A 144,179-nucleotide genomic window follows, 5' to 3' on the forward strand; every position below is an offset into this window, starting at 1 on the left:
GGATTATCTACAACCCCTATCCTACCTCTGTGGTATTCGAATTTGCTCCTGGTGAGTGCCTCGTCAATATATCTGCATCCTGATCCTCCGTGGGAATGTATGAAAGTAACATGATTCTCCACTGCACACAATCTCTGATATGATGGTACTTGATGTCGATGTGCTTGGATCTATCATGAAATACTGGATTAGCCGAGAGTTTAATGTAACTCTGGTTATCACAATAAATCACAGTAGGCTCCAAGTGTGACCCAAACAACCCGACCAGGATCTTCCTCATCCATATAGCCTCGCATGCAGCCAAAATTGCTGCCATATACTCAGCCTCTGCTGAATTGACTGCCACGGATCTCTGTTCCTACTGTACCAAGAAACTGCGATCGACCCGATATTGAAAATCCCTCCAGATGTGCTCTTTCTGTCCGTTGGGCTCCCTACCCAATCTGCATCCGTCAAGCCACATAGCTTCACCTCATCCTCCTGTCTTTACCACAATCCGTATCCTGATGTGCCTCTGAGATAACGCAATACATGCTTGCCTGCCTTCCAGAAGAGCTTGGTTGGCTTAACCATAGCTTGTGAACGTTGGTTAAGAGCATAGCATATATCGGGTCGTGTATTGACCAGATACATAAGCGACCCCACCAACTGTTGATAAATAGTGGCATCCACTACCTCCACTGAAGTAGCATCCTCCTTCCTCCAACCTCCAGGAAGAGGAGTATCAACCAGCTTGCAGCCATGCATGTTGAACTTCTCCAGTATCTCCCGAGCATACTTACCCTGAGAAACAAATATTCCCTCACTGCGCTGCCAAATTTCCAATCCCAGGAAATAATGAAGGAGGCCCAAGTCCTTCATCTCAAACTCTCTAGCAAGATCCTCCTTGCATGAAAGTATCAACAGCTCATCTCCTGTCAAAATCAAATCATCTACATAAAGTACAATTATAAGCAACTTACCCTCCACTACAAGCTGGTATAGGTTAGGATCCGCCTCACTCTTGGAGAATCCAAGTCCGGAGAAATAACTGTCTATCAGTGTGTACCAAGCACGTGGTGCTTGTTTCAACCATACAACGCTCTCTTGAGCCTGCACACATGTGACTCGCTATTTAAGATATCAAAACCTTCGGGCTGCTCTATGTACACCTCCTCCTCAATGACTCCGTTGACGAACACATTCTTCACATCCATCTGATGAGTGTGCCACCCCATCTACATTGAGGGAGCAAGAATCGTCCGTATGGAAGAATACCTTGCAACAGGTGCAAAGGTCTCCTCATAATCGATCCCCTCTATCTGTGAGAAGCCTCGGGTAACAAATCTTGCCTTGTAATTCTCCACACTCCCGTCAGCTCCCTGCTTCACTTTGTAGATCCATCTCGAACCCACCACTGATTTCCCCTCCGGCCTTGGGACAATCTCCCATGCACTGTTTTTGACAATCGAATCATACTCTTCCACAATGGCATCTACCCATGCGGGATCCTCCATAGCTTCCTCGAAAGAGGATGGCTCATTCACGACACATTTGCTCACCAGAGCCATGTATCCAATGTACCTATCAGGTGATTGTCTCTGTCTGCGCAGTGCAATAGGTGGTCCTACAACCTTCTCTACATCTTGAGTCAGTCGCTTAGCTTCTGTAGTGCGCTTTCGCCCTCTGATGGTTGGCGCTGCATGAGTGGTCTCTTCCACTCCATGAACTTCATCTTGTGGTTGATCCACGTCCTGAAGCTCATCCTTAGGAACTAATAGCTCCTCATCTGCATGCAAGTGTGGCTCCCTCTCAAGCGAACACTTCATGGCTTTCTCCTCTTGAAATTTGATATCCCATCGCACAACAGTCTTGCGACTGTCTGGCAAATACACACGATAGTTGTGGGGCGTATCAGTGTACCCCACAAATATCCCAATCTCTGTGGTCAGCTCCAGCTTATTCCTGGCATCCTTCGTCATATGCATGTAAACAGGAGAACCAAAAATCCTCAAATGGGAAATATCAGGCCTCTTACCAGAATAAGCCTCCTCGGGTGTACTCATGCCAAGTATCTTGTGAGGACAACGGTTCTACACATATACTGCAGTATTGCATGCCTCCGCCCACAAGTGAAGGGGTAGGCCCTGTTCATGAAACATCGCCCGTGCAGCACCCACAATCGTTCTTTTCTTCCGCTCAACAACCCCGTTCTGCTGTGGGTTATGGGGAGCTATGAGCTCACTTCGAATCCCTTTTGCGCTGCAGAAATCCTTGAACTCGCCAGAGATGAATTCACCACCATTGTCGCTCCTAAGAGCCTTCACCTTCTTCCCCAATTCCTTCTCGACCAGTGCTTTGAACTCATAGAAATTTGAGTATGTCTCGCTCTTCTTCTGCATGAAGAAGATCCAGCACTCCCGAGAGAAATCATCAACAAAGATCACATAGTACCTGTGCTTTGCTGTTGAAGCTACTGAGAAAGGTCCACACACGTCTGTGTGAATTCTCTCAAGGATCGTCATGGCATGACTATCCTTCTCGTGAAAGGTGTATTTCACAAATTTTCCCAAAGTACACCCCTTGCACTGATCTGACTGCGCAAGAGTGCCTTTAGGAAGCCCAGTAGAAATCTGCTGCAATATCTTCAAGGCTCCATGGTGAAGGTGGCCCAATCTCCTGTGCCACAGCTCGCCATCATCCCGGATCACCAATCTTTCTGCCTTGCATGCCATTGTTGCGCAGCCATCTACATGCAATTGATAAAGGTTCCTGACTCGAACCCCTATCTTCCAGGTTTCTCCAGTTGTCTTACTACGCAGGAAAGCCTTTCCCTTGCTGGAAACAACATCATATCCCTTGTCTTCTAACATTGCCACAGAGATAAGATTCTTCTTCAATCCTAGAACATGCATCACTTCCTTCAATACGAAGGGTTTTCCAGACTCTCTCTGAAAGGAAATGGTACTGATACCGGTCGCACTGTATCTACCATCATCGCCCATCTCGATGTGCACTCCAAGATCTTTCTCATCCAGATCAGAAAACAAATCTCGATCTCTTGTCTTGTGAAAAGACGCACCACTGTCTACGAACCATACTGATCCCATCACACTTGATACCAAGCATGCGATCAACGAAAAATCCATCTCAAATTGCGAGGCTAAGGCCTCTCCTGCTGCAGATCCAGCAGCTTGCTTATTTTTCTTCTTCTGCGGACAATTTGTGGCATAATGTCCATGCTAGTGACAGTGAAAGCACTTCACATTGGACATGTCCTGCTTCTTGCCTTTCGCACTGGAATGAGAAGATTTCTTGTTCTTCCTCTTCTTTGCTTTGGCAATCAAAGTGCAATTTTCTTCATCAGATGCCTTTGATGAAGATCCATCCCCAGTATTCCTCCTGATCTCCTCTTGCACAAGATCAGATCAAAGTCTCTCCCATCCTGGCAATTTCTCCCGACCATTGACAGAGTCTTGATAGGAATGCCAACTCTTCGAAAGACCAAGGAGAGCCAAGCTCACTAAGTCCTCATCATCGACAGTCACCCCCACACTTCCCAGCTCATCCTGACACTGGGTGAACTTCATGAGATACTTGGGCATACTGTCTCCTTTTTCACACTTAATGTTTCTGAGTTTTCCTTGAGTGCCAACTTCCTCTGGTCGCTCTTGCTTTGGAATAAATCTGTCAACGCTTTCCACATCAAGCATGGAGAAGCCTTTCCATGCAGGCTGGATACAATGTGATCCTTCACGCCCTCCAACAGAATCCTTCGACACTTTTCTATCTTCTTTTGCCAAGCCTCAATGTGAGCAGCATCAGTAGGATTTGGGACCTCAGCCTCTATTAAATCCTTCAACCCATTGTCATCGAACACCACCTCCATCCTGTCTTTCCATGCAAAATAATTCGAGCTGCCTTCAAGGGCATACTCCAATCGCAATCCGTTGAAAGACATTTCAACTTCGACATGAAGAAAACACTGCTGCAAATTCGAATTCCACCAGCTCAAAACTCAACCGCTTCTGATCTAAAATTCGCGAGAACAAAGTATTTCTCGTACAGAGATTGACTGTATGGGCATTCACCGAATATCTCACCTTCCAAAAGAAGGATGAATCTAGAGGCTACCTGGCCCGATTACAGACTTTGCCTGAAGAAATAAAACGTAATCACTTTCTGAATAATAGATCTGATGATCAACTCTGCTCTGATACCATGTAGAAATTTTGAATAATATAATACTTATTCACATATATTATCCTGATTATACACTATTTGCGGAATGCATGCATAATACATAACCTCCTCTACGTTGATCATCAATTTGCAGAATTAAAACATTCGCATGCGCACATTGAAACATCAATCACACATATCAACACAGTATGTACTGGGGAAAGCATACAGCTGAAAACCCCCAACTATCTGTATATTATAATGATAGAGAACATCTAACAATACATAGTACAATACTCCTCACAAGTACTCAGTACTATCTCCACCTGCTACACACAAACTAGCTCAGATCTGAATCAAGTCATAGGTTCAAATCTCCTCCGCTGTTTTCCTGCCTCTACTGCACAGTCTAGTGTCAGAATAGGAATGATCCAAGCTCTTTTTCGCTTGGCTTGCACTATACAATCCTCATTGGCAATCTCAATCAATGATTGTGCAAATCTCATGCACAGCTATAGTCACAACTGATAGTAGTCTCCACCTCTAACACCTGTCTCCATTGAACTGTCCATGCACTGAGTTAACTGATGTATTATTTAGTTGCTTTATGAGTTAATAATTAGTGAATTAATTAATAATTAATTCACATCACTCATCACTAGTGTATTTGGCAGTTAGACTAAATACAACTAGTTCAACTAAGTCGAACTGAACACAACTCCATCAACTCCTCAATCAACTCCACCAAACTCAATCACTTGAGTTCTAACTGAAGTCCATCATGCAATAGCTCAACTAACCCATAAGAAAAGCGTATTTCCTTCTAGCAGTTGCATGTGCCACATCCGTAGCTCGAACTGAAGTGCTCCAAGAGGATAAGATAATGTTTATAGGCCAAATATTATTAAGAGCTAATAATATTCAACTGTTCTATTTTTAGACTGGCAGTCTAAAAATAGACTCCACCCATATGTCTAGAAATATAAGTCCATCTATTTTTACCAACATGACCAATCATCCACAAATAGCATCCTGCAACTCATAGACCATGATCCATATGTCTAAAAATAGACTTTGCGCCAAAAATAGCCTGCAGGCCCACTTAGTGAAGGCGACTTCTTTTCACTAAGCTCCATCATCTTGTTGCATTTTGAACACTCCCTCTCAACAAGATATGGATTATCTGCAACCCCTATCCTACCTCTGTGGTATTCGAGTTTGCTCCTAGTGAGCACCTTCGTCAAGATATCTGCATCCTGATCCTCCATGGGAATGTATGAAAGTAACATGATTCTCTGCTGCACACAATCTCTGATATGATGGTACCTGATGTCGATGTGCTTGGATCTATCATGAAATACTAGATTAGCCGAGAGTTTAATGCAACTTTGATTATCACAATAAATCACAGTAGGCTCCAAGTGTGACCCGAACAACCCGACCAGGATCTTCCTCATCCATATAGCCTCGCATGCAGCCAAACTTACTGCCATATACTCGTCCTCTGCTGAACTGAGTGCCACGAATCTCTGCTTCCTGCTGTACCAAGAAACTGCTGTCGACCCGATACTAAAAATCCCTCCAGATGTGCTCTTTCTATCCGTTGGGCTCCCTGCCCAATCTTCATCTGTGAAGCCACATAGCTTCACCTCATCCTCTTGTCTGTACCACAATCCATATCCCGATGTGCCTCTGAGATAATGCAATACATGCTTTCCCGCCTTCAAGAAGAGCTTGGTTGGCTTAACCATAGCTTGTGAAAGTTAGTTAACAGCATAGCATATATCGGGCCATGTATTGACCAAATACATAAGCGACCCCACCAACTGTCGATAAACAGTGGCATCCACTACCTCCGCTGAAGTAGCATCCTCCTTCCTCAAACCTCCAGGAAGAGGAGTATCAGTCGGCTTGCAACCATGCATGTTGAACTTCTCCAGTATCTCCCGAGCATACTTAGCCTGAGAAACAAATAGTCCATCGCTGCACTGCCAAATTTCCAATCCCAGGAAATAATGAAGGAGGCCCAAGTCCTTCATCTCAAGATTCTAGCAAGATCCTCCTTGCATGAAAATATCAACAGCTCATCTCCTGTCAAAATCAAATCATCTACATAAAGTATAATGATAAGCAACTTACCCTCCACCACAATCTGGTATAGGTTAGGATCCGCCTCACTCTTGGAGAATCCAAGTCCGATGAAATAACTGTCTATCCGTGTGTACCAAGCACGTGGTGCTTGTTTCAACCCATACAACGCTCTCTTGAGCCTGCACACATGCGACTCACTGCTGAAGATCTTGAAACCTTCGGGCTGCTCTATGTACACCTCTTCCTCAATGACTCCATTGAGTAACACATTCTTCACATCCATCTGATGAATGTGCCACCCCATCTGCGCTGAGTGAGCAAGAATCGTCTGCATGGAAGAATACCTTGCGACAGGTGCAAAGGTCTCCTCATAACCGATCCCCTCTATCTGTGAGAAGCCTCGGGCAAAAAATATTGCCTTGTACTTCTCCACACTCCCGTCAGCTGCCTGCTTCACTTTGTAGATCCATCTCAAACCCACTACTGATTTCCCCTCCGGTCTTGGGACAATCTCCCATGCACTGTTTCTGACAATCGAATCATACTCTTCCACCATGGCATCTACCCATGCGTGATCCTCCACAACTTCCTCAAAAGAGGATGGCTCATTCACGACACATTTGCTCACCAGAGCCATGTATCCAGTGTACCAATTAGGTGACTGTCTCTGTCTACGCAGTCCTGTAGGTGGTCCTACAACCTTCTCTACATCTTGAGCCAGTCGCTCAGCTTCTGTAGTGCGCTTTCGCCCTTTGATGGTTGGCGCTGTATGAGTGGTCTCTTCCACTCCATGAACTTCATCTTGTGGCTGATCCATGTCCTGAAGCTCATCCTTAGGAACTAATAGCTCCTCATCTGCATGGAAGTGTGGCTCCCTCTCAAGCGAACACTTCATGGCTTTCTCCTCCTGAAATTTGATATCCCGTCGCACAACAGTCTTGCGACTGTCTAGCAAATACACACGATAGTTTTGGGGCGTATCAGTGTACCCCACAAATATCCCAAACTCTGCGGACGGCTCCAACTTCTTCCTGGCATCCTTCGTCACATGCATGTAAACAGGAGAACCAAAAATCCGCAAATGGGAAATATCAGGCCTCTTACCAAAATAAGCCTCCGCGGGTGTACTCATGCCAAGTATCTTGTGAGGACAAGGGTTCTGCACATATACTGCGGTATTACATGCCTCCACCAACAAGTGAAGGGGTAGGCCCTGATCATTCAACATCACCTATGCAACACCCACGATCGTTATGTTCTTCTGCTCAGCAACCCCGTTCTGCTGTGGGTTATGGGGAGCTATGAGCTCTGTTCGAATCCCTTCTGCGCTGCAGAAATCCTTGAACTTGCCAGAGAGGAATTCACCACCATTGTCACTCCTAAGAGCCTTCACCTTCTTCCCCGATTCCTTCTCGACCAGTGCTTTGAACTCATAGAAATTTGAGTATGTCTCACTCTTCTTCTGCATGAAGAAGATCCAACACTTACGAGAGTAATCATTAACAAAGATCACATAGTGCCTGTGCTTTGCTGTCGAAGCTACTGAGAAAGGTCCACACACGTCTGTGTGAATTCTCTCAAGGATCGTCGTGGCACGACTATACTTCTCGTGAAAGGTGGCTTTCACAAATTTTCCCAAAGTACACCCCTTGCACTGATCTAACTGCGCAAGAGTGCCTTTAGGAAGCCCAGTAGAAATCTGCTGCAGTATCTTCAAGGCTCCATGGTGAAGGTGGCCCAATCTCCTGTGCCACAGCTCACCATCATCCCGGCTCACCAATCCTTCTGCCTTGCATGCCATTGTTGCGCAGCCATCTACATGCAATTGATAAAGATTCCTGACTCGAACCCCTATCTTTTGGGTTTCTCCAGTTATCTTACTACGTAGGAAAGCCTTTCCCTCACTGAAAACAACATCATATCCCTTGTCTTCTAACATCGCCACAGAGATAAGATTCTTCTTCAATCCTGGAACATGCATCACTTCCTTCAATACGAAGGGTTTTCCAGACTCCCTCTCAAAGTAAATGGTACCGATACTGGTCGGACTGTATCTACCATCATCGCCCATCTCGATGTGCACTCCAAGATCTTTCTCATCCAGATCAGAAAACAAATCTCGATCTCCTGTCATGTGAAAAGACGCACCACTTTCCAAGAACCATACCGATCCCATCACACTTGATACCAAGCATGCGATCAATGAAAAATCCAGCTCAAAATGCAAGGCTAAGGCCTCTCCCACTATAGACCCAACAGCTTGCTTATTTTTCTTCTTTTACAGACAATTTGTGGCATAATGTCCGTGCTGGTGACAGTGAGAGCACTTCACATTGGACATGTCCTACTTCTTGCCTTTTGCACCGAAATGAGAAGCTTTCTTGTTCTTCCCCTTCTTTGCTTTGTTAGCCAAAGTGCAATTTTCTTCATCAAATGCCTTTGATGAAGATCCGTCCCTGGTGTTGAGCCTCAAACCTGCACTTCTTTACACATCCTCTCAGCCTCCTTTTCCTATTCATTTCCTTCTTTTGCCACTCATTCCCTCCATCAAATTGCTCAAATCATTGTATTTTAGGACTTTTTACATGGTTTGCTAATTATGCTAATGATTGTTGTTGGTTTAGAATTTTGGTTCAAAGTGCTACGTTTCTGCAGCTCACACAGGGTTTCCGCAGCTGATCCCGATTTCCGCAGCCAACCCCGGATTCCGCAGCTATTTTATTAAATGATATGTTCCAGGTGTCCTCCGGGAAGAAGAGCCACATGGGCAAGTTCGTGGAACCAAGGACATGGTGTGTGTCCTTCCAGCTCACCCAAACCGGTCATAAAAACCCGTGGTCAACGAGGAGGAAAATAAGGTCAACAGAAGTCATTGGCGGTGGCACGGCTCTGCGTGTTCTGTTTTGGAGCACGTGAAGAACAGGTGGCATCTTCCTCAGCCATGAAGACAGTGGGAAACATGAATCCAACTGCAGATTGAATGCCCACAACGACCGTTTCCTAAATCCGAGGACGCAGCAAGATTACGTGTTTTTACACAGCTGCTTGAATAGCTTAGTTTTCGTTAAGTTAGTTTTCTTTCCTCTATTATAAATAAAGCGTCTTTGAACGCTGGATAGTTAGTCGTTTGTTGTAATCGCTTTGTAATTTTGAGCTCCCCATTGTACTTTTACATTTGCTGTCAATACATGAGAAGACTGTTTTACACTTAAGCGTATAACTGCTCCTTGAACCGGCTGAAGTAGGCAGAGGGCCCCTGTTTGCTGAAGCCCTGTATAGTAATCTTTAATTTCCTGCATTTCTCTTTCTTGTTTCATGTATAATAGCTGTACAGATGTCTTTTAATTGCTGCGTTTTTATTTCTTTTCGACATGTATATTAGCTGTACATAAACTTTGAATTCTGCTGATTTACATTTCTGCACTTTTGTTCATGACTGATCAGTGTGTTATGCAGGTTTCTTAGTGATCCGGATTTAAGCAGGAACGCAATAGATTACAGAGATAACCATAAATACAGAGATGCGATAACCATAAAAACAGAGATGCAACAGAAATAATAATATGCGATAACCATAAAAACAGAGATGCCGCGGAAATAATACTTCATTTAATTAATGGAGAATACTGAAATATGCTTACAAATAGAAATAACCCAGCTAGGGCGATGGTAGCTTATCTCTGAGAAGAGATGTGTCGGCTACATGCCTCTGAACTGTTTCGAACTGTCTTTACAATGAGGCTCGAAGGCCTATTTATTATTGAGAAACAATGGAAAACCCTTAACATTCCAAAACCTAACCCTAGAAGATGAAAACGCCAAACTATGGGCCCCGTTTGGGTAAATTGGTACATCAACTTCCCGGGGTCGTAACTTTGGCATACGATCTCCGTTTTACGCGCATGATAGCCCGTTGAAAAGATCTTTCTGAGGACTATAACGCAAACAACAATTTTTTATCTAAAAAATCACAGGGAGCGGGATTTCCCAAAAAACGTCGTTTAGGGCCTCAAAACGGCTCCGGAAGTTTAGGACCCGAAAACTGCTAAAAATAGTAAATTGTGCTATAATTAAGGAAACTGAAAATGTCAAGAGGGACAATGGTGGGGGTCTAGGTGGACTTGGCAGGTGGCCACCAATATCCACCTGGATCATTCCTCCCCCCTTAGGAAGCAATGGTCCCCATTGCGTTGAGTTCCTCCATGAGATGGGGAAGCTTTTGCTGAACTTGGTCCCTGGTGAGCCACTTGCCATTGTGAAGGAGTTGGCTTGCTTTGACAACTCGATACAGTTGAATATTCTGTCGACGAGTATTCTTGATCTGTGTGTCCATGATTCGATCAGTTGCAGCTTGTTCCATGCAATCTGGATTTAATTCTGTGGGGGTGAGCTGTTCTGTAATGTCGGATGTATCTAGCAATGGTGGAAAGTATGGCCGAAGGCGGTCCACATTGAACACTGGGTGCAGGCCAAGGAATGGGGGAATGCTGAGTTCAAATGCATTGTCTCCCACAGCCTTAGTAATGGTGTAGGGACCATATCGGAGTGGTCTCAGTTTCCGATAGGCTCCAGTAAGGCATTCCTTTTGTAAATGCAACCAGACTTTGTCACCCACCTGAAACTTGTGTGGTACCCCTCCAGGTAACGAGAAGTTGTTCCTGTGTTCTGTCATGACTGTATCCCTCTGTTGCTGCTGCTGTGTGGAGGAACCCTTCGCAGGGGTCATGGATGTAGCAACGATCTTCCCCTTACTTTGGGAACGAACCAGACAGAAAATAAATTTCCTAGTCTGTGAGATGAGCTTGCTGCCTTTCTTAGCAGTGATCAAAGAGGTGGCGGTAGGTGGGGCTACCTCTGGTATCCTGTATAATGAATTATCCAAAGAAATGATGACAGCGCGAGGCCTTGACTCATACACAGCATGTCGCCTCCACAAGTATGGCTGGCCTAATAGTACATCACAAACATCCAGAGGTGTAACATCACACAATACCTCGTCTGTGAAGGGCTTGATGCTGTAGGGAAGGCGGCACTGCTGGCGAACTTTGAGATCTCGTCCTTCGTGAAGCCAACCGATAGTGTACGGCTGTGGGTGTGGTGTAGTTGGTAGGCCCAACCGCTTCACGACCTCTGCTGAAATGAGGTTCTTTTGGCTGCCACTGTCGACAATGAATTGCAGCGGCGAACCCTTCACCCACATCTGTGAGTGGAAAAGACGTTCCCCCTCCTCTGGATCTTCGGGCTCATTTTTCTGGATCTTGGCAGTAGCAATAGTGGCGCTGGGATCCGCATCAATAATCTGCTTCCCTTTGTCATTCCCCTTGTCGGGTTCTGACTCAGAGTCGGAACATGCATCTGATTCGGAAGCCTTCAACTCGGCCACCAGCGACTGCTTGGTCCGACACTCACTTGTGTTATGAGTGGGACTCTTGTGGAACTCACACCACTTTCCTGTGTCCTTCTTCGGCTTCGTGGTGTTGTTCTTTTCTTGTAGCTTCGACGGGTTGTCTTGGGTCACCCCGCCTTGGCTTTGTCCTTTGGGCTTTGGATTTGCAGATCCAAAGTCTCGCTTCTTCTGTTTGAACTTTTGCTCGATTTTGACAGCGTATCGGTATGCTGTGCTGAGTGAGGAGATGTTCAAGAACTCCATCTCTTCCTGGATGTATCTGTGTAGGCAGCCGCGGTATTTGAGTACCAGATGCAGCTCAGAATCTTTGATACCCAACTGTGTGCGAAGGGTATGAAAAATGTTTGTGAACTCCGGCACATCTTGGTCTCGTCCCTGCCGCAGTGTGGTCCATTTGATGTATTTGTCCTCATAGCTTCCGACGGGGTAGTACTGCTCCTTGATGGCATCCCGGAAGTCATTCCAAGTGGGTGCGGTTGAAAATAGTGAGCCTCTACTTTCATCCTTCTGCTCGCAATAGGTTTCCCACCAGTCCTTGACGTGGGGGGCTGCTTTGAGAAGAGCAAAAACAATCTTCTCCCGACTTGAAAATTCGTGAACAGAAAAATACCCATCTAGCAGATTTAACCATTTATCTACGGCATCTGCGTCTATTTGACCCTCGAAGATGGGGATTTCAAAATTAACTTGTACCTTAAACGGTGTGGCGTTTCCAGAGTAGCTTTTGGAAGCCGATGCGTCGCCTCTGGGTAGCCGCTGAAGGATCTGCGCAAAGCTATCCATCATCGCGTTCCTTTGCCGCTCGAGCGCTTCTTCGAGCAAGATTTTGATAGGATCTCCTGCCCCCTCGTCTTTCTTCTCATCCGCCATGGGAGGACGTCGAGATTTGCGAGGCTGGTCTTGCAAAGGTTCGACCAGTTCAAGCCCTAACTCCTTATATCCCGACCTCGTTGGGGACATGCAAAGAAAAACAGAGAAAAAGCATACCTCTCTGATACCACTGATCCGGATTTAAGCAGGAACGCAATAGATTACAGAGATAACCATAAATACAGAGATGCGATAACCATAAAAACAGAGATGCAACAGAAATAATAATATGCGATAACCATAAAAACAGAGATGCCGCGGAAATAATACTTCATTTAATTAATGGAGAATACTGAAATATGCTTACAAATAGAAATAACCCAGCTAGGGCGATGGTAGCTTATCTCTGAGAAGAGATGTGTCGGCTACATGCCTCTGAACTATTTCGAACTGTCTTTACAATGAGGCTCGAAGGCCTATTTATTATTGAGAAACAATGGAAAACCCTTAACATTCCAAAACCTAACCCTAGAAGATGAAAATGCCAAACTATGGGCCCCGTTTGGGTAAATTGGTACATCAACTTCCCGGGGTCGTAACTTTGGCATATGATCTCCGTTTTACGCGCATGATAGCCCGTTGAAAAGATCTTTCTGAGGACTATAATGCAAACAACGATTTTTTATCTAAGAAATCGCAGGGAGCGGGATTTCCCAAAAAACGTCGTTTAGGGCCTCAAAACGGCTCCGGAAGTTTAGGACCCGAAAACTGCTAAAAATAGTAAATTGTGCTATAATTAAGGAAACTGAAAATGTCAAGAGGGACAATGGTGGGGGTCTAGGTGGACTTGGCAGGTGGCCACCAATATCCACCTGGATCATTCCTCCCCCCTTAGGAAGCAATGGTCCCCATTGCGTTGAGTTCCTCCATGAGATGGGGAAACTTTTGCTGAACTTGGTCCCTGGTGAGCCACTTGCCGTTGTGAAGGAGTTGGCCTGCTTTGACAACTCGATACAGTTGAATATTCTGTCGACGAGTATTCTTGATCTGTGTGTCCATGATTCGATCAGTTGCAGCTTGTTCCATGCAATCTGGATTTAATTCTGTGGGGGTGAGCTGTTCTGTAATGTCGGATGTATCTAGCAATGGTGGAAAGTATGGCTGAAGGCGGTCCACATTGAACACTGGGTGCAGGCCAAGGAATGGGGGAATGCTGAGTTCAAATGCATTGTCTCCCACAGCCTTAGTAATGGTGTAGGGACCATATCGGAGTGGTCTCAGTTTCCGATAGGCTCCAGTAAGGCATTCCTTTTGTAAATGCAACCAGACTTTGTCACCCACCTGAAACTTGTGTGGTACCCCTCCAGGTAACGAGAAGTTGTTCCTGTGTTCTGTCATGACTGTATCCCTCTGTTGCTGCTGTTGTGTGGAGGAACCTTTCGCGGGGGTCATTGATGTAGCAACGATCTTCCCCTTACTTTGGGAACGAACCAGACAGAAAATAAATTTCCTAGTCTGTGAGATGAGCTTGCTACCTTTCTTAGCAGTGATCAAAGAGGTGGCGGTAGGTGGGGCTACCTCTGGTATCCTGTATAATGAATTATCCAAAGAAATGATGACAGCGCGAGGCCTTGACTCATACACAGCATGTCGCCTCCACAAGTATGGTTGGCCTAATAGTACATCACAAACATCCAGAGGTGTAACATCACACAATACCTCGTCTGTGAAGGGCTTGATGCTGTAGGGAAGGCGGCACTGCTGGCGAACTTTGAGATCTCGTCCTTCGTGAAGCCAACCGATAGTGTACGGCTGTGGGTGTGGTGTAGTTGGTAGGCCCAACCGCTTCACGACCTCTGCTGAAATGAGGTTCTTTTGGCTGCCACTGTCGACAATGAATTGCAGCGGCGAACCCTTCACCCACATCTGTGAGTGGAAAAGACGTTCCCCCTCCTCTGGATCTTCGGGCTCATTTTTCTGGATCTTGGCAGTAGCAATAGTGGCGCTGGGATCCGCATCAATAATCTGCTTCCCTTTGTCATTCCCCTTGTCGGGTTCTGACTCAGAGTCGGAACATGCATCTGATTCGGAAGCCTTCAACTCGGCCACCAGCGACTGCTTGGTCCGACACTCACTTGTGTTATGAGTGGGACTCTTGTGGAACTCACACCACTTTCCTGTGTCCTTCTTCGGCTTCGTGGTGTTGTTCTTTTCTTGTAGCTTCGACGGGTTGTCTTGGGTCACCCCGCCTTGGCTTTGTCCTTTGGGCTTTGGATTTGCAGATCCAAAGTCTCGCTTCTTCTGTTTGAACTTTTGCTCGATTTTGACAGCGTATCGGTATGCTGTGCTGAGTGAGGAGATGTTCAAGAACTCCATCTCTTCCTGGATGTATCTGTGTAGGCAGCCGCGGTATTTGAGTACCAGATGCAGCTCAGAATCTTTGATACCCAACTGTGTGCGAAGGGTATGAAAAATGTTTGTGAACTCCGGCACATCTTGGTCTCGTCCCTGCCGCAGTGTGGTCCATTTGATGTATTTGTCCTCATAGCTTCCGACGGGGTAGTACTGCTCCTTGATGGCATCCCGGAAGTCATTCCAAGTGGGTGCGGTTGAAAATAGTGAGCCTCTACTTTCATCCTTCTGCTCGCAATAGGTTTCCCACCAGTCCTTGACGTGGGGGGCTGCTTTGAGAAGAGCAAAAACAATCTTCTCCCGACTTGAAAATTCGTGAACAGAAAAATACCCATCTAGCAGATTTAACCATTTATCTACGGCATCTGCGTCTATTTGACCCTCGAAGATGGGGATTTCAAAATTAACTTGTACCTTAAACGGTGTGGCGTTTCCAGAGTAGCTTTTGGAAGCCGATGCGTCGCCTCTGGGTAGCCGCTGAAGGATCTGCGCAAAGCTATCCATCATCGCGTTCCTTTGCCGCTCGAGCGCTTCTTCGAGCAAGATTTTGATAGGATCTCCTGCCCCCTCGTCTTTCTTCTCATCCGCCATGGGAGGACGTCGAGATTTGCGAGGCTGGTCTTGCAAAGGTTCGACCAGTTCAAGCCCTAACTCCTTATATCCCGACCTCGTTGGGGACATGCAAAGAAAAACAGAGAAAAAGCATACCTCTCTGATACCACTGATCCGGATTTAAGCAGGAACGCAATAGATTACAGAGATAACCATAAATACAGAGATGCGATAACCATAAAAACAGAGATGCAACAGAAATAATAATATGCGATAACCATAAAAACAGAGATGCCGCGGAAATAATACTTCATTTAATTAATGGAGAATACTGAAATATGCTTACAAATAGAAATAACCCAGCTAGGGCGATGGTAGCTTATCTCTGAGAAGAGATGTGTCGGCTACATGCCTCTGAACTATTTCGAACTGTCTTTACAATGAGGCTCGAAGGCCTATTTATTATTGAGAAACAATGGAAAACCCTTAACATTCCAAAACCTAACCCTAGAAGATGAAAATGCCAAACTATGGGCCCCGTTTGGGTAAATTGGTACATCAACTTCCCGGGGTCGTAACTTTGGCATATGATCTCCGTTTTACGCGCATGATAGCCCGTTGAAAAGATCTTTCTGAGGACTATAATGCAAACAACGATTTTTTATCTAAGAAATCGCAGGGAGCGGGATTTCCCAAAAAACGTCGTTTAGGGCCTCAAAACGGCTCCGGAAGTTTAGGACCCGAAAACTGCTAAAAATAGTAAATTGTGCTATAATTAAGGAAACTGAAAATGTCAAGAGGGACAATGGTGGGGGTCTAGGTGGACTTGGCAGGTGGCCACCAATATCCACCTGGATCATTCCTCCCCCCTTAGGAAGCAATGGTCCCCATTGCGTTGAGTTCCTCCATGAGATGGGGAAACTTTTGCTGAACTTGGTCCCTGGTGAGCCACTTGCCGTTGTGAAGGAGTTGGCCTGCTTTGACAACTCGATACAGTTGAATATTCTGTCGACGAGTATTCTTGATCTGTGTGTCCATGATTCGATCAGTTGCAGCTTGTTCCATGCAATCTGGATTTAATTCTGTGGGGGTGAGCTGTTCTGTAATGTCGGATGTATCTAGCAATGGTGGAAAGTATGGCTGAAGGCGGTCCACATTGAACACTGGGTGCAGGCCAAGGAATGGGGGAATGCTGAGTTCAAATGCATTGTCTCCCACAGCCTTAGTAATGGTGTAGGGACCATATCGGAGTGGTCTCAGTTTCCGATAGGCTCCAGTAAGGCATTCCTTTTGTAAATGCAACCAGACTTTGTCACCCACCTGAAACTTGTGTGGTACCCCTCCAGGTAACGAGAAGTTGTTCCTGTGTTCTGTCATGACTGTATCCCTCTGTTGCTGCTGTTGTGTGGAGGAACCTTTCGCGGGGGTCATTGATGTAGCAACGATCTTCCCCTTACTTTGGGAACGAACCAGACAGAAAATAAATTTCCTAGTCTGTGAGATGAGCTTGCTACCTTTCTTAGCAGTGATCAAAGAGGTGGCGGTAGGTGGGGCTACCTCTGGTATCCTGTATAATGAATTATCCAAAGAAATGATGACAGCGCGAGGCCTTGACTCATACACAGCATGTCGCCTCCACAAGTATGGTTGGCCTAATAGTACATCACAAACATCCAGAGGTGTAACATCACACAATACCTCGTCTGTGAAGGGCTTGATGCTGTAGGGAAGGCGGCACTGCTGGCGAACTTTGAGATCTCGTCCTTCGTGAAGCCAACCGATAGTGTACGGCTGTGGGTGTGGTGTAGTTGGTAGGCCCAACCGCTTCACGACCTCTGCTGAAATGAGGTTCTTTTGGCTGCCACTGTCGACAATGAATTGCAGCGGCGAACCCTTCACCCACATCTGTGAGTGGAAAAGACGTTCCCCCTCCTCTGGATCTTCGGGCTCATTTTTCTGGATCTTGGCAGTAGCAACAGTGGCGCTGGGATCCGCATCAATAATCTTCTTCCCTTTGTCATTCCCTTGTCGGGTTCTGACGCAGAGTCGGAACATGCATCTGATTCGGAAGCCTTCAACTCGGCCACCAGCGACTGCTTGGTCCGACACTCACTTGTGTTATGAGTGGGACTCTTGTGGAACTCACACCACTTTCCTGTGTCCTTCTTCGGCTTCGTGGTGTTGTTCTTTTCTTGCAGCTTCGACGGGTTGTCTTGGGTCACCTCGCCTTGGCTTTGTCCTTTGGGCTTTGGATTTGCAGATCCAAAGTCTCGCTTCTTCTGTTTGAACTTTTGCTCGATTTTGACAGCGTATCGGTATGCTGTGCCGAGTGAGGAGATGTTCAAGAACTCCATCTCTTCCTGGATGTATCTGTGTAGGCAGCCGCGGTATTTGAGTACCAGATGCAGCTCAGAATCTTTGATACCCAACTGTGTGCGAAGGGTATGAAAAATGTTTGTGAACTCCGGCACATCTTGGTCTCGTCCCTGCCGCAGTGTGGTCCATTTGATGTATTTGTCCTCATAGCTTCCGACGGGGTAGTACTGCTCCTTGATGGCATCCCGGAAGTCATTCCAAGTGGGTGCGGTTGAAAATAGTGAACGTGTACTTTCATCCTTCTGCTCGCAATAGGTTTCCCACCAGTCCTTGACGTGGGGGGCTGCTTTGAGAAGAGCAAAAACAATCTTCTCCCGACTTGAAAATTCGTGAACAGAAAAATACCCATCTAGCAGATTTAACCATTTATCTACGGCATCTGCGTCTATTTGACCCTCGAAGATGGGGATTTCAAAATTAACTTGTACCTTAAACGGTGTGGCGTTTCCAGAGTAGCTGTTGGAAGCCGATGCGTCGCCTCTGGGTAGCCGCTGAAGGATCTGCGCAAAGCTATCCATCATCGCGTTCCTTTGCCACTCGAGCGCTTCTTCGAGCAAGATTTTGATAGGATCTCCTGCCCCCTCGTCTTTCTTCTCATCCACCATGGGAGGACGTCGAGATTTGCGAGGCTGGTCTTGCAAAGGTTCGACCAGTTCAAGCCCTAACTCCTTATATCCCGACCTCGTTGGGGACATGCAAAGAAAAACAGAGAAAAAGCATACCTCTCTGATACCACTGATCCGGATTTAAGCAGGAACGCAATAGATTACAGAGATAACCATAAATACAGAGATGCGATAACCATAAAAACAGAGATGCAACAGAAATAATAATATGCGATAACCATAAAAACAGAGATGCCGCGGAAATAATACTTCATTTAATTAATGGAGAATACTGAAATATGCTTACAAATAGAAATAACCCAGCTAGGGCGATGGTAGCTTATCTCTGAGAAGAGATGTGTCGGCTACATGCCTCTGAACTATTTCGAACTGTCTTTACAATGAGGCTCGAAGGCCTATTTATTATTGAGAAACAATGGAAAACCCTTAACATTCCAAAACCTAACCCTAGAAGATGAAAATGCCAAACTATGGGCCCTGTTTGGGTAAATTGGTACATCAACTTCCCGGGGTCGTAACTTTGGCATATGATCTCCGTTTTACGCGCATGATAGCCCGTTGAAAAGATCTTTCTGAGGACTATAACGCAAACAACGATTTTTTATCTAAAAAATCGCAGGGAGCGGGATTTCCCAAAAAACGTCGTTTAGGGCCTCAAAACGGCTCCGGAAGTTTAGGACCCGAAAACTGCTAAAAATAGTAAATTGTGCTATAATTAAGGAAACTGAAAATGTCAAGAGGGACAATGGTGGGGGTCTAGGTGGACTTGGCAGGTGGCCACCAATATCCACCTGGATCATTCCTCCCCCCTTAGGAAGCAATGGTCCCCATTGCGTTGAGTTCCTCCATGAGATGGGGAAACTTTTGCTGAACTTGGTCCCTGGTGAGCCACTTGCCATTGTGAAGGAGTTGGCCTGCTTTGACAACTCGATACAGTTGAATATTCTGTCGACGAGTATTCTTGATCTGTGTGTCCATGATTCGATCAGTTGCAGCTTGTTCCATGCAATCTGGATTTAATTCTGTGGGGGTGAGTTGTTCTGTAATGTCGGATGTATCTAGCAATGGTGGAAAGTATGGCCGAAGGCGGTCCACATTGAACACTGGGTGCAGGCCAAGGAATGGGGGAATGCTGAGTTCAAATGCATTGTCTCCCACAGCCTTAGTAATGGTGTAGGGACCATATCGGAGTGGTCTCAGTTTCCGATAGGCTCCAGTAAGGCATTCCTTTTGTAAATGCAACCAGACTTTGTCACCCACCTGAAACTTGTGTGGTACCCCTCCAGGTAACGAGAAGTTGTTCCTGTGTTCTGTCATGACTGTATCCCTCTGTTGCTGCTGTTGTGTGGAGGAACCTTTCGCGGGGGTCATGGATGTAGCAACGATCTTCCCCTTACTTTGGGAACGAACCAGACAGAAAATAAATTTCCTAGTCTGTGAGATGAGCTTGCTGCCTTTCTTAGCAGTGATCAAAGAGGTGGCGGTAGGTGGGGCTACCTCTGGTATCCTGTATAATGAATTATCCAAAGAAATGATGACAGTGCGAGGCCTTGACTCATACACAGCATGTCGCCTCCACAAGTATGGCTGGCCTAATAGTACATCACAAACATCCAGAGGTGTAACATCACACAATACCTCGTCTGTGAAGGGCTTGATGCTGTAGGGAAGGCGGCACTGCTGGCGAACTTTGAGATCTCGTCCTTCGTGAAGCCAACCGATACTGTACGGCTGTGGGTGTGGTGTAGTTGGTAGGCCCAACCGCTTCACGACCTCTGCTGAAATGAGGTTCTTTTGGCTGCCACTGTCGACAATGAATTGCAGCGGCGAACCCTTCACCCACATCTGTGAGTGGAAAAGACGTTCCCCCTCCTCTGGATCTTCAGGCTCATTTTTCTGGATCTTGGCAGTAGCAACAGTGGTGCTGGGATCCGCATCAATAATCTGCTTCCCTTTGTCATTCCCCTTGTCGGGTTCTGACTCAGAGTCGGAACATGCATCTGATTCGGAAGCCTTCAACTCGGCCACCAGCGACTGCTTGGTCCGACACTCACTTGTGTTATGAGTGGGACTCTTGTGGAACTCACACCACTTTCCTGTGTCCTTCTTCGGCTTCGTGGTGTTGTTCTTTTCTTGTAGCTTCGACGGGTTGTCTTGGGTCACCCCGCCTTGGCTTTGTCCTTTGGGCTTTGGATTTGCAGATCCAAAGTCTCGCTTCTTCTGTTTGAACTTTTGCTCAATTTTGACAGCGTATCGGTATGCTGTGCTGAGTGAGGAGATGTTCAAGAACTCCATCTCTTCCTGGATGTATCTGTGTAGGCAGCCGCGGTATTTGAGTACCAGATGCAGCTCAGAATCTTTGATACCCAACTGTGTGTGAAGGGTATGAAAAATGTTTGTGAACTCCGGCACATCTTGGTCTCGTCCCTGCCGCAGTGTGGTCCATTTGATGTATTTGTCCTCATAGCTTCCGACGAGGTAGTACTGCTCCTTGATGGCATCCCGGAAGTCATTCCAAGTGGGTGCGGTTGAAAATAGTGAGCCTCTACTTTCATCCTTCTGCTCGCAATAGGTTTCCCACCAGTCCTTGACGTGGGGGGCTGCTTTGAGAAGAGCAAAAACAATCTTCTCCCGACTTGAAAATTCGTGAACAGAAAAATACCCATCTAGCAGATTTAACCATTTATCTACCGCATCTGCGTCTATTTGACCCTCGAAGATGGGGATTTCAAAATTAACTTGTACCTTAAACGGTGTGGCGTTTCCAGAGTAGCTGTTGGAAGCCGATGCGTCGCCTCTGGGTATCCGCTGAAGGATCTGCGCAAAGCTATCCATCATCGCGTTCCTTTGCCGCTCGAGCGCTTCTTCGAGCAAGATTTTGATAGGATCTCCTGCCCCCTCGTCTTTCTTCTCATCCGCCATGGGAGGACGTCGAGATTTGCGAGGCTGGTCTTGCAAAGGTTCGACCAGTTCAAGCCCTAACTCCTTATATCCCGACCTCGTTGGGGACATGCAAAGAAAAACAGAGAAAAAGCAGACCTCTCTGATACCACTGATCCGGATTTAAGCAGGAACGCAATAGATTACAGAGATAACCATAAATACAGAGATGTGATAACCATAAAAACAGAGATGCAACAGAAATAATAATATGCGATAACCATAAAAACAGAGATGCCGCGGAAATAATACTTCATTTAATTAATGGAGAATACTGAAATATGCTTACAAATAGAAATAACCCAGCTAGGGCGATGGTAGCTTATCTCTGAGAAGAGATGTGTCGGCTACATGCCTCTGAACTATTTCGAACTGTCTTTACAATGAGGCTCGAAGGCCTATTTATTATTGAGAAACAATGGAAAACCCTTAACATTCCAAAACCTAACCCTAGAAGATGAAAATGCCAAACTATGGGCCCCGTTTGGGTAAATTGGTACATCAACTTCCCGGGGTCGTAACTTTGGCATATGATCTCCGTTTTACGCGCATGATAGCCCGTTGAAAAGATCTTTCTGAGGACTATAACGCAAACAACGATTCTTTATCTAAGAAATCGCAGGGAGCGGGATTTCCCAAAAAACGTCGTTTAGGGCCTCAAAACGGCTCCGGAAGTTTAGGACCCGAAAACTGCTAAAAATAGTAAATTGTGCTATAATTAAGGAAACTGAAAATGTCAAGAGGGACAATGGTGGGGGTCTAGGTGGACTTGGCAGGTGGCCACCAATATCCACCTGGATCATTCCTCCCCCCTTAGGAAGCAATGGTCCCCATTGCGTTGAGTTCCTCCATGAGATGGGGAAACTTTTGCTGAACTTGGTCCCTGGTGAGCCACTTGCCGTTGTGAAGGAGTTGGCCTGCTTTGACAACTCGATACAGTTGAATATTATGTCGACGAGTATTCTTGATCTGTGTGTCCATGATTCGATCAGTTGCAGCTTGTTCCATGCAATCTGGATTTAATTCTGTGGGGGTGAGCTGTTCTGTAATGTCGGATGTATCTAGCAATGGTGGAAAGTATGGCCGAAGGCGGTCCACATTGAACACTGGGTGCAGGCCAAGGAATGGGGGAATGCTGAGTTCAAATGCATTGTCTCCCACAGCCTTAGTAATGGTGTAGGGACCATATCGGAGTGGTCTCAGTTTCCGATAGGCTCCAGTAAGGCATTCCTTTTGTAAATGCAACCAGACTTTGTCACCCACCTGAAACTTGTGTGGTACCCCTCCAGGTAACGAGAAGTTGTTCCTGTGTTCTGTCATGACTGTATCCCTCTGTTGCTGCTGTTGTGTGGAGGAACCTTTCGCGGGGGTCATTGATGTAGCAACGATCTTCCCCTTACTTTGGGAACGAACCAGACAGAAAATAAATTTCCTAGTCTGTGAGATGAGCTTGCTGCCTTTCTTAGCAGTGATCAAAGAGGTGGCGGTAGGTGGGGCTACCTCTGGTATCCTGTATAATGAATTATCCAAAGAAATGATGACAGCGCGAGGCCTTGACTCATACACAGCATGTCGCCTCCACAAGTATGGCTGGCCTAATAGTACATCACAAACATCCAGAGGTGTAACATCACACAATACCTCGTCTGTGAAGGGCTTGATGCTGTAGGGAAGGCGGCACTGCTGGCGAACTTTGAGATCTCGTCCTTCGTGAAGCCAACCGATAGTGTACGGCTGTGGGTGTGGTGTAGTTGGTAGGCCCAACCGCTTCACGACCTCTGCTGAAATGAGGTTCTTTTGGCTGCCACTGTCGACAATGAATTGCAGCGGCGAACCCTTCACCCACATCTGTGAGTGGAAAAGACGTTCCCCCTCCTCTGGATCTTCGGGCTCATTTTTCTGGATCTTGGCAGTAGCAACAGTGGCGCTGGGATCCGCATCAATAATCTTCTTCCCTTTGTCATTCCCCTTGTCGGGTTCTGACTCAGAGTCGGAACATGCATCTGATTCGGAAGCCTTCAACTCGGCCACCAGCGACTGCTTGGTCCGACACTCACTTGTGTTATGAGTGGGACTCTTGTGGAACTCACACCACTTTCCCGTGTCCTTCTTCGGCTTCGTGGTGTTGTTCTTTTCTTGCAGCTTCGACGGGTTGTCTTGGGTTACCCCGCCTTGGCTTTGTCCTTTGGGCTTTGGATTTGCAGATCCAAAGTCTCGCTTCTTCTGTTTGAACTTTTGCTCGATTTTGACAGCGTATCGGTATGCTGTGCCGAGTGAGGAGATGTTCAAGAACTCCATCTCTTCCTGGATGTATCTGTGTAGGCAGCCGCGGTATTTGAGTACCAGATGCAGCTCAGAATCTTTGATACCCAACTGTGTGCGAAGGGTATGAAAAATGTTTGTGAACTCCGGCACATCTTGGTCTCGTCCCTGCCGCAGTGTGGTCCATTTGATGTATTTGTCCTCATAGCTTCCGACGGGGTAGTACTGCTCCTTGATGGCATCCCGGAAGTCATTCCAAGTGGGTGCGGTTGAAAATAGTGAGCCTGTACTTTCATCCTTCTGCTCGCAATAGGTTTCCCACCAGTCCTTGACGTGGGGGGCTGCTTTGAGAAGAGCGAAAACAATCTTCTCCCGACTTGAAAATTCGTGAACAGAAAAATACCCATCTAGCAGATTTAATCATTTATCTACGGCATCTGTGTCTATTTGACCCTCGAAGATGGGGATTTCAAAATTAACTTGTACCTTAAACGGTGTGGCGTTTCCAGAGTAGCTGTTGGAAGCCGATGCGTCGCCTCTGGGTATCCGCTGAAGGATCTGCGCAAAGCTATCCATCATCGCGTTCCTTTGCCGCTCGAGCGCTTCTTCGAGCAAGATTTTGATAGGATCTCCTGCCCCCTCATCTTTCTTCTCATCCGCCATGGGAGGACGTCGAGATTTGCGAGGCTGGTCTTGCAAAGGTTCGACCAGTTCAAGCCCTAACTCCTTATATCCCGACCTCGTTGGGGACATGCAAAGAAAAACAGAGAAAAAGCAGACCTCTCTGATACCACTGATCCGGATTTAAGCAGGAACGCAATAGATTACAGAGATAACCATAAATACAGAGATGCGATAACCATAAAAACAGAGATGCAACAGAAATAATAATATGCGATAACCATAAAAACAGAGATGCCGCGGAAATAATACTTCATTTAATTAATGGAGAATACTGAAATATGCTTACAAATAGAAATAACCCAGCTAGGGCGATGGTAGCTTATCTCTGAGAAGAGATGTGTCGGCTACATGCCTCTGAACTGTTTCGAACTGTCTTTACAATGAGGCTCGAAGGCCTATTTATTATTGAGAAACAATGGAAAACCCTTAACATTCCAAAACCTAACCCTAGAAGATGAAAACGCCAAACTATGGGCCCCGTTTGGGTAAATTGGTACATCAACTTCCCGGGGTCGTAACTTTGGCATACGATCTCCGTTTTACGCGCATGATAGCCCGTTGAAAAGATCTTTCTGAGGACTATAACGCAAACAACGATTTTTTATCTAAAAAATCGCAGGGAGTGGGATTTCCCAAAAAACGTCGTTTAGGGCCTCAAAACAGCTCCGGAAGTTTAGGACCCGAAAACTGCTAAAAATAGTAAATTGTGCTATAATTAAGGAAACTGAAAATGTCAAGAGGGACAATGGTGGGGGTCTAGGTGGACTTGGCAGGTGGCCACCAATATCCACCTGGATCACTTAGGCAAGCCCGAGACAGTTTTCTTTCTTTTCTTTTCATAACTAGTGGCATGCGTGATCGTCTTGTCTATGTTGCTGACATTCATTGTTTTGCAGTTTTGATTTTCCTTACTGTCATTTCTTTAACTTGCAAATTTACTTTCTGCTCTTAGATTTCAAGTTGTTCATCTATGGATGGTTCCTTTTCCATAATCAAATAACTTTATTGGGAGCCAAAATATCACTTAGTATAACTTGATTTAGTTTTCTTTAGAACTCACATTACTTGACTTATTCATAACTGTTTCTCACATGATAAATTCAGCAGAAAGGCAAAAGGTTAAGAGGAAGTTAAAGTGTTGTGACTAGTCTCTTTTATGTAGTTTCACTTAGATTTCACATTGCTTAACATTTCATGATGTCTTTTCATAGAGAAGATTAAGATTGAAGAGTTGAAATAGTGTGAGATAGTTGTCTTTTCTTTTAGTAGGATTTAATATAGATTTCATTTTCATTTTCAATCAGCAGCAGAGATACTGGGCCGATGTCATTAGTCCTTTATTTGATGTCTTTATTTTCCTTTAAGAGTTGATTTTATTGTAGTTGTTGTTCAAAACTTTCTTGTAGAATACTTTTTAAGTTTTTGAGAAATCACTTAGAGATCACCACAATCATCCACATTTCACTTGCTTTATTACTTCCATCACATCACAGTAGGAAAGATACATTCGAAAACAAACTTAAAAAGCTAAAAACGACAAAAGATTAAGAAAACGGTTATCTAAGTACATATAGTACACCTCACTTCATCAGCTTACGAGCCCCGGGTTGACATTTAAAAGTTGCAATTTAGACATCACTAAATTGACCAAACATTTTGGCGCCGTTGCCGGGGAAGTGAAATTAGGTAGCCAATTTCTAAAAAAAAAACAAGAAAATTTCAAGGAAGGAAAATTGATAACCTCTCAAAGTATGCTCTCCTCTTGCACCTAGAGTGATCTGGAGGATCAGAAAAGAGAAAGTTATTGGTTTAATAGTTTCTTGAGTATGCTCTCTTCTTGCACCTAGAGTGACCTGGAAGATCAGAAAGGGAATTATTAGCCCGACTTGAAGAAAAATAAAAAATGACATGCATAGAGCAAGAGATTCTAGGGGAAGGTTTTTAGCTAGAGCCAAAAGTTCGATTTTTACAACTCCATCCACTTCAAGGAATAGACAAGAGACACCTCTATCATCTCCAACTTACACTCCTAGCCCTAGGATTCCTAGAATTCAAGAGGCAGGAGTTGACTCTCCCATACCTTCCATCGAATCTGAATTAGAAGGAGATCCTTTCCTTTCTTCTACAGAGAGACAAATTGTAATTGAAGAAGTAGAATCATCTGAAGAAGAGGGAGAAATTCCTCCTCATACACCTTTAGTAGAAGAACCAGAAGACTCTGAAGTCTCCAGGGAGACTACCATGACAGAGGAAGGAGCAACTGGATTTGGTAGAGGTAGAGGTAGAGGAGGAGGAGGAAACAATGGAGGAGGTAGAGGTAACATTGGAGGAAATAGGGATGGGGATAACTCATTCGGGTTTCCTATAGTTGATGAGGACTCCCGAGCCACAATGAAAAACATCTCACCATCTGTCCTCCCAAACTTTCATGGGTTTAGGAATGAGGACCCTGAAACATTTCTATTTGAGTTTGAGGTAGTGTGTCGAACTTATGATTATCTGGATGACTCTCAAAAACTCAAACTGTTTCCTTCAACATTGAAAGGAGCAGCCTTGAAATGGTTCATGGGATTACTCACTCAATCCATTAGGTCTTGAAATGATATGAAACAAGCATTTTTGGATAGGTACCTGGACTATTGTATGCCCACCAATCACAAGGATGAGGTATTCAAAATGATGCAAAAAGAAGATGAAAACTTGGAGGAATTAATTGAAAGATTTCAATATAATCTGAAAAGAGCAAAAATGAGTAACTTGGATGAGGAGACCTTGAAAGCCCTTTTACTAAAAGCCATTAGAGATGAATGGATAGATCTTTTGAATATGATGGGAAAAGGAGATGTATCTCAACTTCCACTTTCTGACATAGCAGAATTATGTGTCCATCTCTCAAGGGGGAAATCTAAAACTCAAAAAGGGCCTAGAGATCCTTCTCTCATCAGAGCAAATAAATTTGCAACTGGATCGGTAAGTAGGGCTGAGATTGGCAACATGCTTGATGAATTCAAAACTGATATCTTAGGGAGTCTTAGTGAGCAACTAGACACCCTTAAGATTCACAATAAGCAGAAAGCAGAAGCTGAGGCTTTGGCCATCTTTTGCCCAAAGTGTAGGAAGAAACATGTTCTAAGGGAATGTCCCTTGGATGCAAAAGTTGTAGAAACATGTGTAATTTGTTCAGAAAATCACGAGACCAAGGATTGTCCTTCAATTCCTGGACTCAAAGCTGTCTTTCAAGAAGATCCAAATACAATCGAATCTCTCTGTTTTGTTGCAAGGAGACCTTGGTAGGGGCAACAAAATCAAGGGTTTAGCAACTCTATGAATTTTCAACCCCAACCAAATTGGAATCCTTGGCAACAACCTTGGTCCCAACCTCAAAATCCTTTTCAATCTTGGGTACAAGGTATGCAAAATCCTTATGGGAGATTTTCTCAATTTTACCAATATCCTCCATCTTTTCAAAACCAACAAGCTCCACAACTTACAAATCAAAATCCACAACTATCATTGCCATTTCCACAACAACAACCTTCTCAACAAAATCCAAATTCCCAACTCTTGCTTCCATTTCAACAGAAGTCAAATCAACTTCCTTCTCAGCCATTGCCAAACCCCAATAATAAAAACCCTCAAAATGCCTACATGATGGAAGGACAACAATTTCCTACCTATATGATTGTTCCTCTCAATGAAGTACAACTCAGATCAGGTAGAGTCCTAGATAAACCTTCTATAAATACTCAAAAGCAAAGCATTTTTGAGGAAGAGTCTCTTGAAGCCAATAAGGGTTCTGAAGCATCTCTTCAAAACCCAAACACTCAAAAAGAAAAAGAAAAAGAATTAACCCCCACAACTCCCATAGTTGAGCAACCTGCATCTTTATCCACACCTCCTTTTCCTGAAAGATTACAAATTGACAAAGGAGTGGAAAAACAAATTTGGTTGCCTGACTATAATTTTCTAGATGAATTGAAGAATGTCCGTATCAAGATTCCCTTGTTACAAGCCATTAAAGAGATTCCTATTCTAGCAAAAACAATAAAGGAGTTGAGTTTTAAAAGACCAGGAAGGAAACCAAGAGATACCAGAAGGATCCACCTGGTAGGAAAAATTGCAGATATCATGATGGGAAAAATTACTATGCAGAAATATGTAGATCCTGGTAGTCCAATTGTCAAAACACATATCAATGGGGTAGAATTACCAAATACTTTGATTGATTTAGGGGCTTCTATCAACATCATGAGTAGACAGACTATGGAAGAGCTAAAACTTCCTAATCTTCTTTTTACACCCACCTTATTGCAACTTGCAGATCAATCAATTATTAAACCAGATGGTGTATTAGAAGACATTCCAGTCTCCTTAGACTCTTGGGAATATGCAGTGGATTTCATGATTTTAACTCCCAAGAGTAATCTAGGAGGACATCCTCTTATTTTAGGAAGACCTTGGCTAGCCACAGCTGATGCTTTCATAAGTTGTAGGTCTGGGGATATGTATATTTCTGATGGTAATTCGACAAAGAAGTTCAATCTGTATCCTCCAGCAAAGGAAATTAGAGAAATAGGGGATAATGAGTGGGTTGATGATGAAGATACTATACAACCTGTCTTTACCATTTCTGAGATCAGTGAAGACAGTCAAATTCTGAACACATTAGAAAATTTTGAACCATCTTCAGAATATGACCACACACAATTTCAGTTAGATTCTGACATTGAGTATCTATCATCTAGACAAATGTCTCTTTTCTCTATGGAAGAGTTTGGTAGTTCTGCCATTGAGATTTTTCCAGGAAAAACATTGAATATCAACAAAAACTTGGAAAAATCACAACAGGAAGAGCTAACCAAAGTCTTGCAAAAACATTCTACTGCATTTGCATGGGAGTATATAGATATGAAAGGTATTGACCCGAAGACTTGCATTCATCACATCTACATTGAGGAAAATAGTAGACCAATCAGACAACCTCAAAGAAGGATGAATCCAAACCTTAGGGAAATAGTGAAAGAAGAGCTCCAAAAGTTACTTAATGTAAACTTCATTTACCCCATTTCAGATAGCCGGTGGGTTTCTCCTTTGGTTATAGTACCTAAAAAGAATGGTAAATGGAGGGTTTGCATTGATTATAGGGAATTGAACAAAGAAACTTTGAAGGATCACTTTCCTTTACCCTTTATTGATCAAGTATTAGATACTTTAGCAGGCAAAAAGTATTTCTCATTTTTGGATGGTTTTAGTGGTTACAATCAGATTCAGGTAGCACCTGAAGATCAGGACAAAACCACATTTACCTGTCCATGGGGAACTTTTGCTTACCGAGTACTTCCTTTTGGATTATGTAATGCACCCGCAACATTTCAAAGGGTAGTACTAGGAATCTTTTCTGATCTAATTCATGATTGTGTAGAGGTCTATATGGATGATTTTACAGTTTATGGTAATTCATTTGAAGAGGCATTAGAAAATTTGGAAAAATTCCTTATAAGATGTAAAGAAACAAATCTTTCATTAAGTCATGAAAAATGTTTTATGATGTTTACTGAAGGGATTGTTTTAGGACATCATATTTCAGGAGATGGAATTAAAGTTGATAGATCAAAATTTGAAGTCATCTCCAAGTTACCTATTCCAAATTGTCAAAAAGATGTTAGAAGTTTTCTTGGATTTACTGGATATTATAGAAGATTTATTGAAAACTTCACCAAGATGGCATCTCCGCTCTTCAAATTACTTACAAAAGACTGTGAATTCAATTGGGATCCTGACTGTCAATCTGCATTTGAAACTTTGAAAACAAGAATATCTGAAGCACCCATTTTGAGAGGGCCAAATTGGAAACTTCCTTTCCATATTTCTACAGATGCTTCAGATACAACTCTAGGAGCTGTGTTGGGTCAAAAGGATTTAGTTCCTTATGCCATTTACTACACCAGTAAAAATTTGACTCCTACTGAGTTAAATTATACTGTGACTGAAAAAGAGTTCTTAGCCGTTGTTCATGCAATCAACAAGTTTAGACACTATATAACTGGCTATGAAACTTTTTTCCATACTGATCATTCTGCAATTAGATATCTCATGAACAAACCTGTTACTAATGGCAGAGTTACAAGATGGCTTTTACTTTTACAAGAATTCAATATTACTGTGTTAGATAGACCAGGGAAACAAAATACAGTAGCTGATTTCTTGTCTAGAATCCAAAATACTAACGAAGATTCTCCTGTAGAGGATAAGTTTCCAGATGAATATTTGTTTGCAGTAACTACTAAAACTCCTTGGTATGCAGATATTGCTAACTATTTGGTTACAGGGAAGCTACCTCCACACTTATTTCCTAATGAGAAAAGGAAAATTATTCAGGAGAGTTCACATTATTCATGGATTTCTAATGAATTGTTCAAAACAGGGCTAGATTGTGTGATCAGAAGATGTGTTCGGGAAGATGAAATACCTGACATCCTTAAGGCATGTCATGATGAACCATGTGGTGGACACTTTGCTGACAAGAGGACGGCCTATAAAATCCTTTCTTTAGGATATTATTGGCCTTCTCTCTTCAAAGATGCAAAACAATATGTTAGAAGGTGTGACAGCTGCCAAAGAGTTGGGAGACCAACTCTTTCAAATGAAATGCCATTACAGTCACAGGTACTCATCGAACCCTTTGAAAAATGGGCTTTAGATTTCATTGGACCCATTAATCCACCATCTAAGCAAAAGAAGTATATATTGGTTTGCACTGATTATGTTACTAAATGGGTAGAAGCAAAGGCATTGCCTTCTACCACTGAAAATTCAGTTGTTCAATTTCTTTTTGAGGATATTTTTACTCGTTTTGGTGTCCCAAGAGAAATTGTGACAGATCAGGGAAGTCAATTTACATCTAACTTGATGGAGAAGCTGATGGAAGAATACAAAATCAAGCACAGAAAATCTACTCCATACCATCCGCAAGCAAATGGTCAAGTGGAATCTACAAATAAAGTTCTTGAGATCATCATAACCAAAACTGTTCATCTCCACAGAAGAGATTGGGAAGAAAGGCTTCCTGAAGCCTTATGGGCCTATAGAACTACATGGAGGAACACAACAGGACATTCTCCCTATGAACTTGTTTATGGGAAAGAAGTCTTGCTCCCCATTGAGTTTCAAGTCAAGACCTTCAAGATGGAAGTTCAGTTGGGGATGAATCTATCAGAAGCCCAGAAGCACAGAATGGAGCAGTTGAATGAGCTAGATGAAATAAGACAAGATGCAATTTTAATAACCGATCTAGTTCAGCACCAAAGAGCTAAGTGGCATGACAGATATATCAAAGAGAAAAAGTTTCAAAAGGGAGATTGGGCGTTACTGTTTGATTCCAAGTTTAAAGACTTCAAAGGGAAATTTCAGACTCATTGGCTTGGACCATATGAGATTGATGAAGGCTTTAGCAATGGAGTAGTTCGAGTCAAGACAATTGATGAACTTCAAACTCCTCTCATTGTGAATGGCCACCGATTGAAAATTTATCATAAGCCACTCTCAAAAGAGGACTTTGTCAAAATGTTTCAAGAAAATTCTGCAGTGAGGCTGGTGGGGAAGAGTCCTTCTCCTCCATCAGCCTAGTCTCTGTTTCTTTTAGTTAAAAAAAAAAAAAAAAAAAAAAAAAAAAAACATCTCTTGTATAAGCCTGAAAACCAATCTTGAATTGGCAGTCTTATACAGAAAATATAAGGTGAAAATCAGGGGCACCTGACACTTTATATTTTCCAAAAAATCTCTCTCTCTCTCTCTCTCTCTCTCTTTCCATCTCATTCGCCATTTCAGTTCATCCACCTCACTTCCATCTCCATCTCCATTCCACTTCATTTTCATTCCATTTCATTCATCTCATTTCATTTCCACCAGTGAAGTCCCTCTCAGGACTATTTCATTCAGTTAGTTCTTTTTCTAACTATTTTGTGCAGTTAAAGGGGTGTTGTCTCAGTTTCCGCAGCTCACACCAGTTTCCGCAGCCAGAAACGATTTCCGCAGCCAGCACACTCTGTCTCTACAACCAGGATTACTCTGTTTTCAAAAATCACAGTCAGAGGTATCATCATCACCAAGGGCAGCAAGGATATGAGGCATCTGCAAGATCAGAAAGCAATAATGGGTCAGCAATCTTAATCAACAAATGGCAAACTTATGAAGGTATGATCAAAATCTTTTCCAAACAACAATTTAATGTCATTTTATGCATAGTTATTAAATCGTGGAAAGAGCCACTAAATGCAATGATTCGGCAAGATCATCCCACTCCTCCTCCACGATAATGCTTCATCCACCTCATACCTTTCTAACGGTCCCCTAATCATCATTAATTCAAAACTTGAAACGGGGCTGCTCCTCCATTACTGGCTGTACCTCTGTGACGTAACCCAATGTACCACGACTCTCCTTACCATCATTTCCGCAGCCAACGCTGAGACGTGTGCATAAGCCACCCGACTCTAAAGGATTCAGCCGTTATTCCGTCCACTTATCACTCCATTTCCGCATGCATTGAACTCATTTCTAGTGTTTGTCTTCTACTCCCTCGTACTCACACCATTTCCACTCTCATTTCCGCTGCAAACTCCACAGCTCTGTTTCAAACCCCGATTACAGTTCTGCAATACGCCTTGCATTACGTTACGGCTACTCCACTTACAGCTGTAATCCACCTGTTTTTTCCCGTGAGCATCCTCCTTGAGCATCCACACACAGTCAAAGCTTCAGCCGAAGTTGAGAGCCGAAGATGGGGAAGCTGCTTAGAGCTGAACCTGAGGGTCCGAAGTATTTAGAAGGGTATCCACAGACGAAGGAAGCATTAAAGAAAGCAAAGTGGTTGAAGTTTATTAAAAAATTTAGAGGGTATAATAAGGAGGTAACGAAAGCATTTGCTCGATCCTTCAATGGACACACCGTGGAAGTAGGGGACCTGAAATTCACAATAACAGAGAACACCATAGCAACAGCAACCAGTCTACCTCAGGAGGGAGAAAGATGGTTTAAGAACAGAGGGCTGGAAGATCAGGGATGGAAAGACATGCTTAAGAACCCAGGTATGGACACTTCAATATTCACTAAAGGGATTCATGTGCATGTAATTAAGGAAGAATGGACTGCATTGTTATTACTTGTTCAAAAGTTTATCACATGTGAGGGCCGCTTTGGCACTATGTATATGTACCATGCAAGGATTATGATGAATTTCATGGAAGGCCATGCCCTCAATTTACCCTACTTTCTGTTAGCAAGCCTAAAGAAAATGAGTTCCACTGTCCAAAAGCATGTAGGCCATATTGAACCCCACTTGTATCATCACGGGTTCATTAGAATTCTCATAGAAGAGCAATTGAAGAATAACAAGGATACATGGGAAAATTTTCTAATCAGAAACCATTTCCAAGAGGTGACTGAAGCCTCTAGCAGTTCCCCTAGAATCCCAAAAAGAAGTAGGAGAAGAGAAAGAGATGTTGCAGCCCAAGATCCTCCTACAGTAGAAACTCAAGAAATTGCTCAAGAAGAAGAGGAAGAGGGAGATAAAACCAAGAAACAGAAAAAGGATAAAGGGAAAACAATTGTTCAAGAATCATATCCATCACCTGAACCTTCAGTAGAAGAAGACTCTCAAACCTTGGCTGATAGACTAGCACAAATTCAAGCTGCTGCCCTCTCAAAGAAGAAACAGAAAGAAAAACAGAGTGCCCAACAAAAGAGCACTAGTGCACAAGTGAGAAGAAGCAGTAGACTTAAAGAAAAAATGAGTGTGACTAAAGAAAAACAATCACATTTCATTGATTTGGGAGAAGGTACACCTGAAAAGGCTCCAACTCAGCTTGACCTTGAGTCGAGTCCTCCACGTGTTGAGTCCACTCCTCCACGTGAAGAGAGTCCCTTTCAGCCAGAACCTCAAACAGAATTTGATTTTGAACATAGCCCAAGAAGAACACCTGAAATTGACCCTAACCAGCAGGAGGTATACAATTATTTGGAGACCTTGGAACAATCAGTTGCAGGTCCAAGCACTATATTGCCTCTTGATGAACAGGTCCAATCTTTAAAACAGGAGGTGTTTGAGCTAGAAGTCCTGAACCGGCATATTAAACAAGAAAACGAAGCATTGAAAGAACAAAGCAAGGTGGACAAAATTGTCCATGACAATACCATGCTTCACTTAGGACTCTGGCAGAAGAAGAACAGAAAATTGAAGAGAAAATGTAAGAAGCTGAGCAGGGCATTGATCAATTTGAAATTCAGGTGTTTAGTCAGAAAACCAAGGACAATTTTGGCAGCAAGGAGAAAGAGAAGAAGGCTAGATGTTTTGGCAGAAGCATCTGAGCACATGGATTGAAAAACAATGACAAAGTTTTGGTTGCATGAGGACATGCAACACCTTCACAGTGGGGGTATGTTGAGCCTCAAACCTGCACTTCTTTACACATCCTCTCAGCCTCCTTTTCCTATTCATTTCCTTCTTTTGCCACTCATTCCCTCCATCAAATTGCTCAAATCATTGTATTTTAGGACTTTTTACATGGTTTGCTAATTATGCTAATGACTGTTGTTGGTTTAGAATTTTGGTTCAAAGTGCCGCGTTTCCGCAGCTCACACAGGGTTTCCGCAGCTGATCCCAGTTTCCGCAGCCAACCCCGGATTCCGCAGCTATTTTATTAAATGATATGTTCCAGGTGTCCTCCGGGAAGAAGAGCCACATGGGCAAGTTCGTGGAACCAAGGACATGGTGTGTGTCCTTCCAGCTCACCCAAACCGGTCATAAAAACCCGTGGTCAACGAGGAGGCAAATACGGTCAACAGAAGTCATTGGCGGTGGCACGGCTCTGCGTGTTCTGTTTTGCAGCACGTGAAGAACAGGTGGCATCTTCCTCAACCACGAAGACAGTGGGAAACATGAATCCAACAACATATTGAATGCCCACAACGACCGTTGCCTAAATCCGAGGACGCAGCAAGATTACGTGTTTTTACACAGCTGCTTGAATAGCTTAGTTTTCGTTAAGTTAGTTTGCTTTCCTCTGTTATAAATAAAGCGTCTTTGAACGCTGGATAGTTAGTCATTTGTTGTAATCGCTTTGTAATTTTGAGCACCCCACTGTACTTTTACATTTGCTGTCAATACATGAGAAGACTGTTTTACACTTAAGCGTATAACTGCTCCTTGAACCGGCTGAAGTAGGCAGAGGGCCCCTGTTTGTTGAAGCCCTGTATAGTAATCTTTAATTTCCTGCATTTCTCTTTCTTGTTTCATGTATAATAGCTGTACAGATGTCTTTTAATTGCTGTGTTTTTATTTCTTTTCGACATGTATATTAGCTGTACATAAACTTTGAATTCTGCTGATTTACATTTCTGCACTTTTGTTCATGACTGATCAGTGTGTTATGCAGGTTTCTTAGGCAAGCCCGGGACAGTTTTCTTTCTTTTCTTTTCATAACTAGTGGCATGCGTGATCGTCTTGTCTATGTTGCTGACATTCATTGTTTTGCAGTTTTGATTTTCCTTACTGTCATTTCTTTAACTTGCAAATTTACTTTCTGCTCTTAGATATCAAGTTGTTCATCTATTTATGGTTCCTTTTCCATAATCAAATAACTTTATTGGGAGCCAAAATATCACTTAGTATAACTTGATTTAGTTTGCTTTAGAACTCACATTACTTGACTTATTCATAACTGTTTCTCACATGATAAATTCAGCTGAAAGGCAAAAGGTTAAGAGGAAGTTAAAGTGTTGTGACTAGTCTCTTTTATGTAGTTTCACTTAGATTTCACATTGCTTAACATTTCATGATGTCTTTTCATAGAGAAGATTAAGATTGAAGAGTTGAAATAGTGTGAGATAGTTGTCTTTTCTTTTAGTAGGATTTAATATAGATTTCATTTTCATTTTCAATCAGCAGCAGAGATACTGGGCCGATGTCATTAGTCCTTTATTTGATGTCTTTATTTTCCTTTAAGAGTTGATTTTATTGCAGTTGTTGTTCAAAGCTTTCTTGTAGAATACTTTTTAAGTTTTTGAGAAATCACTTAGAGATCACCACAATCATCCACATTTCACTTGCTTTATTACTTCCATCACATCACAGTAGGAAAGATACATTCGAAAACAAACTTAAAAAGCTAAAAACGACAAAATATTAAGAAAATGGTTATCTAAGTACATATAGTACACCTCACTTCATCAGCTTATGAGCCCCGGGTTGACATTTAAAAGTTGCAATTTAGACATCACTAAATTGACCAAACACCTGGTATTCCTCCTGATCTCCTCTTGCACAAGATCAGACCAAAGTCTCTCCCATCCTGGGAATTTCTCTCGACCATTGACAGAGTCTTGATAGGAATGCCAACTCTTCGGAAGACCAAGAAGAGCCAAGCTCACCAAGTCCTCATCATCGACAGTCACCCCCACACTTCCCAGCTCATCCCGACACTGGGTGAAGTTCGTGAGATACTTGGGCATACTATCTCCTTTCTCACACTTAATGTTTCTGAGTTTATCCTTGAGCGCCAACTTCATCTGGTCGCTCTTGCTTTGGAATAAATCTGTCAACGCTTTCCACATCAAGTATGGAGAAGCCTTTCCATGCAGGCTGGATACAATGTGATCTTTCACGCACTCCAATAGAATCCTTCGACACTTTTCTATCTTCTTTTGCCAAGCCTCAACGTGAGCAGCATCAGTAGGCTTTGGGACCTCAGCCTCTATGAAATCCTTCAACCCATTGTCATCTAACACCGCCTCCATCCTGTCTTTCCATGCAATATAATTCGAGCTGCCTTCAAGGGCATACTCCAATCGCAATCCGTTGAAAGACATTTCAACTTCGACACGAAGAAAACACTGCTGCAAATTCGAATTCCACCAGCTCAAAACTCAACTGCTTCTGATCTAAAATTCGTGAGAAGAAAGTATTTCTCATACAGAGATTGACTGTATGGGCATTCACCGGATATCTCACCTTCCAAAAGAAGGATGAATCTAGAGGCTACCTGGCCCGATTACAGCTCTGCCTGAAGAAATAAAACGTAATCACTTTCTGAATAATAGATCTGATGATCAACTCTGCTCTGATACCATGTAGAAATTTTGAATAATATAACACTTATTCACAGAGATTATCCGGATTATACACTATTCGCAGAATGCATGCATAATACATAACCTCCTCTATGTTGATCATCAATTTGCAGAATTAAAACATTCGCATGTGCACATTGAAACATCAATCACACATATCAACACAATATGTACTGGGGAAAGCATACAGCTGAAAACCCCCAACTATCTGTATATTATAATGATAGAGAACATGTAACAATACATAGTACAATACTCCTCACAAGTACTCAGTACTATCTCCACCTGCTACACACAAACTAGCTCAGATCTGAATCAAGTCAGAGGTTCAAATCTCCTCTGATGTTTGCCTGCCTCTACTGCACAATCCAATGTCAGAATAGGAATGATCCAAGCTCATTTTCCCTTGGCTTGTACTGCGCAATCCTCATTGGCAATCTCAATCAATGGTTGTGCAAATCTCATGCACAACTATAGTCACAACTGATAGTAGTCTCCACCTCTAACACCTGTCTCCACTGAACTGTCCATGCATTGAGTTAACTGATGTATTCTTTAGTTGATTTATGAGTTAATAATTAGTGAATTAATTAATAATTAATTCACATCACTCATCACTAGTGTATTTGTCAGTTAGACTAAATACAACTAGTTCAACTAAGTCAAACTGAACACAACTCCATGAACTCCTCAATCAACTCCACCAAACTCAATCACTTGAGTTCTAACTGAAGTCCATCATGCAATAGCTCAACTAACCCATAAGAAAAGTGTATTTCCTTCTGGCAGTTGCATGTGCCACATCCGTAGCTCGAACTGAAGTGCTCCAAGAGGATAAGATAATGTTTATAGTCCAAATATTATTAAGAGCTAATAATATTTGACTGTTCTATTTCTAGACTGGCAGTCTAAAAATAGACTCTGCCCATATGTCTAAAAATATAAGTCCATCTGTTTTTACCAACATGACCAATCATCCACAAATAGCATCCTGCAACTCATAGACCATGATCCATATGTCTAAAAATAGACATAGTCTAAAAATAGACTTTGCGTCAAAAATAGCTTGCGGGCCCACCTAGTGAAGGCGACTTCTTTTCACTAAGATCCATCATCTTGTTGCATTTTGAACACTCCCTCTCAACAAGATATGGATTATCTGCAACCCCTATCCTGCCTCTATGGTATTCAAAATTTCTCCTGGTGAGCGCCTTCGTCAAGATATTTGCATCTTGATCCTCCATGGGAATGTATGAAAGTAACATGATTCTCCGCTGCGCACAATCTCTGATATGATGGTACCTGATGTCGATGTGCTTGGATCTATCATGAAATACTTGGATTATCTGAGAGTTTAATGCAACTTTTGTTATCACAATAAATCACAGTAGGCTCCAAGTGTGACCCAAACAACCCGACCAGGATCTTCCTCATCCATATAGCCTCGCATGCAGCCAAACTTGCTTCCATATACTTGTCCTCTGCTGAACTGAGTGCCACGGATCTCTGCTTCCTGCTGTACCAAGAAACTGCTATCAACCCGATACTAAAAATCCCTCCAGATGTGCTCTTTCTGTCCATTGGGCTTCCTACCCAATCTGCATCCGTGAAGCCACATAGCTTCACCTCATCCTCTTGTTTGTACCACAATCCATATCCCAATGTTCCTCTGAGATAACGTAATACATGCTTGCCTGCCTTCCAGAAGAGCTTGGTTGGCTTAACCATAGCTTGTGAAAGCTGGTTAACGGCATAACATATATCAGGTCGTTTATTGACTAGATACATAAGCGACCCCACCAACTGTCGATAAACAATGGCATCCACTACCTCCGTTGAAGTAGCATCCTCCTTCCTCCAACCTCCAGGAAGAGGAGTATCAACCGGCTTGTAGCCATGCATGTTGAACTTCTCCAGTATCTCCCGAGCATACTTACCCTGAGAAACAAATAGTCCATCACTGCGCTGCCAAATTTCCAATCCCAGGAAATAATGAAGGAGGCCCAAGTCCTTCATCTCAAACTCTCTAGCAAGATCCTGCTTGCATGAAAGTATCAACAACTCATCTCTTGTCAAAATAAAATCATCTACATAAAGTACAATGATAAGTAACTTACCCTCCACCACAATCTGGTATAGGTTAGTATCCACCTCACTCTTGGAGAATCCAAGTCCAGTGAAATAACTGTCTATCCGTGTGTACCAAGCACGTGGTGCTTGTTTCAACCCATACAACGCTCTCTTGAGCCTGCACACATGCGACTCGCTGCAGAAGATCTCGAAACCTTCGGGCTGCTCTATGTACACCTCCTCCTCAATGACTCCGTTGAGGAATGCATTCTTCACATCCATCTGATGAATGTACCACCCTATCTACGATGAGGGAGAAAGAATCATCTGTATGGAAGAATACCTTGCGACAGGTGCAAAGGTCTCCTCATAATCGATCCCCTCTATCTGTGAGAAGCCTCGGGTAACAAATCTTACCTTGTACTTCTCCACACTCCCGTCAGCTGCTTGCTTCACTTTGTAAATCCATCTCGAACCCACCACTGATTTCCCCTCCGGTCTTCGGACAATCTCCCATGCATTGTTTCTGACAATCGAATCATACTCTTCCACCATGGCATCTACCCATGCGGGATCCTCCACAGCTTCCTCGAAAGAGGATGGCTCAGTCACGACACATTTTCTCACTAGAGCCATGTATCCAGTGTACCGATCAGGTGACTTTCTCTGTCTGCGCAGTCCTGTAGGTGGTCCTATAACCTTCTCTGCATCTTGAGCCAGTCGCTCAGCTTCTGTAGTGCGCTTTCGCCCTCTGATGGTTAGCGCTACATGAGTGGTCTCTTCCACTCCATGAACTTCATCTTGTGGCTGCTCCACATCCTGAAGCTCATCCTTAGGAACTAATAGCTCCTCATCTGCATGCAAGTGTGGCTCCCTCTCAAGCGAACACTTCATGGCTTTCTCGTCTTGAAATTTGATATCCCGTCGCACAACAGTCTTGCGACTGTTTGGCAAATACACACGATAGTTGTGGGGCGTATCAGTGTACCCCACAAATATCCCAACCTCTGCGGTCGGCTCCAGCTTCTTCCTGGCATCCTTCGTCACATGCATGTAAACAGGAGAACCAAAAAACCTCAAATGGGAAATATCAGGCCTCTTACCAGAATAAGCCTCCTCGGGTGTACTCATGCCAAGTATCTTGTGAGGAAAACGGTTCTGCACATATACTGTAGTATTGCATGCCTCCGCCCACAAGTGAAGGGGTAGGCCCTGATCATGCAACATCGCCCGTGTAGCACCCACGATCATTCTGTTCTTCCACTTATCAACCCCGTTCTGCTGTGGGTTATGGGGAGCTATGAGCTCTCTTCGAATCCCTTCTGCGCTGCAGAAATCCTTGAACTCGCTAGAGATGAATTCACCACCATTGTCACTCCTAAGAGCCTTCACCTTCTTCCCTGATTCCTTCTTGACCAGTGCTTTGAACTCATAGAAATTTGAGTATGTCTCACTCTTCTTCTGCATGAAGAAGATCCAGCACTTCTGAGAGAAATCATCAACAAAGATCACATAGCACCTGTGCTTTGCTGTTGAAGCTACTGAGAAAGGTCCACACACATCTGTGTGAATTCTCTCAAGGATCATCGTGGCACGACTATCCTTCTCGTGGAAGGTGGCTTTCACAAATTTTCCCAAAATACACGCCTTGCACTGATCTGACTGCGCAAGAGTGCCTTTAGGAAGCCCAGTATAAATCTGCTGCAGTATCTTCAAGGCTCCATGGTGAGGGTGGTCCAATCTCATGTGCCACAACTCACCATCATCCCGGCTCACCAATCCTTCTGCCTTGCATGCCATTGCTGCGCAACCATCTACATGTAACTGATAAAGGTTCTTGACTCGAATCCCTATTTCCGGGTTTCTCCAGTTGTCTTACTACGCAGGAAAGCATTTCCCTCGCTGAAAACAACATCATATCCCTTGTCGTATAACATCGCCACAGAGATAAGATTATTCTTCAATCCTGGAACATGCATCACTTCCTTCAATACGAAGGGTTTGCCAGACTCCCTCTCAAAGGAAATGGTACCGATACCGGTCGCACTGTATCTACCATCATCGCCCATCTTGATGTGCACTCCAAGATCTTTCTCATCCAGATCAGAAAACAAATCTCGATCTCCTGTCATGTGAAAAGACGCACCACTGTCCAAGAACCATACCAATCCCATCACACTTGATACCAAGCATGTGATCAATGAAAAATCCAGCTAAAACTGTGAGGCTAAGGCCTCTCCTGCTGCAGATCCAGCAGCTTGCTTATTTTTCTTCTTCTACGGACAATTTGTGGCATAATGTCCATGCTAGTGACAGTGAAAGCACTTCACATTGGACATGTCCTGCTTCTTGCCTTTCGCACTGGAATGAGAAGCTTTCTTGTTCTTCCCCTTCTTTGCTTTGGCAGCCAAAGCGCAATTTTCTTCATCAAATACCTTTGATGAAGATCTGTCCCTGGTATTCCTCTTGATATCCTCTTGCACAAGATCAGATCAAAGTCTCTCCCATCCTGGCAATTTCTCCTGACCATTGACAGAGTCCTGATAGGAATTCCAACTCTTCGGAAGACCAAGGAGAGCCAAGCTCACCAAGTCCTCATCATCGACAGTCACCCCCACACTTCCCAGCTCATCATGACACTGGGTGAACTTCGTGAGATACTTGGGCATACTGTCTCCTTTCTCACACTTAATGTTTCTGAGTTTATCCTTGAGCGCCAACTTCCTCTGGTCGCTCTTGCTTTGGAATAAATCTGTCAACGCTTTCCACATCAAGTATGGAGAAGCCTTTCCATGTAGGCTGGATACAATGTGATCCTTCATGCCCTCCAATAGAATCCTTCGACACTTTTCTATCTTCTTTTGCCAAGCCTCAACATGAGCAGCATTAGTAGGCATTGGGACCTCAGCCTCTATGAAATCCTTCAACCCATTGTCATCTAACACCGCCTCCATTCTGTCTTTCCATGAAATATAATTCGAGCTGCCTTCAAGGGCATACTCCAATCACAATCCATTGAAAGACATTTCAACTTTGACACCAAGAAAACACTGCTGCAAATTCGAATTCCACCAGCTCAAAACTCAACCGCTTCTGATCTAAAATTCGTGAGAACAAAGTATTTCTCGTATAGAGATTTACTATATGGGCATTCACCGGATATCTCACCTTCCAAAAGAAAGATGAATCTAGAGGCTACTTGGCCCGATTACAGACTCTGCCTGAAGAAATAAAACGTAATCACTTTATGAATAATAGATCTGATGATCAACTCTGTCTGATACCATGTAGAAATTTTGAATAATATAACACTTATTCACAGAGATTATCCTGATTATACACTATTTGCGGAATGCATGCATAATACATAACCTCCTCTACGTTGATCATCAATTTTCAGAATTAAAACATTCGCATGCGCACATTGAAACATCAATCACACATATCAACACAGTATGTACTGGGGAAAGCATACAGCTGAAAACCCCCAACTATCTGTATATTATAATGATAGAGAACATGTAACAATACATATTACAATACTCCTCACAAGTACTCAGTACTATCTCCACCTGCTACACACAAACTAGCTCAGATCTGAATCAAGTCACAGGTTCAAATCTCCTCCGTTGTTTGCCTGCCTCTACTGCGCAATCCAATGTCAGAATAGGAATGATCCAAGATCATTTTCACTTGGCTTGTACTGCGCAATCCTCATTGGCAATCTCAATCAATGATTGTGCAAATATCATGCACAACTATAGTCACAACTGATAGTAGTCTCCACCTCTAACACCTGTCTCCACTGAACTGTCCATGAACTAAGTTAACTGATGTATTCTTTAGTTGCTTTATGAGTTAATAATTAGTGAATTAATTAATAATTAATTCACATCACTCATCACTAGTGTATTTGGCAGTTAGACTAAATACAACTAGTTCAACTAAGTCAAACTGAACACAACTCCATCAACTCCTCAATCAACTCCACCAAACTCAATCACTTGAGTTCTAACTGAAGTCCATCATGCAATAGCTCAAATAACCCATAAGAAAAGTGTATTTCCTTCTGGCAGTTGCATGTGCCACATCCGTAGCTCGAACTGAAGTGCTCCAAGAGGATAAGATAATGTTTATAGTCCAAATATTATTAAGAGCTAATAATATTCGACTGTTCTATTTTTAGACTGGCAGTCTAAAAATAGACTCTGCCCATATGTCTAAAAATAGAAGTCCATCTATTTTTACCAACATGACCAATCATCCACAAATAGCATCCTGCAACTCATAGACCATGATCCATATGTCTAAAAATAGACTTTGCGCCAAAAATAGCCTGCGGGCCCACTTAGTGAAGGCGAATTCTTTTCACTAAGCTCCATCATCTTGTTGCATTTTCAATAGAGTGTTGGTATGCGGGCCAACAACACTCCCTCAAACACCACCTTCTTTAGCAACAATGGCATGGTCACCATAAACTTTTCATTGTTTGGATTTTCTGGCACTTTAGTTTTGGCCTTGCGTGGCGAAATATGCTTCAGTATTCGAGTCATTGGCTCACCCTCCTTAGCATCAATCTCCTCCATGCCTCTGCGTAGTTCTTCTTCATCCAAATCCATCGGCTCTATTGGCTGTTGTGACCGATCCATCTTCCCCTTCTAGTGGAATTTCATGGGGTTTTCCTCAGTGAATGCCTCACCAAGACTTGCTGAGGTTTCTTCTACTTCTTATCTATTGCCTTGGATGCAAAAGGTTGAGATACAAAAGGCTTAGGTCTGGGAGACCTAGGCGCCATAGTCAAAAATCCTATAGGGACAGATGGCATTGCTTCCATCTCAAGGGGAGTTGCAGTCATTTTGGCCAGAAAATGCTCACAGAGAAAGTCAGGTACATCAGTCATCCTTGGTCATGAAAAGAGTTGTTCCAAATCTGGCTCAGACATATAGTTCTGCACTTGGCACACAACAAGGCGAAAAATCCCAATACAAACTCTCAGCAAGAGAAGTGTTCAAATGCAAGGTAGCATGCCATATTTATAGATGATTTTAAATTCAAATCCAACCATTCCCTCCAATTTCTGATCATTAATGCATCATTGGCAACAGATTTCCAAAGATATGCTCCATAAATGTGTCTTCCCCGCTTCTTTCAAAGAAATTTTTTCCATCCAATTATCTACAATGCTTCCAATAGTCATTTGTCGGTTAGGTTGCATGACACCCATCCTTGTGGCATAGCCTCTTTGATGTATCTCCCCTTGGCGCCTTACTTCAACCCGTTGAGTAGCCCCCTTATTTTGGTTTTCCAACTTTCGGGTAGTGTATTTTGGAGTCCTGTACTTCCTTGCAGCTGCCCGGAGTATGGAGACTATCTCACAATCATATAGTCATTGTGTAGAGGCAGGATCACCCCTATACAACTTCAATTGACTTTTCCCAAAAATAATTTTCCATTTAGTTTCACGAGCTGAATCGTGCCACCATCTGTAATTTTCTTAAAAACATAGGGTCCTAGCCAATGCATTTGAAATTTTTCAGGGAACTTTGTAAACTTACTGTCATATAATAATACCAAATATTCATTCTTAAAGGTGCGTTGTTTTATGTGGTGATCATGCCATTCCTTTTCACAGTCCTTATGCACTCGCTGATGAAATCCTGCTAGGGAATGGTCTTCCTCCAATTCTACCAGCTATGCGTGATGCTCCTCCATAGTATCAAGCTTAGCCATATCGTTCAATGTCGCAATCCATAAACTTAGCATAATGTTTTCCATGGGCATTACAGCCTCTTGCCCATATACTAATTTGAATGGGGTTTGACCTGTCAACTTCTTACAAGTGGTCTTGTACGCCCAAAGCACCGCTAGTATGCGGACATCCCAGTCATTTCGCTTCGCGTTGAAAATATTTTTCAAGGCGCTCTCCAAAATTTTGTTGAAGGCTTCCACCGTGCCATTAGCTTGAGGGTGATAGGGTGTACTCTTCTAATGATATACCTGGAATTACTCAAGCATCGCAACAATGGTTTCATTTAAAGAGTGTGTGCCCATATCACTCATTAAAATTTTAGGGCAGTCGAATCGAGACAAGATGCATTCGAAGATAAATTTTGCAGTTGAAGTTGTGCTATAGTCTTTCATTAGTTGTGCCTCCACCCACCTGGTCAAGTATTCAGTGGCGGTGATAATGTATGTAGCCCCCATAGTTTCCCCTGGTGGTTGAATTAGACCCATAAATTCTATTGCCCACTTATCGAACACCTGCAAAATTATTTGCAGATTTAGTGGCAACTCATCCCTTCGCGATGGTTGCCCCATCCTTTGACAATGATCACACTCCCTATAATATGTCTTTGAGTCCTTATGTACCGTCGACCACCAAAGCCCTGCGCGCAAGATCTTCTGTGCAGTCGCTCTACCTACATAATGACCTCTTTCTAATCCTCCATGTGCTTCTGCTAGAATGCTTGGCCACTCATACTCTAGTACATATCTATGCAATATTTCGTCAGACCCCATTTTGTACAAATGTCTAGCACTCACGGAGAAGTCAGCCACTCAGACCACCAATTCTTTCTTCTATTGTGTCAAATATCCTTCCAGGGCCAATCCTGTAGAAAAAAACTAAATTCTATCTGTGAAGTGATCATTTGTGATGCGAACAACGAAGCTCTGCACATCAAGCAGCCCTTCCTCCAAACTTGTACGCTCATCACCAGTCTCAATCTATGAGAGGTGATCAGGATTAGCATACAGGTGTCCTAGCTTCACAATTACCTCAAAATCATATTCCTGGAATAGAAACAAACACCTGCAAACCTTCCCCCCCCAAAACAGACTTGTTGACCAAGTATTTCAGAGCAGAATGGTTTGTATACATCTTGAAGTGTGCTCCTAATAGATAGTGCCAAAATTTCTATAGCACATAGACCATCACTAATCCTTCGCGCTCTGTGGACGAGTAGTTCTTTTCTGCCTTTGACAACTTCCTACTTGCGAATGCTATAGGGTGGTCAATATCTCCTTTGCCTGGTTGGGTTAGTACCACAACTAATGCAATACAGGATGCATATACATGAACATGAAACTCCTTCTTCCAATCCAGGAATACTAAAATGGGTGCAGTAACCATTTTTTGCTTGAAAACATCCAAACTTTTTTGACAATCCTCGTCCCAACAAAAGGTTAAATCCTTTTTCAACAGTCTTTCCATCGGTGCAGTTATGTGAACATATGCCTTGATGAACTCCCTGTAATATTTGGTATGGCCTAATGTTGCACACAACTACTTAACGTTCTTCGGAGCCTCCAAATTGATGATGAATGTAATCTTGGCAGGGCCTACCATCAATCCTTGCTTACAAACCAGTTGACCCAAGAGTATCCCATATGGTACACAGAATATGCACTTCTTCAGTTTAAGGGCTATTTGATGTCTTCGATAGGTATTCAACATGAGGCGTAGATTAGCAACATGGCACTTTACCAATCCGAACATTGTCCAGTCATCAAAGTAGACGTCCAAAAATTTGTGGATAAATTCCTTGAAGGCCGCAATTACTATGCGTGAAAATATTGCGGGCACATTCTTGAGTCCAAAAGGCATCACCGTGTATTGAAAAAAAACCCACTCAATTACGAAGGTGGTTTTGCTCCAATTCTCTAGCGCAATCTTAATCTGATGGTACCCTGATAATCCATCCGTGAACAAGTAGGCTTCATGTCCTCCAACGTTCTCCAGTTTGTCATTTGTAAATGGCGTAGGGAATGGATCATGGATGCACGCATCATTCGACTTCCTCAAGTCTACACATATTTGAATTTAATCGTACTAATTATTTTATTGAACTATCATAGGACTCACCCAGTCTGACTCCTCCACAGGTTCAATGATCCCATCTTCCAACATCTTATCCAACTCCTTGCACACCTTTTCTTTATATTTTGGATTTAATCGGTAAGGGAGTTTCTTTACTGGCTTCACATCTAGCTTCAAAGTAATCTTGATGATGCCCAGATCCCCTACTATCCCTTTTAGATTAGAGAACTTGGTGGGAAACAAGTCCTGATATTCACACAACAGCTCCGCAACTTTGTCAACTATATCTTCATCCAATAGTCGCCTATATTCACAAACTTCGGTTGTGATTCTGATCCAATAATCACTTGCTTGGTCTTTAAAGGCTCTAATATATCATGGATTTGCACCTTAGGTACTTCGACTTCACATTTTCCTTTGGACTCAGGAATTTTGTTGTTTCTAGGATCTTCTTCACCCTCTTCTGCGATCAAATTATAACATTCAAGCACATGGCGTAGCTGTGTACTCCAATCTGGTTGTACCCACGCAATCGGTTCCTTAAGAATATTGAATATCATGCCTTTGATCATCTGTAGTGCTTCATCTATACATTCAAACCCATCTTCAAAGTTAAAAGTTAACAGAAAACTTTCTTTCAAAACATCCCATTCTACAGTCCCATGTTGCAACTCTATTTCCAAATACTAGTTCATGGGTATTGTATCCAATGTGTTCCAGAAGATATGAACCCATTTCAGCTGCAGTTCTTCTCCCCATGCTTTTGTCCATCATGCCAAATTCTTGCATGGATCGTCCTTCCCTATGTAATTTTCCACCAAGCAGGTATTGGCATACCCAAACCTCACTTCATTATTCTTCGGTACCCCTTCCAATCCATGAAGTTGTCCTTATGCGTACGCCACTAACCAGCATGCATAGATCGCATTGCAATATCTAGAGTTTGGAATTTCTTTTCCTCTGGTACATCCCTTTCAAACTTATCCAAAAATAAATTAACATCTTCTAAACCATCACAATAAGGTAAATTTCGTACCTCAATGGATATGCATCGAAGTGATTTTGTCAGCATGTTATAGCGTAGTGAGGATACTTCATGTAGTCGGTTCTGCCAATGCTCAAGCTCCTCGTCAGAATCTGAAGCCCAAGAACTATCCTTATCCCATGTGATTTGTCCATCCATAATTGGGTTGATCTAGTCCTCATCGTGCACAGTGATCTTATAGATCTGATATAGGTCGTCTTCTTCCTCATAATTGCAGACTGGTTCAATATATCGCGTACCCTCAGTTGGATCTAGTGGAACAATAACCCTGAGCTCCTTCTTTTCGAATGTCATTCTGCGCTTTTTGAGATTAATGACTGCATCCATATCAAAGGCCCAATAAATGCCAAGTAGCGTAAGGTACGGTTACTATCATCAACTATCTCACTTAATTCAAAATCAACTAGGGTGCTCGCTCCTTCAATATCTACCATTACCCCATATAGGTGCCCCTAGGAATGATATTTTGTTGATTTTCCATTCATAGCTGGATGGGAGACCACTACAGTGCAGGTCTCCCCATTCTCTCTCAAGTTTTCTTTGGAAAAACGGTCGCATCAGATCTTAGATCAAGAATTACCCGATCCATTTCATACTCTCCAATTCGCGCAGTCAGTCTCATCTCGCGACCGGTTCACTTCTTGTTTTTGCCTACTTTGTGTACTTCACATTGTTCCGGTAGAGGTTTTATTTTTACCAATACAATTATCTCTTAATTCCTATAGCCCTTCCACTTCCTTTCTATCCTTTAGAAGCTTCATACAAGTCTTCAAAATTGTCGCTAACAACAAAGTGTCTATGTCATGTGCGTTGTCGTTTCCTCTGGATTTTCCCTTATTTCCGGATGTAAGGCTTCTGCGAAGCTCTTCTTAGCCACCATAAAGGTTTCCTTTGCTTTGCTTAGATTGAACCCCACTTCCTTTTCAATAGCCTTGCATACCCATCCATCAACTTTTGGCTTATTCCCCTTATCTTCTCTAGTGGCGATACCGCTTCATGTAACAATATTAATACTAGGCTCATCTTCACAAAGCTCCGACATCATCATTTGGATCTTCTGCTTAGGTTGCTTGGTTTGAGTCTTGTTTTCTTGCATCTTCACGATAAGTATCGGGTAATCTTTAATGACATGGTCAAACTACTAGCAATACTAACAGGAAGGGTGTGTTGGATTTTGACAGTCACGCACGAAATGCTATGCTTCCCCACAGTTGTAACAAATAATTTGTCCCTGACCCCTTCCAACTCCTCCTCCTTGACCTCTTCCTCAGCCTTGGAACCCTCCGCATGCCACACCTACACTGTAATCTTGAGGCCGATTTTCTGCCTGCATCCTATATGTAGGGGTCCGCTCCGTCATAATTTCATAACTTCGGCAGTTGCTCTCATCTTGACCTAATGATTTGTAGAAAGTGCAAAATAACTGTTGCGGAGTCTGTACAAAATTTTGCAGGAGATGATAATTATTAGTTGCATGTTTCCTAGAGATTTGACAAATAATGCACCATAATGCTACTCATTTACTCGGCCCAACGGTGTTTTTTGGCTTCAGGGGGTAGGACCTCCCCCAATAAGATAATTCTGGTAGATCGGGCAGTGGTCCTTATCATCACCATGGCCCTTACACTCTAGGTACCAAACTTCTACATGCACCTCGGACTGGACTTCTTTTCCCTTCTTAAGCCTCTGTATCTCCATATGTAAACTGGCCAACTATGTCTGAATCTATTGTACTCCTAGATTCGTATCTACACAGGTGAAGCCTCCAATCTCATGGAAATCTCCAAGGCTTCAACTTGCATTCCTATTTTCTGTTGCAACAGTGGCAATCTTAGATGAGATAATAGCGAAGTAATGTACCAGTCTTTGTGTTGATCATCTGTGATCCTCATATTAGCCTGCTGGATCAGACACTTTAGTCTTTGATCAAAGTCCCACATGGACTGATTCACTCTCTGCTAGATCTCTTTAAAATCCATCACTGAATCGGCTTGCAATTTAGGCTTCTTAAAATTATTGTTCAACGCTTATTTTGTTTCCAGAATAGTTGCATTGGTTTTACCTGAACATAACTTGATATACCAACTCAATGCTCTATCCTGTAGCGTCGTAACCAACTACGCTTTCTTCATGTCATCATCAGTAATCTATTGTTCCTTCCATACAACATCGGCTACGAACCAAAATTTCTCAGGGTCTTCAGTCCCCAAACCCTTAAACATAGGCATCTTCATTGCATTCACCATGTTGAATGATGGAGGTGGAGGTGGAGGTGTAGGTGTAGGTGTGTGAGGTGGAGGTGATGGTGGAGGTGGAGGTGGAGGTGTAGGCGTGTGAGGTGGAGGTGTAGGTGTGTGAGGTGGAGTGGATGGATTTGGTATCCTTGCGATACTTTATCTTACTACTTGCAGCGCACCTAGTGGTGTCCTCAGAACACCACTTTCTTTGTCACTTTCAGACACTCCTAACAGAGGATTATATTCAACAACTAAATCTAGGTCTCTTCTGAATGTTTTCCCACTTCGCGTTGCTCCCATCAAATCTCTTCTAAACATTAATTTAATGGAATAACCCTTTTCGCACAATCACATTTTAATCCAAGTCTTCAGGGATTTCAGATACTTACCTCTCGACCCCTTGAAAAAATTACACTCTACCTCGCTATAACTGGTGGTTGTATTGATTGTGAACTCGGTAATGAATCGTCCCAGAATACTATCAATCCAATGATCGACAACCCACACGATATTTTTTTTCTGAAGCCTCTAAGCGCTTCACAAGTTCTGGGGTCCAAACAATAGGGTTTTCAAGCTTCCACGTACCTTGACTATCTGCAAATTTAAACAACCGCTCATGTAGTTCACACAGAAAATAACAGAAGAAAATTTCATGCTCGTCAGTATACATACATCTATTTAGCCACTCTTTTATGGAGAGATGTGGACTCCTATTTTCCTGAGCTGTGAATTCATGCAGCTTCCGCTTTATCCACTTCTCGATTTATTTCTTAGTTGCGAACCACTTATTTGACATCAAACATTCCTCAGATAGATCCCAGTCTCGGAAATAGAACCATTTGTTGTATTGAGGGGCCCTGAACCAGGTTCAAAGTTAGTTGTGTCAATCAATAAAACCCTAACTGCTAGCCTTTTCAGCAACAACCCGCATAGCACAGATTGCAGTCTCACTTGAAGCAATATTGGGGGATCACAGAACCTGGTTTCTGCATCCAGAGGTTAGTGTGATGGGTTCCTGCGGCTTCTAGGGCTTCTTTCAATCTTCGCGAACCTTAACCATTAAACTATAAATGATTGCAGTAACTTGCTAAAATGGAATCTTAACCTTCGCAAAATGATTTAATCATTCATAACAGTAAGTAAAAACATAGATTTGCTACTTTCGTGCATTAATTAAACATTACCTCATATAAATTCATAATATCAAAGCGAATACACAAAAATTGCATAAGTAAAGATAGATGTATATATACACAAGTAGAGCTTTAAAACAGTCTTTATTGATATAATCGTTCAGTTACAGAATCTTCTTCCCTATGCACTCAACTACAGGGGCTCGTGCACTCAGCCTGCATAGTTACCAAGGTCTCTTTGCACTCAGCTATAGGAGCCTTCCCCTTCACCTAAGTATAGGAAACAAACTTTCCTGCCTTAGCTTACTTGCGCATACAATGATCTTCTATTTTCCCCATTACTTCCTAGACTCGCTATGACTCTTCTATATATAGCCTTCTCTTTTACAATGACCATGGCAAGTCACAAAACTCCCTATCTTTTAGCACATTAAGGGAGTAAGCCCCTTTTGACTCCTATTACCTTTGCGCTCCACTCCCTCAAAACATGGATACTTTGCAAGTATACCAAAATTTATTACAAAAATTTACCCTAGGGGGACCCTATTCCAATAGTAAGTAGGTGCAGTAAGAACATAATAAAGTATCACACATAAGAAACACACATGAACACCAAGATTTAAGGTGGAAACCCAATGTGGGAGGAAACCATTGTTGTTTTCATCTCAATCTTAAAACTTATTAATATCAAAAACTTCTTACATTCTTGTAGTAGTGTAGACTCATGCCAGTATGCAGGCACCCACCTGCTGAAGGCTACAACCTTCACTCGTTCTCTAGATCTTACTGGAAGGGATCTCTAACCCCCTGATCTGATTACTAGCTACTACTGGCAGGAATATTTGACTTCCTCATTGAAGGCTCCAACCCTCAGCAACATCCATGGACCACGTTTCATAAATTTTCACACTGGATCCACTTGCTTTAATACATCAAAGCTTGTAGATCAACTAAAGAAAACAACAACTTAATTCAAAAAGAAGAGTGATATCACTGTAACCAGAACATAAAACTGGACTCAGAATATTGTATCAATGCACATAATCAACTACAACCCTGATCAGTCATATGCAAACATGTATACACTACTTCACTTAAGGCAACCCGCGTGTATACGAGACTTCCTATAGAGAAACCTACGTACATATCTCAATATGATAAAAACTGTAATTCTGAATCAGACACAGAATTGACCAGAGTTCTTTTGAAACATTTTGTTAGCTTACTGAACCCTCATATAGTTATTAGCATAAATAATATTTTCAACCAATCAATATGTAACCAAATTCAACTTCATCATTCAATCACTTCTACTTCAAACATTATCACTCAACCCATATCAACATGAGGACGTCATTGATAAACAACAGAGATTCAACGACACTAATAAGTTGATTGGTCATTTATGAACAAAAAATATTCCTTTATGTATGCGACTTTCAAGAAATGAACCCGCATGTATATGTGACTTCACCGAGACCAACCAGCGTACAGATTTGCAAATTTTGACCTAAAATTGCGCATCTCTTCAGAACTTCAAAAAGGCCCAGATCATAATATTTAGAGATAAACAAAATGCGTCAATTCTTAGATCTATTCAATCCATGAGAAGATCATACAATGAAAATTCATTTCAGGTCTCATGATCCTGATCCATCATTATATTCATTAGTGTATAATTATTTCAGATCTATGTGTCAACTATGGCCCTTACAATGCAAATATAATTCAGATTGAAGTGATCATAAAAAACCCTTTCACATTCACACTTAGCACTTTGATCTTCACCTCCTTATATAATTTATCCCTTTTCAATATCACAGGTCAAAACCATACTCCAGCCACTGGTTTTCTTATACGGGATCAAAAAAACCGTTGTTGGGCTCAATACCACAAGGAAATACCATGGAAAGTACCCTCGGTATTTAAAATACCATGGTGTGGAAACTGTACACGCATTTGCTTCTTTAAACTCATGTGTATATGCAACTTGGCCTTGACGAACCCCTGTATAGAACTTCAAATATTCACCTGTATCAAATTCTAATTATGATCTGTAACCCTTTGTCCCATCATTCTATTATTCTGTTCCATAACACTTTCACCTCTGAACTGACTTGAGGAGTCATCTAGTTACCATATACTTGTTCTGTTATAAGTGAGTTTCGATCAAGGAAAACACATGCAACATAATACCTACAAAAATCCTCCATAATGAGAAAATATTCCATTTTGAAAGTAAAAAGGTGAAAACACCAATTTTTTTATAAAAAAACCCCAAATTCATTAATGTTTGTGCATCCTCAGGGCAGATCCATGCTTTAGTGAAAAAATAATGGAATTTGGCATGTAGACGTGTGTGTTGTTTAATGAAATTAACCATTATGCAACTCTAGGTGGATTTGGTGGTTATGGATGATATGTTGTTGATGAATGACAAATGAAGCACAAACTTTCGCAATAGATAACAGAGGTTGCACCCCCCGATGTCTTCAAACCTCTACCACATTGGACCAATAAACATATGACATGTGGCAAGTTCCAAGTGAACGTTAACTGAATGCCATATGGACTCTTCAACAATAACACATGTGGATTGATGACGTAGGAAAGTGATGACATAGAAACATAATATTAGTGACAAGTGACAACACAAGTACACATGGCAAATGATTTGGACATACACATGAATGATGTTGTGGCAGCATAGTAGGATGCCATGTTGCATGGAAAGTCAACAGGTTTGGGTGGCCAATCGAGCCAAATATGAGTGACAAATGGCACCACTTAGAGAGTGACACATGTCATGATGAGATCACAATGACATCAACACTAGATTGATGTTAGACCCTTAAGGACCAAGTCAGATGGCATGGTCATATGGATGATTGGGCAAGCCTTATGGGCTATCTTGGTCATGGTCCAGGTACCAAATTTGATTATATGGAATTTTCTAAATTATCACCAAGTTCAAATTAACATCATCCAAAAATTCAAATTGACGTTGGCTCTAGCAATGGCCTAAGGTCACCCCCCCCACACACACGTGTGTGTTTGTGTGTGTGATGGTGCGATGCATAGGAGCATTGATGGTGTCAGAGATATAATACCTTGTGCGAATTGATCTAGTCTAAGATACATATCTGACATGGCTCCTGGATCTTAGATAAGCCCAAAGGTGTATTTGGTTTTGTATGGTCTCAGACATATATGTAGCATTTTTTTTGGCTCTTAGTTAAGCTTGAAGGCATATTTGGTTTTATTTGGTATGAGATATATATGTAGCGTGGATCTTGGCTCTTGGTTCAGCCCGAATGTGTATTTTCCTTAGTTACAAGTTCAAGCCCAAGTCACTTGATATTGTTTGAGATATACAAACATAGCATGGTGTGGCTCTATGGTTACACCCTAAGGAACCTTTGGTTTTGTCATGAGTTTGATCCAGTCTATGACTAAATGTATGGCATGGCTTAGTGGTTAAACAAAAAAGTTTCTCCCCATGGATTAATTCAAGTTAAAACAAATTTGATGAATGGCATGAACAAGGAAAACAACAACATAGTTGGTATTGAGTCTTGTTGAGCCACGAGAGGTCATGGGTTCAATTTATGTATTCTGTTGGGCTCGTTGAAATTTTTTTGGCATTGGAAGTACATTCTTTCGAACCTTTTGACATATTTCCATAGTGCATTTTGTCAAATGTGCACCAAAAAAGTGTATTTTGTAAACCGCAGATAGAAAAATTGCATTTTGTTGATAAATTAATTTTTGTAATGTTTATGGGTTAGTTTGAGGTCCAAATTAATTTTGAAAAAGGGAAAATGCAAGAATTTGTTTGTAATATGAAAGGATGACATGAAAAGTCATGAAATTAAGTTTTTAAGGGCAAAAGGGCTATTTTGTTTTTGTCAAAATATTTTGGGGCTTATGAACAGGTACAAGATAAGGAGAATATGCTACCATTAAACATTGAAGAATAGGTTGAATTGAAATGAGATTGTGGATCCATTTTGAAAGATTGTGAAAAGTGGTCCACTATGTTTTGGTGAAGGAGGTGGGTACCTCTATCAAGTTGAAGCCTACAACAAGTTGGTTCTTGCATATTTCAGAGGTTCTTACCTCAATTAGGTTGCATCCTATAACAATTTAGTGCTTGCATATCTTTGGGGGTTGTTGCCTCTTGCAAGTTAGTGCTTGCAAATCTATTTTGGGGGTTGGTGCCTCTAGCAGGTTGGTTCTTGCAAATTTATTTTAGGGGTTGATTGTTGAAGATTGATGTAATTAAATATAAAAGAAGATAAAATATTTGTGGTTTTCTCCTGCAAGGGTTTCCATGTACATCTAGTGTATTCATGTGTTTATGTGATGATAGTCTTTATTAATGCAAGATTATATTTAAAGTTATGATCAATTAAAAAAAAAATAGTTAAATTGGTCGTTACACTGATTCCCTCCCCCTTTCTTAGTGTAATCATTATTCTAATAATTAGTATGTGAATAGGTTCCTTCAGGTTCAGTATAATAGTTGAAAGGTAGATCCAAGGAATTGTGTCCAATAAAGTGAAGAGTAAGAAGAAGTGTTCTCAAAAGAAGAAGGGATGTGCTTATACAAGAAATATATCAGATGCAAAAGAATACATTTTCTTCATGGTCTTGGTTGCAGAAAACAATCAAAAAGAGGAATCAAGTAGTCCATATTGTTTCACTTGTGGTAATGAAGGTCACTATACTTCAACATGTCCATGTCTAGTTGCATATGATAAATATGATGTTCCTGATCTAATTGAGTTTAATCACTCAAAAGAATAAGTAAAAGGAAAGGTAGATTTTGAAGGAGAACTTATAAGCACCTTAGAAGAATTAAAAATTTCAAGGAAAAGCATTAATCAATTAGAATAACTACTCTAAAATCATGAAGGTAATGATGAGCTCATAAGGAAGATTTTAGAAGAAAACACAAAGGTAGAATGATCCTTTAAAGAAATATAAAAATCATGACCAAGAAAATTCTACCCTGAAGGGAAAACTAGAAGAAGCAAGAATGATGGAAGAGGTGAGGTAGAGTCAACTAAAAGAAATAGAAGGTCACTATGAGGCTCTTGAAGCTAATATTATTTCTTTGAAAAATGAGCTAGAAAAAGTGAATAATTAAAATGATGAAGGATATGAAGATGCAATAGAAACAAAACCTACTAGTATGTTACTATTATGTCAAACTTATCATGTTTCTTCTAGTTGTTTATATATATTTTTAGGAACTAGTCATGATCAAGTGGAACATGAGGATGGAAGAAAATCCCATGGGAATCTTCTTTCTATCTATTGGGAAAAATACTGAGAGCAGGCGAGGGGTGAATCAATATTTTAAAACTCACTTAAACCTTTCAATTTCTTATTCATATTTTTGTACGCTATTGTCATTAAGTAAATTGGCGTATGTATATGACTACGATGAAGGAAAACATTGTATATCCAGTTAGCTAACTTTTTATATATTTCATCATTTGTTCTACTTTAACCAGTATGTCATTACTTCATTAGCCTTTAATTGAACAATAACCACTAGTAGTAAGAAAAAAATAAACCATCACACATAAGAAACACATCAACACATGAGGACACTGGGATTTTTAGGTGCAAACCCAATGCGAGAGAAACCACCGCTTCCATCATCTCTATCTTCATATTTTATTATAAAGGAAAACCTATTACAATATTGTACTAGTGTAGACTCATACCATTACGCATGCACCCACCTACAGAAGGCTACAACATTCTCCAACACCCGCTGGAAGGGAGATCCAACCCCCTGATATCGTTTAATGGCACCCACCAAAAGGGACCTCTAATGCCCTGATCAGATTTACCAGCTACAGCTGGCAGGGAGCTATGACTTCCTCACTGAAGGCACTAACACTTAGCACCTTTGTGGACCATGTTTCATAATATTTCATACTGGATCCATCTAACTCACAACATCAAACATGTAGGCCACTTTTCATCATATTTTCAGACTAGACCCACTTCCGTCATCTTAGTCCAATACAAAATAACAATATTGAAACAATGACTGTATCAAATTTCTTAATCACTGAACCAATCAAATCATCAAATCAATCATTGAGTCTCAATCAGTTATTGCAACCGATCAAACTAAACCACAACATATCATATCAATGCACAACTACTCATCAATATACCAATCCAAACATTGTTACCCATCACAGAAACCAACTACTACTACTACAAACCCTGATAAACCATATCTTAGAATAAATATACTATTGTTCTAAGTCGTACCCACATATGTACGTGTTTCTCCTTAAGAGGACATGCATACATATCTCAAAATACTAATAACTAAATCTGCATCTTTGTACTACTGAATTAATAACTCAATCATAGAGTGAACCCATCATAGATCGCTGAACCAAATACAGAACATCACACACAGTAGCATCACCCCTAGTCAACATATAAATAATTCAACCCTACCTGAATTTTCAAACATAGATTATCAGGAGAGAGACATCATCAATAGACACAACAAACATAAAAGAACTGATCAGACATCATTAACATCTCATATTGCAAAACCCTATCTAATGTACGTGACTCTTGTAAATAACATCCACGTATGTACACGCTTATTGTTCACCACACCTGCGTATAGATCTGTCCATAATGCAGAATATATACGTTACTTCCTTGTAGAAGATCCGCATATGTACGCAACTTCTTAGTGTCAAACCCTGGTATAGATCTATAATCACTAAGGAATACCTTCATTGCAACACAACATCTGTCAAAACCAAATCTTGACATGAAATTTTTTATAGAAACACATCATAATATCATCATCATAGAGTTATCAAACCATAAATAGATTATTCAATATGTGGTTATTTAAGATCTATTAGATCTTATCCATATCCATGCTCCCTAGTGCACTCTTATTTGATATCAAGTCATTCATAAATAATCCATCACATACACACCCTAACTCTTTGAACTTCATCTCCTTATATAGCTTAGGACTTAGCCAATACCTTAGGCCAATCCATTAGTAATGTTGATGGTATTCTTTGACGGGATCAAATATCTATTGTAACGCTCAATACTATGGGTCAATACCATGGTAAATACCATTGGTATTCATAATACCATGGTTCACAAACTATACATGACTTATATTCATCATACCTATGTATGTATGCGACTTCTCTTCACAGGACCCACATATACTTTCCTAAACTTTATCTTTATCATCCCTCTGTCTCTGAACTGATATTCCTTTGTCCATTCTCTTTGTCACACTACATAACCATCATGTTGACATATTTATCAAGTAGGTTTCCATCAAGGAAAACACATTAGTCATAATGTTGACAATCTCCCCCTTTGGACTTGATGACAACCATTTTTTGGTTAACACCACCTTTAGATACCTATAAACACATTTGTAGACATACCAATATTCTTTCCAAGCACTCTTCTTCAAACACCAAGTTACTCTCCCCCTTTGGGATCAAGGGAAAAGGGCTGACTAATGTTGAATGGAGAATGATTTCTCCCTTTGTAGAGATGAGCATTGTGAAAATGATGTTGTTGAATATGATCACTGACCATGATCCCCCTAAGTATATGTTGAAACTTCTAGAAGATATACAAATTAGTACATGATGCTATGACTTAGCCAAATATGGATTTTCCTATCACTAAGGAATCTGGCTGACATCAATCACCCAACACCATGGGGTTACATATTTGACTTAATATTACATCAAGTGCTCAAAACAATGTGATTACATACATAATTGACTTGACTCCAATAGTCGAAACATGACTGAATATTACAATTTTACATCATGGGTCTTTATATGACCTTTACATCAAGAGACAAATATGACATTTATAACCAAATCCAAATACAAGGACCTCCACCATGCGGTAGAACGACCATAATAGTCATCATATGATCTTGCAACATAGATAAAAACAATATGAACATCAACATGCACATCCTCATTATCAATATTCAAGATAAGACAATGTAGCTTCAATATCATTAGCCTGTGACTAAGTATGAAACATTATAAAATTGTAGCAAAAACATAAGGTTGTTTCGTAATGATTTGTTATCAAATCATTCCCTTGACCTCATCAAGGTCAACTTTCTCTTTCCCTTTGTAGAAGGAACCTTAATCCATGTACGTCGAAGACATATAGATCTTTTGTAGCATAACAACATATCTCTTCATGCATCAACACCATATGTGAGAACCAATAATATCATCATAAAGTAAGATAGGATAATGTAGCATCAATCAACCTCACCATGTGACCAAATATTTCAAGCATCAATATGTGACTAAATATGCAATGTATCCAAGCATCACCCAACAATTGCAGCAATAGTATATAAATAACCATCCTCTTATCTTTATGTAACCTACCTTTTCCTCATAGGTAGCAATACCATTCTCTTGGATTATGATGTCATCATATGCATCTATCAAAGATAAGGAGAACCTTCAACATCAATCAAGTGTATCAAGGAAACTCAAGTGATCATCCATAATATTCCTATATGCAATTTATTGATATCCCATGACATAGAGATAGAAATATGTAAGAATTAATCATCATCAACCAATCATAATATTGTGCAATCAAACTTTGTTAGTAACTTGTCTCCTTGATCTCATATTATTAAGATCAACATGTTCTATATATGAAGAGCCACAATCCTCAAGCAACATACCATATATAGCATAACATCACCATGTAACATATGTTAGAACCCAGAACAACATTATAGTCATCATCCATAATTGCACCATATTCTATTTATGCATCATCGAAGATATAATTACAACAACACATAAGTAGTGAGTGAAACTCATCATCATAAACCATTGTCAATAAGGACCATGACATGCATATCCTCTTCATCTAGAATTAACTCTACTAAGTGAAACTAAGACTTTATCATCATTGATGACAAAATAACAACATCATATGTGTCTTCAGCAACAAAAACTACACATTATCAATGATATATACACTTATCATTAACATCATCATGCAACAAGGAATTCTCAAGAAATCATAATGCCAACAATGCACTGTTAGAAGCATAGTGAATTCCCCCACTGAAACTGTGTCGAATATTCACTGTTAGGTATGATCATATCCATTAAGCAGTAAATCCATCAAAAGAACCAAAGTAACAATTCCATATTACAACAACTCATAAGCCATCATAAGACAATACTTCTTCTAAGTAGTATCTAAGCATCAAAAGACTGTAACCAACCAATGTCAAAATTAGAAATCCAAATAATAACTGACTGAAGCATATCATAACCTCTCCATGAGTCTATCCCGTTGTTTCTTCATATTAAAGAGACATATGAAACTGTCTAGATCAAAAATCACATATATACATGACTGTCCTTTATGAGATCCTCGTACAGAAAGTAAAGTACTAATTTTTCATAGCCACAGCCCCCCTTGAGCTCATACACCAATGATTTTGAGACCCGATAATCATCACCTGCTCTTTATGAGGTCAAGTACCTCACATCACTTATGTAGTCACTATGAGAAGTATTCTTTTAAGAACAATGTACTACATTAGATATCATCTTCTTTTACTTTGAGTATGAATCATCCTCATTTCTGCGAGAATTAATTTCTTTAAACACGTATAATTTGTCTAGATTTATGTATCCTCTTGCTATGACCTTTCCAGTTTCTTCATCTATAACCTTGGATTTGGTTGATGTAAACACAATTACATTTCCTTTATCTTCCATTTGACCTACACTTAGGATATTTTGCTTTAGCCTTTGAACTAATAAAGTATCATCTGCTCCTCTATGTTTATTAATTCCAGTTCTACCTGTTAGCGCTTGAGATTTCACCCTAGGCTGAGGAAGGTAAACCTTCAAGGCTACATCAAACCATTTCACCTCGTAGCTAGCCCTACGAGGTATGAGAAGGCTCTCTCGGGTCAGATTTGATAGATCTTTCAATATGATTAGGCTGACCAATTAAAAATAAATATTTTAGGCTAGTAAATTGATAGGGGGGTTGATTTAATGATTTTTGGAGTTTTTGGTGGCAATTGGAGGGAGTGCAATTCAGGGTGCGGGGATTGAGCACAGTTTTTGCAGGGGGATCTTTGGGGCAAGGTAGGAGTGGGCGTTGATGCCTTAATCTGATATGGATGATCAGGAATGATAGAGGAGGAGCTAAAGAGGGCAAACAACCATTTTTAATCCTCTCTAGACAGTAGAAAACATAAATATTGAACAAACTAAAAAGCTGAGCATGTCAAAGCATGAATTCAAACTTTACCACTTCATTTGTCTAATTAGAAGCAAAAGAGAGATGTGGAATACATAAACAAACTTACAAGAACATGTAGAGAACACACCATCAACACATCAATCCACAAGAATCCACAATGATGTCTGCAAAACCCTGGCCTTCCTTTCCTTAAATTGCAGAAATAGATGTACAATATGCAATAATACTTCTCCCACAAGAGTCCAACCATGAAAATGAGAAGGAGAGAGCATAATATAGACCATCTAGACCATCTAACTCCTTTCCCCACCTCTAGAGGTCGAGCTCAGCTTCCTAGGAGCAGTTTGAACTAATTCTAAACTAAGAACTAGAAAATAGGCAGCCAAACAACTTGCCTCTATTACTTAGCTAACTCATCCATGCATTAATTTTTCACTTTTTACATCATGGAAGCTTCTAGAAGGGTAAAGAGAGATAAAATCTATCAAAGTGCCATGAAAATATTACATTTATCCATCATCTACAAGTAAAAATGGTCAACCATAGTCAAAACAGTGTTTTTTGACAAAAAAGGTCAATTCTGGCAAAGCTGGCTCGAATGGTCGCGCCCCCTGTTCAAATGGTCGCGCCCCTTTGCAGCTACTTTTGAGTGGGTTCCACTGATCCAAATCAGGTGAAAGATAGCTCATTGGAAAGCTTGGTCTGTATACTTTCCATCCCAAGTGGAATTTCTGAATTTGGAGTTGTTTTTCCCCCTCAAAAACCATTTCTCCCAAGGTCACTTTCTGCAACTCAAAAAGTGGGCAGAAAGTCATTTTTTTGATGTATTTTGAGCTTTTGGAGGCTCAAATCTCAAAATTAGGCTTCTCCCAAGTATTGGTAATTTTTCTCTTTGCATGCCCTTTCCAAAAATGCCAAGTTTTCAAAATTCCGAGCAGTCCTCCAAAATGGTCTCACCCGGGGTGAGACCATTCCAATGGCCAAAACCTGTAAATTGCACAAAAAATTCACAAATGACAAAATTTTCTCCAAATTTCTTGAAATTTGGGCTGGGAGTCCCCAATAAAGTACCATGCTCAGTAAAAGAGGCTTTGACCAAAATTTGGAGTGGATCGGGCGTTTTCCTTCGTTTTTGTGCTTTGGCCAACCGTCCTTGGAGCACCTTCGTTCTCGCCGGTATTTTTGACATTTCTCTCAAACCATGACACCTGTGTAAAAAGTGAAGGAGGTTTTTCTTATTTGGCATGTTATGGACAAAAACCTCTCTCAGTTTTCCAAAATTCATCTTTGATTGCTCTGGAACATCATTTGAGTGCGACTTGTCCCGATGTGTGAAGCAAGGAATTTTGTCGAAATGGAGCGAGATGAAGGGGATAGGGGGCTTCTAAATTCTTGGGGAAATTTGTGGGAGTGGGGAGGGATGTTAGGAAGCAGGAGAAAGTGGAATCTCAGTGACTGAGTGAGGGGAAGGGGTCGAAAAGAGCAAAACACAGGCCCAACCTAGAAAATTGCCAGGTTGTAGCTAGAAACTAGGGTTTGTACAAAAATGAGGAATTTGGCGGATCTAAGGGATGGGAAGTGTTTGTTAAGGTACTTTAAGGATAGGGGAAGGTGTATGAACATCAGGAAACAAGTTTTGCCGGTGATTTGACCATCCAAGAAAAATTGCCTTCAAAACCCTAGGAGAGGGAAATGACCTTGCCTGGGTGGCAACTGAAGCATGAACAAGGTGTCAAATGACTCATTAGACACTGACATGATAATGACAACCCTCTGAATGATGATACACTCAGCTGAATGATGACATAGACTGACATTTGGGCAACTTTGAACAGAGTGAAAGCAAACCCTAGACCTAATGCTTAGTGACCAAATTTTGCTTGAAAACTCTTTGAAATGACAAAATTTGACCTTGACACTTCAAAATCACTTTGTAAGAGCATATTTGATCACTGTAGGAAGGCTGGAAAGACTGACACTAACATTGGCTCCAATGGGGATGGTAGCTCCTTGGAGGTGCCAAGAACCTTAGACATCTGGGAGAGCAGACCAGTGCTTGCAACCATTGGGCGATGGAGTCATGATTTACACCTTTGACACAAAACTTTGACACATTTATTGAATGAAAACTTGACTGAAACCTAACTGAAACTTGACTCAAACCGACTCGATGGCAAACTGAAATAACTTGAAAAAACTCACTCAATAGACCAAACACAAATGACTCATGACCGACTTAAAACAGAACTTTACAAAGCTTTTTGAAGGGCAGCAGTCCATCAAGATTTGAAATCATGATGACAACCACCGGTGTTTCTTACAAGACTATATACATCAAACTATATCAAAATGCCAATGCAACCAATCAAGCAGATGCCTTCTTGATTGATTCTCCCAATCAGATCGCATGATCAACAATAGATACTGGTAACCGGGCATCCAAAAACATAGCTGACCATGATCTCCTTCATCACTGAACACTGCAATAAACACTATCACTGCTGGTTGCAACAAACTTACTAGAGGATCGTGAAAAACATGAAGATTTGCCACTGCCACCTCCTGCTGAAAGAACAAGGTATCCTTTGTTTCAAACTCTGATCTGTCTTCATCATGTGCTTCAGTAAAAGTATGCTCATGGGCTTCAAAAATCTCTGAACAAACGGATGAGCAGATCTCTTCTTGGAAAAACATTTCAGCACATGAAACATATGAGGAAGAATCTGAAATGGAATCCTGAATGCTATGATCTGCGGTAGTTTGACAGTATGGTAGGTCATCTTCAAATGATATGACAGCCGGATTATCATCTTTGTGAAAGAAAACATTATCTATTTGCTGATCTACAAGACAATCATCTTTTTCAACAAAGGAAGAAGTTTCCCCAACACTTTCCTGACTATGTGTGCATTGCAAATCTGCTGTAGCTTGGGTTGTAGCATGACCTTTCAAAAGCTGATCTATCTCCTCTTCAGACAAAGGAGACAATGCCTTTTGGTTTCTTTTGCTTAAACAATAATTATCTTCATATGACAAGGCATTCAAACTATCATTTAGTACTGAGCTATTGAAAGGAGATTCATCACTTACTTGCACAAAGATCTCACCTTGCTGTTCATGAACATCTGAATCCAAAACTCTGTCTATGATCTCAACAGTAGAGATTTCTTTGATGGGTTGCATGCTGCTGTCTTCTGTGGGCAGATCTGAAACAATGTTTGCTCTTTCCTCATTTTCAACCATATTGAAATCTTCAGCCTGATGATCTTGGCAAGTATCCTCTAAGATTTCGGTGTGTTGCTGAAATGGATTCTCATACAGAGCTTCCATGATCTCTTCATCCATGAAATTATCATCTTCATAAAACTTCTCAAGGCTTTCAATAAAACTATAGGCATGCTTGCAACAGTCTTGAACTAAATTCAATGATGGATAAAAGTCCTTATATCTTTCAATAAACATAGCATGAAAATCCTTTAAGCAGTAAATACAAGCAGGCGGCAAACTTTCATACCATGATTGGGCTTTACCTTCCAGAGTGGCCAAGAATATCTTCATCAAGCAATCTTCAGGAAAATCCACCTTCAACTTGCGAATATGCATATGAAATCTAACTAGATGAAGAGCGGCATCCTTCTTACCATCATCATTAAATATAGGCAAATTCCTTGACCAATCTACCTTTGGAATTTTATTTGGAAAACCGGGGATGTGATCTCGGCTCAAGGGAGCATATCTTCTTGCAATCTGATCCATCTTGAGAAATCTCAAAGCTACTGATCTCTCTGCAGTGAAGTCACCATGAAGCATTGATCTCTGGAGTTTTCAGTGAAGGAGTCGCCAGTGAATGATTTCAGCCTTTCAAGTGTCTGATCGTTGTCCACTATCAACAATCAGATCTGAACTTGATATATGTACTGGGGTGAAATGCAAATGAAGTGGTCGTATTCACAAGCTCACGGAGATTGACTGAAGCAGCGTTTATCTACTAACGCTGATGTAAAACAAGAGCGTTTTCGAAGGCTTCTGGCGTAACTTCAGGCTCCGTCTAAGACTTATGAAATAACACGTTCAATCCACAAACAAGTTTGTTCTCCCCAGTATGGTCGCCACTATGTTAGCGCTTGAGATTTCACCCTAGGCTGAGGAAGGTAAACCTTCAAGGCTACATCAAACCATTTCACCTCGTAGCTAGCCCTACGAGGTATGAGAAGGCTCTCTCGGGTCAGATTTGATAGATCTTTCAATATGATTAGGCTGACCAATTAAGAATAAATATTTTAGGCTAGTAAATTGATAGGGGGGTTGATTTAATGATTTTTGGGGTTTTTGGTGGCAATTGGAGGGAGTGCAATTCAGGGTGCGGGGATTGAGCACAGTTTTTGCAGGGGGATCTTTGGGTCAAGGTAGGAGTGGGCGCTGATGCCTTAATCTGATATGGATGATCAGGAATGATAGAGGAGGAGCTAAAGAGGGCAAACAACCATTTTGAATCCTCTCTAGACAGTAGAAAACATAAATATTGAACAAACTAAAAAGCTGAGCATGTCAAAGCATGAATTCAAACTTTACCACTTCATCTGTCCAATTAGAAGCAAAAGAGAGATGTGGAATACATAAACAAACTTACAAGAACATGTAGAGAACACACCATCAACACATCAATCCACAAGAATCCACAATGATGTCTGCAAAACCCTGGCCTTCCTTTCCTTAAATTGCAGAAATAGATGTACAATATGCAATAATACTTCTCCCACAAGAGTCCAACCATGAAAATGAGAAGGAGAGAGCATAATATAGACCATCTAGACCATCTAACTCCTTTCCCCACCTCTAGGGGTCGAGCTCAGCTTCCTAGGAGCAGTTTGAACTAATTCTAAACTAAGAACTAGAAAATAGGCAGCCAAACAACTTGCCTCTATTACTTAGCTAACTCATCCATGCATTAATTTTTCACTTTTTACATCATGGAAGCTTCTAGAAGGGTAAAGAGAGATAAAATCTATCAAAGTGCCATGAAAATATTACATTTATCCATCATCTACAAGTAAAAATGGTCAACCATAGTCAAAACAATGTTTTTTGACAAAAAAGGTCAATTCTGGCAAAGCTGGCTCAAATGGTCGCACCCCCTGTTCAAATGGTCGCGCCCCTTTGCAGCTACTTTTGAGTGGGTTCCACTGATCCAAATCAGGTGCAAGATGGCTCATTGGAAAGCTTGGTCTGTCTACTTTCCATCCCAAGTGGAATTTCTAAATTTGGAGTTGTTTTGCCCCCTCAAAAACCATTTCTCCCAAGGTCACTTTCTGCAACTCAAAAAGTGGGCAGAAAGTCATTTTTTTGATGTATTTTGAGCTTTTGGAGGCTCAAATCTCCAAATTAGGCTTCTCCCAAGTATTGGTAAATTTTCTCTTTGCATGCCCTTTCCAAAAATGCCAAGTTTTCAAAATTCCGAGCAGTCCTCCAAAATGGTCTCACCCGGGGTGAGACCATTCCAATGGCCAAAACCTGTAAATTGCACAAAAAATTCACAAATGACAAAATTTTCTCCAAATTTCTTGAAATTTGGGCTGGGAGTCCCCAATAAAGTACCATGCTCAGTCAAATAGGCTTTGACCAAAATTTGGAGTGGATCGGGCGTTTTCCTTCGTTTTTGTGCTTTGGCCAACCGTCCTTGGAGCACCTTCGTTCTCGCCGGTATTTTTGACATTTCTCTCAAACCATGACACCTGTATAAAAAGTGAAGGAGGTTTTTCTTCTTTGGCATGTTATGGACAAAAACCTCTCTCAGTTTTCCAAAATTCATCTTTGATTGCTCTGGAACATCATTTGAGTGCGACTTGTCCCGATGTGTGAAGCAAGGAATTTTGTCGAAATGGAGCGAGATGAAGGGGATAGGGGCTTCTAAATTCTTGGGGAAATTTGTGGGAGTGGGGAGGGATGTTAGGAAGCAGGAGAAAGTGGAATCTCAGTGACTGAGTGAGGGGAAGGGGTCGAAAAGAGCAAAACACAGGCCCAACCTAGAAAATTGCCAGGTTGTAGCTAGAAACTAGGGTTTGTACAAAAATGAGGAATTTGGCGGATCTAAGGGATGGGAAGTGTTTGTTAAGGTACTTTAAGGATAGGGGAAGGTGTATGAACATCAGGAAACAAGTTTTGCCGGTGATTTGACCATCCAAGAAAAATTGCCTTCAAAACCCTAGGAGAGGGAAATGACCTTGCCTGGGTGGCAACTGAAGCATGAACAAGGTGTCAAATGACTCATTAGACACTGACATGATAATGAAAACCCTCTGAATGATGATACACTCAGCTGAATGATGACATAGACTGACATTTGGGCAACTTTGAACAGAGTGAAAGCAAACCCTAGACCTAATGCTTAGTGACCAAATTTTGCTTGAAAACTCTTTGAAATGACAAAATTTGACCTTGACACTTCAAAATCACTTTGTAAGAGCATATTTTATCACTGTAGGAAGGCTGGAAAGATTGACACTAACACTACCTTTTCCCATAACTTTTTCTAGAGAACTATTTCTAAGAATAACCTTACCATATTGGTTTTTCTTGAGAGACTCCATATTAATCTTATCTTCAGTCATGTGATGAGAACATCCGTCGTTAATGTACCATTCATCTTCATCTTCAAAGGAGTAGAGAGAAAGACCACACCTTATCTGTTTTTTTTTTCTTTTTTCTTACTATGAGAAATGTTGGTGGATCCATGTTTCTCAGGTCTTTTTACATTATTTGATTTCTTTCCATGTTTTATTTGGCGATTCATTGATTTGTTCTTGCATTCTATTGCTACATGTCCAAACTTGTTACAAGCATAACATCTTATATGACCAAGAAAGGGAGAAGAGGAATTATAATATTTCTATTTCATGTTCCTTCTATTGCAATCAATAGCTTTGTGACCAAATATGTTGCAAGAAAACAATATCCCTTAAAGAAAACTGAGTACCTAGGAGTTGATGATCTTCCAGTGAAGCGACTATTTTCTTGAGATCGAAATAACTTGCTTCTGCAATTGGATGGAGCGTGTCCATAATTATGACATATAAAACATTCAACATTATTGATCAGGGGAGAGAATCAATTAAAGTTTCTATTATTGGGAGAAAATTATTTCTTTTGAAAATTCATCTTCTTTGGATGTTGCTCTGGTTGACTTCTTATCTCTTTGACAGGAATTTCATATTTCATAATGTTATCTTTCAAGATCCTTGTACAAGCCTGTGAACTAGATTCTCCTTTTACAGTTTCATGAAAACCAAGACCGGATTTAATGGTGGGAGACCTTTGACTACTAAGAATATTATCCAAAATATTAGTACTATCTTGAACTATTAAATGTTTATCCTTTCCTTCTAATTTACCTTTTAGAATGTTTACCCCAACCTCCATTCTTTGGTATTTCTCCTCCTTTTCTAGATATTGCTTCTTCATTCCTTCTTCAACCTTTCTTCCTTCTTCCGCTTGCTCCATTAATTTGAGAATCTCTTCCTTTAGCCCATTCTCTTGTTCTTGAAATGCTTGAAGTAGTTCTTCCTTTAGCTTGTTTGACTTTTCAAGATTTGCTTTTAGAGAGACAATCTCTGCTTCAAGGTCTTCACAATATTGTTTAGATAATATGATCCATGTTATCATATGCCTACAACTTATCATTATGATTAATAATATTTTCCAAATCAAGATCAAGTTTTCTTCTAAGATTAAGAACTTCCTCTATTATGTCTTCTTCTGAATCAGTGACATACTCATCTTTTGATGCATCATATTTTTCTTTAGAAATAAGGTTACCTACTGGTTCTTCTCATGAACAATATTCCTTTGTTACTCCTTCATGGTTTGCCTGTAGCTTATCCCATTCTTCCTTTGCAGTTGCATAATTCATAACCCTATTTAATGTTGAATAAGGTATGCTATTAATGATGTCACTTAATGCCTTATTGTCCTTTTGCAATTCTTCATCTGATGGAGGAATTTGGAGAAGCAATTGCATACTAAATACCAAACATCACAGTTCATTAGATTATACTTCATCTTTTCTTTCCATTATTGATAATTATCATTACTTAGCATAGGTACCCCTTCATTGCCCATTGTTTCTGACTTTATTTGTTCTTCTGCTTCTAGGGCCATATTTTTAATTTGTTTTCTCTTTAGAATGCTTACTTTCAGTTTTACCCATGAGTGCAAGTTTAGTTGATTCACTGCCATTATAATCATTATTACATAGACAAGGAAATGGACCACAATTAGAAAAAAAGTCCAACCTAGTAGTTCTTTGTTACTGTCTTCTTATTTCTTGATCAATAGAAAGCGGGGTGCTCCCAAAACTGAATATTTGTTGACATCTATAACTATCACTGCATCCGATATATCACTATCACTACCACAGTTTTTTTACTCCTTCCTTCGAGCTATCTTCTTATTTCTTGTCATCCTTGATCCACTCCAAGCGGTTAAGCTTCAACTGAAGTGACTTGCTCTTATACCAATTGTTGGCAAAAATACTTGGGGGAGGGGGTGGGTGGAGGTGGGGGTGAATCAATAATTTAAAAGTTACTTAAACCTTTTAATTTCTTATTCATATTTATATATGCTATTGTCATCAAGAAACTAGCATATGTACTCGACTATGATGAAGGAAAACAATGCATATCCAATTAGCTAACTTTTCATATATTTCATCATTTGTTCTAATTTAACCATTATGTCATTACTTCATTAGAATTTAATTGAACAGTAACAATGAGTAGTAAGAACAGAATAAACCATTACACATAAGAAACACATCAACACATGAGGACATGAGGATTTTTAGGTGCAAACCCAATGTGGGATAAAGCCACCATTGTCATCGTCTTTTATTATAAAGGAAAAAATCTTACAATCTTGTACTGGCACAAAATCATACCAGTACGTAGGTACCCACCTGTAGAAGGCTACAACCTTCTCTCATTCTCCAACACCCACTGTAAGGGACTTCCAACCCCCTAATCTCATTTACTGGCACCCATCGAAAGGGAGCTCCAACCCCCTGATCTTCTCTTGACAAGGGGAGTTTAGTACCTTTCCATAAATGATCATCATTTTAAGGTGGTGTTTCCATTAATGACAGAGGGATAGATTGCTGGGCATAGTGTTTCATTGATGAGAACCAATATCATGTCGTTGATTTCAAAGGATGTATAATGTTTTGGATGTCAAAAGAAGGAAATTATTGGGCATAGTGTAGTCATTGATGACAACTGATGTGATGTCGTTAATTTCAAAGAAAGAACAATGTATTGAATGTTAAAGGAAGGAAATTGTTGGGAAGTATGATGCTTTGGAAGATCATTGAGAATTTGATTGACACATTAGGGATGTTAAGAAGATGTGATGGTTGAATATTATTGAATTTCTTAGATTTTCAGATGATCAAATGTGTATATAGTTTGTCTAGTTGGATATTCCTCTCTAGGAGCTTTCCAATGATATATTACACTTGATCAAACTCCTCAAAAATGAGAAGAAAACCCTGTTTGAAAGTAACATGGTGAAAACCCCAATTTTTTTAACATTAATGCATCTTTAGGGTGCATCAATGCTTTGGTGAGAAATCAATGGTATTTGGTGTGTAGACATGTGCATTTTTTAATAGCATTAACCATCATGAAACTCTGGGTGAATCTGATGGTTATGGATGATCTGTTGTTGATGAATGACGAATGAAGTGCAAACTTGCTCAACATATAATGGAGGTTGTGCCCTTCCCATGTCTTCCGACCTCTTCCACATTGGACCAATAGACACATGACACATGGAAGGCACTAGGTGGACCTTAACCAAATTCCATGTGGACCCTTCAATGACAAGACACGTGGATTGATGACACAAGAGAGTGATGATGTGGCAACACAATATTGGTTATAAATGGAAACATAAGCACACATGGAAGATTACATGAACATACACATGAATGATGATGTGGCAGTATAACATATGACATAATAGCACGATAGGGTGCCATGTGGCATGGTAAGTCAATAGTTTTGGGTGGCCAATTGGGCCAAATTTGAGTGACACATGGTACCACTCATATAGTGCCACGTGGCATGTTGACATCATGTTGATGTCAAAATTGGATTAACCATAGACCCCAAGGACTAGGTCACATGGCACAATTATATGGAGGATTTGGCTAGCCATAGGGACTACCTTGGTCATGATCTAAGCACCAAATAAGGTAATATGGAATTTTCTACATTAACACCAAATTCAAATTAACATTCGCCCAAAATTCAAATTGACATCGGCTATATCAATGGCCTAAGGGAACCCACACACATATATATGTGTGATGGGTGGTGCATAGGAGCATTGATGGTGTCAAATATATAATACCTAGTGTGAATTGATATGGTCAGAGGTAAATATTTGGTGTGGCTCTCAGCTATTGGGTAAACTTGAAGACATATTTGGTTTTTTCTGTTCTGAGACATATACATAGCATTGCTCTTGGCTCTTGGTTAAGCCCAAAGGCGTATTTGGTTTTGTTTGGTCTGAGACATATATGTAGCATGAATCTTGGCTCTTGGTTAATTCCAAAGGCTTATTTGGTTTTGTTTGTTCTGATATATATATATATATATAGAGAGAGAGAGAGAGAGAGAGAGAGAGAGAGAGAGAGAGATAATGTGTGTGTGTGGTTCATGGCTCTTGGTTAAGCCCAAAGGCATATTTGGCTCAGTTACGAGTTCAAGTCCAAGTCAATTGATCTGGTATGAGATATATACACAATGTGGTGTGGCTCTGTGGTTACGCTTGAAGTCATATTTGGTTATGTTACGAGTTCAATCCTAAGCTAATTGGTTTGGCCTTCCATATATAAATAGTGTGGCTCTTAGATTTGGGGTTAAGCATGAAGGTGTATTTGGTTATGTTAGAAGTTTGAGTCAAAATTAACAGATCTGATCTTAAATATATACATAATGTGGCTCTTGGCTCTATTGTTAGGCTCGAAGGAATTTGTAGTTATGTTACATCTTTAATCTGCTTTGAACCTGAATTTTGGTGAGGCTCTATTGTTAAGCCCGAAGGCACTTTTAATTTATTTCATGGCTTTAATCCAGTTCGAGACTAAATATATGGTGTGGATTTGTGGCTAAGCACAAAACTTTTGGCTAATGTCTTGATTCAATTTAAAACAATTTTGATTAATGACGTGAATGAGGAGCATGACATCAGAGATGGTATTGAGTCTTTTTAATCCATGATAGGTCATGGGCTTGGGTTCTATTAGGCTTGCCAAAATGTGTTTTGGCCTTGGAAGCGTATTCTATCAAACCTTTTGGAAGACCGTTAGAGTGCATTTTTTCAAACGTGTTTCAGAAAAGTGCATTTTGTAGACCACATATCATAAAGGTGCATTTTGTTGATCAATTAATTTTTGTAATGTTTTATGGGTCAATTTGAGGTCCAAATTAAGTTTGGAAAGGGGAAAATGGCAAGAATTTGTTTTTAATATGAAAGGACATGAAAAGTCATGAAGATAAGTTATTGAGGGAAAAATGGCTCTTTGGTTTTTTTGAAAATGTTCTAGGGCTTCTGAACAGGTATAAGATAAGGATAATATGTTATTATTTAATATTGAAGGATAGATTGAATTGAAATGAGCTTGTGGATCGAGTTGAAAGATTTTGAAAAGTGGTCAACTATGTTTTGGTGAAGGAGGTGGGTGCCTCAATCAAGTTGAAGCCTAAAACAACTTGTTGCTTGCATATTTTAGAGGTTGTTACCTTAATTAGGTTGTAATATACAAAAAATTGGTGCTTGCATATATTTTGGGGTTGGTGCCTCCAGTAGGTGTTTGCAAATCTATTTTAGGGTTTGGTGACTACAACAGGTTGGTGCTTGCAAATTTATTTTTGGGGTTTTTTTATGGTGTTGGATGGCGCCAATAGTAGGGGGTCTCCTCAGTATAAATTCCCAATTAGACATCACACCTTTTGGGATAGGAGACCCATTCAGGAATTTGACCTGACCACCATTATTCTTAGTTATTTTCCTTGGGTGCAATTATCAACATAAGATATTATGCAAAAAATTTGAGATAAGTAGGTAAGTTGACATTGTGAAGCAAACAATTGCAATTTATATAAGGTTATTTAATGAACAAAGTAGAAAGAACTAGCCTTTATGAGAAAAGTAATAGTATTATTCTAGTAAAGACAGACAGGAGCATAAAAATAATCGTTAGTTAACCTGCAAAATAATTCACAAGTTAACAACGATCATAAAATCAAGTAACAACGCATATTCAACAAGATATATACTAAAGCCAATGAAATAGTTCATTTTATCTACTATGTATGAACAAAAACATATATCGCAAGCATTAAAACAATAGTCTTACAACATCCACGATACATGCATAAAAGTGCATTGAATCTGAGAGCTTCAAATATTAAGTGAAAGTTCCAAGTAAAGAATTACAATGATGCAATACTAGCCCCAATACTGGAACATTAAGTCACCACTTTCTCCTCTAAAGAATGATCTTCTCTCCTGTTCCAAGCTAGATAAGCCAAGGTGGAAATTCCTTTGCTTGATATACCAGGGTTTATTTATAACAAATGAGGTGACTCTCCACCTCCCATGTGACTCTTGATCTCCCCCATGACTCTTGAGCTCCCATATGAATTTTGAGCTTCTATGTTACCTTTGAGCTCCTACATGAATCTAGGACTTCCTAGTGACTTTCCACGTTCCATGTGTGACCCTTGGGTTTCCACACATATTACTTTTCTCACTTTTTGGAAATACAAAATTACATCCACAAATTGTGCAAATTACATGGAAAACGTAAGTCTTTTGTGATGACACTTTGAGTAGCCATAATTTGGCAATTGTGACATAAGACTTCATTATAATGTATCAATGCAAAGTTCCTCTCTTTGTTACTACGTTTTCCATTCTTAATGATAAATTTTGACTTGTACTTAATCTTCATCTACCAAAAGACCTGAATAAGTATTGGAATCTTTTAATTCAACATGATTTTCATCTCTCTATCGTGGTCCAAGATTCCTTTGCTCCTTAATGATAGCATCTTGGTGTCTCATCTCCACAAGTGTCCTTCTTGTAACCTCTCTTTTCTTACCTCTTTGATCACCATCTTTCCATGCTAGGGTGATAGCACCTGCACATGAAGTTCACTCATGACAAAAAAACATCAGTCCCAAGATCACCTATTCGATCTTGTGCAAATGTTGATTATGATGGGATAATGCGCAAAGGCTTACATAGAGGCCTTATTGAGTGTAGTGTTCAATATCAAGAGGCAAGGAGTGGAGGACTAGGCACTAGGAGTGTGCAGTACGTAGTGGAAAGGGAGGAAGAGGTAGGCTTATGTGCATTGTGTGGGTCCTGGAGACAAAGATGGAAGGATTTCTCACCGAGAATACACAGTGCGCGGTCCTTGAGAAGAAGGGTGTAGGGGTTGTTCATTTGAGCACTGCAAGGGTTGAAGGATGACCCTACTACTCACTGAAAGTGTGTAGTGCGTAGTGAAGGAAAGGATGGTATAGACATTGTACAGAGGGAACGTTCAGGAGACAAGGGTGGCAAGCTTGGAAACTGTGACTCTGCAATGTGTAGTGGCTAAGGAAAAGGCTCAAGAAATTGTGTAGGTTTCCATTGTAGGGGTATAGAAATGGCCCTGTTGTCCACTAAGAATGAATATTGTGCAATTCAAGTCAGGGTTGATCCAAGCTTGCACAGTGGGCAAGTGTAAGCAACAAGTTTGAGTGGTTGTGCTTTGAGGTTGCTCAATGTGTAGTGAAGGAGGTTGTCCTCTAGATGGGTGAAATGTGCAAGTATAATAGGTAAGGGTCTCATCATTGATACTCAGGAATGAAAAATACACTCATCACTTAGTTATAATTTGAATGTGCTCATGATTTGTGTGAGAGGTCAGGACAAAGAAGGAATCCAAAATTGACTAAGTATGAGATCAATGAGACAAGAGAGTAAGAGAATATAACATGTCCTAAACATGATCACACATGCATATACATCCAAGAACATGATAAGAATATACAAAGTACCCAAAACCATCATGCATATATTGAAGCGACAATAAAATGACACTTATCTCCAAGTGTGACACTTAGGATATATATTTACGACACAATTGTTGATTGTAATGAAAAGGTGTGTTATGCCATGGGAGAGTGTCCAACACATGTTCTCATGATAGATGGGATCAACTAGTGCAAGAGAGTGTGTTGGAGATTCCTTTAGAAGGTGTTCCATGGTGCTCTTAGGATATGTGAAAGCAATCGAAAGTGACACATGCAATAGTGAAAGTGACACATGAAAAAACAATAGAAAACACAAGTGACACATGCAAGAATGAAAACAAGAAAAAGTGACACTTGCAAGGGAAAAATAAAGCAAAAGAAACACTTGCAAAAGCAAAAGCGATAGTTGAAAAACTCACCCAAAATATGGGGCATTTGCAACCATGAGTGAGAGAATTCTCCTTGTACTCCAAAAGTGCACAGAGCTCAAAAGTGAAAGATGAATGTGAAAATGATCTATGGACTAGAATTTTTATATAGGGAGAAAAAAATGCAGTTAGGGTTAGGATTTGTGAGGGTGCTTAGTGCATGCTAAGAAACTAGGAGTCAAGAGTGAATTGAATGCCACTAACAGGTTTGATAGTACTAACTTGAAGAAGTACACTCTTATTGTCAACACAGAGTGCACAATCACTATCTACATATAATTCCCTTACACTGTCATTAGGAACTGTGCAATCACTGTGGGAAGGGACTACACAATCACTGATGATAAGGACTATGCAATCACAGTGAGAAAGGATTGCACAGTGACTGTGAGCAAGGACTGCATAGTAACTGTGGGTAAGGACTGTGTAGTGACTTACCCACTGGCAATTGCACAATAATTGTTAGCAAGGATTGTGCAATCCTTGTCTCTAGGAACTATGCAATCATTTTTGCTAGAGACTGTGCAATCACCAAGGCATGTGTTAGCTTGTGAATACATCAACAGTCGAGCACGTGAAAAAAATTAGATCGAGACTTAGGATCATTAAACAAGACTTGAACAATTAGACGCAAGACTAGGCGTGACCTTAATGACTTGATGGCATGATCATAAAGAGGCTCCAACATTTGAATGTATAAAAAATTAGAGGGTGTTGTAGCAGCAAAAACACTTGATGACACGCTGGAAGAACCCCAACTTCTTTTTTTAGGTCTAACATTGAGCACAAGGTCTAGCCTTCTAGAAGTATTATCTCATCCTACTGATCACCCTAGCTTCCTTACTTAGTCTGGTTACAAAAGTAGTCTCTTCTATTCCTCTTGTTGGCTTAACACACTTCACAAGGTTAGTCAAACTTTAGTTGTTTTGATTAGCGAGTAGGAATATGTAAATTTCATGAGTTTAAGATATTCATAGTTTTTAGGATAATCTCTAGTGTTGCTTCACTATCAAAAAGACATTTCAATAACTCGAAAGAGTCACTTCAAGGAATCACAAACATTTCTTCATTGCTAATGAGATAGTTCAGTACCCTAGTGAAGTTTCTTGCTTCACCTCCCTGTGTAGGAAGTATTTCTCTTCTTTCACCCTTTATTTGTTTTTATACCTTATGTTCATTGCATTTTATTGACATTTATTTCGCCAAGGGAAGAAGATGGATCCTGATTTATTTTACGAGAAAGAGAGGTTATTCCTTGTTTTGCAGAGACTCTTATTACACCTACAAAACTAGTATGCTCGCTTAAGTTTTTCCCTTCTTCCCTTCTCTACTTGATTGAGATGACACATTAAAACCAATCAATATAAAAGTTAATTCTATGAAATAACATCCCATTATAGATATAAGCATTGTAGATCCGCTTGAGCTTTCACTTAGGATGCAACATATTTTCGTACATGCATCATTGACCTTGAAATATATTTAGGCTCAGACAAATAAGTTGACCAAAGATAAGCCAAGTGTTGCCAATTTTTAGAGTTACATTTTCAACTTTTTCCACATTACCATAGATCTAAATAGGATGGATTTCATACATGGTCTTATTAAAACAACATACGAGCAAAGACATGAAAGAAAACATGAAAATACATAAAAGAGAGAACATAATAAAGGAAAATAACATGTAAAATCAGTAAGTACATGTAGAGAAAAAAACTCAAATGAAAAAGGGAATGTAGGAAGGGTGATGTAATGCAATGAAACATTAACTAGAATGAAAATAGTAGAAGAACAAAAGTAAACATAGATCCTAATTTATCTAAACTAGAAGGTCAGGATGATGTGAAATCAAATTTCTAGTGTAGCCATTTAAGTTGTTCCCAACCTGCAAGAAGAAAGATATAAGTCATTAGCAACAATATAAAATAATGCGGAATAGTAAAAATACTTGCCTGAATCAATTGCACATAAAGATGATGGTCGCTTCTGCAAGTAGACAAGTGTGTTATAACAACTTTCTTTAACCAATTTTCAACTTTACCTTATTGATTAGAACAATGATCATGCAAACCTTGAAGGTTTCTCGTGAATTTACATTTGTCTGCATTTTCATTCTTAAAAAACATCAAGTAAGATTGGAACTTATAATTAGCAATGGAGATTTCCAAGTAATATTCCTCTAACCAATCAACGATTGGATCATAGTATTTGAAACAACCCTTTTGAAAACCCTAAAACTCTTGGGAGAATGAAATTTTCAATCAATGCAATTGAATCATGGGGAGGATCTTGCAAAGAAAATATAACTTGATCTTGTTCAGAAACCTTTTCAAGATCGTGAAGACCTGACATAACCATCAAAAAAATTTGAGGTGCCTCAACTATCCGATAAGTATTTGAATAACGAAATGATGAATCATAAAGATCAAAGGGCTCGACAAGATCAATCGATGTAAAAAAACTATCATCATATGTATCAATGGGAAAATTATTAGTTAAGTGAATTGTTAGAACCAATGTTATGATCAGATTGGTGGATTGGCATATAATATTCTAGATTCTCGATTGGTTCCCTTTGTATTGGTTACATACTAGACTAGTAACATGAAAGCTTGGGGAATTAGAAACAATTTCTAGTATCATAATTCCGTGAAACTAATCAAGATACCGAGATGACAAAATATTAGAAACATGTTTCAAATCAAACCTAGTATTGATATTAATATGATGTTTTTTATTGACAAAATGACTCAAGCATTTACCAACCTCTAAAAGGATAGATTGTAGCAAAGAAAAATGACTAACTCCAAAGCATATATAAGAAGGATGAGGAGTTGATTTCTCATGGAAGCATTTAGCAAGAAGGATTCTTCTAGTCGATGATAATATTTGTCTCAATAATCAAAATGATAGGCTTCAAAGTTTGTACATCCAAGAAAGATATGCATTCTAGCCCTTGGTTAGATATAAGGGATTTGTATGAAGAAGAATTTTCAAAACATGAATCTTTCACCTGATTAGAAAATTTATCACAAGGACTAAGAAAATCATCTTGAAGACGCTGAAAATCCTTCAAGAGTGAGCTTACATCCAGTGAAAGAATGTGTTGGGTGTGGAGCCTGATTATCTTCTTTATTTAGAGGTATCGCCACATTGGACCCTAGTTTATAATGTGGTGGCAACTCCGCCCGTAAAATGTACGCTGCAAGGGGGGTCCCGGGGGGGGGCTGCAATCTTTGGGAGCCCCCCCCAAGCGGGGGATCAGGGGTAGCGCCCCTAAAGCTAAAAATATATGTAAAATTGCCTTGTAAAATGTTGTAATTTCATAGTCAATCTGGGACATTCATTAGGCGGAGATCTAACGGTAGAAGTTATGTTTAATTTAGGGTTTTCTTCCCTAGAAGGCAACCCCTCACTATATATGAGGGAATTGTATTGCGTCTATGTAGATCTATATTTTCAGTGAGAAAGAGAGAGGAGATTGTGTGAGAGCGAAGAGGGAATTACAATGGATCTGCTGTAGGTTATATCTCTTCAGTTCACTGGATAATATAAAAGGAAGGACTAGTTGTTTCTTCGTAGATGTAGCCCAAATTGGGTGAACCACATATATCTGTGTCTCTCTTGTTTTATGTGTTTTCTGTGTTTGTATTTCTGCAATATATTTTGTGTTCCATTTCTCTGTAATATATAAATTTTCTAACACAATGTTTAGAAAATAATTATGCATGAATATCTGGATCTGACCTAGTTCAAGGACCTCATCAAGATCGTGAGATATTGACATAATCATTAGCAGGAGATGAAGTGCTTCAACTTCTTGATGAGTCCCAAAACCTTCAAATGTTGAATGATAAAAATTTGAGGGTATGGTGAGATCAACATTTGTGTGAAGACATCTATCATCAATTATTTCAGCAAGATCATTATGAATCAAATGGAAGCTATTGGGATCAACAGTTTCATCGAATTTGTCAACATCACCAAAATGGTTACCCAAATTGTAAGAAATATATTCAACTACATCATTCTCTTCATCATGGGAAACTTTACCACCTTGTTTCAAATTTGAATTTGATTCATCATATTGTGAGTTTGAAGAACATGGTATATCGGTTATTTCATTATATGCATCATGACACAAGGGATGGTGAGTTGTGAAATGAATTCCATTTGAAAAAATATTCTATGATCAGATCAGATTCGAGATCAAAGATTTGCAAATCCAAATTTTTTATGCGAAAACAAGAGATCATCGAATGTAATTGGGAATTCATCACCACATATTTCAGTGGATTCATTGATGTCAAGGTGATGGTTTTCCAAGCGTTGATCTCGTTTAAGATCTTCAGTTTCATTCAATTGATTGCCAAGATAAAAATATCCTTGATTAGCTAAGAATGTAGAAACATCATCTTGACATAGAGGGATTTGAAAGAGGGAAGAAAGATGGAATGTGTCTTCACTCATTTTCTCCTCTACTCGTGAGATATAGCCACCTTGTACCTAATCACCATGTAAACTACCAAATTGAGAATCAAGAGTATCTAGAGAAATTGTTGGTGGAGTAGATTGAGAAAGCGAATCAAGGTACAAAGAGAAATGAGATGTAGATGGTAAAGGATGACTAGTATCCATTGAAGAAACAATACTTTTGATCAATCATATTCAAGATTTATATTATGTACATTGATGTGATCTCAAGGAATCAAAGGATCAACCTTCACCTTAGGATCTGTGTATTTATTGGAACATTCAAAATTTTCCCAAATAATATCTTGATCATGGAAAATAAAGGTGGAAGATGCAGATAGTAATTTGATTTCATATTTCCCAACTTCAACATGAGCATGAGAGATAACTTTTTTGGTAATGAAAAAGGAGGAGGACAAGGGACATCATATTCCTCCTCTGATATTCGAGGTGCATCATGACTGTGATGAGTTTTGAAAACAAAGTTTGGACTGAGGCTCGAAGATGATTCAAATTCAAATTCTTCAATAGAGGCTCAAACCAAATACTCAAACTTTTCACTCATGAAATCCAAATCCACATCTTCCTAAGTAAACTCATAACAAAGATGAAGAAAATGGTCAAGAAAATCTTCTAATGATTCATTAGATTTTTTTCTAAGTTGATTAACCCTTATATAAACATATTGATAATTGTACCTATCAAAAGCTTGACAAAGCTCCTTGAATTTTTTTTTGAATGAATGGATAGAAGCATCTGGCAACGTATGACACCATTTCTTAGTGAAACCTTAAAAAATGAGGATGAATAATCTACAAGCAACATATTCAGAATCCACTTCATGAAAATTATAGAACTTAAGAAACTGAAGTGTATGCTCAACTATGGATGTTCCATCCTCGTCATTGAACTTAAAATGTGACAAGTCATGAATTAGTTTCATGGAGACTATAATATTTCCACTTGTAGAAAAACACCTCGGGATTATGATTTGGGAAGAAGCCATTTAAGATGAGAGATTAAAACATACTTCATGGGCTCAACTCATCATCTAGCCCTCCTTTTAGCGCCAAATATATTGACGATGTTGGATGCCACCAATAGTAGGGGCTCTCCCCAATATGAAGTCCCAATTATACCTCACACCATTTGGGATAGGAGCCCCACCAGAGAATTTTGCCTGGCCACCATTATTCTTAGAGATTTGCAAAAGAGAAAGAAAACTTTACACTTGCAAAAGCAAAAGCGATAGCTGAAAAACTCGCTCAGAAGATGGGGCATTTGCAACCACAAGTAAGAGAATTCTCTATAGACTCCAAAATTTCACAGAGCTCAAAAACTAAATATGAATGTGAAAATGAGCTTTGGACTAGAATTTTTATATAGGGAGAACAAACATGTAGTTAGGGTTAGGATTTGTGATGGCACTTAGTGCATGCCGAGAAACTAGGAGTCAAGAGTGAATTGACTGCCACTAATAGGTGTGAGAATAATGACATGAAGAAGTACACTCTTACTATCAAAAAAGAGTGCAAAAACACTATTTGTAGAGGATTCCCTTACATTGTCACTGGGAACTGCGCAATTCCTAGGAGTGAGAACTACGCAATCACTATGGGAAAGGACTATGCCATTGCTAATGATAAGGATTGTGCAATCATTGTGAGAAAAGATTTTGTATTTAAGGAGTGTAGAGTGATTTCCACTAAAAAATATGCAATCATTGTTGGCAAGGATTGCATAGTCATTGTCTTTAGGGGCTGCACAATCATTGTTGCTAGAGACTGCACAATCACAAGGGCATGTTTTAGCTTGTGAAGACATCACGAACTGGTCATATGACAGTAGGTACATCGAGACTTAGGATCCTTAAAGGAAGACTTGAACACTTAGATCACATTACCATGCATGACCTTAATGACTTGATGGCATGATCATAAGGAGGGTCCAAAATTTGAATGTAGGAAAAATTTGGAGGGTGTTGTAGCAACAAAAATAGGTTGGCGCCTACAAATTGATGTAATTACAGGTTGAAGAAGATAAAATATTTTTTGTTTTCTCTCGCAAGGGTTTCCATGTGCATCTAGTGTATTCATGTGTTGATGTGATGACGATCTCTATTTATGCATGATTATGTTTACAATTATGATCAATTGTTAAATTGTTTAAATTGGTTGAATTGGCCATTAAACTGATTCACCCCTCCCCCGCAAGTGTAATCACTATTCTAACATTTGCTACAAACATTTATAGTACCAATATTAAAGTTATCCATTTTACTAGATAGTCCATGCAACAAATTACAAACAGGGTATCACTCACACATGTGAATGTACAATCATTAATGCAAGTTGTCACGATCCTCATTTCTTGCTTGAAGTGACTCCAATAATCAATCTTCTACAATTCCCAATTCACTAGGTTGAAGTTGATGACATACTTGGTTTTCCATCTTACCAATGCCAAGGTATTCTTCTTCCCTTTATCCCCTTGAATTGAAGTAGGACTGTAGGAAGGAAAAGAGAACAATATTTACCAATAGGAATTGGTTCACAGCCTTGATCTCCCCATATCAACAAGTTCCTATCCACCACACTATCCAACAGGTACTCAAAATCACAACTCTATACTCACACGATTACAAGATCATAAGTTCTCACAAGAATACATAGAATATCATTACAATACACATCCATCGATAGGGAGCTCAAGGATGCCCCCTTCATAAGAATGTGTTCTTTTTATAGAGTTTTTTTTATGTGAGAATTAAATATGACACTTGCTTTCACATGAAAAATAATTAATTTTGTTTAATTCTAAGAATGTCTTTTGGATTAATCACATGTTTAATTCCATAACTTTGAATATTCATCCATACACATGTCCTAGCCACAAATTCTCTCTCATGTAAATTCCTATTAATTTATTAAAACTAAATTTTTCTCTCACCCAAGAGTCACATGTTCCTACATTTACTCCTAGTCTTTCCCTTATGCCCTTTTTCCCTTCCTTAACATTTGCAATTTTCTCTAGTTAAATCATTGTAACCTACCAAGAGTCCTAATTAGTTGTAAATATTTCCTTAAATTTGTACTTTTCTAATTTAGTTATCTTTTTAGGATTTTCTCAATTACTTAAAGTTCTCTTGTTTTTAATTTATCTGATTTATTTATTTAAGTAATTCAATTATTACACATATATATTTAGAATTTAGTTCACTTAAGTCGAAATCAATTTAAATCTAGGTTAATCCCCAATTTAAACATGATAACTTGTAATTCAATTTTTCATCTATTAGTTACTTAGCTCTAACTTACCTTAAATCCCCTTTTTAAGTATTAGTTTACTAACATTAGCCAAGTCATTTCTTTCAATTATTATGTTTTCATATTTATTTTAGTTTTCAAGTTGGCACTTACTAAACTTTAAATTAATTTGATATTCATTTTGTAATAAATCATCCATAACATATTAATCCTAAAGGGCATATGAATTAAACAAGATCACACATTTCCTTATCCTCTATCTGGTGTCAAGGGTGCCAACTCTTGTGTCCTTCAAGAACCTCATGTTCCATGGGTGTGCCATTGGTTTCCCTTCAAACTCCTATGATCCGAACAGGGAAAAGAAATATTGGCGGAATGGAAACTCAATAGTCTCCTCATCGCACTTGTTGATATTTTCATGGTGACTGATGATAAAGGCCCCAATTAATGTGAACCCCTCAATAGTACCTTGTGAGCAACCATGCCCATGGTCTATACCTCACAAAATCACGCAACGCCAAGGATAAGTACCCCCTATACTTCATCTTGAGCCATTACTAAAGTGTTAGCAATTGTGACTAAGGATGTTGGTCATTCACCTTCAAATAGGTATGATCTCCTTCACCAACAAACCCACTATCCATGTGGGTTGTATGATCAACACTTATGAGTGCCTACAAAAATGGTGAGAACATCCATCAGTATAATCCATATAAGCATACACACTATCTAAATCAATATCAAATATCAAAACATAAACATAAATCACAATGTGACTCAAACTATGATGGTATGTCTCCATAGTCCTCTTTTCCTTCCACACTCAAGAAATAGTCAATAACAAATGATAAACATGATATAACTATCACATAGTAAACATCATAAATTATCACATATAAAGACCATAATCATCATCATCATCATAATGAAAGTAAAATATCATAATATCATGAAATACATGTCTCATCAAAATACATAAAATTTATAGATCATCATAATGATGTCCTCAAAGAATAATATATAAGCCAGATTATGTATCAAAGTCAAGATAGTGTAAGTCTCATGTCAAATAGAGGGGGTAAATACAAACAAAGTAGTTAATAAGACCCTTTATCAAATTTACATTCTGAGCATTTCACCATGTGTATATGGTGGACCCAAATATCTACAAATCCTTCTTTTTTACCTTCTTATAAAAAATGTTGTTTTCCAGAAAACAATATGATCATTAATTTAAAATAATAAAAATGATGTAAATTTCAATAAGATAATTCATAAATACTTGGGATTTGTGGTATCTTGACTAGAAAAATGCTTTCATCCACCAAAAAATAAATTGGAATTGTTCCATTGCTATTAGCACGTGTTGATTTAGGAAAGGAATTGATAGAATCATCAATCGGCTCATCTCCATAATCATGTACACGATTTTGCATACACTAGAAGAATGTGGCATGAACCTTAGAATGTGTTTTCATTTAATTCATGGGTCTATGGCCACAAGTAGATTCAAAATGTCCTCGCGAGTATGTGGCGCGTGCTAGGACATTGTAGCATTGATGCATCATTGCTACCAACACTAGCCTTACTAGTAGTCTCATGTGTAGATCCCAAAAATTATATAGAAATAAAGCATTTTTATTTCAAAACTCTACACCTTTCTTTGTTCTCTTGCATTGGTTTACACCTAGCCGATGTGATAAGTTCCTTGTTTTACTCTATCAAAACATTTTTAATTGTATCCATCAATTTCAATATGGATTCAAATAATTGATCATTATCATCCATGTCATCAATATTAGGTGCAAATATCTACATATATCAATAGAAAAACAAGTTCATTCAATTATAAAATCAATAATAAAATTCACATTAAATGGGTATTGATATTATTAATCGTTTACCTATCAATGTTGGTGCTTCCCATGATCACCCTACTACAATATAAGAAGCATGACATAGTAAAATGTTACTTTATAATATAAGAAGCATGAGATATTATAATGACATTTTCATTCTATAAGATAGTTTTGGTTTCTTTGCACATTAAAGGGTTTTATTTCTCTAAATGAAAATACAAAGTTATAGTAAGATATAAAAATATAAATTAAACACTCTCCAACTTGAATCAATCAATTTGGAGGTGAACAAGCTATAGGCGTACAATTTTCTCTTTGCCAATTTTATCCTAAGATTCATCAAAAGGCCACAAATCTTTGTGAATAGAAATTATATTTTTTGGAGTGTAAATGTGACCATCATAACTATATAAACATGTTATAAATATTGCAATCATTAATTTACAACTTAAATCTCAAATTATGGAGGCTTGTCTCACTTTTGGCATGCATATTCATATAGCCAACTTTAACAATTTGACCCTTTGGTTTTATAAGGAATTTTTTAGACTTTATGCACAATAGGTAGGTTTTTGTCTACAAACACCATTATAGGGATATATACAAATTTATAATCACAAATTGCACCTTATTCAAATTAAACCACTCAATTTGGATGGAAACTAAGACTAGGGAAGGCATGTTACTCTAAGGAATGTTTTCCTTCAAATTTGCATGAAGTCCCAACTCTAGGTGCTTGAAAGAAACCTCTCCTATTCTTCATTTTCACTTTAAATGACATAATAAAAATGATCATATATCTAACTCTATATTCCAAGAAAGAAAGAGAAAAGGCGAAGAAGTTGGATCCATAAGGAAGCTTGGGCATCCATTCTTATTTGGCCACTTAGTACTATTTTGACCTTCCAAATTACAGGGTAAACTTTTCCTATTTTGCACATAACATCCTTTTTTAAACTTGAAATTGAAAATTTAACAACATAAATAGGTCTAATATGATAAATCACACCCCCAAAAAATTTAACTCAAATATAAGTTAACACAACCTTGGCACACATTTTACAAACATGTTGTGCATTTCTAGGGTTTTACTATGCTTATCCACATCATTTCTTACATTTATTTATTTATTATTTTTTAATTTAATTTAATTTATTTATTATTATTATTATTATATATCTTTATTTTATTTTATTTTTTATTTTATTATTATTATTATTATTATTATTATTTATTTTTTATTTTTTATATTTTATATTTATATTTATTTATTTATTTATTTTTATCAAAGTATTCTTATAACTAAAAATAAAAATCTAAGTATATAGGATTATGAAAAATTCCTTAACTAATCATTTACAATTTGAACCCCACAAATTGAATGAGTTTTGATACCTTGGCATGCGTTTTAGTGTAGCTTGTGGTGTATTTTGCATCAAGGAAAAACTTAAAGTTAAAAAATAAGATTTCCTTTTCTTTGGCATGATTTTGGTTCTTTTGGTTCAGAATCTCTATCTTTTTCCAAAGAAGTAACTCCAACCCCACAAAACCCTATGAACTCAACTTTCTCTTCAATTCCAAATTTATGCATGTTAGTAATGCAAATTTTGCCCAAAAAGCTCTAGCAAAGTATTTTTTCATACCAACCCTAGTAATAACCCACTTCAAGGATAATGTAAATACCAATATTTCATTTTATCCTTACATATAATACTAAACCCTAACATGTAAGTACTCTTGCATAAATGCCCTACTAGATAGGCTTATATATAATAACACCTAACAAACATAATTTTATACCTGTGGTATCATTCATTTAACAAATGAAATATAATATACAAATATAATCCAACTATACCTTTTAGAAACTATCCAACAATATATTTTGGATAACAAGCATTATTTAGGTTTTATATAAGCATGAAATCCCTAACCTAATTCTCAATGAAAGTTTCCTCATGCAATATCATGGGCTTAACAAATCCCCAAAAATAAAATTGAAATATTAGCATTGTGTTGTAAGATCTCAACCTTTTTTTTTGTAGGTAAGAAAAGTCATTGGTTTTTGGTTGAACACTACTTTCACTATTATTTGGCCTCAAACCTTTATTTTTTACAAGTTGAGTCAAAGGAAGGGGAGTGGTCACATCACCATGCTAAAATCACCCCATATATCCTCGTTTATAATTATTTGGGCATCAATCCTACAAACATCATAGGTATCCTTGCCCCAACATTAGACCAAAATTGACTTCATCTTTGTTGGTCATTGTCAAGAGACTTGCAGAGTTTGAAAAATTGCTTAACTTAGAGTCTGAGTTATATCCAATCTCAAAACATATGAGTGAGGGGGAATTGTATAACTTTAAATGGAGAAATATGACAAGAGATTGTGTATAAAACATATAAAATACATTATGAAGTTGATCCATCCTTGGAAAAGTAGGTGTGGTTGTTCATTCCTTGGACATGTCTAGTCCTCTTTTCACTCCCCTTTCTAGCAGGTGGGGTCGATCCAGTGCAACTGTGAATGGGTTCCTCCTCCCCACACTCTCCATAATAAAGGGTGGGGTTAATCCAATGCAAATTTTAGTGGGTTTCTCCTCAACATATTCACAGGGGCTTCATTAGGAGAACAATACCGTACCATGTGCATTCATATTGGGGGATATATATTGAGGAAAAAATGATATAATATTTTGAGCATACAATAGGGGGTAAAACATTTTTATATTGGCAGGTATAAAAAATGGAGCTCAAAGTTAATGAAAAAATATAAAAGGCGTGTAAAAAATGTTAATGAAAAAAGGATACCTACAATATCTAGTAAAAGTAGGGTTTTTTTAATTGGGAAGGTGTATTGGGTTCATATTGGTAGGGGGATAAATAATGTGATTTTTAGAGGTATTTTCCAATATGTAGTCAAATTAAGGGTATTGTTTAGTATGCTACGAACACAAATGATATGTTAGAGGTTCATTGAGTGAAGCCCCCATGAAAACATTCTCCTTACTAGTAGATTGATTAAATACAATATGGAGAGGTCAATAGTTTTGAGAGTGGGTTTATTTTGTTAGGCTTTTGGCATGAGAGTGATTTTATGTTTGAATTTTATTTTTTATTTTTTATTTGTTCGTAATATATTTTATACTTATATTTGTATATTATATGTGTCACATAGTTATATATAACCCCCATAACCCTTAAACAAACCTATCCCTATAAACCCTAAACCCCTTAATCCCTCAATCCCTAATTGTTAACCTCTCACCTTAAATAACATCCAAAGCCCAAAAATATATTCTTTGTGTTAAACCTTGTAATGGATATCATATGAAACTCGAAGCTAAAAAATTCCATTTAGAGACTAGGTAGTGGTTTTGGAGTAAGCACATGGTTCCTGTGGTGGATGAGGGTGGGGGGTTACAAAGTTACCAAGATTATTGGGTGGATGGTTAAAACTTTATCCTAAATTATCAATATTGACTGATGGCTAAAATCAATCACCTCATGCTCACTTTCGGTTAGGAGGTTATAGTTTGGGGGGTTATGAGAGAAATCAAGTTTAATGACTTCTAACCAACTAATGATACATAAAAAATGACATAAAATTTAACAACGCATAATTAACCCATAAAAAATTCTTTAAAGAGAATAAATCATGGAAAATATATAATTATATACCTCCTACATTTCAACAATTCAATATCATTGATCTTCATCTTCTTCCTACTTCTCAACTATATCATCTTGATCAAAATCAACATTAAAAGGATTGGTTATAGCAACATAATATTCAATGTCATTTTTTACAATTGCATCTGATATCATCATCAATAACATTGTTATTTACATCTAGTTCATCTTCTTCATCTAACACATCTACCTTCTCCTTTGAATCATCTTCTTCTACTACATTATACTTTGTAGGCCTTCGTCTTGGATAATATCTAAAAAAGAATGACCAACCTACTTTACCTAGAATTTCTTAGTAAAATACATACTCACATTGAATTAGAAGAACATAAGGCTATGTACCCAACTCAAACGAACTTGTATTAACCATGGTAAATCCATTATCATGCTTAATAATTTTTTTTTAAATATCACATTCATTCGTTTGTAATGTATACCACTTGACTTAAAAAAAAAAAACTAATTTAAAGGATTTAATGTCACATTCAATTATATCAACCTAATACCCATAATATCTATTTTAGATACCTCTGGATTCCTATGACTTCTAAAGAAAACATTAGTGAGATAATACTATAGTTATCCCACAATCAAAGATTTCCCTCTTGTCATATAACTTTTTGATGTGGAATTTATAACTTTTTGATGTGGTGTTTCATCTATAGTATGCCCAACATGTAAACAAATGTATCATCAACTAATAAAAATACTTAGAATTAGTAAGTATTTTAATAAAAAATAGACCACATACACTAATATAATGAAAAATAGCTAAACATTGTGGGTGAATATGCTTTCTTTCTTATCTTTTAAATCATATGCTAAATCAATTTGCACCTACCTAATATTGGTACCTTGATTACAATGAGACTCTTTAACCAATGTAGCCACCTCATCCCATGCTAACCTACCATAACAATTCTATACATAATTTTATTCATCCCTTCATTTGATCAAAGATTGGTTAAAATGTATAGGTATAGTGCTTCCCACACTCAACCAAATGCATGAAAAAAGAATAATTAATTAATAACTAGGTGTCATAGTAAAGCTTAATAATTGATTGAATACTACAAATTAAATATGTATGATATAGATAAAATGAATAGTCAAAAGTATTATAGATCTCTACCATCTAATTACTTTTCACTTTCCTCATTCCATCTTTGCCAAACAAAACCTCCCTGTAAACACCCCCCCACCCCAATTCCCAGGTGGGAAGCGTTCACTTACTAATCCAATTTCCCCGGTACAGTTAGAGAGATGAGATAATAAATTTTTTTGACTTCAAACCCAAAATGATTATCATCGTTGCATCCTTCTCGTCGAGACAAATCTGATGATATAAAATTTCACCCTAATCTAACCTCTATATCAAAAGTTATGATCCTTCGAATTTATAGCCAACTCAATGACACCACGCCATCACCTTGCCACATGGAATTCACGTGGAAATCCTAACAAGTCTTTCCATGCCATTTCGCAACATTGTATAGGCCCCTACCCGTTTGTGGGCATGCCCCACAACCTAGCACTATGCATTGACTTACTAGTCTTATATATATATATATATATATATATATATATATATATATGCTTGTTTTATCACTTATCCCACCAACACTCTTACCAAGGAAACTTCAAATTATGAACCAAATATACAGGTTATGGTTGGAGGTTAGCTTGAAACTCTAGTAGTAAATATTTCTTCCATTGCGTTGGGCTCGACCCCGAACTCATATGCATGTGAACTCTCAAGTTGAAGGTTGGCCCCAGCTTCGACATACAACTAGGAATATATGGTGCTGAGAAAGTTAGTAGGAATATAGAAATTTGATGGAAAGGAGGAGGATCCATTTTCAAGTTTATTGATAAGCATAAGCCATACATGTAGGCACATGGTTGATGATACCATAAATCTATAGCCATCCCCTTGTTGTGGACGGGAATTCCAAGCATGGACTACATCAGTGGAAGTCAAATACCCTCTCTCACCTACTTGATGACTCCTGAAGGGACTTCATCACTCCTTCCACACACCACGGTGTGACCTAGGGCATACTACATCACTATAGATGGTTATACACATATACAAGAAGTACCAACATGAATAACTAGGGTGCAACACTTATGAATATTTTTTGGGCAACTTGGCTATTAGTAGGGACCCATAATGATCTCCCACAGACAAGACATCAACCAAGTAAATCATCCTGACTACACCCAACCATTTAGGCAAAGATTAATAAGATGTCCCAACATTGATACAACATGCAAACTATGACGCCTAGTCTTGAAGGATTTAATCATCAGTGCATTCATTATATAAGTGCAACATCACAGGGAGGATGGGGTGTAAATCCACACCAACAAACAAACTAGGTTCCACACCTCACAACATATGGGGCTACTAGTTCAAGGCCTTAATGTCATAATTGTGTATACCCAACAACAGGCTATGTATCCCAAATACAAGAATACTCTCATACCAAATAACAGGTTAACAAGGATAAATAAGGAGGAAAATTTACATTCCATAGTGCAAGGGAAAAAAAATACATAATAAATTGAAGATAAAATATTGACCATGTTACACAAGAAATATTTCCCATGTTAAACGTAACTATACATATCAACATTGTTAACCATTTTTCTAGCGCTTATAGCAATCACACAATGTTTTAGCCAATCCTATAAAATATCATTTATACAACCATGTCATAAGAATTGGTGACACCAAATGTAACATACATTCATTACCATGAAAATTACATATGAATACTTATCTTATAAATTCTTAGAAAACTAAGTCTGGAACTATGACTCTCCACCCAACTATAGATATTTGTAGCCAAGTCTTACTTGCAACTATCACCCCTGAACCAGATTCTAGAGACTGAGGGGTCTTCTTCTCAAGTGATAACCACAACCTATAGTTTCTCCAGGGGCTCCATAGGTCTCTCCACTTCCAACCTCAACTAAGTTGCAAATAACAAGTTTACAGGGAATCAAGAGACTCACTGTCTCCACCATTCAAAACTCATCACCCTGGTTCCACCCAGCTTGGGGATTCCAAGACCACAACAAACAAAATAAACAACAAGAAATCCATCTAGAAATTTTCCCAGGAATAATTCCTCCACCCTAGTCCTCTAGGATTTTTCGAGATTCACAATCTCCACCCTCTTCCCATTGAGGACTCAAGAGGAAATTTCTTCCCCACCTAGAAGGGTTTCTTCTGACTTCTTTCTAATAGAGAGTATCTTGTTCTCCTCTTCTCTATTTATCTCTACCCTCTTCCTCCTTTCTTTCTATTTCTCTCTAGCTTCTTCCTCCTCTATTATTCTCACTCTCTGCCTTCTTCCTCCTCTATGTCTCTCTCTCTCTCTCTACCTTCTTCCTCCTATATTTCTCTCTCTCTCTCTCTCTGCTTTCTTCCTCCTCTATTTCTCTCTCTCTCTCTTCCCTTAGAGTTGGCTTCTCCTCTACATAACCTCTGAAAAAACATTGTCAACAGATCTTTCCAACTAATGACAAGTGAGCCACATCTTCCTTTATCATCAATTTGTTAATGTGGTTCAACGACCCACTCCTTGTTGCATTCTCTAGGCATAATTTCTCAACAACGCAGTCAACTTCAATTGTTGTTGTGTCCTCTCTTGGTTACATTATTCTCCAAAAGAGCATGGTTCTTGGTACCTTATTGCAGGTCCATTAAGTTCAAGTGCCAGTCTATTTGGAAATCAACAACCAACCTTTAATGGTTGTCCCAACAATTCTGATTTCCTTGCCTCAAGTAAATTACACCATCCTAGTAAGAAACCTCCATAGTCTTTAGAATTTGTGTCCTTGTACTCATCCCATTTATAAAATATTTACATTGCATATATATGAGTGTAAGAAATTGGGCCAATCACAAACCACTCCCCCTTGGGGGGGAATAAAGTCCTCGACGTTCTGTGTCCATATTCAACATAAAATACATGCTTAAAGCAAAGACATACTATTATGGATCTTTATATATATAGCTATGTTTAATATTTACATTTTATATACATTTGATTCAACCAACACCAAAAAATGGATATATTACCCTCATGAAATCAACCATTTTCCAAGTGGCTTCCTCAAGCCCAAAGTGTCTCCACTATGCTTTTACTTGCTCTATTACTCAATCTTGGAGTGTGATTCTCCTCTGATCTAGGATGCATAGAAGCTTTTTCTAGAACTCTCCCTATGGTTCCACCTTTAGAAAAAACCAATCAATCACATGATTACAATCTTGTACATATATTTTAAGCTAATAAACATGGAAAATATCATGGAATTTTACTAATGGATGTAAGGATAACGTATAGGAAACTGGTCCAATCCTCTCAAGGATCTCAAATGGTCCACAATACAGTAGTGCCAACTTGGCACAAATCCCAATCCTTAAGGAAATTTTCTTGGGTTTAATCCACAAATAAACATGTTCCCCAACATGGGACTCTTTATACACCCTATGCTGGTTCGCATAGCTTTTCTACATGTCTTGTGCCACCTTTAAATTTTGTGTATAATCTACATTTGGTATTCCATCTCTTTCACCATATTTGGCTTAATAAGGACCCTGTTTACTAAAACAATCTTGTTTATAGGAGTATTGCAATTCCTTCCATAAAGTGCCTCAAATGGGCTCATTCTTATGGATTCTTGATACCGTTGTTGTATATGAACTCTACAAGAGGAAGATACTCTTCCTACATCTTGGGATAGTGCATCACATACATCCTCAACATGTCCTTGAGGATTCTATTTTTCCTCTCGATTTTTCCATCCATTTGAGGATGATAAGCTGCACTGAATTCCAATTATGTCCCCAATCCTGCAAAAAAATCCTTCCAAAACTTCAAAGTGAACTTAGCATCTCTATTTGAAATGATTTTATTGGGAATTCCATGAAATATCAAAATTTCCTTTATGAAACTTTGAGCCACTTCACTAGCTGAGTTGGTGGACTTAACTGCTATAAAGTGAGCCATCTTGATCAACTTCTGAATCATCACCATGATTGCATCATGCTACCTAGAAGTTCTAGGTAAACCTGTAACGAATCCATGGAACTCACTTCCCACTTCCATTCCAGAATGGGAATGGGTTTCAATAAACCTGATGGATGTTTTCATTCATCTTTCACTTGCTGACACTTTATGCATTTAGAAACAAAATCAACCACTTCCTTCTTTAAATTTGGTTAGCAATAAAAAAATTAATGGATGAAAGAGTCTTTTGATACCCCAAATGACCGTAATATGGATTTTCATGGAACTCTTTCTTTATAATCCTTAATTATTCATCACTATTTGGTACATATATTATGTTCTTGAATCTAACTATATCGTCATTTGAGAGATGATATTCCTCCTTCACACCTCCTTGTTGCAACTTTTCCTTCACTTGATGATATTGTTCATCATACTTTCCAACATTTTTTACCCTCTCCACCAGGTCCACTTCATATAGGCTTATGGTTGCTAGGTGATTCATTTGAATCCTTCTGCTGAGTGTGTTGACAAATTTGTTTTCCTTACCTTTCATATATTTGATTTCAAATTTAAACTCACTAACTATGGCCAACCACCTAGCTTGTATTGCATTCAAATTAGGTTGATCAAACAAATATTTGATTCCACCATTGTATGTCATGAGTGTGAACCTTTTTCCAAGGAGATAATGCCTCAACATCTTCAATGCATGAATAATGGCAGCTAACTCCAGATCATGAGTCACATAATTTACCTCATGCTCATTTAGTTTCCATGACTCGTAGAAAACTACCTACCCTCTTGCATAAGGAATCCACTAAGCCCTTCTTTGCAGGAACCCGTACACACCACAAAATCCTTATACATATCTGCAATTCGAAACACTGGTGCATTAGTGAGCACTTGTTTCAACTACTCAAAACTTGTTGCACATTCAATTGTCCACTTGAATTTCCTTCCCTTTCATTGCAAGGTTGTTATAGGATGGCCTATCTTAGAGAAATTATTTATGAACCTCCTATAGTATCCTACGAACCCCATGAATAATCTAACCTCATTCACATTCTTCGATGTTGACTACTCCATTATGGCCTAGATCTTTTTTGGATCAACTGATATCCTTCCTTGGAGAAAATGTGCCCCAAGTAATGTATTTTTGTTTGGAATAATTCACATTTTCTAAGATATTCATAAAGCTTATGCTCCCTAAACAATTGTAGCACTACATCTAGGTTCTTGTCATGCTCTTCTTTGGTTCTTGAATACACCAATATTTCATCAACAAAAATAATAATAAATTTATCCAAATAAGGATGCAACAAATTATTCATTAGACACATGAAAGTGGCAGGGGAATTAGTGGGCTCAAAGGGTACCACTACAAAATCGTAGTGCCCGTATCTCGTCATAAAATCATTTTTGTGAATACCTTCTACCTTGATATGCACTTGATGGTATCCATATCTCAAATCAATCTTAGAGAAAATTGTTTCTCCTCTTAACTAGTTGAACAAATCATCAATCCACAACAATGGATACCATTTCTTGATCATTACTTTGTTCAATTCCCTGTAGTCTATACAAAGTTAGAGCATTCCATCATTTTTATTTAGAAATAATACCAGAGCTCCCCATGACAACATACTTGGTCGTATGAAACCCTTATCGATCATTTCCTTCAATTGTAATTTTAATTCCATTAACTTAGGCATGCTCATCTAATATGGTACTTTGGACATTAGTGTTGCTCAAGGCACCACTTCAATGGATAAATCAACTTCCCTATGGGACGGTAAACCAGGTATGCCTATTGGAAACACATCCTCGTATTGCTTCAACACTAGATAAGTATTTAACAATTCAATTTACTCTTGCCCAATTTTGTCACTAGCTTCCTTATCACTAGATATTTTCATAAGAAATAATTGAAAACCCTTCCAGCAATTGTGTTTGGCCTATATTGTTGTGATCTACCTCACCATCATGGGATTTTTCTTACCTTGAAAATTCTTCTCTCTCAAACATCATCCAGGCATTCAATTATTTTTTCAAAACAATTTAATTTGGTTCTATGCAAGTACAACCAATCCATGCCTAATAACATGTCATACACACCCAATGGAAGCACATCAAATGCATTTTTGTGGGCATGCCGTTGAGCTAAAACACACATGACTTCACCAAATGAATAATTTTCCTCATGGTCCCTGTTGCTAATTGCACTAAACATGGATCTGTGTGCAATTCCTTAGCCAATCTTCATCTCTCCACGAGTTACAAACTAATATAGTTGTAGTTAGAACCTAGATCAATTAAAATAATGATATCTTGATCACACAACTTACCTTCCATCTCAATGATGTACACTTCGTGGTCTACCTAGCAATTTTCCATGACTGCATAAATAATGGGTAATCTATGAGTCACATCACCCACAGCGAGAGCTTCTTGGGCAATGTAGATCTTTTGGACCCATGTTTCCTTGGTGTGGGAAATCTCTTCTTTGGTGGTTCTCTCCACACGTCCAACACTTTAGTTTCTCCTTCATTTCAGCTCTTCGTGTTTCTGCTGATGGTTGCTACATATTTCCTTTGACAACTAGACTAGTTTTCTATTGGATTCGGTTCATGGAGGTTGGGTGTTTCCATCCACTTTATACGAAAATTTCTTGGGCCATTTCTTTTTATTTTCAGCATTAGTCCTTGTCCTCGAGTCAATTTTAATTTATCATCTACGCTTTTCCTATTTATAGTAATGTTTCCATTTTTTGATGGCATCATTTAATGTCTGAGGCTCTAAAAATTCAATTATGTCTCTGAATTCCATAGGAAATCCATTGATGAATCTTTGGATTTGGCCTTCTCATCCTTAATATATGGCACATATCTCAGTAACTCTAGGAACTTAGTGATGTATTCGCCATCTATAATTTGTCCCATACTGAGTTCATAAATCTCTTTTGCTTTCCTTCATAATATAGCTCAGATAAATATTGATTCATGACAATTTTCTCAAATTCATTCCAAGTTAGCTCTTCTTTAGCAATGCTTCTAACATTCCTCAAATATTCCCACTAGATGTCTACTCTTCCTTTCAGGCTATAGGTGGAAATATTGGCTTTCATCTTTTCAGAATAATCACGGATTCTGAAAAAAATATTCATACCAGGCAACCAAGCTTCCACATCTTCAGATTTCTTCATGTATCCATCAAATGTGGGCAGCTTGGCCTTCTGAAGTTCCTTGGGCATAGAGTCCTTTTTTTTTCTTCTCTAATGATGATGATGAGAGTTTTGATGGTGCCTCTTGGTAATAGAGCTGGAAGGTATACTGGAACAATGCACACAAGTGTTGGTTTTTCCTTCTAGGGTACTTAGTGGTGCATTTCCTTTCATGGTATCTTCGCTTTCCTGCCTATGCCTCTTCCTAGACCTACTACCATCGTCCCCATTTGTTATCTCTTATGACTTTTGAGGGTTCTCTAGTATCTGTAACTGGCCCTCAACTCAGGTTGCCTCTGTTTCTACATACCTGAGAGGCTTTGCAAAATATCTACATTTATCTCAACTTTCTTCTCTTAAGCTCTCACCAAAGTTTCATTATTTGCCTTGAAATTTTTGAGTTCAGCGCTTCGGCTCCTCAAGGTGTCTATCCATTCACAATATTTTACCCCTCCCCCTTGACCAAATGATCTTTCTTCCTCATTGGTCCTGGCCTCTTCATTCCCATATTGTGACTTATTAGAACTATACTGCACCATCCTGGTCCTCATTTCTGTGTATTTCATCGTCTTTTGCTACATGTGATGTGATGTCAATCACACATAATTTTTAGACACATAATTGCATGAGTAATTAACATTAAATCATGCTCATGATCCATCTCTTGTAGAGTTGTCATGACAAACTGGTTGCAACCAACAATCCATACCAACACATTACTTTCAATGAACCAACAAGGTAACTATATCAATAATATGTGTGGTCAAATAATCACAAACCAGATTTTAACACCTAAACATTTGTTTCATTAATCTCTAAAATATGTTATGAAACCCCCTTGTAGAAATTTTGTTGTTAATCTCCCATGATATAGCCCATCCAGTCCAAGTGTTGAACCTAGATTCTTTGATACCACCTGTAAACACCCTCCCACCCTAATTCCTGGGTGAGAAGTGTTCACTTTCTAATCTAATATCCCTAATACAATTAGAGAGACAGTATAGTAGAAAAAAATTGTCTTCAAACCCGAAATGATTATCATCATTGCATCCATCTTTCCGATACAAATCTGGTGACATAAAATTTCACTCTGATCTGACCTCTGGATTGAAAGTTATGAACTTTGAATTTCTAGCCAACTCAATGACACCACATCATATCCTTGTCATGTTGCATTCATGTGGCCATCCTATCTAGTATTTCCATTCCACTTAGCAGCATTGTACTAGTCCCTATCCATTCGTGGGTGGACCCCACAACCTAGCACTATGTGTTGACTTACAAGTCTTGTACATACAAAGACACACACACACACACACACACACATATTATTTGTTTGTTTTATCACTTATCCCGCTAACACTCTTACCAAGGAAACTTCGAATTATGAACCAAATATATGGGTTATGGTCGGAGGTCAGCTCGAAACCCCAATAGAAAATATCACTTTCATTGCATTGGTCTTCACCCCAACCTCATACACATGTGAACTCCTAAGTTGTAGGTCAGACCCGACTTCAGCACATCTTTTATTCCTTCACATTGGTCCTGACCTTGAATGTCGCTTACCACCAAGTAACGACGTCGGCTCCAACCTCAAATTCACTTAGCAGATCCATAAGATTTTCCTTGACCCAAACCTTTTCCATAAGGACTTGGTCATGCCTTTGGTTGTAAGGGGTGAAGGAAAAAGGGGTTAATGATCAACAACCTCCTATATATGCACATCTCCCGCTTCATTTTCCATTGTGTTATTATGAATTTGGTCTATGAACAAGATAAGGAAACCCTACTATGTGCATAGTGGCATCTTTTCGTTGCGATAGCAACATTATCAACCTAACATGGACTTTATAAGCCACAAAGGATCATACTTGAAGGTCTTGGCCATGACTCGGCCTTGGTGTTTCTATCACCACTTGGACTTGCGACAGACTTCAACCCTTAACCTTAGGGTTTTGTGAAGGACATACAAGTGATATCCCTCCCGAGCTTACAACCAAGTTTCCCCTTCTTGATTTGTAGATGACATATGGTTCCAAAATTTCACATAGAAGTCAACACACACCAAATCATTAGGATCCCTCCTTCGAAGGTCATTCATAGGCATAGGCCATGAATATGAATACATAAGTGACCACACTAAGAACCCATGAGCATTTTATTCCTGCCCAGGGGTCCAAAGACCTCTCTTTAAAGACAAATGGATACCGTAAGTTGGTAGGAGATACAAGGAATACAAGGTGCTGAGAAGTTCGGTAGGAAGATTGACATTTCATAAAAAGGAGGAGGATCCCTTTTTAAGTTCATTGATAAGAATGAACCATACATGTAGGCACATGGTTGTTGATACCACCACCAACCATCCCCTTATCATGGATGAGAATTCCAGGCATGGACTACATCGGTGGAAGTCAACTACCCTTTCTCACTAGCTTGGTGCCTCTTGAAGGGACTTCAACACTCCTGCCATGTGCCACGGTGTGACCCAGGGCATACTGCAACCCTATAGATGGTTATACACACATATACAATCAATACCCGCATGAAGAGCTAGGGTGTAGCACTTATGAAGGTTTTCTAGGTAACTTGGCTATTAGTAGGGACCCGTAATGATGTCTCATAGACAAGACATAAACCAATTAAATCAGCCTGACTACACCCAACCATTCAGATAGAGATTAATAATATGTTCCAACATCGAGACAACATGAAGGATAAGACTCCTAGTATTGAAGGATTTAATCATCAATGAATTCATAACAAAAGTGAAACATCACAGGTAGCATGGGGTGTAAAACCACATCAACTAGCTCACAAGGTTGTGCTCCACACCTAACAACATATGGGGTTGTTGGTTCAAGACATTAATTCCATAAGTGTGTATACCTAGCACCAGGGTATGTATCCCAAATATAGGAAGACTCTCATACCAGATAACATGTCAACAAGGATAAATAGGGATGAAACTTCACATTCCACAATGCAAGCACAAATAATACGTTAGAAGTTGAAGATCAAATATTCACCATGATGCACAAGAAAAGATCCCCATGTTAAATGTAATTGTACATATAAACAATGTTAACCACTATTACAGTGCCTATGAAAACCACAAAGTATGTTAGCCAATCCTATAAAACATAATTTATACAACTATCACCCCAAAGCTTGATTCTGCTCAAGGGATAATCAAAACTTGTAGTTGCTCCAGGGACTCCAGAGGTATCTCCACCTCCACCCTCAACTAAGTTGCAAATAACAAGTGTACAAGGAATCGAGAGACTTATCGTCTCCACCCTTCAAAACTCATCACCCTAGTTCCACCCAACTTAGGGATTCCAAAACCAAAACAAATCAAATAAACAATAAGAAAGCCATCCACAAAACCTTCAAGGAATAATTCCTCCACCCTAGCCCTTCGAGATTTTCTAAGATTCACCATCTCCACCCTTTGGCCACTAGGGACTTGAGAGGCAATTTCTTCCCCCCTGGAAGGATTTTTTTTGACTTCTTTCTAACCAAGAGTATCTACTTCTCCTTTGTGTTCTCCTCTTCTCTAAGCCCTCTTCCTCCTTTATTTCTCTCTCTTTCTCTTCCTTCTTCATCCTCTATTTCTCTCACTCTCTTCCTTCCTCCTCCTTTGTTTCTCTCTCACTCTCTACCTTCTTACTCCTCTATTTATCTCTCTCTCTCTTTGCCTTCTTCCTCCTCTGTTTCTCTCTCTCCGCCTTTCGATCTGTCCTCTCCTTTTCACAGCCTCTGAAAATGACACTGCTAGATAATATTTCCAACCAATGAAAGGTGAGCCATGTCTTCCTCTATCATCAATTTGTTAATGTGGTTCAATGACCCACTCCCTCTTGTGTTCTATGGGCATAATTTCTTAATAGTGCAACCAACTTCAATTGTTGTTGTGTCCTATCTTGCTTGCCTTTTTCTCCAAGACAACATGGTTTGGGGTACCTTCTTGCAGTTCTATTAAGTTCAAGGCCTAGTCTATTTAGGCATTCAATAACTAACCTTTAATGGTTGTCCCAACAATTCAGATTTCCGTGCCTCAAGGAAATTATGCCATCTCGGGTAAACAACCTCCTCAGCCTTTGGAACCCGTGCCCCATTACTTGTCCCATTTATAAAATATTTACGTTGCATATATATGATTGTAAGAAATTGGTGCTGGCACACTCTTAAATTTTTTTTTATGGAGTTAACATCTCCAATGAGAGTCACATTCATATATGTTATCTAATGAGGAACATACTAACTAATATACAACAAGGATTGATATAACATATATCACTCCACCATAGAACCCTCAAGACATGCCCTTTATCTAATGAAAGTCTTCAATGATTTCAGATGCCTATCCACCATCCCAATTGACCTTGGGTGTACATGTATGCATATTGAAATCTCCTTAACTTTGTGTATGAGGTAGTGTTCTTACGCATTGAAAACTGTTGGAGGTAGGTACTTTTTCATTTCACACATTATCCTAGGAGTTTCACTTATCTAATATTTTATATCATCTTTATGGATTTCTTTAGATGACAATCACCTATAGATGATGCAAGAAAATAATAGGTTTCAATAAAAAAGTATATACATTGCAAGTGAAATGGTTGTCAAAAGTTTTTCAACAAATATTTTTCATATAATTCATTACTTACCTTATGAATTTTCCAAAATCATATATAACTTGTTTTATTTTGTTGTCAAAGTTGTTTAGCAGAGATAGACGCAAAACATATTGTAATGAAAAAGTAAACATAAAAATACTATAATAGTATACTAATATAGAAATATAACAAAATAATTACCTTAATGTAAGTATGTTAATCATGAGATTTTACCCCTTCAATATCACCTTTCTTCATTAAGATATTATTTATGTTGAAGTAAATCTTGTGGAAAATTAATTTACCAAATGACCTCTTTTAAGGCATTGCTTTGCTTCTTTGTAAATGACCATGGAAGACTATCTTGGCATCCACTATTATTTAAATCAATCAAATTTTGTATTGCATGATCAGATTCCTAAATGTCGCTACAATTTTTGATAACTTTTTCCATGTCACTCCTTCCATCTAAGATTCTCCATAACATTTTTGTTACATTCTTCCCAATATGCATTGAGTTAAACAAATGAGAAATTTGTAGGTGCTAACAATAGGACAACATATTGAATTATATAGGGTAACTTTTCATTCCTTATGGAAGCCCATAAATTCTTGACAACCTTTATGGAAACTGAAATGAAATTACAACAACAATTGCTAGATACCATAAAGATAATTCAATACATATAAAAAATGAAAAATATTATATATGATACATAGAGTAACTACTTACCTTGATGATTTCTATAATATTCCAACTTCCATAGATGAGGTATCATTCTTCATGGCTTTATTCCAGTCTCTTCTTTCCCATTAGAAATATGTTTTTTAGTAGTTCGATACCTATATTTATTAGGGAGGAAGTTCCTATACTCATCACACACCTCCTTTCCTAAACATATTGAATGACGAGATTTCATCCTAGGACCAGAAATTAAACATGAAAATTCACCCTTTCTTTGAAGACCCACAAGATATGGATTGATGTGTTATTTTATACCAAGGGATCACTTAAACAACATGCACAAAATTTCCATAAAATTATATACTTTTAAAGTGTAGTACTACATTTCATACCACAAAAACATGTTAGCCCTAGGGCATCATGAATTTTCCATGAGTTGAAACTACTTTTCCCCTATTGGTCTAGAGATATTATACATAGTGATGTCAGCCCATAACTTTAGTAGCTCATTGATAAGAGACTCCATATACATAACTTGATACTTACCTAATTGATTTAAAATAGTATTTTAAACACATAATGACTACTTTTTGTTTGTGTATGTGTGTGAAAAAAGTATGCAATAAACAAGACAAATTAAATGTTATGTTCAAAATATTATTGAAAACAAATACCTAGAACAATCATTGCCAACATTGTATGTTCTCTATTTATTAACATCCAAGGAGGAAAGTTATTATTCATTTAAAAACTAGGCCAAACTAAGTAAATAGACTTAACCTCTCCAAATGGATTGACACTCTTAGCTTCCAATGAAGGCATAACATTACGAGGTTCTTCTTTAGAAATTGACCATTTTTTATTTGATGTGTCTAACTGCAAAAACAATTGTAGGCATTTGAATAACACCATATTCACTTCTATTGCATGGTAATCCATAAATTGTGCTACTCTTTGGCACTTGAACAATCACTACAAATGTGTAATTATGGGAATATGACAAAGAAACTTGCAACACATTTTTTTTATTACTTGATTGGTTCTATATCTACTGATTTCATATTGTTGGAATTCAATTTCCAATACATATTGTCAATAATATATAATATGATCATTGGAAAATGCATTAATTTTTTTTTTTCCACTGGAAAAATCCGTAATTTTCATTAAGTTTAAGAAAATTACATATAGTAGATGCAGTTAGCATATGCTGTAGTGTTCATACAAAATCCACCACATAGGGTGATTTAACAGAGTATAAACAAAAATATGAGATAGGTCATATATGAGTCTGGCTGTATAGCCTGTTCGAGATCACGCAGGATCTATTTGCAAAAAGTATGATATCCATATCTATGTACAGTTATTCAACAAAGACAAAAATACTATATTACTGCCGGCTACCGGGACTGTTGTCCCGCTGTGCTCTCTGATCTATGTATGGCCTATGGAAAAATCTGAATTCTTCAGTCCCCTGCTGCTCCACAATTAGCCATTCTCCTCTGGGAAGTATTGCGGCCTCTTTGGATAATTTCTCAGCCTCGTTGTTATGTTCTCTGTAAATGTGTAGACAGGAGAAATGATTAAATGTTGCCTTGAGTGTATGTGCATCATATAATATATTGCTGAGAGTGTGTGTATGACATATAGTGGCATTATTGATCCAATTAACAACAGTCATTGAGTCCCCGAAAATATTAAGATTTGTATGCTGATGTGTCAAAGAATAGTGCATTAGATTTCGAATGGCCAAGAGCTCTGCATAATTATTTGATCCTCTGTCGAATCCCATTTTCACATAGTATCTATGTTGTTCATTGATATGCAGAACAAATCCACCCCCACAGCCAGTTTGATTTGCGGCCCCGTCGAAAAAGGCCCAAGCGGTCGATTTATCGATAATGGGCTGAGGCTGTATTGTCCTGGTTCGAGTGGGTGGGGGGTCAGGTAATTCTTGATACGCGGCAATGATGTTTGCTTCTGTACGGGGCCAACACACAGCCTGTTCCTCGAATATATATTGATTCCGCGCTAACCAAATGTGCCAGGTTGCCACGAGGGGAAGGTTAAGGAGCTTGGAGCCCGGGTGGCAGTGATTCCAGGCTGTCCACACACCAGTAATGTCGTCCCCATTCCAGTTCCCCGTAATGCCAAAATGAGTGAAGATGTTGTTCCATAGTGCGCGAATTGCTGAGCAATGAAGGAAAAGGTGGACCGAAGTCTCTGATGCCGCTTTGCAGAAAGAACACCAGGATGGTCCGTAGATGGATCTGCGAGTAAGGTGTTCGCCCGTGGGAATGATATCTTTGAGGACACACCAGAAAAATAATCTGGTGCGTGGGGGGGCATTCAGCTTCCAAATGTCACGCCACCACGATGGCGAAGGTACAGGTCTTCTGTGTATAATAATAGCGTTGTACCCAATCTTAGGTGCGTAGATACCATTGTCCGCCTTACACCAAATAAGTTCGTCCGGTCCTTGTTTGATGCGGATATGGGATTCGTTTAATGCAAGAACATAATCACGCCATTCCTGATGCCACTGCGGTGGAAGGTCAAGTTGTTGAGCCAATTTCCAAGCTTGAGTGAAAATGTCTGTACGCTGTTGATCAACAATATGTGCAAAATTCCGAATGTCACGGTCATGAAGAAATGAAATGAGTTCTCTGTTAAGGATGTGTCTGCCCCCACTATCAATCCATGGATCCAGGCCAATCCTGCCCAGCGTTCCATCGTTTATTCTCCAGACTAGATTATCTCGGATGAGGGGAAGGGAGTGTATCAGAGCCTTCCATATTGATGAACATCCCTTCGTTGTCCAGGATGGTAATCTAGCCCAATCCAAAATATTCTGAGGCCAAATTTATTTGTGATAGGATACATGTGCCCATAGGTTTTGACTGGTTAATAGCGTCCAACCCATCTTAGCAGCAAGAGCCATAGCAAAGTCGGGTAGGTCTTTGAGACCCCAGCCACCCCATTTTTTGGGCAAGGTGATTTTCTTCCAGCTTATCCATGCAAATATTCTTTTGTCATGATTTCCATTCCAGAGGTATCGGTTGCACAGTTGTTTCAATCGGCCCAGAATATTCCGCGGTATCCACGCAAGTGCCATCCAGAAGACCGGGGTAGCCTCTAAGACAGACTTAATGAGTACCAATCTGCCAGCCCTAGATAGGTATCTGAAGCTCCAGCCAGAGAGTATTTTTTCCAATTTGGCGACCAACCACACCCAATCAGCAATTCTTTGACAGGTAGGCTTTAGTCTGAATCCCAAATATTTGAGTCCCCTGTCCAGGGGGAGAACATTATAGGGAAATACCTGAAGGGCTAGCTGGGATTCCTGTACCGAAGTGCGGGAGCAAGTGATAGAGGATTTAGTCTGATTTGGAAGCATACCTGTAGCAGCAGAAAAAAGTAGAAGGATCTTTGAAAATGACCGAGAGTCTTGAACATTGCCATCAAGTAGTATAAGTACATCATCCACGAAGAGCAGATGTGTGAGGAAACATATATCGGATATGCGAAGGCCCCGAACATCTCCAGATCTCTTTGCAGAGTCTATGAGACGACTTAGGCCTTCCATGACCAGCAAGAAGAGCAGAGGAGAGAGGGGGCAACCCTGTCTCAGGCCCCTTTCGGAATGAAAGAAGGGTGAGGCCGATCCATTTATGAGGATGCTGAAAGTAGGGGAGGAGATACAGGCCATGATCCATGAGATGTAGGTGTGAGGAAAGCCCAGGTGGATTAGGATCATTTTGATATAGAGCCAGCTGACCCTATCAAATGCTTTTGAGAGGTCAATTTTGAGGAGGATGCCTTTTAGGTGCTTGGACCATATAGAATGTATAGCTTCTTGGGCCAGGCCTATGGCCTCATGAATCTGTCTAGATTCAAGGAAAGCAAATTGTTGTGGGGCAATGGACCTGGAGAGGATTGGTCTAAGACGATTTGCAATAGTCTTAGAAATGATTTTGTAGAGACAATTGCACAGAGAGATAGGCCTGTAGTCATCAAAGGATTCAGGGGTATCAGATTTAGGAATGAGAGCAATGAAGGTAGAATTGATGGCATGGTAGATGGAACCTGAAGTTCTGCTCTCCTCCACCACACTCAGAAGGTCCTGCCCCAGAACATCATAGAAGGCTAAATAAAATTCAATGGTCCATCCATCCGGGCCAGGGCTCTTATCTTTTTTGAACCACTTCAGTACTCCTTCAAGCTCCCCTGTCGTAACCGGATCATTTAGAGCCTCCACATCCTCTTCCTCAACAAATCTCGGGAAGTGATTTGCCACATTGATGATATCAGGTAGATTAACTTCGCGGGGACACTTGTAGAGGTCCCTGAAGTGGGAGATGCCCAGATGAGCGAGCTTGTTGAAAGTGTCTGCCATTTCTCCATCTGGTGTGGGGAGCTTCCAGATAGTATTTGATACTTTCCTGCCCTTGGCGAAGCTATGGAAGAACTTCGTGTTATCATCCCCAGCTTGTATCCATAATGCCCTACTCCTCAATCTTATGGATTCCTCTCTCTCTTTGAGAATTTTTGCTTTTTGATTCTCCAATTCAATCAGCCTGCATTTGTCTGCTGCTGTGGTGAACCCCAACCCCCTTTCATCGGTGAGAGAGCATAATTCAGCTTCAATATGGGTTAGTTGTGCGATGTCTCGAGCCTGTTTCTCCTTTGCCCATACAATAGATAGATGCTTAATTTCCGAGAGATTTCTGCAGAATCCTTTAGCAAGTGATTCTGATCCATTGATAGGGTGAGAGGACCAGTAATCAGTTATCATCTTGATATATGATGGGTCCTTCAGCCAGGTATGATTAAATTTGAAAGGTGCTTTGGGCTTTTTGAAGGGACCCTGAATCTCCAGGTATATTGGTGAGTGATCCGACCATCCCCCCGAGCCAACCCATTGTTTGTAATGTTGCAGTCGCTGAAGAAGTGCATCCTTCATAAGGAATCTGTCAAGTCTACGGGCTAGTGCAGCGTCCCCCACCCGCCTGTTCCTCCAAGTGGGAAGTATTTTCTGCATGGGGATATCCACAAAGTTTGATTGTTCAAGCAGATTGGTCATGAAGTCAGTGATGGAGTCAATTTGAGCCGCCGATCCCCATGACTCCCTGAAACCCAAAGAGAAATTAAGGTCTCCTCCGATAACAACCCGGTCTTCGCTCATAATGGTAAGATGTAGAAGTTTCTGCCAGTACGATTCTCTCTGGTTGCAGGGGGCATATACATTGACTATGCGGAGGTTCATGCCTAGTTCAGCAGAGAATATGTCAAGCCCCAAGTATCCTGATCCCCCCCAAGACGAGTCCACTTTAATAGTGCGAGGGTTAATTCCAACGGCCAGACCACCAGAACGACCGACAGCATCAAGGGCAATGTAGGTCCAGCCAGGTGTCATGGCTTGCATGGCTCGAGTAATCTGATCTGCAGAATAGAGGGTCTCTTGAAGCATGATAATATCAATAGGATCAGATTCTATGAGCCACTTCATGGCTAGTTTCTTGGAGGAACTAGCAAATCCTCTGCAATTGAAGGATATGCACTTCATGGGGGAACACCTCTCGGGGTGTGTCCCGCTCTAAGGACCCCGTCAATAGTGGATTGATGACCTGATACAACCTCTGCCCCTGCTTGTTTAATAGCCTTGGAAAGATGAGATTTTCTACCCTTGGTAGGCAAGGACCCAACCTCTGGCACCGCAATGCCCAGGCCCGAATGACTGATGGGTGGCTCTTTGGCATGATATCTGGAGCGGAGGAAAGATGTATGAGGAGGGGAGGGTTCCGAGGGCGATTGGGGGGGGTTAGCCAGGGGGGAGGAAGGCGTAATAGAGGGTTCTGTGGTGCATATGAGGGGGGGGGATGTTAATGCACAATGAACCATGGAGGTCTAAGAGGTGGAGCCACATTCATTCATAACATCAAAAGAAGTAAATATGGGGAGTGAAAGAGTACCCGAGACCGTACCAGCTTCAGCTGCCGAGCGAGCCCTGGTCCTTGGTGGAGAGGGTTGCCGCAGTCCAGGATCGACCGCAGGTGAGATTTTCGCTGGGGGCAGTCCCGAAGAGGTAGGTCGAGTAGAAATAGGAGATGCCATTCTGGTTGGTGCCGGTGTAATCCTCAGAGATTCCTCTGCTTTCTTGATGAGTGGACAATCCTTGATGAGGTGACCAACTTTGTGACAACGCCTACAACGGAAGGGGACTCCTTCATAATCAAGGATCTGCACCCTGATACATCTTCCCCACTGTAGAGTGATCTGTTCTTCGAGTCCATCACAGGTGTCTAAATGAACCAATATTCGCGCTAGGGTTCGGTTCCTTGATTCAACATATGTGCGATCGTAATCCAGGTATGTACCCAGGGCATTCCCGATCCTAATGAAGACTTCTTCGGCCCAAAACTGCAGTGGGAGGCCAGGCAGGCGCACCCATATCGGTCCAGCTCCGATCTGTTCGCGTTCTGGATCAAAAAGGGGGCTCCATCTTTTGAGGAGGACCGGGGCCATTTCGATATGCCAGTATTTGGCCAGAACCAGATTTGTGTGACTTTCCTTGGAGAAATGAAGGGAAAACCATCCTCTGGGTAGGACATGGACCACAGGAAGGTCGAATAGAACACCGCCCCAGATTTCCTTCACCCATTGTGTGAGCCGTTTCGCCGAGTATGCCCTGCCCCGGACGTGCCCTACCAGTACAGTGTTAGCCATGTCCATGAGGTCGCTGAGAGACGTAGATTCGTCAAACCTAATAGTGATGTCCTTAGACGTAGCCTTGATGCACTTGGTCTTTTTCTTGCAGGTGCGAGGAGCCGACGGGTGGTCCACCAAGGGATTTGTTATACCCTCCAGATATGAGGGTTTTGCGGGCTTGATTTTAACGGCAGGAGTTTCAAAGCAGCCGGAAGGGCGGTTTCCCGAAGATGATGGTATTGCTGCAGAGGGTACCGACGGGATGGGTGATGGCGCCGAAAGGAGAGGGTAGGAGAGTGGATCAAATGAGGGCGAAGGGGGAGTGTGTGTAGCCAGAAAATGGAGTGAGCCCGGCGAGAGCGGGGGCACCTCAAATTGCGGGGAGTCGATAGGGTTCGTACCTGCAATAGACTGAGAAGTGTAGTGACCGGGCAGCGAGACGGTGGGCGGGTACTGCGGCGGATCCGGAGCATTCGCTGATGAAGAAGGAGCGGACAGTGAGCGAGCAGCGAAACTAGGGTTCCCGAATATAACCTTGTCCGGTGTAGGTTCCTCCAAGTAGTCCACCGCCTCTAGCTCCATAATGTCTGCCATAACTGTCTCCTGAACGGTGACCGAAAGCGACGGGTGGAGAATCCAATGGTGGAGATGATGCTAGTTGTCCCAGAGCAGTGACCGCGATGGTGATGCTGTGGGCAATACCTGAAGAAACCCTAGCCGCGTCGGTGCTGCAGTCAATCCCAGTGATACCCTTTAGCCGAGACCTTCACGTGTGCGCGCCATCCGAAAATGCATTAATATCTTGATACTCCTATCCAATATCTTTCATAATGACAAATAAATATTGGTATGTGCGAGGTAAATTATTTGATGGTGGTAAGAAAAATTTACGTAACGATCAGAAACATATCAAATAACTATTTAATGTAAAGAATATTAGTCATAAGTATTGTTGAGCCCCAAACTTGCATCTTTCCTATACACCTTTCTAGACTTTTTCCCATTTACCTGGACCTCCTAAGCTGTCAACATCATTGCATATTAGTTTAAAAGAGCATATAAAGTGGTTTCGTAACTATGTTTTGTGTCTGCTGTTTGAATTAGATTTTTGCTCATTGAGCTGCGGAATCTTGTCACTTTCCGCAGTCTTTTTGTTAAAGTCTAAATTGCAGGTGTCTTCAGGCAAATCAAGCCACATGGGCAAGTTGGAAACGACGTGGACATGGACCGATTCCTATTGGCTCAGTCGAATTCACCAAAGAAGGCCATGGTCAAATGTAGTCAAGCGGTGGTCAACATAAGAGTCCTACAGTGACAGAACTCCGTTTTTCACCACGTGAAGACTTGCGTGGCTGTTCCTAAATCTCAGGGGACATATCAACACCTGTGGACTACTCCATAAAGGGAATCCAACAGCCACTCTCAATAGATTTAATCTTCATGGTAGCCATGACGCTAGATCCCTGGACGTGGTTGTTCACATGTCTTTTATCTGCGCAGTTTTTAGGAAATTAGTTATGTCATCTTCTGTTATAAATAATGCGTTCTCATACGCATAGTAGTCAACCTTTGTAATGTAATTTTGATTGTTAACAAGCCCACTATGCCGTGACATTATTTCTCTGTTATGTCTGCATTTTGAATACATGAGAAGACTTTGTTTATAAGCTCAATTCATGGTTGATAGCTGATTGCCCGAGGTTGTGCAGAGGGCCCCTGTACACACCGAGGTTTTGTTTATTGTTGTATAGTTTCATGCTTTATTTCTTTACGTTCCTTATGCCATAAATATTCACTTGTATATATTGCCTTTCTTATGGTATTAACGCTTTATTTCTGTCCATAATTTTTCATGCTTTATAATGATGTTAATTGATCAGTGTCTTTGTTTCAGATTACAGCAGGCAGCCCGGGCATTTGCACATAGTTTTACAATGACTAATGACATGGAATCAATCTTGTCTTTCTGCTGATTTATTTTCTTAGTTTTTAATTCCAGCACTGTTTTATTTATTTCAGTTTTGTTAATTTGCTTTATTAGTTAGATTAGATATTGAATTACTCATGTCATTATCAGTTACCTCCGAAAGCCATAGTGAGACTAATGGTGAGGGATTGAGATATGAGTGTGTAGTTTGATATTAGTTTATTTTTCTGCAAATTAGATATTGAATTTCTCATGTCATTTTCAGTTACCTCTGAAAGCTATAGCGAGACTAATGGTGAGGGATTGAAGTATGAGTGTGTAGTTTGATATTAGTTTACTTTTCTGCACAATAGATATTAAATTACTCATGTCATTTTCAGTTACCTCCGAAAGCCATAGTGAGACTAATGGTGAGGGATTGAAGTATGAGTGTGTAGTTTGATATTAGTTTACTTTTCTGCAAATTAGATATCAGATTGCTCAAGTTGTTTATGATTACCTCCGAAAGCCATAGCGAGACTAATGGTGAGGGGTCAGAATATGAGTTGATGCAATTTGATTTTAACTTTACTTTGCTTGCAATTTTTGGATTTCTTTGAGTTCAGTTTCTTTTGTATTTAGATAGCAGCAAGGATAATTGGTTTCATGATCAACAGTTCACTGTTTGTTTGATTAGAATAGTGGCACATTTTCATTTTCTTTTAGTAATTAATTTCATCGTTGCATGTTTTAAAACCTTTTTGTAGGTTTGAAGTTTTGGAAATCATTTTAAAGGACATCATTGTCTTGAACATTTTTATCCATACTTGTCTTTTAGAATTGCCATCTCACATTAGGGCATCAACGAAGATAAACCCAAAAACAAACTAAAAATAAAAAATGACAAAAAGTAAGAAATAGGTTATCTTGCACATATAGTGCACCGCACTTCAGCAGTTTACGACTCCCGGATTGACAATTAATATAGCAATTTAGGACACTCTAAATTGACCAAACAAGTATTGTATAATTAATTTACACATTAATTAACATTACAAATAGAGAATAAATTCATGTATATGTGATGAATTATATTACATACCTTAGGATCTGGGTGAGAAAAGTGTTTAACAAACCATTCAATACCTTCAAGTTCACCAACAAAAATATAATATGTTAAAATTATGCAACTGCGGTCAAATTCCACTTTGAACAGCTCATATTATGAAGATAATTATTTCAATATATTCCTCTTTTGGAGAGGACCAAAATCGACCTAAAGATCACCTCATTTGGACAAGTAGAAGTTGGTTTTTGAATTTATTTTATCCACTCATGTATATTGGAATAGGTCGGTCCTATGCACATGTACAATTGGACAGGCCGACCTCAACATCAAGTGGACCCTAATGGAAGCCTATAAATAGAAGAGACCTCAAGCTCATTTTCACACCTTGATCAAGTCATTTGTCTCTTCTCTTCTATTGCCTTGGTTCGCACAGGTCTGATGGAGGATGTTCACGCAAGGGTTTGAAACTACAGGGTTGAAGCTCGTATGGATATAGGGTTTTTGTTTCGTGGATGCACACACTCAAATGAGTATTTTCGAACCCAATTGCATACATAGAGTGTTCAAGGGTGCGTCTGAGAAGTCTTAGATGCTGGCACATAATCATGAAGGGAGTGTCTGGGTTTCTGAAGCAGATCGGGTAGTTTGGTCCTCGGACACATGGACAAAATGGTCAAGGATGCATCTAGGCTACCATAGATGCTCACATAGTAGCCTCAAGGGTGCGTCTATGGGTTTTAGGTAGATCTGAGTGTGCTTGGTCCCTGGATGCACGCATACAGTTCACCAGGGAGCGTCCAAGACTGCCATAGACGTTGCACAACTCCTCCTCCGTGCATCTGGAACTAAAAGATGAAATTTTAGTATTCCAAAGACTCTGCTCAGTTACATTAGTGTTCAACAGTTGACTATAGACAATGACATCACATTACAGTCCTCAGAATCAGGGTTTTGAGTATAAGCATGATTAGGTTCATTTCATGGATGTCATAGTTGTTTTACTAGTTAGTTGGATAGATGAAGGTATGGATCAATGTACTCTCTTTTGCTTAATAATTTGATGACAATATAAGAAGAATAATTTGCAAGGGTTTTCCCCATAGTGGGTTTTTCCCTAGTCTCATACCAATTTTGGTGTCTCTATGTGTGCATGCTTTTCTTCTATTGTTTCTTTATGTTTCACTGCATTGATGATGATGATGATGTTGTTCTTTCTACATAGTTGCATATGTTGATGAATAGTGATGTAAATTTGAATAATGTAATGATGATATGGGGTGAACTTAATGTGTTAATGAAGAAATCAAATTATATAAGAAAAGAACAATATAGCCCTTATAAAAAGTAACATGGTATTAGAGTTGGGCTAAAGAAAAGTCATGGAGATCACCTCAATGATGACACCATTGATGGAAGTAAGAAGAGGATGGTGGAGACTTAAAAGAATTCTAGGGTTTGAAGAAAACCCTAGGAAACTTGGTTATTAGGGTTAGGGTTTAAGAGAAACCTTGGTTTATGGAAACAATATGAGATATGAAACCTAGCATGGTCAATGTGAAGATGCTCAAAACTTGTGAAATATTTGATGTAGGTGGGATAATCCCTAGTAGTCCTAGTTGGTTGATTAAAGATAAGATTGGTATGTGTATTATGGATGGTGATGGTTGGTTCAAGAGGGAGAGGATCATCTCTCATTGAAGATAAGTATTTCTTGACTTATGATGCCTCTTACTTTTGTTTAGACTTATGGATCTTATTATTATTATTTGTAATTCCTACATATATATTTGAGTACATGGATGTTTCTAACCTCCTTGATGAGATGTGATGAGTGGATCCTTCTTGAGGATCATTTGAAATGCATGAAGGATGGCTAGATTTGGAAAAGGTAAAGAGGTAATATATGAAAAGATGGCAAAGTACTACAAGTTTCTATGTCTAATGAAAAGGTGCATAGGTATTTGAATACCACAAGGTATGCATGGTATGTCGTATTTTAGTTGTAACATTGATGGCTAGGTAAGCCCTAAGGTATGATGAGAATGTCTCTTTCTCAAATGGTGCATGCACATGCAAGTTACTTGGATTTATGTTTCCTATGATGAAATGGTGCACCCGGTGTTGAGAAACTTGATCTTCTTGAATTCTATGAGGCTAACTAATGTTGATACATTGATATACTTGATGGTTGGCTAATATCTATCTGTTGGATATCTTGATCCTATAAATAAGGCTAGAACCTTGACTCTAGTAGATGAGACTCTTGATACTTGACATGTATAAGTCATGATGGATTTCGTATAGAAAGATAGCTCTTTGACTCATATACATAATTCTATTGATAATGTTTGTGATAAGAATGATGAAAGCATATGGAAAGAGAGATTGACACTCTTTTTATTTTGGTAAATTTTTATTGAATTAATTTACTTGACCCTATTAAGCATGGTAACCTTGATGTTAGAGGTATAACTATGAGATTGATATTCTAGATCTCTTACCACATATGGTCATGTCTTGATGGCATATGGTAAAACCAAATGCCCTAACTTGATGGAGTGACTTGATAGAAAGTGTTATTGTGTTCATAATATTTGAGATATGATGTTACATCTTTCTATTGCTTTGGGTCTAACCTTTGACGAAAGATTGATGTCATGATGTTGATAACCATGATGGATATATGCTTGACCTTATGATTTAATAGGTTCACTGATGCATTTTAGATAGGTTGATGGCATGAATGAAGATGAATGAAGTGGATTCCCATTCAGATCCCTTCTCCTACTATCATTTGCATTATATGTATATTCTATATTGTTGAAATATGGTTTATGGGTATGAATGTACAAATATCTCACATTGATGATCTGCAACTAAGTTATGATATGTGGATAGAGAGTTTTCCCTTTCTCTAAGCCTCAGTCACATGGAAGCAAGCTTACAGGTGAGATTATAACCTCCCAGTCACATGGATACAAGATCAAGGATGCGTTCAAGGCCCTGAGATGAGTTTTGGGTTGATTCAATCACAATCGGTTGCATAACATCTTGAAGAGTGTGATTGTAGGTCCCAGTCGCATAGAGGAAAGCCTATGGGTGCGTCCATGCCTAAAAAAAACAGATAAATGAATCTTTGTGCATGAAATGAGATGTTAACCTAAAGCATGTCAATCCTACAGACATAAAGCAGACTACATAAAATTCTGAGAAAGAAAGTTTGAATGTTTACAATAATATGAGCATGTAGACTGAACTTATGTTTGCAAGTGACCCAGTTAAAAATATGTCATTATGTTTATAGTTTGTGTTACAAGATTTTGAAATAATTTGATTGACTGATATAGATGAGAAATTTTTGGAGTTCTAACATGATGCTTGACAATGACTTAGAACTTGGACTTGATGATTAAGATATGTTTTGGACTACAAATATCTCTACAATTAAAAAAATTGGTTTTGATATGATGATTAATGATTTTTGAAGACTGATTATTCTCCTTGATGACAATGATATATGAGCATAATGACTTCCAATGAATTATATGGGTAGTCAAAAATGGTTTGGTATTGACGTCCTTGTTCCTTTCATAATTGACTGTTTTGATTCAGTATGAAGATGGAACTTGCATATCTAGTGACATACATGACTTTTATTAGGAGAATGAGAATGACTTGATGAAGTTTGGATTGGTGTTGCATAATAGATGAAAAACTTGTTGGCATGATAATAACTGAAGATAAAACCTATCACCTGGCTAAAAGAATTGATATTGTGATATTAATGACTTTGATAATAGTTTTGATTTTCCTTCTAAACCTTGATGAGATGATGGTATAATATTGATTTATGTAAGGTTGATTATGTTGGCTTAGTAAGGCATTATGTTTAAAAATATAGCATTGTGTGTAGCAAGCTCCCTGTGTAAGGACTCTGGACACCACATATCTCCACAATGGTATGATATTGTCCACTTTGGGCCTAAGCCCTCATGGATTTGCTTTTGGACTTACCCCCAAAAGGCCTCATATCAATGGAGATATTTGTCCATCCTTATATACCCATGATCCTCCCCACTTTTAGTCAATGTGGGACTTTGGTCTTATACCCAACAATCATCCCCTCGAACAAAGGACCATCGAGCCTCCCCTCAAACGATTATCCATCCGTCCACTCTCTACCAACCAAGATTCTTCGCTCCAATGCGTTGGAAGCACATGCCTTACATGGAGCACCACCTGTCTCGAGAGCTTGCTTTATCCCAGGTCAACTCCTCTTCACCGTGTTGGGACCAAGACACGTCCATGAAGAATCCGGAGCAGACCGCCTGTATTACCAGGGTCATCCACGGATCCCATCGTGATATTATCGGGGCCCACCACCTTCGTTCAGCATTCTGAGGATTCATTCACTTGGCTAACTTCGAACCTTGGCTCTGATACCACTTGTAAGGACTCTGGACACCACATATCTCCACAATGGTATGATATTGTCCACTTTGGGCCTAAGCCCTCAAGGATTTGCTTTTGGACTTACCCCCAAAAGGCCTCATACCAATGGAGATATTTGTCCATCCTTATATACCCATGATCCTCCCCACTTCTAGTCAATGTGGGACTTTGGTCGTATACCCAACACCCCGATCTAGATATGCTCATATTTGACAACTATTTGATGAAGTCAAGTTGATGAGTTCCAAGGTATGAATTTGATTTTGATTATGGTTTTGGTTTTATATGTTGTTGATCTACTCTTGATAGGACATGAGCCTATGATGATCAAAGTAAGAGGGAGATGAATTCTAAAGCTAGAACTTGACATGACATATGACAGTTAATTGAAGCATTGATGTTCCATTTTTGAAACATTCGTCCATATATATGATGTGCATAGAACGTGAATGAGTTCATTATTGAGCTGCTTCATTCACATTGAGTTGCCACCAAGTATCCTTTGAGATATCTGCATAATATGATCAATTCTTAATCTATGATATTCTTTATATGATATTTGACTACATGGATGTATTGTTGATATTTGAGATTATTTTTTATGAGAACATTTGGATGTTGCTTTAATATGAGACTTGACATGATATAATTGATGAAAGGTCCATAACTTTACACTCAATCGAGATTGAGTATGGTAGTTGTGAGGCGGAATGAAGAAGCTCCTTAGAGATCGGTCTGATCATGATCTGACTATGACATGGATACATTGTGATGACAAAGAATCCCATATACATATAGTTGGGACTGAGATACATTCATACATTCAGACAGTGAAATTTTTGGAGACAACCTTAGGATTGTGCTTGACACCTCCTTGAGAGGGAGGATGATTATGATATCCTTTTGTGATTTATATGATTATTTATGATCTGACATGATATTTGATTTGATGTCCTGTGAAACATCTGCTATTGATAACAGCAGATACTAGATTTGAGTATGATGAGAGAAATTTTTATCGAGGACACTGATCTAACTCTTCCTCCCTGTCTGAGCTCTCAAGGTGAGGAATTGAGATAGAGGGCTTTTGGGGTTGAGGGAACTCTAGACAATAGGGTATCATCCCTATCTATTACCCATAGGGTTGGAGATGTTTCTCCCCTATATTCATAGGGTCATATAATGTTTCTCCCATGTCTATTCTTTGTAGAGTATACCCTAGTTTGCATCATACCCACAAGCAAGGCTTGTCGGGAATACTGCTCCCTGTTTGGCCAACGGGTTAAGAGTGTACTTGGGGTGTACAACCCAAGTTGATTATGATGCAAGTGTTCTACCACATAAATATTCAGGGTCATGGATGGAAATATCAGTAGGCAATAGGATGGGTTGAGACAACCCTATGCGGTTCCGGGTTGAGATTGAGCTCCTCGATGTGATCTCGTGGTCGATATGTGCTTCCTTGCATGTTTGGATATCCTATTTTTCGATATGGTTTCATAGATGTATAGCTCCCCCATGAGATTTTGGGTTGATATTAAGCTCCCTGACGTGGTTCCAAGTTGAGAGATGCTCACTTGATGATATTCTCTCTGATGATGATTGATGATGAGATTCTGGGTAGTATTTTGATGGATAGAGGGTGGTAGATTGAGCTCCCCTATGATGGGAAAATTCTTCTTCTTCTAGATTCAAGAATGTTTTCACATACAAGCAGAAACACTTAAGAGATATGCATTAATAAGCAAGGGATAGATCGAGATGTACATTGATGATTTGTGGTGGAGAGACACTTGAGATTTTCATGGAATGATGACTACATGACAAAGATGATTAATGACGATACATGATGACACTTGAATGGCATATTGATCGATGAACTAAGATATTGGCAGGTGGAATTCTCCCTACTTGAGAGGGTGTGTTAAAATTATGTAACTGCGATCAAATTCCACTTTGGACAACTCATATGATGAAGATAATTATTTCAATAGATTAATCTTTCTGAGAGGACCAAAATCGATCTAAATATCACCTCATTTAGACAAGCAAAAGTTGGTTTTTGAATTTATCTGATCCACTCATGTATATTGGAATAGGTTGGCCCCATGCAGATGTATTATTGGACAAGTCAGCCTCAACATCAATTGGACCCTCATGGAAGCCTATAAATAGAAGATACCTAAAGCTCATTTGCACACATTGATCAAGTAATTTTTATCTTATCTTATATTTTCTTGGTTCACACAGGTCTAATAGAGGATGTTTGCACAAAGGTCTGAAACTATAGGATCGAAGCTTGCACAGATATAGGGTTTATGTTTCTCAAATTCACACATGTAACTGAGTATTTTCGACCCTATACGCATGCACATAGTGGTCAAGGGTTCATTTTGGAAGTATCATACACTCGCACATAAGCTTGAAGGGGGCGACTGGGGTTTCTGAAGCAAATCGGACAGTTTGGTCCACGGAAGCATGCATAGAATGGTCAAGGATGCATCTAGGCTACCACAAACACTTGCACAGTAGCTTGAAGGGTATTTCTGGGGGTTTGAGGTAGATATGAGTGTGTTTGGTCCCTGAACGCATCCATATAGTTCACCAGGGAGCATCTGGGACTGCCATAGACTCTCACACAACTCCTCCATGCGTCCAAGACTAAAAGATGAAATTTCGGTATTCTAAAGACTATGCTCAGTGACAGAAGTGTTCAATAGTTGACTACAAACAGTGAAAACAAATCACAGTCCTCAGAATCAAGGTTTTGAGTATAAGCGTGATTAGGTTCATTTCATGGATGTCATAGTTGTTTTACTGGTTAGTTGCATAGACAAAGATATGGATCAATGTAATCTCTTTTTCTTAATCATTTGATGACAATCTAATAAGAATAATTTATAAGGGTTTTCCCCATAGTGAGTTTTGCCTTGGCCTTAGACCAATCCTGGTGTCTCTATGTGTGCATGCTTTTCTTTTATTGTTTCTTTATGTTCCATTGCATTGATGTTGTTGTTGTTGTTGTTGTTCTTTCTACATAGTTGCATATGTTGATGAATAATGTTGTAAATTTGAATAATGAAATGATGATATGAGGTGAACTTAATGTGTTAATGAAGAAATGAAATTATCTAGGCAAAGAACAATATATCTCGTAGAAAAAGTAACATAATAGAGGGAAGACTTGTCCTTGAGCCTTCATAAAAGGGTTGTTGTGACTTATACATTATAGGTACATCATGAATATCATTAAATTTTTCATCATTGGATAAAGGGTGCCTGGATCAACCTAGTTATGCTATCATTCTTAACTTTATTATCAATGTCACCTTCTTCCATAGGACTAACTTGATATCCAATATTTTATCTATCTTCCTCAATGTGTATAATAGGATTTCTACTACTACTTGGAAAATTTCCAAGATCATACTTAATATGCCCTATTTTTATAATTATAAACAATCAAATAAAATTAGTTTATCTAAAAAATGTTCAAAGGATATATATTTTTACAAATACAATCAATACAAAAAAGGTATAATCAATAACTTACCAATGGAATATACTCATTCCCCCCCCTTCAGTGTGCCCAAACTGTCTACAATGCCTTTCAAATTTTGTGACTAAAATTCGTCTTTTATTCAAGCTCTTGCACCAAGTGCAAGTGAAATAACATTTCCTATCACCATTTTCAGTCAACACCACTATGTTATATGGCATTGTAATTAACTATTACAACAAAATGTGATGAAGCAATATAAGTACAAAATATAAATATATTCAACCAATTTAAAACATGTAAATTCATTTCTATAGGCCCAAAAACATAATACACATAATAGAGAGGAAGAGGAGTTATGACCTCATGAGATAGAAAGAAGAAAGTGGAACAATTTTATGGTTTCCATTTCATCAAATAGTTGGGGAACATCCTTCCAAAATTTGTAAACATTGTTTTAAATGGTTGGCATGCATCCTACAAAATTTCACATTGTGTCAAAATCCATTGTTGTAATTAGGGAAATGGAAAATCCTTGAGAAATCAAAAGGCACAATAGATTTCATTCATAATTTTATGTTCTTTATATTCTTCATTAGTTATGATATCTCAGGGATATCCTTGTAGGTTTCAAAGTGGTTATGTAAATGATTGAATATTTGGAAAAGATAGTTAACCTGTAGGTTAGTAACAACAAGAAGTTGACCATCCTAGAAAGAGAGAATTCCAATCAAAAAAATATTTTCAATTAAGCCTCACAAAGAGATATGGAATCCAAATCCTAAGTAGATTGCTTATTGTGACCTAGGTAATAACTACCCAAATCCTTCATAAGAAATCATGCAACCATGATCAAGGTTTTCGTCATGGTAGATCTCTCAATATTTGTCATAGTTAATAATTTTTGAGCTACCATCTAATAATATGTGAGGATAAAATCACAAAATGTCATGTAGGCTCACCACTTATGTTTTACTCAAACATCTTGTGAAAAATATGAGAATAGTGGTGCATATGTGTACAACTCAACTTCAAGTAACTATTAAAGCATTTTAGAGTTACAAATATAATAATACATATTTTAACTTCTCACTCTTGATTTTAACCATTATTGCAATAATGAGGTAGTTATAGAATCCACTATTGCAACATCCTAGTTAAAAAATGAATTACAAATATCAAAGAAATACAATCTATATTTGTATTCATCATTAAATAAGAATGGAAAGTTTCCTTCAGTCATTCTCATTAAGGTTTAACAATAAAAAATCTAGCATATCCATATTACCTTGAATTATAGTTTCAAGTAATGGCATTCACAAAAGCTACAACAACTCAACATACAAGGTTAACTACCTAAGTATGATACCAAAGAACTTGTCAAAAATGGTTTCAACAGTGTCACAAGATATGTCATACTAACATTAATCATACAATGTATCATGATCCTTTTTATTTGTCTCACTTTGAAAACCATTCATATGGGCTAAGGAAGAACCATTTAGCATTTAGGCTATCATAAAACATGTCAAGGATGTGCATTTTTATAATGCAAGCATGCATTTATCATTAAGAAGGTGTGAATATTCTGCTTACTATGTAAACATGCAATCATGTGGACACAATGAATTTTCAAATTGAGACTTTTATTTTCCTCAATACCCTATTTTCATTCAATTTCATAAGGTAAACATCCAATTACCAACACAATGCATGCATTTTTCACGATGCCCTATTTTCATGCATTTTTATATATGCATTTTTTCCTTTATGGATTATTTTTCATTTACAATGAATTTTTTTATGAGCTATGCCATTATATCATCATCATATTATAATGGATTATCGTTCATTTTCAATCTTCTTACCATGAGTATCATTCATATGGCTAAGGAAGAATCAATTAGGGTATATGTCATTATAGGTTTGCATATTATATCAAAGACACACATTTTTATAGTGCAAGCGTGCATTTATCCTTAGCAAAGTCTGTATATTATTCATTAACATGTACAAAAACCACTCCATGCATTCAAAATGCATGATCATTTTAGAAGGTATCCCTTATTTAGTAGGAGAGGCATAATATTGCAAGAATATGTAAGTAGATTCCCCAAACGATCAACTTTAACATATTTCCTAACAAAAGAATTTGTTATCCAAAGTGACACATAGTCATATGGAACTATGGTGCTTCTAGGCCATCTATGCATAAAGCTCCCCCCTTCATGTCACTCATATTGGATAATATGCCACCCAAAATTAAACAAAATTTAGGAAAAGTTGTTAACTTATATAGAAGGCAAAATGAAAATGCATCAAATATTTCTAGAACAATACACCTGTTGGGTCCCTATGATACTAGTGATTACTCCATTACTATTGTAGTTATACCCCTTACTAATATTGTTGTGCCCCTATTGACCCCATATTGTTATTATTGTGCCCCATAGAATCCCTCTATTTTTTTTTTTTTTTTTTTATGTCAGAGGAATCGGCAACTGGGACAGCCTCGCAACTCGCGTGACACGGGGTCGATTCTGGCCGCCACCACTATAACCTCTGGGCTTCGCGCCGGCCCACTATAACGCGTCACCAAGGTAAGTCCGGGGGATTTGAACTCGTGACCTTCAGAGCGGAGTCGCCTTTCTAACGACTTCCCGCGATGTGATTACCAACTCGCCTACCCCCGTGAATCCCTCTATTGTTATTTTTGTGGCTTTATATTATTATTGTTAGGTCGGCTGGGTTATATTGTGACTCCTTAGACTCCTATATATAGAAAGGAGGTTTTGTCATTTGTATCATCCAAGAATTGTTCATTTATGTAATGTAAAGGAGGTTTCCCCCTCGAAGAGGCTGAATCTAAGGTGTTGATCTATCTTTTCTATTTCTTTCTTGAGCTGGTTTCATAACATTTGGTATCAGAGCTTTGGATTCTAGGGTTTCGCTGCTCCAAACAGGTCATCGTGGAATTTTCGCTATAACTTTTTTTCTGCGACGTTTCAGAAGCTAAAAAAAAAACCCATTTCAGGAGACATCGCGCTGAATCTCGGTTCCGAATTTCAGAGCTTTTTGCGCTATATTTGCGGAGATATGATATGAGGAAGTTGGTCTTCTTGCAGACTCCTGAATTACATTCCAAACATGTGACCTAGGGAAAATCATCATAACTTTTTCCCTGAGCATTGGATTGAAATTTCGTAAGAAGGTGCAGAAAGAGGATAGACTGTAGTTTCGTTTTCAAAGCCAAAGGATGAAACAATGACTCGTGGCACGTCGTACAAGTTCACTCTACTGAACTAGTCTATAATCAGGTCACTGTGGGAGATTTCGCATAACTCTTCCTTGGAGAATCCAAATTGGATCAGACTTGTGGCATTGGAAAGAGGACACATAAGGCTACCACAGGTTGCAATTTAAGAATTGGATGATCTGAAAGTACAGAGATACATCAGAGGCAATATTGAGCTCCTACAAAGTAAAAAAAAGGTGTGTAGATTCTTTTAAATTTTTTCTTAAGAGTGGTTTGAAAATTTATTTTGAAGGAATTCAAAGGGCTAGTATAGCATTAATCGGTAACTGATGCCTCAAGGAAAGAAAATGCAAACACCTAGTAAGGAACTTGAAACCTCTAGCATGACTCATGAAGAATAAGAAGAAATGCTATATGATATATCAAAATTACAAGAACAAGTGCAACAAGTGTCACTTGCACAAAAAGCAACAGAATCTAAGATGGATGGTTTAAGGAAAGATGTAGAAGCTAAGATGGATGGTTTAAAGAAAGGTGTAGAAGCTAAGATGGATTGTTTAAAGAAAGGCGTAGAAGCTAAGATGGATGGCATGGAAGCTAAGGTGAATGGCATGGATGCTAAAATTGATGGCATGGATGATAAGATGGAAGAATTGAAGATAAATATGAATAAGTTGCTACAAGAAATGGTCGCTAATGGTGAAAGGGTACTAAAGGAAACTCATGATGAGAACAAAAGAAATGTTAATCATGATTCCATAGACTCTAATGTTGGATCGAAGACTCACCATATTCCAAAAATTGATATGAGGAAGTTTGATGGCAAGGATCCCGCCACATGGATATTACAGATGGAGCAATTCTTCGATCTCAATAATGTGCAAAACACACAAAAGGTACGTATGGCAACTTTATATTTGGAACCAAATTAGTTTGTATGGTATCAATGGCTTTGCTCTCGTAAACAATTTATCACTTGGGCAATTTTTACGGAAGAATTGATAGCACATTATGAGGATACAAAAAGCAACACTTTTTTTAGCCAATTGATAAGTCTCAAACAAAAGGGTCCAGTAATGGAGCACATTGAGGAGTTCCAAAAATTGAACATAAGGTTAAAAGATATTCCAGAGGAGCATTGGATTGATGTGTTCATAGGGTCTTTAAAGGATAATATCCAACATGATGTTCACCTTTGGGAACCTGATTCATTAGAGAAGGCATTCAGGTTAGCAAGAAAAATGGAAAGCAAAATTATGGCAACCAGGAAGCATACCACTCACAACTATAAAGACGGAAGTGTTGTTGCCCCTAGTCTTCCATGACCTATAAGGTTGAAACCTCAACAATTGGAAGAAAAAAGAGCAAAAGAGATTTGTTACAGTTGTGATAGCAAATACACTAAAGGTCATAAGTGTGATGAGAAGAAATTATTCTACATAGATTGTGAAGAGGAAGAAGAAAAGGAGAAAGAAAGGTCAAAAGGAGAGGATATACTCCAGGAACAAAGCCTAGATGAAGAACAAATAAATCCGACCATATCTTGTAATGCATTGGTGGGAATTACCACTCCTCAAACCATCAAGATAGAAGGACAAATCAAGAAGAAAAAGGTGATAGTGTTGATTGATTCTGGAAGCACCCACAATTTTATTCATTGTAAGGTAGCAAAAGAATTGAATTGCTTCCTATATCTAGCACCAGAGTGTCAAGTGATGATTGCAAATGGAGGAACAATAAATTGCTTTGGAAAGTGCCATAAAATCAAGCTATCCATGGGAGAATATGTATTGACTAGCCCAATGCTTTCCATTCCAATGGGAGGTGCTGATGTTGTACTAGGAGTCCAATGGTTACAATCCTTGGGTACAATAGCTTTTAATTTTCAAGAAATTTTCATCAAATTTTCTACGGAAGGAAAGGAAGTTGAATTAAGGGGTATTGCAGGGAAACCAGGAAAGATAATCAACTCTAATGGTATGACAAAGCTTCTAAAAAAGGAACAAAGAGGTGTAATTGCACAATTATGTTCGTTAGATGTTTCCACATCGGAATCATCTATTTCTCCAGATCTCCAAAAAGTCCTGGACAATCATTCCAAGGTATTTGAGACTCCCAAAGGTCTCCCACCTATGCGTGATCATGGTCATGCTATTCATCTAATCCCAGGAAGTGTTCCTCCAAACATCAGGCCGTATAGATATCCCTATGTCCAAAAGAGTGAAATTGAACGTATGGTTTCAGAAATGCTAGAGGCTGGTATAATTCAACTAAGTCAAAATTCTTTCTCTGCTCCAGTAGTATTGGTGCACAAGAAGGATGGATCATGGCGCCTGTGTCCAGATTATAGGGAGCTCAACAAGCTCACTATTAAAGATAAGTTCCCAATTCCTGTCATTGATGAATTACTGGATGAATTGCATGGATCAATTTACTTCACCAAGTTGGATCTCGTTCAGGATATCATCAAATCAGAATGAAGACTGAAGACATTCCGAAAACAAAATTTAGAACTCATGAGGGTCATTATGAATTTTTGGTCATGCCTTTTGGCCTTACCAATGCACCTTCAACATTTCAAGGTTTGATGAATTCAATTTTCAAACCATTCCTTAGAAAATTTGTGTTAGTATTTTTTGATGATATACTAATCTACAACAAGTCTTCGAAGGATCATGTTGAACATGTTGACAGGGTGCTACAACTATTGGAGGAGAAACAATTATATGCAAAAAGATCCAAATGTTTCTTTGGAGTCCAGGAGGTGGAATATCTGGGTCATATTGTATCTCATGAAGGAGTTAAGGTAGACCCTAGAAAAATTAAAGCCATTAAGGAATGGAAAATCCCCACATCCATAAATCATCTGCGAGGATTTCTCGGGTTGACAAGGTATTATCGCAAGTTAGTTAAGAATTATGGGAGAATAGCAGCACCTCTAACAACATTATTGAAGAAAGATGCATTTTCATGGACTCTGGAAGCAGCAAAGGCCTTTGAACATCTTAAAGAGGCAATGTGCCAAGCACCGATCTTAGCTACACCGGACTTCACAAAAACCTTTATTGTGGAATGTGATGCTTCAGGAAATGGAATTGGTGTTGTTCTAATGCAAGATGAAAGACCCATTGCTTTTGAAAGTCGTCCAATCAAGGGAAAGTTTTTAAGCAAAGCTATTTATGAGAAGGAAATGTTGGCAATACTCCATGCACTTAAGAAATGGCGACCCTACCTAATGGGAAGACACTTCAAGGTAAAAACGGATCATGATAGCCTTAAATAGTTTTTAGAACAAAGATTATCCTCTGAAGAGCAACAAAAGTGGGTCACAAAGATGTTGGGTTATGACTTTGAAATCATCTACAAAAAAGGGAAGCAAAATGTGGTGGCAGATGCACTCTCAAGAAAGGATGAGGATGTGGAAGCATTGTTGTGCGCCATTTCTATTATCCAACCAGATTGGATAAACGAAGCAAGGGAGGAATGGAAGAATGACGAAGAAGTGTGGGCACTTATTCGAAAGTTACAACAAGATTCCAGTATGTCTGATACATTTAGCTGGAAAAATGATTCGTTATGGTATAAAGATCGCTTATACCTTTGTAAGAATTCCCAGCTAAAACAAAAGATTCTTATGGAATTGCACACTTCTCCCTTAGGAGGGCACTCAGGATTTTTAAAAACTTACCACAGGGTTAAGAAGGAATTTTTTTGGGATGGCCTTAAATCAGATATTCAAAAGTTTGTGGCGGAATGTTTGGTTTGCTAACAAAATAAAGTTGAAACAATTAAGACACCGGGTCTATTACAACCTTTATCCATTCCAAGCCAACGTTGGGAGGAGGTTTCAATGGATTTTATCACAAGTTTACCCAAGTCTGAGGGAAAGAGTGTCATCATGGTGGTAGTTAACAGACTTACCAAGTATGCACACTTTTGTGCATTATCACATCCATTTAAGGCCAGTATAGTTTCTACTGCATTTATGGAAAAAATTCAAAAGCTACATGGAAACCCAAAGATTATTGTAAGTGACAGAGATCCCATTTTCACTGGAAACTTTTGGACAGAATTATTTTCTTGTCTTGGTACTCAGTTAGCTCATAGCTCATCTTATCATCCTCAATCTGATGGGCAAACTGAGATAGTAAACAAATGTTTGGAAGGATATCTTCGTTGCTTTGTATCTGATAAACAGACACAATGGGTCAAATGGTTGCCTCTGGCTGAATGGTGGTATAACACTTCCTTCCATACAGTAACAAAAATGACCCCATTTATGGCACTTTATGGGTATCAACCACCATCCATCACATCATATTTAAGAGAAAATTCTAAGGTTCAGGCAGTGGAACATCACATCGAACATCAACAACAAGTCCTCCAACTCTTAAAGGATAACCTCGTGTTGGCACAGAATAGAATGAAACAACAGGCAGATCAACATCGCAGTGAAAGAAGTTTTGATGTAGGTGATTGGGTATTCCTACGGCTACAACCATATAAGAAAATTTCCCTCAAGCAAGCTAAGAAGGATAATAAATTATCACCAAAGTATTATGGTCCGTACAAGGTGTTGCAAAAGATTGGTACTATGGCATACAAATTGGAGCTTCCTGCAGCTTCTCGATTGCACCTAGTTTTCCATGTTTCATGTTTAAAGAAGGTTATAGGCGACAAGCTCCCAGTTCAAACAATATTGCCAGAACTTGACGAGGAAGGAAAAATTATATTGGAACTGGAAGCAGTCACAGAAACAAGAACACGACAGCTACGAAATCGATCAATTTCGGAGTATCTTATCAAGTGGAAGAACTTATCTGCTGAAGATTCCACATGGGAGGATGAGAATTTTATACAGAAGTATCCAGAACTACTCAAGCGTTGAGGACAACACTTTTTTGAAGGAGAGGGGCATGTTGGGTCCCTATAATACTAGTGATTACCCCATTACTATTGTAGTTATACCCCTTATTAATATTGTTGTGCCCCTATTGCCCCCATATTGTTATTATTGTGCCCCATAGAATCCCTGTATTGTTATTTTTGTGGCTTTATATTATTATTGTTAGGTCGGCTGGGTTATATTGTGACTCCTTAGACTCCTATATATAGAAAGGAGGTTTTGTCATTTGTATCATCCAAGAATTGTTCATTTATGTAATGTAAAGGAGGTTGCCCCCTCGAAGAGGCTGAATTCTAAGGCGTTGATCTATCTTTTCTATCTCTTTCTTGAGCTAGTTTCATAACAACACCTCTAAAATTCATTTATTGTTTAGTTTAGTCTTTTTCCTAAGTTGAACTTCAGTAAGTTGTGAAATCAAAATTCCTTGAGAAGAATCTGTAGTCAAAGTTCGAAATTTGTTGTCTTCCTGCCTTTGTCAACGTTCACTTTTTTAACTTGTACAAAAAGCTTGACAAAGTTTCAAGGGGTTTATTTATTAAGGATTGATATTTAAACTTTTGTGGATATTCCATTTGATAGTTTGTCACAACAGGTCTGTAAAAATAAACAACAATCTATATTATGAAGGGTTAATTCCTCCTATATTCCAAATTTATTATTATTCATCTATTGTTTATGCATGCAATAATAATATGTGGAGAATGAAGAAAAAATCACTCACAAACCACAATGAACACCAAGATATGCTCTAGAAACTATTTCAGGAGAAAATCCAACCAGAAGGTTAGATTTATTTACTCTCTTTTGTCTAGAATGGAAATGATGCAATTACAAAGGAGAATATGCTCTCTATGGAGTTTCCTAAAACCTGTGGCATGTGCGCTACTATAAAACACAAACCCCTTATATTATGTTCTCTCTCTCTCTCTCTCTCTCTCTCTCTCTCTCTCTCTCTACTATGCTCCACTACGGAACAAAATGCAAGAAAATAGAATTGAACCCTTTTCCTCCTAGAAGATAGATTATAGAAAAACCCATTAGCAAATTAACGGTTAGATTTTACTCATTCAACCATCAACATGAGTTACCACTCAACCATTCTAGAGTCTTGTTAATATTCCCTATGTGGCTATCCCCTTTCCCATGAGTAACGGGGGTTGATGTGGCATCCTTTCGAATTATGGTCATCAATCATGATAGATAAACTTCTAGGATGCATATTTTTTGCATTTGAACCCTAATTGATGCAATTCTTGCACCATTATAAAGTCTTTGAGTGTAGACAATGTCATGGGGTCTGACACTCAAGTGAGAAATTTCTACGTCAAATTTGTTTCAAGCCATATATAAGGCCCATTTTATCCATAAAACCCCTTATTAAATCCTATGTATTGAATGATTACATTTCTATTGTTATATTTCTATGTATGATAGAACCTCTCATTGTCCCATTTTATTATAATTATACCCTTTGTCTCCCACACACACACACACACTAAGGAGAGCTAGTTTTAGGATCATCAAATCTTGTCTTGTACATTGTATTCATTGTAAAATGAGGTTTACCCCCTCGAAGAGTACTATAGTTATTGGTTTCTTATGATTTTTAAGATGTCGGGTTCATAACTTTTGGTATCAAAGCTCATGATCCTAAGGTTTTGCTGCTTCAAATAGGTCACTACGGAATTTTCACTATAATTTTTTTTGGGGGGTTTTAGATAGTTAAATTAGGAGAATATTGAGGATATATCTCAATTAACATCCGATTCAAATTCTAAATCTTGTTTCGCTATATTTTCAAAGATATTATCTAAGGAATTTAGGGTTCTTAAATGCTCCTAAAATCAATTTGAAATAGGTTAGTTCAGAATTTTTACTTTAACTTTTTTTGTAAGAGGTTTCATAAAGTGAAACTTGAATAATATTAAGGAGAAATCTCAATGAACCTATAGTTAAAATTTTAGATATTTTTTTTGTTGTAATTTTAGATATATGATCTAAGGAAGTTAGGGTTACTGAATTATCTTAAAATCGGTTTCAAACAAGTCAATTTGGAATTTCCACAATAATATTTTTTTGTGAGGTCTCATATATTGAAACTTGGACCATATTAAGGAGAAATATTGGGGAACATCTGGTTCAAATTTAGGATTTGGTTTGCTATACTTTTGGAGTTATAACCTGTGGAAGTTAGGGTTTGTGAAAAACTTCGAAATAAAGTTTAAAGAGGTCAACTTGGTATTTTTGTTATATCTTTTTTTCTATGGCTTTTTGGATTGTGAAATATTCATGGATCTCAAGAGACATACAAAAGTACATTAGCTACAAATTTTAGAATTATATTTGAAGAATTAGACCTGTGGCATTGTATACAAGTTTTCTTGTGGGAAGAGGCCAAATATCAACATGTTTTGGAAAATTTACCATAACTTTCACTTAGCACATCAAATTCTAGTCACACCTGTGGAATTGCGAAAAAGACATATAAAAGTATTGTAGGCCAAATTTTCATATCTAGAAGGACTCAGATATCAAATGTATATCAAGAAAAACTTTAGTCATTCACATATTCTCCAAATTAAGGTTTTAAAGGCACATTACTTCCAAGTGACCTAATTGTTGGTTAGAAGACCCTTTTTTGTTCCTTTTAGGTGATTGAATGTTGTGATAAAGAGGAGTATTATTATTATTTTTCAACTTATCTCCAAAGAAAGATAATACACCAATTAAACCTACTGAAGGATCATCCTAGACTCATGAAGAAATTAAAGACTTAGAATTTAGGTTATCTCAATTTAGAAGAAAGTTAATGAATTGGATGGTAGTATGTTGAAAAATGTGGATTTATTAGGTTTTCAAGAAAAAATTAAAAGAGAAATGGAAAAGGAGATGAATAAAAATAAGGAAGGAATACAAAAGAAGATGATTGAAAATAAGGAAGAAATGAAAAATGTTAAGGACGATATACAAAAATCCATCAGGGAAGAAATAGAAGAATTTTAAAACATTTGATTAAAAGATATTCGTAAAAGGGATGTGGAGGTTCAAGTAAATCATGAACATAAGGAGAAGTATAATGTTGAAACTCAATATAATATGGGGAGTATGCTATCACAATGGGAGAGCACAAGGATTGAATTGTAGAACCATGGTCATGAATTTTCAATCCAAGAGCCACATAATTAGGGTTTCAAGTTGGCACCAAAGAACTACTACATTTTGAAGATCCATATAACAAAGTTTGATGATAATGATCCTGTAACATGGATATATCATATGGAGCAATACTTTTATCTACACCAAGTAGAGTCCTTGCAAAAGGTAAATATTGCATCCAGGTTTTTAAACAAGACCAACATGTATGGTATCAATCGATTTGTGAAAGGAAAAAAGGATATGTTATATCTTGGTCCATTTTTATAAGGGAATTTAGTACATTATGGGGATATTAAAAGAAATACATTCTTCAGTTAATTGGTAGATATTTAAGAAAAAATTATAGTTATAGAGAACATTCAATAATTCCAAAAGTTGTTTCAACATAAAGAATATTTCAGAGGATAATTTTTTGAACCTATTTATGGGAACTTTAAAGGAAAGCATCCAACATGAGGTGTGTCTCTTTGAACCTAAATATCTAGAGCATGCTTTCAATATTGCAAAGAAAGTTGAAAGTAAAAATATGACCACTAGAAGATTGGTCACTAATAAATATAGAGAAAATCACATCTCCTCTCCTAAATCGACAAGGTTAACTCATCATCAAATGGATGAAAAAAGATAAAAGGGACTATGTTTCAATTGTGACAACAAGTATAGTAAGGGCAAAAATGCAGTGAGAAGAAATTATTTTACATAAATTGTGAATATAAAGAAGATTAAGAAGTGAACACTTCACAAAATCTAGATCTAAAAGAGACTACTCCAACAACACTTTTCATGTGTTGGTGAACATCAGTACTGCACAAACCCTCAAGATATGAGGAGGGTACATGAAAAATGTAACAATATTGATTGATTCGGGTGGCACACATAACTTCATCAATTAAAAATTAGCCAAACTTCTTAATTTAATTATATATCTAACACTATAATTTGAACTAATGATTTTAGATGGAGATACCATAAATTGTTCAGGGAAGTGAAATAAATTAGGATGAATATAGGGGAGTAGTTTTTTATTAGTCCCATGATTTCAATCCAAATGGTTGGTATTGATGTTGTATTAGGGGTCCAATGGTTATAATCATTGATAACTATGGTCCTTAATCTCTAATATCTTTTCATAACATTTTTCTTAGAAGCAAAGGAAATTGAGCTTAGAGGTATCCAAGGGAAACCTAGTAAAGTGATAAGTTCTAATAGCTTTAAAAAACTACTAAAAAGGGGAAATGAAGGTGTAATCGCATGATTGTGTTCATTAGATGTTAAAACATCTATATCCTCTCCTCTAGTGGATCACCAAAAATGTATCAACAATCTTTCTAACATATTTGGAGAGAATCATAAGGGTCTTCGACCTTTCCGATATCGTGACCATGTTATTCATTTGCAATGATGAAGTGTTCCACTTAACATTAGGCCTTACAAGTATCCACATGTATAAAAGAGTGAGATTGAGTGCATGTCACAAGAAATGTTTGAGAATGACATCATTAAACTTAGCTAAAGTGAGTTATCTTCACTAGTGGTGATGGTTATTAAAAATGATGGCTCATGTTGTATGTGTTCAAATTACAAATAGCTCAATAAAATGACAATCAAAGATAAGTTTCATATTCTTTCATTGATGAATTATTAGATAAATTTCGTGGAGCATTTTTCTTTATTAAGTTGGATATCCAATTTGCGTATCATCAAATCATAATGAGGCAAGAAGACATTCCCAAAACAACCTTTAGAACACATTAAGGTCATTATGAACTTTTGGTTATGCCATTTGGAATTACAAACACACCTTCAACATTTCAAAGGTTGATGAATTTTATTTTCAAACCCTCAAAAAAATTTGTTAATATTTTTTTATGACATATGAATCTACAACAAGTATTGGGAAATGAATTTACACATGTTGATAGGGTCTTAAAAATATTGGAGGAGAAAAAGGTATATGAAAATCCTTCCAAGTGTGCTTTTGGGGTTCAAGAAGTGGGATATTTGGGTCACATTTTATCACATGAGAGTGGCAAGGTGGATCCTAACAAAACCAAAACTATGAGGAAATGGCCAATCCCCAATACCTTAAAGTAACTTAGATGATTCTTAGGATTGGAAAGATATTATCTCAATTTTCTCAAGAATTATGGTCAAATAGCAACACCTCTAACAAAATTATTGAAGAAGGAAGGATTTTCTTTGACTAAATAAGAAACCAAAGCCTTTGAAGAAATTAAAGAGGCTATGTGTAAAACTCTTGTCTTGACGACACCTAACATCAAAAAACCTTCATTATGGAGTGTGATGCCTCAGGACATAGCACTAATGTAGTTTTGATGCAGGAAGGAATGCCCCTTGCCTTTGAAAATAATGAACTTAAAGGTAAGAAATTACTTAGACCCATATACGAAAAACAAATGTTAGTCATACTACAAGTAATTAAGAAATGGAATCCATACCTAATAGGAAGACACTTCAAAGTAAAAATATATCATGATATATAAAGTACTTCTTGGAGAAAATAATGTCTTTAGAAGAGCAACAAAAACGGGTCACAAAGATGTCGGGCTATGACTTTGAAATTATATACAAAAAATGGAAAGCAAAATATTATGGAAAATGCACTCTCAAGGAAAAAGGAAGACAAAAATGGTCTACTATCCACTATTTCCATTCCACAATCTGACTAGGTGGAAGAAGCAAGGATAGAATGGAAGCAATATGAGAAAATATGCAAGATCATTCGAAAACTCTAGGAGGACCTTATTGTAGTAAAAAAATTATGTGGAAATTTTATTTTTTATGGTATCAAGATTGCTTATACTTATGTGAGAATTATCAACTCAAACAGAAGGCCCTTTCAAAATTACACACTACTATAAGAGGACATGCAAGGTTCTTGAAGATATGATCAAGAAAGAATTTTTTTAGGAAGTATCAAAGCAGATGTGCGAAAATTTGTGGTGGAATGTGTGGTATGCCAAAAAAATATTGGAGAGAAAATCAAGATCCTAGGTTTCCTTTAGCTGTTAGCCACACCAAGCCATTATTAGGAAGAACTTTCAATGGATTTTATTACAATTTTACCAAAAAATATGAAGGGAAGAACGTTATTATGGTATTGGTAGATCGAATGAAAAAGTATGCCCCATTTTTTCTCTCTTTATCATGTTTTTAAAACAAGTACAATGGTAGAATAATCTATGGAAACAATCCATAAGCTACATGGAATATCAAAGATTATTGTAAGTGACAGAGATCCATATTTCACCAAATTACTGGACTGAATTATTTTCATGTTTGGGTACTCAAATGGCTCACTAATCATCTTATCATCCTCAATTTGCTGTGAAAATTGATATTGTGAATACATGTTTAAAATTATATCTATGATTCTTTTCATCTGATAAATAAACACAATTATGGGTCAAATGGTTTCCCTTGACAGAATGATGGTACAACACATCCTCCCATACTTTATTAAAAATGTTACAAATTTCAGCACTTTATGTGATGCAGGTGGATATTGGTGGCCACTCACCTATTCAACTTGGACCCCCACCATTGTTTCTTTCAGTTTTTCAGTTTCCTTAATTGTAGCACAGTTTACTATTTTTGGCAGTTTTTTGGGTCGTGAACTTCAGAGCCGTTTTGAGGCCCTAAACGATGTTTTTTTGGCAATATTCCTCTGGGATATTTCATTGAAATCACATTTAAATTTTATTCCTCGGAGATATCTTTCCAACGAGGTATCATGCGCATCAAATGGAGATAATATGACCAAGTTACCACCCCGAGAAGTTGGCTTCCCAACTAACCCCAATGGGGCCCATAAACTCTTGGTGTTACATCTCCTTAGGTTAGGGTTTTGGTTGTTTAGGTTTTTCTTTTATTGTTCAATAATAAAAAGGCCCTTTAGCCTCATTGTAACTCAGTTCAAACACATGTAGACGCCACATCTCTTCTCAGATATAAGCTACCATCACCTGAGCTAGTCTCATTTCCATTTTGTTTGTAAGCATATTTCATTATTTGATATTAATGAAAGGAAGTGTTATTTCTGCTACATCTATGAATTTATGGTTATATCTATAATTTGTTTCATTCCTATTTAAATTTGGATCAGTAGTATCAGAGCGGTTTGTTCTTTCTCTATTTTTCTTTGCATGTCCCTAGCAAGGTCGGGATATAAGGAGTCAGGGCTCGAACTAGTCAAACCTTTGCAAGACCAGACTCGTAAATCCCGATGGCCTCCCACGGGGGAATAAAAGAAGTACGAGGGAGCAGGAGATTCTATCAAAATATTGCTTGAGGAGGCCCTTGAGAAATAAAGGAAAGCGATGATGGATAACTTTTCCCAGATCCTTCAAGGTTGCTCACCGGTGATGCATCCACATCCAACAGCCACTATGGAGGCTCCACACCTTTTAAGGTACAAGTAAACTTTGACATTCCCATATTTTAGGGACAAATATATGCAGACATCGTAGATAAATGGTTGAATCTGCTAGAAGGATATTTTTCTGTACATGATTTTTTTAGTCGAGAAAATATTATTTTTGCTCTTCTTAAAGCCACCCCCCATGTCAAGGACTGGTGGGAAACTGATTGTGAGCAGAAGGATGAAAGTACAACCTCACTATTTTTAGTCGCTCCCACTTGTAATTCATTCTGGGATGCCATAAAGGAGAATTACTACCTTTTTAGGAGCTACGAGGACAAATACATAAAGTGGACCACGTTGTGGCAGGGAAGGGACCAAGATGTGCAAGATTTTACCAATGTTTTTCATACCCTTCACACGAAGTTGGGTATCAAAGATTCTGAGAAACACTTGGTACTCAAGTACCGCAAATACCTATATAGATACATCCAGGACAAGATGGAGTTCCTAGACATCTCCTCGCTTAGCATGGCGTACCGATACACTATCAAGATTGAGTAGAAGTTTAAACAGAAGAAGCGAGACTTTGGATCTACGAATCTAAAGGAAGGGAAATGTGCCCCCAAACCACAAAATAAAGGAAGAATCCAAGACAGGAAGGCCCAGGACAAACCGCCAAGGCCACAAGAAAAGGAAAACATTGTGAAGCCAAAGAAGGACATGGGAAAGTGGTGTGAGTTCCATAAGAGCTCCACCCACAACACAAGTGAGTGTCAGGCCAAGCAATCACTAGTGGCCGAGTTGAAGGCTTCAGAATAAAATTCATGTTTCAACTTTGAGTCAGAACCTGACAAGGGGAATGACAAAGGGAAGCAGATTATTGATGCAGAGCCCAATGCCATTGTCTCCACCACAAAGATCCAGAAGGAGGAACCCAAAGATCCAAAGGAGCGGGAGTGTCTCTTCCACTCCCAGATGTGGGTAAAGGGTTCCCTGCTACAGTTCATTGTCGACAACGGGAGCCAAAAGAACCTCATTGCAATAGAGGTCATGAAGCATCTAGGCTTACCAACCACAACACACCCACAACCGTACACCATCGAGTGGCTTCACTAAGGATGGGATCTGCGCGTGAGCCAACAATGTCACCTTCCATACAACATCAAGCCCTTCATGGATGAGGTATTATGTGATGTTGCTCCCCTTGATGTTTGTGATTTATTATTAAGCAAACCATACTTGAGGAAGTGACATGTTGTGTATGAGTCAAGGCTTTGTGTTGTTATTGTTACATTGGGAAATAAGTTGTACAGGATGTTAGGGCTTAGATTTGTCTCAGGCTGAAAAGACAAGGTTCTAGGTCCACATTAAACAACGCTCAGCCTCGTAGCTAGCCCTACGAGGACAGGAGAGGGCTCTCTCCGGGTCAATCTTGGCAAAAAGTAATCGATGGGGCTCGAGATGAATGTAATAAAAGCTAATTTTAGGCTAGGTATGAAGTAAAAAGGTTTGATTTGATTTTTTTGGGGTTTTGTGTTGAAAACAGGGAAAGGCAAATTGGGCTCGGGGATGAGGCACAATTTCTGTAGAGTTCTGATTGGGGCAAGGAAGGCAATCCTTTTGATGCTTTAAGGTAAGTGAATGGATAGATCAGACCAGTGAGGAGCTAAGGAGAGCAAGAGAGTCTCAAGAATTCTCCTTAAACAGATGAAAACATGAAAATTTAAACAAATTCAAAGGCATAGCATAACAGTTATGGATTCTACCTTAATCACTCATTCGTTCAAATTCAGAAGAAGAAGCAAGAAAATGACACACATAACAATAATTAACTTACAATTACTCAGAGAAGCACACCATCAAAAACATAAAGCCACATGGATCCCAAACAGTGCTGCAAAACCCTGGTCTTTCCTTTCCCAAAAATGCAGAGATAGAATGTACAATGATATGCCAAAGCAATCCCAAGTGTCCAACCCTGAAAATGACTTAGAAATTACATAATATAGGCAAGCCAAACCTATTCCCTTGCCTCTAGGGGTCGAGCTCATCATTCTAGGAGCTATTTAAACCAATTCTAAACAAAGCACTAAAATCTAGGCAATCAAAACAACTTGCCTCTATAAGGTAGGAAACTGATTCATTCATTAAATTTTCACTTTTTGGTGAATGAATCCTCTAGAACAAGTAAATAAGTGCCAAAATTACATCATGTTTATCCAATTACATCAAGATATATCAAAAATAACATCACAAAACAAAACTAGTCAAACTGGCCGAATTTCTGAGCTGGAAGGTGAAAAATTGAGCAAAAATCCTCTGTGCGCCGCGCCAATTTCTCTGTGCGTCATGCCACTTTGAGGCTGAGTTTTAGGCACTTCCTGAAGTCAATATTGAGCCCAAGTGTGCTTGTTGGAAAGAACTATCTGTCTTCTTTCCAACCCAAGTGGAATTTATGAATTTGGTGCCCATTTGCCCCTCCAAAACTTCAATCTCCCAAGACTGCTTCTTGTGTGTCAAATTAGGGGCAAAGAGGTCATTTTTAGGGTGTTTTTGACCTCCTGAGGACACAAAACTTGCCCAAAATTCTTGGCCATGCACCAGCAGTCATGATTTTTCATGAAAAATCCAAAAATATAAACTTTTTTGCATTTGGAGCCTCCTATCATAAGCGCGCGCCAGGTGGCGCGACGCATAGGGAGAAAAACCTTGTTTTTTGTACAAAAATTTGCAAAAATACCAAAAAATGCCCCAAATTTCTTGAAATTTGGGCTGGAGCTTCTTCATTAAGTGTTATGCTGGGCTAAAGAGGCTTCGGCCAATATCTGAAGACGATCGAGCTCCCTTTGCCTCTTTTGCTTCCTTATTGCCTTCCTCAATTTTGCCTTCAAATTCCTGATTCGGGCCTTGCACACTTTGTTTCGTGCCATGTAGTGGAAAGCCATGTGTCTCAGCAATGCATGGTATTTATTGGCCTTTTCCAACAGCCTCTCTAGGTTCATGTTAACTTTCTCGAGATTTGCCTCCCGATCCTCATTAATCTCTTGCTCCAATGATGTGAGCTCAATTCTTTTCCTTTGTGCAGCTTGGCGATTCTTGCGGATGTTTTGTAGCTCCATGATTTCTTGCTGATCTTCAAGCTGTTTGTTCCTCCACTCCAAGTATTTCATGGTCCACTTAGCCCTCTCTAAGCCAAGGGATAAGGCTTCGATCTCTGTTTGCTGCTCCTGGATGATTTCTCTAATTCGGCGCTTTGTGGACCCGTATCTATATCATCATCATGAAGGAGAATGAAGTCGGTCTCTCATTCACCTGATGGCCCCTCATCCTGCATTGGCCTCTTACCCTTGTCCTGTACCTATGGTGTTGATGTCGGAAGCGAGGCCCCTTCCACCCTCGGTGGAGATAACACTCGATTTGCTGCTGCAAACAAATGTCTGGTGCCTCTCTGATATGTGATGAATACCGGCACACTAGCGGTCTCATGACGCTCATACTGATGAGAAGGTCCACCTTCATGCTTAACCTCTGATAATCCCCGTGAAGCTCTGAAAAAGTCACGAGAGATGAAATCATCCCAAGTGATGCCCTGCAATCCAAGCTGATGAACCACCAAAATCTTAATAAGAGCAAAATAATAGACACTGTTAAGTTGCTGCTGAGGGGTTTTATGCTGTATAAAGGTGGTCATCCTCTCTATGTTCCGGCAAATGAAATACGGAATGTTCATCATCTGTACCCTGGTGAAATGCATGAGCAACCTAATGTGATAAGCATAAAGATGAGAGAATTGTCCCTCACAGCTGAAATATTTCATGATCAATCTCATTAGTGGAGCATATTCATCTTTTAGATATCGGAATGGGAACACTCTCTTGAGCTGCCTCAAGAAACTGGTTTTAATGTATGGCTCATAATGCTGTCGGTCAATCTTCTGTTTCTTGTGCCATGGTTCACCAATGTTCGGTATACCGATTGCTAATGAGACAGATTCTGGTGTAAGCGTGAAGGTGACACCAGCTAAGGTAGCTCGATCTCCATGTAAGTGTAGCACGAACAGACAAGCTAGCTCATCATGAAATTGGACACTAGCCACCTTTTGACAAAACTCATAGCATGACTGATGTTGAAAACACTGCATAGCAAGAGGGCAGGCCTGCAATTCTGTAAGGGTGGTTGGTTCTTCCCTAACATGTCTGCCACCTTTATGAGGCCTCTGGGGTGCCTGTTCTTCCAAGGGTGAGTCACTTTGGGTTTCCACTTCATAGTCCGATGAATGCTCAGATGCCATGACTGCTATACAAAATACCTCGAAGAAAAGATGTTGTTGTTTTGTAATGCAATATAGTTGGATTCTGCCACCAAGGGGAAAAACAAATGCAACCAGGGAATGTTAGGAAGGGGAAAATAGTAGGGGATTAGGGAATATTGAAATAAATTTTATTAGGGAGAGGAGGGAGATCTTATGTATGGGAATAGGGTTTAGGGTTTGGGATTTTTATATAGGTTTGGGAGATTTTTATAAGGGCTAGGGTTTTGGGATTTGAATGCAGGAAAGAAAATGTAGGATTGATGAGCTTAATGGGGAGGGGGGGGGGGGGTAGGAAATGATGAAACAAGGGAGAAATGGGGAAGGAGGAAAGTCCTTGGTGACAAATCAAAGATTTAAGAACCCACAACAATCTTCCTTTAAAGGTACTTTAGATGTAGGGTTTGGATCTTTGTTTCAACCTTTATCACCCATAAACCACCGACACTTATCACAAAATTTGATGCAACATCAAGAAGAAGGCCCTATCTGGTAAATTCACGCAAGGAATGAGCAACTTGGAGAAGTTTCAAGCAATATCGGGCTTTGGACTGTATGTGCCACGCCAAGAGCCCAGTGCGCCGTGCGCTCCCAGTGCGTTGTGCCCGTTCAGAATAACACTGGACAAAAACTCCCAGTGCGCCGCGCCCCTTGTTCTGTGCGCCGCGCTGGCTAGCTGCAAGCTATTTCGCCCCAAAACACGCATTTGCTCACCCAATTCAATTTGAAGTGCTTTTCTTTGACCTTGGCATGCAAAATGACATTGATATTCATGGCAAAAGCTTATAAAGACATTGATTTGATTTTTGTTTCTTCAAAACCCATTTTTGTAATGTTTTGAAATTGGCACTTTTTCACAATTAATGCAACTCTGTCTTTTTGTTTCCTCCTTGATTTTTTGGTTGAAATGATGAAATTCTTGGCAAATTTTTGCAGGAATAGTTAACATGGGACTTGGCAAAGGAGACCAGGGCTGCGCCTGAAGAATTCAAGAACTGAAAATTTTGGAAAATTATTACAAAAAACGAAATGTCGACTTGTCTTCAAAACAGAGTTTTGAAGAAAAGTCATAATCCATCCATATGACGATAAAAATCTTTGAAATAACAACTTATCAAGAACCTCCCTCTGGCCTGCTGGCTTTATTAGACCTTGTGAAGACACATTTTGTGAAACCCTAGACCTAGTGACTGAAAATAACTCTTGCTGTTCAAAAGACATGAAAACTTGATTTTGATGAACAGACCTGAGCCAGCAGTGCAAAGCATGAGGGGGATGAATGAAAAAAGCCCTTCCGACAGAGTTATGGCATGCTCCTAGCGGAATGCAACTGAGTGAAACGAGCGATACACCTAAAAATGAAATGCAAAAAGAGTTTTGATCTCTGACGGAGGGATGACCAAACCGACTCTAACATTGGCTCCAATGGGGATGGTAGCTCCTTGGAGGTGCCAAGAACGGCAGATCTCTGGAAGAGCTAGACAGTGCCTTCGTCCATTGGGCTATGGAGTCATTATTTCGACAAACAACACAAGACTTTGACTCATTTATTGACTGAAACCTGACTCAAACTAACTCGATGCAAACTGAAATGACTGAAAAGACACTTGACTCTAACAAACTAACTCAAACTACTAAGGCCTGAACTTAAAACTTAAAGCTTGGTGGTAGTACATGACCACCTGTGTTTCTAACAAGACAATCGATCAAACTATATCAAAATTCCAATGTAACCAATCAAGCAGATGCCTTCTTGACTGATTTTCCTGATTAGATCTTCTGGTCAACAGTAGATACTTGTAATTGGGCATCCAAAAATATAGTCGACCATGATCTTCTTCATCACTGAATACTGCAATAATGACCTTCACTGCTGACTGCAACAAATCTGCCATTGGATCCCGAAAAACATGAAGTCTTTCCTCCTATTGAAAGAACAAGGTGTCTTTCTCCTTTGATTCTGATCTTCCTTCATAATGTACTTCAGTATGTTCCTAGTCCTCAAAAAATTCTGAACAAGTAAATGAGTAGATTTCCTCTTCAAAGAACATTTCAAAACATGAGGCATATGAAGAAGAATCTGAAATGGAATCCTGAATGGTCTGATTTTCGGCAATCTGAATATATTGTAGATCATCCTCATATGATATGACAACCGGATTCTCATTACATTCATCAATCATAAGAAAAGAAACTTCAGATGATTCTTGATACCCAACACTATCATTTATATCATCTACCAACGATGCATCCAAGGAAACTTTTTCACTTACTTGAACAAAGATCTCATCTTGTTGTTCATAGAGGGAATGAGCTATCTCCTCATGAAGATCTAGTTCTGGTGAGATGAGGGCAGTTAGGTCCATAACTCTGTTTTCTCCATTTGAGGTAGCCTCAGCCATGCAACTCTCGTTTTCCTCATCACAATCTGTCTCTCGATCTGATTTATCATCCCCATTATCTGAGATTGGAACATCATTTTCCTGGATATCATCTTTTATTTCAACCAGATCTGAAATAAAACTTCTTCTTTCATCTTTTTTAGCCATATGGACATCTTCAACCCGCTGATCTATAAAGCTGCTTATAGGACTATCATCCTTTTTAGAGGAGGAAGAAGTTCCACCATCACCTTCTTGACCATGGGCACACTGCAGATCTGCGTTAACTTGAGCTGGGACATGATCGTTCAAGAGTTGATCTATCTCGTCTTCAGACAGAGGAGATAATACTTTTTGTTTTCTCTTGCTCAAACAGTGATTGTCTTCATTAATTTCAAGTGGAGTGTACAAATTTTCCTCATACTGCTGATCTATTTCATGTAATTTCTGTTGGTTGTCAGGATGCAAAAGTCCTTCATCTTCCACCGTACTAAAATCTTGATCCTACTGCAAATTTTCCTGATCATCTTGATAAGTATCACTCTCTTTATGCTACTGGAATGGATTTTCGTACAGGGCTTCCATGCTCTCATCATCCATGAAATTATCATCTTCATAAAATTTCTCAAGATTTTCAATAAAAGTAGAAGCATGTTTGCAACAGCCCTGGACTAAATTTAATGATGGATAAGATTCTTTATATCTTTCAAAGAATATTGCATGAAA

The sequence above is a fragment of the Pinus tabuliformis genome, chromosome 9, assembly GCF_031772625.1.
Source record: "Pinus tabuliformis cultivar Carrire ecotype Pingquan chromosome 9, CPIR1, whole genome shotgun sequence".
Taxonomy (NCBI): Eukaryota; Viridiplantae; Streptophyta; class Pinopsida; order Pinales; family Pinaceae; genus Pinus; species Pinus tabuliformis.